Source organism: Chaetodon trifascialis, chromosome 1 (assembly GCF_039877785.1).
Source record: "Chaetodon trifascialis isolate fChaTrf1 chromosome 1, fChaTrf1.hap1, whole genome shotgun sequence".
NCBI classification, from domain to species: Eukaryota; Metazoa; Chordata; class Actinopteri; order Chaetodontiformes; family Chaetodontidae; genus Chaetodon; species Chaetodon trifascialis.
This window is the reverse complement of record NC_092056.1, coordinates 14,078,365-14,222,543: the sequence shown is the minus strand read 5'-3', so window position 1 is coordinate 14,222,543 and position 144,179 is coordinate 14,078,365. Positions and strand designations below refer to the sequence as shown.

At 41.0% G+C, this 144,179-nt stretch overlaps 5 protein-coding genes across 6 annotated transcripts; 3 read left to right on the top strand and 2 right to left on the bottom strand.

Annotated features, from left to right (window-relative positions):
• The first annotated feature begins 16,833 nt into the window (after positions 1-16,833).
• mrvi1 (murine retrovirus integration site 1 homolog) lies at positions 16,834-30,995 on the top strand. Its single transcript, XM_070962036.1, has 20 exons — positions 16,834-16,988; positions 19,550-19,656; positions 19,736-19,797; positions 20,472-20,645; positions 21,202-21,285; positions 21,428-21,471; positions 21,653-21,709; positions 22,337-22,792; positions 22,880-22,958; positions 23,804-23,924; positions 24,080-24,110; positions 25,128-25,268; positions 25,489-25,620; positions 26,509-26,662; positions 26,982-27,031; positions 27,272-27,412; positions 28,211-28,272; positions 28,887-28,997; positions 29,291-29,419; positions 29,987-30,995. The coding sequence occupies exons 1-20, from the start codon at positions 16,917-16,919 to the stop codon at positions 30,147-30,149; spliced, it is 2,370 nt and encodes a 789-aa protein (XP_070818137.1). The 5' UTR covers positions 16,834-16,916; the 3' UTR covers positions 30,150-30,995.
• Positions 30,996-32,170: 1,175 nt separating this feature from the next.
• On the top strand, positions 32,171-34,592 carry lyve1a (lymphatic vessel endothelial hyaluronic receptor 1a). The gene is made up of 6 exons (XM_070960312.1): positions 32,171-32,320; positions 32,506-32,689; positions 32,781-32,920; positions 33,473-33,694; positions 33,852-33,924; positions 34,117-34,592. The coding sequence occupies exons 1-6, from the start codon at positions 32,233-32,235 to the stop codon at positions 34,259-34,261; spliced, it is 852 nt and encodes a 283-aa protein (XP_070816413.1). The 5' UTR covers positions 32,171-32,232; the 3' UTR covers positions 34,262-34,592.
• A 474-nt stretch (positions 34,593-35,066) lies between these two features.
• Positions 35,067-39,863, bottom strand: ampd3a (adenosine monophosphate deaminase 3a). Its single transcript, XM_070960300.1, has 14 exons — positions 39,641-39,863; positions 39,300-39,480; positions 38,971-39,136; positions 38,653-38,872; positions 38,416-38,545; positions 38,109-38,303; positions 37,690-37,821; positions 37,444-37,607; positions 37,206-37,332; positions 36,879-37,042; positions 36,386-36,506; positions 35,720-35,893; positions 35,431-35,541; positions 35,067-35,311 (listed from the first exon to the last, which is right to left on the bottom strand). The coding sequence occupies exons 1-14, from the start codon at positions 39,859-39,861 to the stop codon at positions 35,144-35,146; spliced, it is 2,274 nt and encodes a 757-aa protein (XP_070816401.1). The 5' UTR covers positions 39,862-39,863; the 3' UTR covers positions 35,067-35,143.
• Positions 39,864-47,837: 7,974 nt separating this feature from the next.
• On the bottom strand, positions 47,838-50,339 carry adma (adrenomedullin a). The gene is made up of 4 exons (XM_070965508.1): positions 50,209-50,339; positions 49,505-49,607; positions 49,238-49,363; positions 47,838-49,104 (listed from the first exon to the last, which is right to left on the bottom strand). The coding sequence occupies exons 2-4, from the start codon at positions 49,597-49,599 to the stop codon at positions 48,801-48,803; spliced, it is 525 nt and encodes a 174-aa protein (XP_070821609.1). The 5' UTR covers positions 49,600-49,607; positions 50,209-50,339; the 3' UTR covers positions 47,838-48,800.
• A 3,124-nt stretch (positions 50,340-53,463) lies between these two features.
• Positions 53,464-142,880, top strand: sbf2 (SET binding factor 2). 2 transcript variants are annotated; one of them, XM_070984476.1, is made up of 42 exons: positions 53,464-53,609; positions 66,344-66,429; positions 85,847-85,984; positions 90,114-90,248; positions 90,771-90,881; positions 92,627-92,732; positions 96,548-96,680; positions 97,119-97,227; positions 97,572-97,685; positions 98,136-98,213; positions 98,587-98,700; positions 99,549-99,677; positions 99,932-100,030; positions 100,173-100,377; positions 100,622-100,731; positions 101,364-101,513; positions 108,009-108,077; positions 116,322-116,492; positions 117,778-118,049; positions 119,174-119,346; positions 119,592-119,665; positions 122,180-122,375; positions 122,899-123,026; positions 124,056-124,231; positions 124,381-124,514; positions 124,597-124,798; positions 125,252-125,448; positions 125,707-125,847; positions 126,983-127,066; positions 129,488-129,562; positions 130,661-130,839; positions 131,668-131,844; positions 132,343-132,444; positions 135,670-135,855; positions 136,905-137,031; positions 137,320-137,447; positions 138,692-138,916; positions 139,007-139,114; positions 139,229-139,419; positions 140,462-140,549; positions 140,640-140,771; positions 141,531-142,880. In XM_070984476.1, exons 1-42 carry the CDS (start codon positions 53,555-53,557, stop codon positions 141,627-141,629), a joined length of 5,706 nt encoding a protein of 1,901 aa, XP_070840577.1. In that variant the 5' UTR covers positions 53,464-53,554; the 3' UTR covers positions 141,630-142,880. The 2 variants fall into 2 exon arrangements, with proteins under 2 accessions (XP_070840577.1, XP_070840658.1); XM_070984557.1 differs by lacking the exon at positions 129,488-129,562.
• Positions 142,881-144,179: the final 1,299 nt, after the last annotated feature.

Below are 144,179 nucleotides of genomic sequence, written 5' to 3'. Positions count from 1 at the left end.
ATTTGATGTTTATTAGAAGAATATCAGGGCATGTAGGAACGTGACACTCTGGGGGACTCAGGAGCAACAAGCACAATGTCTGATGGCGGTGATGGTGAGTTTTGAAGTTTATTCTTTTATCAAAGTATCAAATATGTACAGTATATTCACTTCTTTCACTTCCTGTGAATGAATGTAATTTAAATTTTTTCCATTGTTACATTTTAGTGTGGGAGTCACCCGGCGGTGGGACAGGGGATGAGGACAATAAAGACACAAGTGGATTCTCTGAATATGAACTCCTTGACATCATGTATAACGCGTGCAACACCTGCAACACGGGTGCGCAAGCTCATGTTGATTTCAACAAAACACATTAAAATCATTATATGAGAAGTGACTCATTGTTCCTGTGTCTCCCTGGTCTTTCAGGAGAGGTGTTGGCCTCCACTATCACACAGTACCTGCAGACCATGACGGCTCAGAGTCCTGAGCAGGACCGGCTGGCTGCCCTGCGACGGCTGCTCGACCCTGATTGTCAGGACCCACATGTGAGCAGAGAGACTTTTCACTCCACCATGAGGGAGTGGATCGCACAGTGCAGCCAGGACAGGTGAGAAAAAACAGATCACTGTTATCCTGGATGTCACGCAGGGCTGGGATTATGCATCATTTTCAGGACTGATTTAGTGACCTTTCTTTGCTTAGATGTAGTTATCTACATGTTTCATTTTCTCACTTATAGAGTGAGAAGATGTAATCAATCTGGAGAATAACCCATGGTCATTGTCAGCTGTTAGTCGAATCTCTATTTTTACTTGAACATCCATGTGCAATATTGTCTGTCAACTATCAAATCTATGTTTGATATTGAAGTCATCTTTCTCACAAATCACTGCTCAACACCTCCCCTCAGATTTTGATGTAATTCATTAAGGTTATAATGGTAATATAAAAACCTTGTTTAGAGCCTTTCGCAACAAAGTTACAAAATGCTTTATGGGCAAAACAAATAACAAGTGAAGAACAAAACAAATGAAAAAAGATCATAAAATGCAAGAATGCAGAAAAATAGTATTAAAAGAAGAGGAAAACGTGAAACAGGCAAGCGTGAAATGGTAAAACAAAGGTGGAAACATATTAAATATTTAAAAGGTTGAAAAATTTATCAGAAAGCACAGTTGACAGAGGCCCTCACCAAACTGAACTTTCTGTTGAGAAACTACGACCAAGTTATTCCCACACTTCGCCCCTTTGGTCGCCTCTGCTGCTCAACAATTTAATATGAAAAATGTAAATACATTTAAAAAGAAAGTTCATCACTCAAAGAAACTGAAGCCAGTTAAATGAAGGAAGTGGTGCAATGCAACTAAGTGCATTTACTCAAGTACTGATTTCAGGTACTTCTACTCCACTAAATTTCAGAATGGAATATTGTACTTGTTACTCATTTATTCAGGAGTTTCATTTAATTATCATTTTTGTTTTTCATGTAAAGACTTTCATGGAAAACATACCATGATATTAAAAATATGATGACCGATGAAACTACCCAAAAGTATATTCAGTTGTTAAGATTACCTTCATGAAATGTGGTTTACATGTAAATGTCTCACTAAAATAGTAAAATAATTGATTTTTTGATTTGATGAATAACTTTTAAGTACTTTTACTTTTGTGCTTTTACTCAAGTCAAATTTTGAATGGAGGATTTTTACTTGAAATGAAGTACTTCTTATGCTACCTGCACCTCAGGCAGCAGCAAGAGTGTCCATGTAGATTATCCCTATAAATGACAGAAGGAAAGAAGATCTGCAATAAACTGCTGTGTATTTAGAGTGAATAAAGTTCCATAAACCATTTTATTTTATGTTGATTTTCAATTTACAAACTATTATTAGTATTAGTATAGTATTATTGATTAATATTTTGTTAATCAGCGTTTTCAACAAGGCTCTTCCTGTGTTTCAGCACCGATGTGGATGGCAGTCACGAATCTCGGCCAGACTCTTCTAAAGTGCTTGTAAACGGTAGGCTGTCACTGTTGTGTTCAGACTTCTGAGAAAGATCTTAATCACATCAGACAGAAATTCACTGAAGCTGATTTCCTTTTCAGGGCTGGATTTCTCAGACTCTCAAAGCAAAGCTGCATCCTCAGAGAGCCACCAGTGTTCCTGGTTAGTTAGAGATGAGATGGTGAGATGTCTATAATGGGAGTGTTGTCAGACTTCACCGTTAACTGTTTGTTTGGCTTCAGTGATGGAAAAGAGCTGTTAGGCACAGTGGCTGAACTGAAGCACGCTCACCGCAAGCTGAGCGAGCAGAACGGCAGCCTGCTGAGGACGGTGGCTCAGTGTGAAGACATAAACCTTCAGCTCACTCTGGAGGTCACTGAGCTGCGAGCAAAGCTGGCCAGGTGAAGGACTGACTACCTCATTTAACTCCAGTCATACTCTGTACGATTATACAAAAGCATGTACTGTGTAATGCTGTAACAAAATGATGCACATTTAATGTCAACATCACAGATCTCCCATAATCAAGACTCTGGTTCAGATGCTGATCAAAATGTAATCTGATTCACACTTGAAGCAAAAATTTTAATGCAGCCTGAGTTTCAATGAAGGTGTCATTTCTCCCATTAGTACAAAAAAATTGGCAAATGGATAATTTGTCATCAGATCATTTATCATATTTTATGCCTTTTGGTCTATTTCGTTCTTCATTCATTTACACAGTGACTCATGCATCTTTTAAACAATATGATTCTGTAGAATCAGAAGAATAACTCTCTCACACTATGAGTGAAATGCAGCCAAGGTTTTTTTTAATTAGGGAAAACTGCACCACAGAGCTTAAAGTAATGTGGCTCAACCTTCACTCTCCCTTTAGTTTATAGTAATCTCTGTTCATTCTTTTGGGGACAGTGCTCAGCGGTCAGCAGTGAGAGCCAGATCCCTGACGGAAGAACTGGAGGAAACCCGTCGGGCTTTTAAAGAGGCCCAGGAGAGATCCAGCCGAATCCAGACCAGCTGCACCAAACTGGTACGTCACAAATTTTACAGTCTCCCAATGAAGCTGCTCTGCTTGGTGTATTTCATATAGCAGCTCCTTACCCTCAAACCTTTAAATCTCTTCATCTTCAGAGCAATGAGGTTGAATGCCTGAAGGTTCACATTAGGAGGCTTGAAGACAAGGTAATGTAGGTCTTAAATGTAAATTCAAATTCCAAATGCGAGCACTTTCCTTTAGAAAGAGTTGATGTTCTTTTCATGTCATGAAATCCACAGAATGAAAAGCTCATGTTTGAAAAGACATGTTCTGAAGACAGCATCAACAAACTGAGGAAGGCCAACACTGAGCTGAGGGTAGGAACGCATCAGGGAAACACGCTCGTCTTTGTCTCTACATTACGAGTTTGAATTGAGACTTAAACATGTAAATGTTCGCAGGTCGAACTCGAGGAAACTCTGGTTATGTTGACGCTGAGGGACAGAGAAATCACAAAGGTCGGTCTGTCTGGGTGTTTTCGTCAGATAAATTTGTCGGTTCACGTTTTTATTTTAACTCCTTATCTTCAAATGTTCCTGTGCAGAAAGACATTCTCATGGATAAGATGAAGAGCTCTCATGTGGACAATCACAACATGATCGAGGTACGTTTGACTCAAAGCAAAGAAAAGGCTTTGAAAGAAGTGCCGGTCAGATGGAATTAAATGAATCTGATCTGACATCTCACACAATGTCACGCAGAGGAGAGCGGGTGCATCTTATCATGTGAAATCATGAAAAGAATTTCAAATGCAATTTTATTACAACAATCAGTGGACTTATAAGCCCGATCATTTCACAGCACGTAGCCAGAAAAGTGACTGTTTGAAGTGTGTTACATCTTACATGTGTGGTTTTGAATGTACCTTTTGGCTGTTGCTCAATACGCGAACTCTGTTCTGGTGTTGCAGGGTCTGCAGTCAGAGCTGATGAGGTTACAGGAACATTCACACCAAGTTCTTTTGAGGTAATTTGAATAAATCACAGCAGGTGGAACATTTCATGTTACTGCACTTATTCTCCAAATGCTTCTAATGATCGTCTGTGGTTTGAATTGAACCTCATTTGTAAGGATCTTCCATGTTTGTTTCTTTGGACTAATCACACAGATAATTGTAATTTATGTATCTTTTTAATGTGTCAAAGAGCATAAAGGTAAGCAGTAGTATTTCATTTCCCATAATGCAACACAATAGCATCTTTCATTAGAATCTCTTTGCCTCCTAAATACCCAATAGTTGACGTGGCATGTAGACATGTCAGCTGTCACAGTTTTGTTGGAAAGTTAAATATCTGAAAGAATCTTTTTGGTCTATTTCAAAGGCTATCTTTTTTGTATGAATTGCATGAATGATTTAAAGTATTGCCCTGCAATCGGCTGGCGACCGGTTCAGGGTGTACCCCGCCTCTCGCCCATTGTAGCTGGGATAGGCTCCAGCCCCCCGCAACCCCGAAAGGGATAGGCGGTATAGATAATGGATGGATTTAAAGTATTGAAGCTCCATCTCTTTGGTCTGCTCCTGGCAGGTATGACAGACACTGTATCGGCCCTCAGAGCCTCTACAGTCGAGATCCTCCAAACCACCGCTCCCTGCAGAGCGAGATGCAGGACATGCAGCAGGTAGGAAGTGTTCGCTGTCCACCGGTTGACTTGTCACGGTGCTGATTTTATGCTTCATGTTGCCTTCTCTGCCAGCAGCAGCATCACAGAGCTCTGGATGACATCAGCCTGCCGTCCCTGCACACACACACTGATGATATTCAGAGCATCATCCACAGGATCAAGTCTGCAGAAATAGCTCATCTGCACAATAAGTATCCCGAGAGGGTGAGGAGAGAGAAGACACTCAACAGACTCAGCTGATTAAGACATGCAGTGACGTACATGTACAAATCTGTCGTATCTCTCTTGTGCCTTCTCTCAGACACAGGACTCTGCTCCTGTAGAAACACAGGAGAGGCCTTTTCCTCACCGCCAGCAGCAACAGGCACACATCAAGCAGCAGCTTGTCAATGTGTATGTGAGTTTTTTACCTCCCTTTCTCCTGTTATGGTAACAGACTGGATTCGGTTGATGTTAGTCTCCGGTCTGAGGAGCTTCCTCCAGCTAATAAAAAGGGTGTCTGGTTGTGACAGTGTATTTATGGGCATCTCCATTACGCAACCCATTGGAGTTACTATCTTCTCTGTGTTAGACTCTATCAGGGATAAGTGCAGTTTTAGTACACTTTGGTAACTACAGTCATAACATTGTGTAAAGGAGATGTTTATAAAGCTGTGGTGGTGGTTTCAGGCTGCAGGAGCTGGAGCTGCACAAGTGTGTGTGGGAGGAGAGAGGGGAGAAGGTGGAGGAACGGTGGCGAGCCTGGGAGCAAAAGGAGCAAAAGCAAAGCCAGAGTGGGAGCCAGACTCCGATCCAGGAGGCCAAGAAGGTGGCTGTGGTGAACTGGTGGAAAGCCTGCAGCACAGATGGGGCTAAAGCCAAGACAAAAGAAACCCAGTTGGTCCAGGAGCTCTCTGAGACGCAAGCAAAGCTACAGCAAGCAGAGCAGACCATTACTGATATGAGGGAGCAGGTCTGCCGCCTGCAAGCCTCTCTGATATCTACACAGGAGTGTTTCGCCAAGCAAAAAAACAGCAGTGCGCTCCTTCATATCGACAAGGGAACCAACACTGAGAGAGGAGAACCAGACAGAGCTGTGGAGAAGGTTGTGAAGGAGCAGAGGGATGCAGCAGTGGCCACGGAGATCACAGGTGGAGCAGCCTCAGAGCAGGAGCAAGCCCAGCTTCGGGTGACCGCAGACAACGTCCTGGCGACCCTCAGAAGGATGGAGGCAATGGTCAACAGAGCCCTGGACACCGCCGAGCTGGTGAGAGAGAGCGAGCAGAGGCTGAGTCGGGTGAGAGAGAGGATGGAGAGCATCACCAAGAGGGTGGAGGAGGCTCTGGACCAAGCAGACAACGCTGACAGGCAGCTGAACGCTCTGGAGGCCAGAATCGCAGAACAAGCTCCAACTCAGGTTTGTGTTAAGATAAGCATTTGCTTTACAATAAAGAAACAATTAAACCCTGGTTTTCTAATTATCTTTGTTTCAAAAGGTCACAATGAAGGATGCAGGTTCAGAAGTATGTTGCTCTACTAAAATGTACGTCTGGAGATATTTGATTATATCTTAATTTAACTAATTGGAAAATAAAGTGTGCACGGTGGCGCAGCAGGTAGTGCGCGTGCCTCACAGCAAGAAGGTTGCCGGTTCGATCCCCGGGTCAGACGGGGCCTTTCTGTGTGAAGTTTGCATGTTCTTCCCGTGCATGCGTGGGTTCTCTCCGGGTACTCCGGCTTCCTCCCACAGACCAAAAACATGCTCATTAGGTTAATTGATGACTCTAAATTGTCCGTAGGTGTGAGTGTGAGTATGAATGTTTGTCTGTCCTTGCATGTGGCCCTGCAATCGGCTGGCGACCGGTTCAGGGTGTACCCCGCCTCTCGCCCATTGTAGCTGGGATAGGCTCCAGCCCCCCGCAACCCCGAAAGGGATAGGCGGTATAGATAATGGATGGAAAATAAAGTGGAAAAGCACCATCAAACTATAAAAACACGGAATTTAATGAACAGTGTTATTTTCATAGTTGTCCAGAATCGTCCAGTCAGAGTTCTAAAACATGAACGCCAGGGAACTAAGATCTTGTTTTATAAGATAAACCAGATTTCATCTGAAAAGCTCATTCCGTCATTAAGTGCTTGTAACGTTCCTGTGGGAACAAAAACTGCCAGAGTTTGTCATGCTGGTAGGTTTCGAGTCAAGGTTATGACTTGAAACCGTACTTGCTCTCATGAGATGCCACTTACCTCTGAGTGGCGATGATTAATGTGTGACTGCTCATCACTTTTTTAATCATCGGGTTGTTTCATTTCTATCATTTTTAATGAACAGTAGAGATGAAACTTTGCAAAAATATTTCAAAGAAGATAACACAGATTAGAGAAAGATCCATAGAATGAACAACACTGTGTAGCAGAATTTAGATTTTCTTATCTCCTGCTCTGGTAATCATCTCATGACCCCTTTCAGCAGTGGAGAACCACCCCTTCAGGAAAAAGTTCACACCCCCCACCCCACAATTTTTATCAATGATTAACAATGAGAGGGGAAGCAACTACTAAAGAAAGGATCAAAGTTTAGTGAAATAAAGGTCAGCATGATAGCATCAACAGACTAAATTAACTTTGTTTCAGTGCATATTTTTCCCTTGGTCATCCCCCCACAGGGGCTCTGTGCCCCTCCTGACGGGTTTGAGAACCTCTGCCATTGAGGCAACTGATGACCCCTTGTGGGGGGGGGCGACCAGGTTACAAACACTGTTGCAAAAGATTAGATGTTAATATTTACATCCACCCACAACACTGAAGAGCTGTTTGCACGTGTGTGTACTTTGTGTTATAATGGTGTAACTATTAAATAAATATTTGTATATAGCAAATGAGACTTAGAACCTGAAATTGAACTGCAGTAAAAGTACATGTGCCAATATTAATGCAATAATAGTGAGTTCATATTTTTATTTCATATAAAGTCGAGCTCTCGGACAGTTAAATGAAGTGAAGTTGATTTTTTTGTCTCCCTTAACGTCTCATATCTAAGTCTTCGGGCCCCGGTCCGTCAGCTGATCCTGGTACAGATGCTGCAGGTTTTACAGATGAGTCCGATGAGGAGCCTGAAGACAGAAACGGACTGGAGAGTCCTCCTCCATCTCCTGTAGTCCCAGAAGTCAGTGAGCCTCCACTGCTACCTATGAATGGTAAGATGGCTGCATCACAGAAATACAGCTTCAGCGTCATCATGGTTGGGGGTTCACTGTGAGACACAGATGAATTAGAGATACTTCCTTCTCTAATAGTAATCCCCAGGGATGTCTGAAAATAGGCACTGCAGATATTTACATTGCACACAACAGCTGGTACAGTGAGGAGGAAGAGAGAATCTGCTCTGAGGGAGTGTCTAACAATGGGGAAAACTGGGGGAGGGCAGAGTGATTTGTTTTTATGTGAACAGTGATGGTCAAGTATTTTTAGCTTTCTCCTATCCTGTATCCTATTTTGAATTGATAGAGCAAAATCAATGCTGTGTGAGTTATTGTTTCCTGCTCTTGGTGTCTATTGTTGTTATATTCACGTCTGACTTCTTCTTGAGTGCTTTCAGAAAGTTCGAAAGACGCAAAGACACACAAAGACGCTGAAAAATCTGACATATGTAGCCCACCAAGTGCACATTGCAGGCTTCTAGGAGCGTTACAGTGGGGATTCAACAAAAGCAGAACCATCTAAATGTCAACAAAATAATCAGCTTTATTCAAAATAATTGCAAAAGCTTACAGCATTTATTCTGAATGCTAATAAAGAAATTGTTCATTGTTAATCTAGCTACAAACAGAGAGGAAGCACGAAATCGCACTGTGAGGCCTTAACGTGCTCATGTTCCTGAAAGCTGCTGGACGTGCACTGATGATTTTGCCATTTACCAAGTTTAATCATGTTGCAGTATGTTTTTGGCCAAAGGAAGGGTCACTTTTCTTCCAACCCTTTAGGAAAGGTCATTGCAAATATTCCTAAATGCTCTTTCCCCAGAAAGTCCCTTGATGGTTCGGAGGGCCAAGTCTTATACTTTATTGTTCATCTGTGATGAGGAGGAAAGTTTGGAGCTTGTTGAGGTTGCTGTGAACTGGTGTGTGGCGTCAGAGCTGGAAAAATGAGCAGACAACAGTCATCTCCATGTCTGCTTGTTTGTTTATTTTATAGCCTTCTATCTAAAGTTTGTTTCCCCACTGCCACGTTGGCATGGACTTGATTTTGCTTACCAAATGAAGCTGCATCCACATCGTAAAAAGCTGTAGCAGGATGCACATAAACATTTATGTTTGACATTGCTGTCATAAAAGCAGATATGCACCCTACCGTGTTGATGTTACTATGGATGGTGTATGAAACAGTGTATAATACGATCCAATCATTGTTAATGGGAAGAAGCTTTCATCTTATTGGGAGCAAATAAATGGACAGAGGACAGGGACAGGACACATAAATTAACATCAGAGCGAGGTAAAAAGTGCCAGACTTTTTTGTTTTTTTAGGATGAAGCATAAGTGAAAAGAAACATAATAAAAAAGCTGTTAACAGATGCATACAAAAGTGTTTGATTACTTTTTAACGGCAAAGACAAAATATCACAAAGGTCTACAAAAATGTAGCAGGACAAGTAAATACTAAAGACACATCCACACACAGATAAAACAGCCGGTCTACAGCCATGCTAGCGGCTCTGTGGTGCTTTGAGTCAGCATGCTAAAATGCTCACAATGACATCACTAGCGTACTGAAGTAGTTATGATGTTTACAGTGCCATATTTATCATGCGTTAGCACGCTAACATTTGTTAATTCATTAATATTTCAATGCAAATGTCAGCCTCATGGTGGCACAAGAGTTACAGTCATTCAAAGTTTCATCCTCTGGGGAACACGAATGTTGGTACAAAGCTTCAATCTGTCCAGAAGTTGTTGAGATATTTCAGTCTGGGCTAAAATGAAAGCATTCCCATCCAGACAGCCATGAGTAAAAACCACAACACAAACCTCATCCGTGAAGCAAATGGAATTAATAACAATAATACATGTTGAGCTTTGTCTGTCAGTGCTGCACTACCTTTGTATTTCCAATGCCATTCAAGGTGCACTCTTCTTCCAATAAGGCTTTTAGACTGTTTTATATTCCTCTCTTATCTACCTTACACTAACAAAACATTAATGTGAGATATTGATCAATTTTAGACGTATAACTGGGACATTACAAAGACATAAAACCTGCTTTTAGGTTTTATGTTGCTGTTTAAACACAGTCAGGTTATGTGATGATGAAAGATCCATCGGACACTGAATGTAAATAATTTAGAGAAGTGTGTGTGTGTGGGGGGGGGGGGGGGTGGCTGTAAACAGAGTGCTCTTTGATGAGGAATCTATAAATGAGAGAAAGGTGGAAATACCAAAATCAATCTAGCTGGAATGTGAATTAATTTGTGAGGTCAGGTTGAACATGTCCGGGGGGGAGAAAAAGGCTGCGATCTGAAGAGAAAAAGAAAAGCATCTGGCAGCGTCTGAGGTGAAAATGAGGTTGAATTAGGACAAACGTGCGGAGGTTGCAGCCAACACATTCTAAGCGTCTAGTGTACATACTTTCTTTGTCTCTGTGGTTTGTTTAATGATTTTTAAGTCAAATCTGGCTGTGAAACGCCGCATTACTCAAGTCAGTCTCAGAGTCTGATTTCCGTGTTCCAGGAGTCTAAAGTCTTGGAAGTGGCAGCATCAAATACGCAACATAAGAGCACTGTTTTTAATATCTGTATCCTCTCATATTTGAATAATACTGGTTCATTTGTATTTCTTCCCTCTTCAGTGGCATTTAAAGTACCATATTGCTGCTCAGCTCTGTACAAACCTCTGTGAGTCACTGGTGTTCAGCCTTTGGCTCGGTATCACAATATTACCGACCTTTTCCTGAGAGCACCTAAAGCAGACAACACAATAGCCTTTACTTGGGGCCAAGAGCTTTCAACCAGCGGATCAAGCTCCTCATGTACTCGCAATGGTTGCCAGGTTTTTGTTGCCCCTAGTTATAGAGGTGGGGGATTCGGGGGGGGTGGGGGGTTACACTAGTTCTACCAATCAGATGAATATCACGCTGCTGGCTACAGCATCACAGGACAGAAAACTCAATTTATGTCTTCCCTGTTTGTTTTCTCTTTCTGTTTCTCTCATGCACTTCGACTTTTTGTAGCTGTTTCATGACATTTGCATCGCACATGCTTTCCTGTTAAATGCAAATGAGCTTTTTTCACCATCTGTCTGTGCTCTGGCTCCAACAGGTGGCACAGCACGAGGCAGCTGCAGCAAGGTAAGACACACTCCTGCTCTGCTGCAGTAGAACATAATGTTAATTCTGTGTTTAGACGCAGGACTGCATGCCTGATTTATTGTGTGTTTGTGTGTTTTGAACTGGCTGTCTTTCATAGGATAAAAGATCAGATGATACAGAAGATACAGATCACATTCTTTGAAGTTTGCAAAGCGTAAAGATGAAGTGCAATTTGACTAGTGGTTCGAGCAGAGGTGAAAAATAACTATTGTACATGATCTCCAGTCCTGTGCTCAAGTACAGTTTTGAGCTTTTTGTTCTTTATTTGAGTGATTTCATTTTATGCTACTTTATACTGGTACTGCAGAGATGAATTTTGTCCTTTTAATCTGTTCATTATTCAGCTGAAGCTGTTGGTTACAGTACTTGTCAGGTAATGCTTAATGTTAAGTTGCAACCATTAACAAACATAACTCACTATAATGTTCCTGCAAGCAGATTTGAGGGCTTTCTAAGTACTTATTAATTTTTTTTAATCAACTATTACTTTTCCTGTGAAGACTTTTCACAACATTACATCCGTGTTTTCCTGTGTTGAAATTAATTATCTATTAGAACAAACGCTTACCTGCTAACAGTTATTTTAGTGTGTTATAAATCGTGTATTCAAAGCTGCTTTGAATGGTAAATAGGGGGACTTAAAGTGTTGCCCTTTTAAGATTAAGATTTTGCATAAATAACATATAATAATCTTATTAAAATATAGTGCATATATTATATAATTCAACCAGCAGTTTCCAGCTGTTTTGTCTGGGCATGCCCTGTACAGAATTAAGCCATGCACACGTGGGGCCTCTGGTCTCTTTTCAGATGAGTTGTCAGCTGTTCCACCTAAGAGAAATTTCCCTTTTAAACTTGCAAACAGTGTGAGGTTCAGTCCAATATTTAACATTCAAGCAAAGAATAGCTTTGTCATATAATTTATTTTTTTCTTCTTTCATCCCTCATTAATCATCTCAACCCCTCAGATGTATTTTTTGATCCTTTGGAAGGCCCTGACCCCCAGTTTGGGAACCACAGGACTAAACTGCTTAACTGTAAAGTAGTTAAAACTATCTACCCTTCGACCAGCTACGACAGTGAAATGTTACTCTGACACTGATTCTTCAGGATTAATAGTCTAATGCAATTTGTGATACATCACAGGGACATTTTTCTGCTGAACGAGTACGTTTACTTTACTTTCACTGAAGTAAAATTTTCAATTCAGGGCTTTTACTTGGAAAAGAGTATTGTTGTACTGCTACTTTTATATTATTAAAGACTCTCGATGCCTCAGCCAGTTTAAAGGAGTCATTTACTTGTGTTGAGTTGAACAAGAAGAACATCTGACTTTTCTGCACAAATTGCCTCTTTGATAAACAACTTCCTTCACACTGCAGCTGATTTGAGATGATCAGCTCACGTTAATTCAGACTGTGATGCTGTAATTTGCTATGAACGTCAGCTCTGTTGCTCTAAACAATGTGACCACTGTGCTCTATTTTTCCCACCAAATTCAGGATGATGGCAGGCTTTAAAAGCCAAGTCTCTTGCCATTAAACAACAGCACAAATGGTGCAAGTTTACCAAAGAATAATGAACTTCGAGAGTTCGGAAGTGGATGCGTGGATTCCTCTTAGGCTGCAGAGTAAACACAGATCACAATCTCTCTATCAATCTCTCACAAACATGCCCTCGCATACAACAACACAAATAAAATATTCTCCTACTGCTCCCACACTGTGATTAGAGAAACAAAACAAACGCTGCAGAAAAAACAACAGACTTTTCTAACTTTCTTCAGGTTTTAGCAGAGGGATGATCAGTGGAGGAGCAGCGCACACACACACACACACTCCACAGCAGCCCAAAGAGGCATACAGAGCCCTTCTCCTTAAATGGTCAAAGCTCCCAGGAGTGAAAGAGAGGCTGCTGCTGAAAAAAGACAGGGAACAGAGGGGACGGGAGAAGGAAGGAGAAGCCCCGAGGATAGAGGAGTTTTCTGAGGAAAAGGCTGCCAGTGACAGTTTGACTGTGGGAAGTCGGTCTGAGCTGGAGAGATCAGCGAGAGTGTGTGTGTTTCTCTACAGCACTAGTGGTGGCCTCAGGTAACATGCGTGCTCTCTGTGGACAGGTTCAGATGATCGGCTGCGTGGGCTTGTGGGGTCTTAGTGGGTGATGGTTTCAGTTGGACACATGGAGGAGGTGAAGCTCTGTCTGTGAGCGTCTCTGCAGCTGTGTCAAACTTGTGCAAGAAGTTGTGTTTCTGGACTTTTTGACAGCTGTCAGCCTGACTTGTAACTGCTGCGGTGAGTTTACGTAATCTCGTGTTTGTCTTGAAGTGAAATTGTCACCTTTCCTCCTTCTCGCTGTGTGATGATGCATTTTAAAAGTTCATCTGCTCCCTCGCCCAGCCGCACAACCTTCCGTCCATCCATTTCTTTTTCTTTCTCACACTTCCTCTGCCCTGTCATCTCTGATCGTGGGTCTGTGTAGCAGCCACTTCCTCTGCTGGCCCTGTACTCTGTGCTTCTCACAACCAAATTTTAAACAAATCTGGCAAGAGGGAGCGGGCTTATGTAACAGAGCAGGGGAGGAGGGTGCCGGTCCCCTCATCTCCCTCTGAGGAAAGAGACAGCAAGGGCTGGCTGCGATGAGAAGCAAATTCTGATGGCTCTAATGGACAAATACGTTTTCCTCTGGAGGATAAGTGTGTGCTGGAATAACACGATTTGTGTGTCTTTGAGGGGTTGTGGTGCGGGGGCTGTCTGTGCTCAGGCTTGTGTGTTCTGTCCTGTCCCCTCGCCCCCCCTCCCACAGGAAATAATCTGAGTGATTCAATTACTCTGCAATATTTATCTCGGTCTCATGGTCTGCCGGGGAAACTATCTGCACCATCGAGCCTCCTGCAGGCCAGGTTGGCATCTTCATTTGGCCTGAGTCATTTTTCAGCAGGCAGTTCCCTCTGCCTCTGTCGGCACTGTGTCATGACACAAACTCTTACAATTATCAGCCATTTCTTTGTCTAATTATTCCTCTTATTCCTTATTTGGCATATTTTGCTGACTTATGGCTATTGATGAAAGGATAAAAAAAGAGTTAATACATAAAAGAGAAATTAAGATTTATTTGTTTGTCAGCTGTGAAAAATGCAGGTGGTTGTTATCAAAGCCTCCCTGAGCTAGAAGATAGATAGAACCAGATAGAAATATCTGGTGACTCATTCTCTTATTTATATTTGCATTAGAACCTCAAAGCAGATCTCTTCTGCTCTGATTTGATAAATAATAACAGACTGAGAACGCAGGTCATACTTTCAGGCTGAGTGATTCAGGAAAAGACACATGTTCTCATCACCACCTACAGATGAAATAGTTCTCAAATGGTCACTCAGCTTAACAGCAGTGCAATAAACCTGTTAAAACCTCTGTAGTAATTCTACTGAGGCTGAGACTGAGCAGCAAATGTAATCCTGTGTGACAGGATTCTTGTAGTCAGGAAATATCCTCGCGGCTCACTGGGAGTCAGTTAAACAACCCATTTCCTCGACAGGGACTCACAGCATTTCTGTCCCTATATGTTCCCAACAGCTTGTCATGTTCGTGATGACACTGAACAGCACACCGCATATTCCGGCCCACCGAGGGTTTGTCCTGCGTAGAGTGCATGCCATACCTCTGAAACAACCATCAATTCATTACACTTTTCACTCGCCCACGCAGCTTACTCGTCATCTGGTGAACGTGATTGCTAGCACTTGCGGTAAACACAGAGCCACACCTGTGCTGGCCATGCATATGGAAATCTGTCTATTTCTGGGGGCTACATTAGCATCCAGTGTGCTAACCGCTGACAACTGTTTGTGCAGACTCTGAGAGCAGTGTGCTCCTTCAAAGGGTTAAATCTGCTCTGCATTTGAATTTGCATGAATTTGTTCTAAAAAGGGAAGAGCTGCGAGCAGAAACAATGGTTCAAACAAGTTGTGCTCACATAATATTTTGCTAAATTAGAGCTTGTCTCTCATCTTAATGAACCAGATAACTGCTGCAAACATAAGTTGAAACGACTCATTCATTTGTTGACGTCACTTTGAACTACGGGAAAGTAAACTAGGATGAATTTCTTATTGTTTGTGTCATTATGAAATGATTAATCAATGCATTTTGGAAAGATTTGACCAAAGCAAAGCAAATCTCCTCCTAACATGTATTTGCATGGACCATATCATCATTTTGTACATCAGGTTATACAAACGTTTACATTGCACACCTAATTGATCATTATTGCTTTATATTCAGTGTAAACTCTCCTGGCTTTGGCTCAAATGAACACTCCTGATTATCCCCAGGCTTTATCTTAGGAACCTTTCATTTTCGCATTTCCTCTGTTGCAGTGATTGATGAATTATTTTCTTTCTCCTCGTAGCTAAGTGCTGCATCACTTTGTTTGCTGTTGGCTTTCTCCTCAACATACTCATACTTGTATTAATTCGCACTTGGTTAGCTTGAAATGAAAAAAAAAAAAAAAACATTTAGTGTGCACTAAGGATTTCTGCTCTCAGTTATCCTCCATGTTTGTTCCACACAGCATGCACTCATATTTGTGTTCCCTTACATAATTTATCTACAAGGCCCTCTGTTTGTTTTACTGTCCCTCAGGAGCTCATTGCCTCAATCAGCCCGTGAGAGCAAGTTGCACTGAATGTTTAGACCACTGCATCCCAGTCAGTTTGCTTCTGGTCAGAACGGTAACTGGCTGATGAAACCCACCCTGTGAGAAGAAAAACACTTTGAACTTCGGCTTCACAGGCTCAGTCATGATTGGTATTTATTTAAGTTTTCGATCGTTCGTGTTATAAAGGGTTCTGATTGAGTGTTTCTGTTTGTGTGCATCGCTCTACTGAGCATCACTCAGATCAAAATGATGAAATTGCTGTTCAGGTCTCAAAGAAGCTAATCAATGTTTCACTATCTTCTAAAGCCAAAACATCAAGATCTGACTGTTAGTGCATCTTTTTCTCTTCCATTTTCCCAGTGAAGGAAGCTTAAGTATTCTCAAACTTAAAGGAGCCCTGGGCTGGTTTTCGGTAAACAAACAAAAGGTAACACACTGCGTGCATCCTTTGGGTCAAACAAAGGTGTTGAATGCATTTCCTTCCTCATATAACATTTGCAAAACCGATTGTTGGTGCATTATTGCATTTCTCCGTGTGTTGTTGCCACCTATAGATCAGGGGAATAACATGAAACCAGCAGCAGGATAGGAATCGTGTCACCCACATTCTTGCATGCTTGTATACGCGTCCTTGTGCAAACCAAATAGGCCTAGCTTGTGCAAACAAACTCCACAGGACACATTTAAGTGAATATTCAAAATTTTCATGGCATAAACGAAGTCAAAAAAGATTAGACTTTAAAGTAAAGTGTCACCCACTGTGCCTTATTGATAACATTTTCCCATTTAATTGTTACCTTATGTTCTTACTGGAAATGAATGTACTGATGCAACAGCCTGCTGGGAAATTATCCTAATACTGCTGGTCCAAGGCCATGGAGAATGAGGATATTTTGGGATTTGTTTATGGTGATGGTTTTTTACTGTATCTTTTTTTAGCTGTGGTTAGCCAGAAAAGACTTCCTTCAGAATATCTCCATTCACATGCAGTTCATTTTCTCAGAGGAAAACATCAGCAGATTCCAAGAGTTTGCCTCAACGCTCACTCATCGAACACACGTGTCAGCTCATGCATGACATACATTTGTTTGTGTCTTCATGTGTCATTGATGTTGCAGCTCCAGGAAGAGGAGGAGCACTTGCTGCAGGGATCTTCTCTTGGGCAAAGTGATCATAACAGCAGGGAGTCCTGTGACACCTCCTGTGCTGCTGAGAGACCTTTTATATTCCCCCACACCCGCTCACACCCCTCACTGCCCCCTACCATGCCCACGCTGCCCGAGGAAGAGGAGGACTCCCCCGAGGAGCTGGACAGTTCCTCCAGCTCTCCCAGTACAGTGAGTGCACTCTTTGTAGCATGTGTGGCTATAAAACAGACGCTAAATAATCCATTTGGCCATGGTGAAGAAATTCTATGAATGATGCTACTGAAGTCTGTCTTCATATAAAATGTCCTGTTCCTCTTTAAAATGCTGCTTTCAGCTCAGCAGACTTCTGTGTGTGCTTAGAAATGCTCCATGTGGTTAGTCTATATGCCATCCTGGAATTTGACTTTGCACATATTTTACTTTTCCCGACCTGTGCTCATATTTTTGTAGTTTCCCACATAATGTTTAGAAATTAATCTGTAATTCCACCGATTCCTGAGTGTTTTATGAGTCTTTGAAGGCCACTTTCCCTGTTTTTCACATTAAATCATCCATAGCAGAGCACTGCTGAGGTTGAACTCTCAGAGATCAGCGCAGGGTGTAGACTCTGGTAAGCCCCTCGAGGCGAATTTCTGATTTGTGGCTTTGGGCTGTATAAATAAAAACTGACTTGACTTTAAAAAAATATTGCTTGATGATGGTGGTGTTCTTGAGATCATCAGATTGGTTTGATAAGATCTGTGAACTATGGTCAAATTTAAAGGTCGTAGTTGATTTGAATGATGCATTTACATACCAAGTTCCATTTAAAAAACTTCTCATTTATCACTGTCTGTCCGTGCAGCTCGTTTTAATTTCAACTAAAGCTTTTTAACTTAACCGTCTGTAAGTTTATGTGGTATCTGCTTGATATCAGTCATATTAAGTAAACGGAAATTAAATCTTTTTTTTGTATGAACTGACCCTTTAAATCATCAACATCCCCAAGTTTCAGATTCAGAATTCAACTCACTGAACATCCTGCAGACAAGTGTTAAACAGTTGTCTGTCCGAGGCCTCAGAGAACGTTGTCCTCTGCTGCAGTCGCTCATTAACACACAAGCTAGCTAAGACTTCTCAGCAGAATGTAATGAAGCTTTGTAATCTAATCTTCAGGGCAAAGTATCCACCTTTATTACAGCACAGCTGTGGCCTTTCTGCTGCATTGCTATCAGAGGAAATCTTTTTATAAGGATTCTAGTGCAAAGATAAGCTTTGAGGGGAGCTCTTAGGGAATTAGTGTTTGATTTCAGCCCGTGTTTGCTTACTTTGATGCTGGTTTTGGGATTTTATGAAAAAGGAATTAAGGAGTACATGATGTTCAGTTTCCTCGTCACTAGGAGTACAATTTAGCCTCAGGAAATAGTTGAGCAATGTGTTCTGTGGATCTGGGGAGACGACCACAAGAAGTGTATAATTAAGTCTAATGAAAGATCCTATTGAGCTGCATGTTGGGTGCTATGAGTGCTGGATCTAGTATTTTTCAAGCTTGACACTATACACGAGACTAAAAGTCAGGAAATCTCAGCCTCTGCCACTTCGATTCTGACCTGTTTTTGTAAATCTGTCTCTTGTGAGTCCCTCATCTTCATGGAAGTGCAATTCTAAAATTCTAAAATGCCTTAATCAAAAGGCATTTTGAGGAGATGCTCCTTTAAATGAATATTTCCTCCCACCCTCTACTTCATTCTGTTCATAACATAAGTCATCATTTATCATGACAGTTAGAGGAGTAGTGAAGTGATCGTTATTTAACTGATTGTTATTTGCATCACAGTCATGGATGCAAATTTTTTCTGTTTGCACAAATGTGTGCAGAGTCCTCACCGTTACTGCTGGATTAAAGTGTGTAACTGCCCTGAGGGCCCCGAAAGCACCCAGGTTCTCTGTGTGCAAATCTGTTTGGGAATTTGCTCCACTGTAGTACAATATAAGCTGCATTTAACCTGCTTGTGAGGACCTTTGCTGTTGAGGATCTTTTTGTCAAATTCTAGTTTAAATCTCTTTAATGTCCATTGATATATTGATATTGTGCTTACATAACATTACACAAATAAAGCCGTGTTTAATCAAGTTACCACAGACCGACACAGCAAACTTGAAGTGATGTAACGTTACAGGAACGTAATGTACTGGTCGGTTACTGGGCCGCTGGGCTAAATATAAAGAAATTGCCATGAGTACTACACCATGTGCTCTGTACCTGATGAGTAAACATCTTTTAAGTTGAATTTGCTTATTTTTATTACATCTAGCAGCTACAGAGCAACATTATCATTTAGTACATCATAAGTCCAAAATTCACTCTCTTCGCTCTGTTTCTGGATTGCTAACTGCATCTGTTGCTTGGTAGTGAGCAGGCAGTGCACAGTGGATTTTTGCTGGAAACAGCTGCCGGCAGCAGCTGAAAACACAGAGCGGTGAGGGTGAAACAAGAGAATGAAGTTGCAGCCAGATGCCAAACAATGAGCTGAAACTTGCTATAATGGCCTTTAAAGCTGAGAGGAGCTGCGTGTTTGTTATCATAAAAATGTCAGTTATAGAGGCTTTAAAGGTAACGCACTACATGCATCAGGAGGTCCATGGCTGTTCACTACTCAGTGTTTTCCAGTTGAAGTCCTACAGTACATCCACATCTGTTAAATGACAGCGGTGCTTGTATATTGTCGCTGTGGCGGTTCTGCTTTGCTTTGACACTTTTTTCTGCACAGTCTACACCAGGCGAAAGTCGAGCCGTCGTCATGACTGCCCCAACTATCGTCTACCCACAGCAGGCCACTATCGTCCATCAAGATGGCCGTCCCCTCGAGCAGAGCAGGTAATCATCAGCCATCTTAAACTCTGAATGACTGTAAACAGGGACAATGTGTCTGAATTAGTCCTGCTTCCTCTGTCAGGCCACACAGTCCCAGAGCTCGCCTGGCCAGAAATTCTTCTGGAGGACCCATCACAACAGTCGGTGGGTAAACCCTGTAAACACATACAGCTCTAATTATCTAAAGATAACTACAACACTATGAGAACTATTTTGATGTTATCATTAGCGTCATTTGCTTTAGTCCAGCAAGAAATTGAGGTTACTGATTTTTCCTCCTTCAGTGAAAAGCTGTTTTAAGCTGTTTTTAAATGGACATTTGTAACACTATTAAAAACACTGACCTTTCAATCTAGTTTCTTTGCCAAACTGCAGTTTAAAAACAGCTTTCATTTTGTTGGACGATCTGTCTTTCTAAGGATGAATCAAGATACAGTAATGGGCTCATGCTGTGTAGTTCCTCTAGGAGCTCCACAACATTTCGACTAAGTTTGGTCATCGTTGTCCTGAGAGATGAATCTGCCTGCGTGTCCTCCCACATGCCTCAAATGCTTTTGCTGCTTTGATTACTTTTGTTTAGCTCCTCTTCTAAGGAGAAGGGGAGATCAAAACATCTTTGACTCGGTCAACCCTCATCAGCTGATTTATTGGCTGACATCCAAACAGAATTATTTCTCAGCATGAGACTTTACACAGAGGAATCCCACTTAAATACCTTCTTCAAAAGACTCACAGACTCGACTTAAACATTTCTTAAAGATGTTCTAACTAACTAACTGCATTTCTTTGCTTTTCTGTGTGTGTATTGTGTCCCTCAGACAGCGCAGGTCATGTGATCGACTTGGTGAAAGATCAGCTGCCAGAGCTGCAGCTCTCTGAGGAGGATCGACAGAAGAACCTGGAGCTGCTCGAACAGGCCAGGAAGGTCAGCGACCGCTTCCTGACGCGCCGCGGCCGCCGCTCCACCGGCAGCCCCTCCGACTCACCCACAGGTAGTAAATGCACACACACACACAAAGGCACACACACACAGACATTAACACTGTACATAGCATATCATTTTATTAAGAATGATTGGTAAGAAGGGCTGCACGGTGGCGCAGCAGGTAGTGCGTGTGCCTCACAGCAAGAAGGTTGCCGGTTCGATCCCCAGGTCAGGCGGGGCCTTTCTGTGTGAAGTTTGCATGTTCTTCTCTCCAGGTACTCTGGCTTCCTCCCACAGACCAAAAACATGCTCACTAGGTTAATTGATGACTCTAAATTGTCCGTAGGTGTGAGTGTGAATGTTTGTTTGTCCTTGTATGTGGCCCTGCAATCGGCTGGCGACCGGTTCAGGGTGTACCCCGTCTCTCGCCCATTGTAGCTGGGATAGGCTCCAGCCCCCCCCAACCCCAAAAGGGATAGGCGGTATAAATAATGGATGGATGGATGATTGGTATGATTGGTATGTTGTCCCGGTAAACTCACCTACAGTTTAATTTGCTTTAAAAAGGGTCGAAAGCTGGACTCAGTGATGTTTTAAATCCATTAAATGTCTTTTTTCTACAGCTCTTTCTCCAACTCCAAATCCAACTCCATCATCCTCACCCTGCTCGTCTAGAAGCAGCTCACTGACTGTGGCTCCTCAATGCGGTAACACATTTCATTCTTTGGCTCGTTTCTTTGAATATTTACTGTTTATTTCTAACTTTTCTACCCTATTTCCAATTGTTTTTTTGAAGTTGGAGCCTTAAAGGATGATTTTGTTGGTTGTTTTCTTCTCTTTCCGCTGTAGGACCCACAGAGGCAAACCATGTCAGCTCACTGTCTCTTGGGCAGGTAGAGAAATTATTGTTAGCAAAAACTCACGATAGTGTGAGGTTCATATTTTCTGATGCATGCTCATTTTCCCTAATTAAAATTGCCTGATTTTAAATTAGTCAACCACTCAATACTTAATTATCAGTCCACATAACATTTATTAACACAAGAAAATTTGTTCTGCTGTCCTCTCTTCTAGCACTTTGAAGTTCCTTCTGTACGAGAACAGCATGACTTAACGACTCAGGATCAGGAGGTCAGATTCACTCTGCATCTCTTCATATTAACACAGACTTGACAAACGTTATGAGAAACAAAATATTGTCTAAAGCACACCTGACAGAAAGAGAAGAGTGAAGGCATGCAGGAAGAACACAGGCAGCTTGTGCACACTGTCAACCCACTGAGGAAGACATGTTTCACTTGCAGACTTTGTCAGGAAAAAACATCTCAATAGTTGAGTCACAGGCTGCAAAAAATTTCACTGACTTCTTTTCATGAGTATAAATTTGGTAAATTTGAACACTCATGCTCCCCAGAGGATGACTCCTAAAGTCTTTGACCTCCTAAATTTTCCTCCAGAAATATCTCAACATCTACAAGATGAAGTTCCACAAACTCTCATGCTCCCCAGAGGAGGATCCTACTGACTTAGTTGATCTACTGACTGCTGTGGCTAAGTGTAGCCTCACAGAGAATAATTTGGTTTTAGACTCTTATTTCATCATCAGTTTAATGCCCAATGAAGGTGCTGACAGTGTATGGCTTTTTACTAAAGTCTTTATCAATATAAATATGGATTTGTAATTCAAATACTACACGATTAGTAACACAACAAGAATGCTAAATGTCTTAATAGCAGTCATTATCTTGCTAACTTCAGGGCAACAGACTGCTGGTGGATTGGAAGCCCGTTGAGAAGAGGAAAGTGTCCTCTGGGACTTTAACACCTCGCTTTGCGGTTCAGAAGGAAAACTGTGATCCAGCTCTACCTAAGAGTCCTTCAGCAGTCAATAAAGGGGATGAAGGAGCTGGTCCGGGCCGAAACCCAGTCCTGGCTCCGGCAAAAGGGGTGGCCAAGCCTGTCCCCCGACCACCTACCCAACTTGCCCCCTGTACAGCAGAGATCAAGACGATTGGGGCCTTCCCTCCACTAATGAGGGCTGTTTCCTGGGATGCTGTAGGCAGCCTTAATTCTAGAAATGGAGCCCCGAGTTTCCCTCCAACACAGGAGGAAACCTTCTCCGACAAGCCCAGGGATGCCGTCTTCAAGTCCTCAGGGTACAAGGACCTCCCCACCCAACTGGGGGGTGTGCATAAACTGTCTAAACTCAAAGAGGTAAAGCTTTGAATCAGCAGATTACATCTTCCTGTATTCATAGTAAAATGGCCCTTCTGTAAAATGTGTGTGTGTTTGTGTATACAGGAGCACAAGCTGATACGTAACCAAAGCATTGTGGGATCCAGGTTACCAGACTTGAGTGAAGCTGCTGAACAGGAAAAAGGTACCGGTTTGTATTTGCCCTCTTGCCCATGTAAGACAGAGAGTGCTCTCAGCAGAACACTCAGCAGTGTCGCCAAGGGTGTGCACTTCCTGAATCTCAGGGAAAATCCATTCCAGTCAGTAAATGATGATGATCTGTTCTTGTTTCTTTCCTCTGTGCCACCCATTTACTGGCAACCTCGTAACACAGAAATAAATGTTGTTTTCATTTTCCATCAGCAGATGGCATGATTGTTAAAGCATGTGCAGCACCTGTGTGGGGTGAAATAAGGAAATGATTTTAGGTTTTTGTGTTTGCTTTAGGAAACAGGCAGAGTTGTACACTTGGACTTGAGTCAGAGTTCAGCCAAAAAAATTAGGATTTGAGACTTCACTGCATTAAGACTTGACACCCTAAAGACCCTAAGAAAGCCAAAAAGTCTCAAATTTATCAACTATCAACACAGCTTTAAAAAAAAAAACTGTACAAATGTTAAATTTGATATTAAAGCTCAGCATTTAGAGACCTTAAAGCAAGACTTTTGAAAGAACAAATAACATGTTTTTCACATTTTTCTTCCAGCGAATTAAAATTAGAAATTTAACACACTTCGCTACCATTAGCTTATGATGGCTAATGTTAGCAAATTAGGTTACTTTTACTATCTACAGTAACTGACATTACATTATCATTATCCTGTAGCTGCTCTTAAAGTTACATAGTCACTTCAAAGACATGTAGTTTTACATAGATTAACACAAAAGCACTTGAGACTTGACTTTAAATTTGTCTCCAATTATGTGAGACTTCAAAATAAGATCAGGTAATTCTCTTCAGGTCAGATTTATGCAGCAATGTTTCTGCAGGTCCTGCTCCGTCGACAAACTCAGCCAGTAGTGAGGAGACGAAGGAGAAGTCTGACGCCATGCCAAACATTTCAGACGTGATGCTGAGAAAACTCAAACTTCACCGAGGTTTACCAGGCTGGTGTGTAACAAACCAACAGCTGCTTAAGTTAACTTCTACCGTTTTACTTGTTTTCGCTGCCTAATCACTCAAAAAAAGCCCTCCTTCCATTTTAATTTTACTGTGCACAAATGTATACATTACTTCCTAACAGCTCCTCTCTGATTTTATTCCAGTGCACCCCCTCTCACTGAAAAAGAAGTAGAGGTTGGTATCTGTCTGGATTGACAGTCCAGTACTTCACTTCATGCATGCTACAGTTGATTTTGTTTTTCTGTGGTGCTTTGCTTGCTTTCCACTAATAGGGAACGTGAGCTGGGTTTAGACCATCGTGAGACGGCAAAAATGATAATGTTTCCCAATATGTTGAACTATTCCTTTATTAACTGAACATTTTAAAAGTCACTTTGGTGCTATACGAAAGCATTCAAAACGCTCCACAGTAAATAAGCGTGAACATGAGTGAGTACTCACTGAGTTACAATGTGTCATAAAATTGTCCTACAGACAGGAATCTGCTTACTTTGAGCAGTAAATTGTGTTCAAACACTGTTTCAAACAGTGCAGCCAGATGTTTTGTTCCACTCACTGCTGAACATTTGTCACGTGTAGCCCTGTGTTTATAATAACCTGTTTTGTTACCAAAGCAGTTAATTACACTCCCATAAAATTTGTCTGCCTGGATTTGGCAGTATTCTGTCAACAGGAAAGTGTTTTCTGTTCCTGATCAGACTGAAGAGACTCCGGAGTGATTTCCTGTGGAGAAAATGCAAACATTAGTGACGCTGTCAGGCTCGAGCTGTGGCCCCTCTCGACGCTCCCCCAGGGATGCGTCTGCATAAGGACAGTCAGAGGTCATAGATTTCCTCTCAGCCATGGCCCCACGTGTGTTGGAAAACTGCGTAGACTCGCTTTGATCAACACAGCAAAAGCATCAAGAGATCAAATGTCAGAATCACAGCTTGTTCCCCATGATGGTCTCAGGGCTGCAGGGTTCTCCCTCACGTTAACCAATAAAAATACATGTTAGTATTATGTAAACAACCACACTGACTCTCATTTGTGTATGTGTGTGCGGGCTGTGCTGTGGGAGCGTTTCCTATGGATTCCTGTGATTTATTCCACTGAGTTGGTGTGTTGCCATCACCAACAGCTTCTCTCTCTTTAATGTGCTGTCTAATATGCCATTGCGAGAGTTATATTACAGTAACTTCCTCCCTACAGAATGCATTTGTCCAGCTGTCGCTGGCATTTCGTAATGACAACTACACTCTGGAGATGCGGCTCAAACAGGCAGAGAGAGAGAGGAACCTGACTGAGGAAGACACAGAGAAAGAGCTGGAAGAGTTCAAAGGAGCACTGAAGGTCAGCCCTGGAAAACAGCAGCTGATATTAGATTAATTTACTAGAGATGAAGAACTCCCTGTGGCTCTGTAGTGCTCGTTTATCTGCTTAATGTTTCCTGGAAGCGTCCCATAGTAAATATTTATCTTGTCCGAGTCCAATCCCAGGTACAAAAGAGACACTCATGTACACTTTGCTTTCCTGAGAGAGTTGTAACGAGATGTTGTTGTGTTTCTCACAGATGACCTCACCACAGTGGCAGAATCTGGAGCAGCGTGAGGCCTACCAGCGCCTCATAGAGACAGTGGCAGTGCTCCACCGGCTGGCCACGCGGCTCTCCAGCAGAGCAGAGATAGTGGGAGCAGTTCGACAGGTGCAGTCATACAAACACACGCAGGACGGTTAATGGCAGATAACGAGAATGCTGCATTGTACACATGTCCTATTCTTTAAAATATACCGTCTACTTCACGTCTTCGGGCCACTGGAATGTCTGTTTGGCAGCACTTTAAAGATTACACTATGGTGAAGATTTTTATCTGATGTCGTGGCTGACCTGCCGGCCAAAGCACACATCAGTTAAAGAGCACATTTAGTGTTTTTGCAGTACAGTGGCCTTTAGCTATTTATAATCTCAAACCACTCAGATGAATTACAGCCTTTTATGGTCTTCTCGTTGTACTGCTGCCCATCTATTAATAACGATCTAATGATAAGGCTCTATCAATTGCACAGAAATTAAGGTTCTTCTAACATGGTTCCTGTGACTTCCAGCATGTTTTCTTAACATTCATGTGTACTTAAAATGTTAAAAAAATGTTAAATGTTTAATACAAACAATAACTTGGATATGTGGTAGTCACAGTATCACATGCTACATAAAGGAAAAGGATGAATTTCTGTAGTGCCTTTTCTACCAGGTATTTATCTCAGTGACATCAGTGCATTTCTCTCATATTGGATACTGTAAAAACAAGACATCAATCAAGGATAAAATAACTGCTCGTAATGTGAAAGGGTGTTCTTGTAGGGAAAAACTACAGATAATCATCACCAAACATTGCAGCTCTATGAAGATTTTCAGCCTCTTCTAGCTCATTGTTTTGGTTTTACTGCAAATTTTAACGTTCAGTTCAGTCTCATCACTCTCATCAACCCTGTTTCCAGCTTTGCAGCGTTGAGGGAGACCAAACCATGAAAAAAGAATAAATCAATTAATATTGTGTTAAACTGTATTTCTAACTGTTTTATTGTGCAACAGGAGAAACGTATGAACAAGGCCACCGAAGTCATGATGCAATATGTAGAAAATCTGAAGAGGACGTATGAGAAGGACCATGCAGAGCTGATGGAGTTTAAGAAGCTGGCCAACCAGAACTCTAATCGCTGTTATGGAGGGTCTGTAGACACTGGAGGTAAGACTCACTGCACAGAAAATAACAGAGAATGAAAGTCAGCCAAACCAATCGTATGTTTTTCCTCTACAAAGGGCTTCATGCTTGCAAATGGGAAATATCTTTAAGCTTTATCCAGGCAAGGGTTTGATTAGGCATACACCTTTTTAGCATCATTGCTGCTCTGCTCTGTAAGAATGAACTTTCCTTTGTAACTACAGTATCTGAGTGCTGTTACTGACAGGCTTTACTGCAGCTTTGAGAACAGCAACATGACTTTAATGGTTTTCTGTGCTCTTGTGATGCTGTATTCTGTGTAACTTTGTTCATCTTTATAAAGATGATGGAGTTCCACGGCCGTCAAGATCAATGTCCCTCACCCTTGGAAAGGTAAGCACTTTACCCGAGTGGTGTTTTTAGTGCTGAAATAGTAAGTCGTTTAAATGATAAGTCGATTACAAGAGCTCTCACTTTCCTATTGTTGAAAACTGAGTGTCCTTGCAATGAGAAATCTGATGTCTGATTTTTGTGTGTCCAAAAGTCTACAGCCATGCTAGCAGAAAAAAATGTAGCGTTCCTGTTTTTCCATTCTTACCACTAACACTGTTTCACCTTCTGTCTCCTCTCCAGGCTCTACCCAGACGTAGGGTGAGCGTAGCGGTGGTGCCTAAGTTTAACCTCCTGAACATCCCAGGTCAGACTCCAGCCACAGCCGGCCCGGGCCCGGGTCCCAGCGCGGGACCCACCGCTGGTGCCACTCTTCCTGTCCTGGTAGGTCTTCCTGTCCTGTCAGGAAATGATCAGGAATGAAATATCAAGGATTTAATGAAGTGCCACCTACTCTCTCAGACTGACTGCTGAATGAAAGTATGTTACACACGTATTTTTGAGTCATCTCAGGACACTACATTTATCTGAAAGTTACCACTTACCTTACAGAGTAAGACTTTACATTTAAAGATATGGTAATGTTATGAAACACAATGCACAAAAACTGGGTCGAGCTGGGATCTCTTTCAGATCTCTTTGAGTTGTAAGCAGTTCACTAAAGAGACTTTTCCCCTCTAAACTTCTCTCATGGTTTCATTTAATTTTCTGTGGCCTCACATCATTCAGTAGTTCACAGAAAAGCAAAAATCAGAAAAATGTCTAAATATTTTCCTTCTTTTCTCCCCCGTTAATCATCTCAGAACCCCTTAGACTTGTCTTCTGACTCTTTGGTGGTGTCTGACGCCCACTGAACAAAAGTGTAAATAAAGTTTGTTAAAACTAGTCCCACTTCAGCCAGCCACAACAAGAAAATGCTGCCCACAAATCAGTGCATCAGCATTAACAATGTAATATGTTCATATATAACAATGTGACAGTCACAGGGCCTCGAGTACATTTGATACTTAAATACATTTAACCCATAATATTTCAAATTCTGTACTTTTCCTTAAGTAGGATTTTAAATGCAGGACTTGTAATGAAGTATTTCTTTAAGTAAAGGTTGTGAATACTTCTATCATGCTTTTAATTATGTATTATTGTTTGAAGGCAATATTATTTAAAAATCTTTCTCTCTAGTGTGAAGCAAATGACGTGAAAGCCAACACTCCCACAGAGGCGCCACAACCAGCTGCAGAATGGTATGTGTTGTGTCGTCGTGGTATTTTGCACACATCCACACACGACCGCCTATACAGTATGCACACATACCATTGATGATTCCCAAGGTCACCATACAGTCCTTGAAACAATGGGCCAAGACAAGACTGAGCTCGTAATCACTCTTATCAAAAGCATTTTGTGCTGCAGTGGGGCCTTTGGTTTGTTTGTGTGACCTTCAGGATGTGTCTTACGGCGCAGAAAAGGCCCCAGTGAGGTGAAAATAACCCTGAAAGCATAAAGAATAATCAAACCCTGCTGCAGTTGATGGATATGCTGTCCTGGGTCGTAATCTAAACATTTGTGTAAGAGTTTGACAAAGACCAGGCACAAGGCTCCAGTCCTCTCCTGCGTATAAAGTGAGCCTCTCAAGTGTCTGAGCTCCATGTTCTGTGAGGAGACTAGAATAGCAATAACAAATGTGCAGTGCCAGCTCCATTTTTTTCTGCTCGTGTTTGCCATGCCTGTGATGGTTTCTGTAATGCACACCACCACTCTGCCAGTGCTGCAATTTGTCCATTATGAGACAAGGCCACGGTGTTGTGATGTGATGGTGCCCAAGGCTGATTGTTCTTTCCCATCTGAAACAATGCAGTGGAAAGAGTGTGTCGGAGCAGGAAAGTGAGCCAGCCAAGCCTTCAGTCAACTTAGAGGAGATCAGAGCCGAGATCAAGGCAAAGATCGAGGAGGAGGCATATAATAAAGGGTGAGGCCTTTTCTCCTGCTCCTTAACTACGCACAAACACACACTGTGTGATGGACATTGTTGTTGCTGAATATGAATCACCACATTTATGGGACCCATCAGTCATGTTGTTGTACAGGTGCATTTTCTCATGTATATAGTGTTAAGCTTGCAGAGCCTTTGAGACACTTACAGTGATCATAATAAAGTCTGCATACTGAGTTACTTCCTGATGATTGGACATCAGGATTTGTGGCATTTTATTATTGTATATCTGTCAAACTTGCTGGTAAATTTTAACATTTCAAATGCAGCTACCAAGAGGGACTTAAGCAAAGTAAAGTGCTCCAGGAGGAGAAGCATGAAGAAGCAAACGCTGCAGAGAAACTGCTGGAATTAAAAAATAAGGATGAAGAGAGTGGAAAGAAGATAAAGACAAGCAGGTAAACTGAAGACATTTACCACATGTTTTCAATGTTGGTCTTTGACAGTGTTGACATAAACAGACCAAATGACTAGTCTCCAAGTTCCATTGAAAAAGCAATAATATGAAACTAATAAAAATGTAAGTCAGAGTGCATCTCTATAAGCCCTGACTGAGATGTGGTGCATCTCAAACTGTCAGTTAGCACCATTAAAGCAGTTTAAATACATCAAGAGTCCAGATTTTAAAAATTGATTTTGTGCTTTTGCAGACATGCACACACATTTGTTTGAAACGCCTCATTTGTGCCCCAAATGGTGATAAATAATGATGTTGATTACCAATTAAAGATACTTATTTTTTTATACTTTCAATGTTGTTTGCAGCAGGAGAAATGGCACACTACTGCATTGCATATGAATTATAGTAATCTGCTCTACATAATTTGCGTATGATTACAAGCATTGGACAGAAAGAAGAGGTTGAAATCTGTCATTTAAAGAATCTCGTATCACTGTATTTGAACAGACATATAAAACCATAGATGTGCTGTTTGTTTTACTGTGAGAGGTCATTATCTTCACAGGAGGATGGACGAGGTCCTGGTTCTTCTTGGTCGGTTTTGTCCCAAGATTCCCTGGAGTCGGCGACTTCTCTGCATCGCCCTGACACTGTTTGTGGTGATGTGTCTGGTTATCAGTATTTTTACATTCTTCAGTGGCTACTACAACAGACATGAAGACACGTAAGCAGAGAAAGACTTGTGCAAGGTGAGATTAAGATCTTTGGACTCAGCACAACCAAAGAACCCCAGAACAGAGCAGAATGACGGAGGCGGCAGTCGTCCTGTGTCTCTGCCAGTTTACCATATCACCACACTTGGACTCACTTGAATCCATGACCCAGACTCTGGAGGGCCGAAGACGTTTTGGGAGGCTTTATGGATAAAGTTGTCTTAAATTATAAATTTGTTTGGATTGAAAAATTGACTGTTTTGCTGCAGCAAGAAAAAGATAATTTCTGTTTAGGGAAGTGTATAGTGTAAGGTATCACACACACACATATATACACACAAATTAGTTGAATTGTTAAATTATTAAAAATAGATGCGTATGCAATGATAGGTTCAGGTTTGGGTACTTTTGGATGATGAACATGGCACTTTCCATTAAATGCCGCAATAGAAAAAGTGTATATATACTCTAATGTTGAAGTATAATCTCTCAGGTCCAGTAGATAATAAAGCCAATGAGAGATTTTGAAGTCATATTTAAAGATATAGAAAATAGAGGAATACTTTTATTTTATTTTATTTTATTTTTTGTTTAATTTCTATAATGTGTATTTAAAGACTTTTAAATATAAGCACATTCCAAAGTAGTTCCTTAAGTGCAATATTTTGCAGTTGATGGTCCTCGTTTGTGCCATTTTGGATCATGTCTTCAGAGCACTGAGAGATTTTCTTCTTTTGTGAGAGCACTGTTTAGATGATATGAGGTTTATTTTTATCTTCTTTGCACATGTGTGCCTACCTGTCTTGTTTGTCCTCTGTGGATTTTATGCTCTGCCACTTCACCTTTAAATAAAGGTGCCTGAAAACATATTGTGGTCATACATACTGTGATACTTTTTTTAATTAAAAGAATATCATTATAGCTGCTAGAAACAAATAGTTCAACATTTTGCTAAATTCACTTATTTGCTTGCTTCCTTAGAGTTAGATGAGAATATTGATACCACTCTTACGATGTGGTCCAATAACTATGAAGCTACAGCCCATGGACGGTTAACGTAGCTTATGCGCAAAGACTGAAAACATGGGGAAACAGCTAGCCTGGCTCTGTCCAAAGGTCACAAAATCCACCTACCAGCAGCTCTAAAGCTCTCAAATTAACAGGTTATGTCTCGTTTGTTTATCAGTCCTGTCATCATGGGAATCTGCAACAGCAGAGAGCAGAGAAAGTCACTGCGCCCAGCCAAGAGAGTCAATGCCAACCATATTTTCTTCTTCACTAACATGCCTGTTTTCACTTTCCAACACATCAAAATTCCATCATATTCTCATTGGAGCAGCTTAATTAACACAGGAAACCATTTAGTGTAATCTAAGTTAAATGTAATTTACCTCTAGAGGGTCTTCATATGACCTCACACAAACCCCAAAGTGTACTGTACCTGTGCTTTTCCATAGCTCCAGTCAGCCATTTATTATGCCCACGCATCTCTTTGACATCTGACAAAAACATTGCTGCACATTCGTCAGCACTCTCTGCGTCATTTCCTGCCATCAGGGCTGTTGCAGAGATGTTTTTATGGAAGTGGGAAGTTGCCCCGTACCAAAGGCTCATCGGAGAACACCAGAGATCATAGGCCTGTTCATGAGTGACTAATGCCCCATGGGAGGAAATCATCTGGACAAAGTGCCCAGTGTCAGATGTCAGTAACGGTGCAAATCTCTCTACGGACACAATCTTCTTTTTTTTTATATGTATTATACTAGATTCCTATGAGTATTCCAACATATATTTTCACTTAAATCCAACAAATGTATTGCACATGTACATAACTGAAAAGCACTTGTTCGTTCAATTTATGCCTCTATCTCCTGTCTTTTTCTCATGGGCCCTGCTCCTAGAACATATGATGGATCTTGATCTGACCTGTGAGCAGTACTTCCCTCTTCCTTTTCCTTTACTTTCTGGCAATGACAGAGTCCACACACCCCAGTGAACACCATCACCTCTATTTAACCCTGTCATTTGGCTCACAGACACATAAAAAGTGGAAGACTTTGTCGTCCCCTGCACTCATCTCTCTCTACTCTGACCAGTCATGAATATGATTCGGCTTTGCATCACAGTGGTGTTGTCAATTACTCAGGTCATCTCTGATCAAAATATTGGCACAAGCCACATCAGAGGTAGGTAATTCAAGCTGTTTTTTAATTTGTTCATGAGTAGAATATTCTATGTTTTCTCTTTAGGTAAATGAAGGCAACTCCTCTTCCTCAAAGCAGACTTTCTTGTTTAATTTGAAAATATATTTAGTGCTCAGACAAATGCAGTAAAACGAAATCTGAAAATGTTTTATATATTCTGTTTACAGTTTTCCCAGCAGTGAACCAAAGTATTGCTGGAGTGTTCCAGGTTAGCTTCTTAAATGACCTCAACCAGCCTCAGTATGCCTTCAACGCCTCTGAAGCTCGGAGGCTCTGCCTGTCGCTTGGAGTGAACATTGCCTCAAAAGCACAAGTAAATGAAGCTCTCGCTAGAGGTTTAGAAACGTGCAGGTAAGACCAGAGAAGATACGCAGGAGATTGTCTCAGTCATCTCGGTGGATTTAATGAAAAGCCATGTTATGTCATGTTTTCTTTTGTTCAGGTTTGGATGGATTGATGAACATTTTGCAGTCATTCCCCGCCGCAAGGCCCTTTCCAACTGTGGCAGGAACCAGACGGGCTTGGTGACGTGGCGAGCCTCCGTTACACAAGAGTTTGATGTGTTTTGCTTTAATGAATCAGGTATGATATTTGTATATGTATTTTTATATGAAGACACATGAAGATGCAACAGTTAATGGACGATATCACGCATGCTACTTTTAAAACAAAATAAACGTCTGATTGTAAGTTGATACAGATCAGAAGGTATTAAGTCAGATTAATGTGAACGAATACTCCTGACAGGCTGTGTATATTCTGCTATATTCTATGGTAGTATATTTTACATAACTTATTGTATGTAAAATGTATGTACTTTGCTCCAACATTTGACATTGTGGTGACTGAAATTGTGGAGAATATGAAAGAGTTTCAACCTTAAAGGATTTTTAAATAAATACATAAACTAAATATGTACCATTACCACCATTACTACCAATATTAACACTATGTCAAGTGCAAGACTTGACATAGTGTTGCAGGTCAGTTTTCATCACTATCTGTTGTAAATGGGAGGCAGACATAATTTTACTCAGTAAGAAAGTTAAAACGATACAAACATACATTTATCAAATGAAAAGGACCTTGAATAGAACTTATCTAATTTGTCATGGCCTTAATGTGTATGCACAGAAGCTGCGACACAATTGAAGGATACAACAACTGATAGCCCTTTGAACAGGAGACATTACTCAGGGCAAACGCAGTCTCCCTCCAAGACAGTGAGCTCCACCCAGAACATGCACACTTTGTCTTCCTCCACCCTTCTTCCCTCTTCCTCGCCAACTCCTGAGACCATGGACAATGAGGCAGAACCAGCCCGGTTTGTCAGCAGTGCACAAAGCTCTGCTGGAGGTATGATAATTTTGTTCACGACAGTCAATTGTCAATCAATTCATACTGTGCAGAAAATATACTACAGTATTAACAGTAGTAACAGTTACAAAATACAAGGCGTGATTTTTGTTTTGCTTGGCTGATGGCTTTTTCCATTGATGTTTGACTGTTCCAGGAAAGGCTTTACTCATCACCTCAGCTTGTGCCCTTCTCCTTATTGCAATAATCATCCTTGCCTACATAAAAATGTAAGTGGTTTTCCATATAAAAATACTACTGTATACTATATGTAATAGTGAGGTCTAAAAATTGTGGGAAAGCTGATTAGGCAAAGCATCTTTCCTTCCCAGTACTGCATATTAAACAGTGACTCTGCTTTTGTTATTGCCACATGTGTTACTGCATAGTAAGATTTCTTTCTTTCTCTCTGTGAAATGAAGAAGGAGTCGTGTTCTGAGCTCTGACAAGAAGCAGCAGCAAGAGTACATCCAGACAGAGGAGTGGACGTGTGTGACAAATACAAAGGAAACTAAGAAAGCTGCTCCGGAAGATGAGAGGATAGAAGTGGACGAAGATTCAAGTTAAACATTTTTATGATGAGATATTTTTAAGAGGCATTCCATGAACAACTACTGAGTAATACTCTACTATAAGGACAAAGATGTGTCTCTCGTGTGCTTTGTTTAGTGTGAAAGTAATGTAACAGAATGGCAGTAAAAGTGCATTTATTTTTGTATATACTGTATTGAAGTATTTTCTGTCATTTGACATTTAGCCACTAGATGGCAATGTTCGCAATACAATCATTGTGCAGACAGAAGACTTTTTCTTTAAACATACTGTTTCAGATAATGAACAAACATGTAAATGCAACATTTCACCAACAATGTCAAGCAGTTTTATAAAGTCATGTCATTATGAAATTAGGTGTCTCCCAAATCTTTCAATATACGGATATCTTTCCAAAAACTCACTGAAACCTCTTTCAAAACAAGCTACAAGACAGAGGGAATGTCCCAGACATCATTCATCTCTTATCAGAGTGGTCTGAAATAACATTGTGTAAAGTCTCTCAACCATAAGTGTTCCTATGTCCAATGTACAGTGTATAAAGTAACTAAAAAAACTTCAAGTTTATGGCATACTCCCATCACAAAATGGAGTGTAAGATACAATTGTTTATACATTGTGGATTTGTGTAATGACAAGCATGTGAATCTACTATACACATGTCTTTTTCTAAACCTTTGAGTGCCAAAGTGCCAACAATAATCCAATCATCCAAGGCATGCCTCTTCACTTTACTGAAGTCCTTTGTTATCACATTGTGACCAGCTAAGCATTGCTTTTTAATTGACAGGATATTGTACTTTTCATTTAGTCATCACTGGCACTTTGCAAAATTAGGGTAAATGGTGATTACTGTGAGCTCAGTATGCTTGGATTCTTTGCAGGGTGAGGTCCATTTTATTCACTCATAGCTTCAGACTTCACAGCATCGACTATGAAGCTAAGCTCATTGCACAGTGTCTCGTGTCTGTAGGCCATGCGGATCTGGGCAACGTTGGTCCTTCGGATATCATTCCCTTCGGGTCCATCTTTCAGATAGTTCTCTCCTAAAAAGTGCTTCTTATCCTTTAAACAAACAATAAAATAAAGCGTTGTGATCAGTGTTAATCCACTGTAATGGAGATTTGGCCATGTCTGGTGTGACAGAGAAAATGGAAAAAGGAGGAGAGAATGTGTCACTGTACCTGGTGAGACAGTCCACTTTGCAGCACACTGTTCCTGGCGATCTCACAAACGTCACAGGTGCTGAGCTTCCACAGCTGAGCTGCTATGGCGTACTCTTCCATCAGCGGCTCCTAGAATCAGGACACACAAACAATGGATAAGAATTACCCACACTGCACTACTAAAGCCATCCAAAGCACACAGCAAAAGTATGTTCATTACAAACATTTAAGCTAAGATTGTGACTAAGAAGGTGGCTGCAGTGCAGTCCAGAAACACTATACTTCCTGCATATTTGTTTGTGTTAACCTTGGTGTAGTGGAACTGCATGGGATCGTCCGTGGACAGCGACACACACAGGCCTTTGTGCAGGAACTCTCGGAGAGGATTCTTGGAGTATTCCAGGAACAGGCTGTTGTTGCTGAGTGGAGACATTGCAATTGGCACCTGGGCAAGGTAGTACAGGTACTGCAGCACAGGGCTCTGAGGGAACATGAAGTTTAAAAAAATGAATACTGCTCTGGCAACACATATGGCACATACACACACATACAGTACACAAAGCTAGGACAGAAGCTCTGCTACTCTTTGATGTACATATGAATCATTATGCCTCCTTGAATAAAGTGCTTTCCAGCTGTTTACATTAATGACATTGCTGTATCTTTCATATTGTAGTGGTGAGTTGTGTTTATTCTGCAGCTGCTACTGGCTGCACAAGGACTCTCAAGCACTGGATAGTTAGAATTTGTAGGCCTTTATCTATATTATCCAGACTTACAGTGAGATGTAGATGGATTCTTCCAAATGTAATTAGTAAATTACACAGATTACATCAGATTTTCTTTCTTTAGGACTCACTTTCTTGGCCTCAAACCAACAAAGTTCAGTCAGGAACAACGAAGCAAGCAAGCAGCTTAAATTGTAATTGTCATAGTAAGTGGAAAAATGACCCTATTAACAAATCTGAAGTACCTTCTTTAGGTTGAGTCCATGTGAGATGTTGTCAGATGTGAGAAAGGCAGAGACCAAGTGAGTGATTGATCCAGCTTCTCCACAATGAGGGCGGAACTGGAAGGTGCCCAGTCCATGCTCTCTATAGAGGACACAATGACAATCCACTCAATCAACATCCGAGCAAATCATGCAAGTGTCTTATTTTGTTTATCCTTGTTTCCGTCATACTGAGAATATTTATAGATATCAGCTGCAGTGCAAATTGAGACTTCCAAGTTACTCTCATAAGCTGTAAGTGTTGAGTATTTGTAGGATTTTTACTTAGAAATAATTAGTCACTTCATCCCTGAGAGATCTACAAAGCAAACTGTCCACTGAGTGCTGGACCTACAGTTCCAGGTCAGATCCTAGATTCTAAGGTCAAACATTTTCAATCAATCAATCTCATAGCAAAGTACTCTGTTTTAATGAAGACCTGTGTGTTCTGAAGGGAAAAGACATTGGCTCTTACTTTCTGAGGTTGTTGAGGACCATGATGTTTGCATACATGTGGAAGACGTAGTAGCTGTAGGGAGGGTTGTCATCTGTGGTCCACTGCTCAGGCTTTGGGCTCCTGAAGGAGAACATGTGATCGCTGTGTTTGGACTCATCGTCCACACTGTCAAAGCCCGACACCTGCACACAGAATGGAAGGAAAAGAAGTAATTAAGTCAGGTGTATGTTGGGTAAATTGCTTTTATAATTATGTCACAAACATTAGTAATAATTCATGCTTTTTGTATGGTTCTGTAGGTCTCTGTAGTTTTCAGTGTGATTAACCCCCCAAAATACATCTTACATATTTGAGGAAAACGTGAAGTTCTTTGTGCTTCTGTGGGTTGACCGTGGCCTCAAACAGAGGAAGGAATATATTCTCCAGCATCTTGGCAAAATTAGGTACCAGTTTCTTTGACTTGAAAATATCACTGCAAGACATAAAACCATCGTTGTATACTTTTAGGAAGTTCAAGACTTCATACTTTAAGATGTATTTTTAAATTAGAAGCTTCACTGTTCCTTAAAGATGTAGCACTCACTATATTCTGGGTACTTGAATAATCCACCTCATGTTTGGAGAGTGGACTTTGTGGTGAATGAACCACTTGGCCAGACTGTGCCACTCCTCTGGAGAGCGTCCGTAGATGGAAAGGCGTGGCTCTGCATGCTGGTACTTACTCTCCTCCAGGTCATGGGCCACTTCCTGTTGAAGGGGAGAAGCAGAGTGTGCCAAACTGTCTCTGCACCAGCTCAGACTTAAAATGTGTGATTCCATGATATGATACCTTTATGATGCGAGCAAAATAGTCTCCATTGATGAGGTTGTCTGTTTTCAGGAAGATTTCTCGAAGTTCACTGGCTCCCACTGGGTTATACTTTGAATTGAACTTATCAAAGCGGTGGAATGTGTGTCTCCCCTGTAAAGTTTATAAATTACAAAGCGTAATTGTGAACCTGGAATGGTTAGTCATGAAAAGTGCTGATACTGGTGTTTACCTGCACTGGCAGTCACATTAAGAGACACAAATTAGAGGAGGAAAGAGCGAATGAATTGTAAGTTGCAGAGAGTTTTTGAACTTGAACCTTGAAGGGAACATAACTCGGAAACTTCATAATTTTCCTCCCCATTTAAATCTATATTTAAAAATTTAAAAACACAAAAAGATACAGCAAGCCTAATGGTTGCATTTTCTACTTTTCTTACAGCATGTACATCCAGAGAGTCCACAGTGAGGTCATAGGGGTCCATATTGAGGTTGTGGAAAACCTGCTGGAGAGTCCACTTTTGTCCAGCCTTTTCCAACACCACACGGTCAGCATCAGTCTTGTATGTTTTCTGGATGAAGGTCAGCAGGTGTTTCTGAGACATGCAGGCAGCTGCATGAATATGCGTGTCCACCTGGGAGAAAGAAACATCTATGTTCATCCATTTTGCAAATACTTAAAATTATGGAACGAGTTACAGCATGTACTGATACACTGTTCAGAACAGCTGTAGATAAAATTCTGACCTTTCTGACATTGTAGAAGTCTCTGTGAGGCACACTCTTCAGCTCCTTTAGCTCAGCCATCTCATTGAGCATTTCATGGAGGTAGAATTTAGAACTTAAGAAATTTAGTCGTCTGTGACAGTAGGTCTTCCTGAAAATTGAAGCAAGCCTCAGTTCAGTGTAAATCAGTGCTGCATACAACCAGGGCTGTTTACTCAGCCAGCATAGCTGTAGCACGCTCTTGTTTTGACAACTTACGTGGGTCCGTCTGCAATCATTGCCAGCACGTGACTAAGGTCTATAGCAAAGGTCTCCAAATCTGGGTAAGGAAGGTCATGGGGCCGGTTTTCTCTCATAGCCTCGGCGCTGTCATACACATACACTATGCCATCCTTCATCTTCAGCTCATAGTTCAGATTCTTTGGGATTTTCTCCACGCTGTAGGGATCTTCTCCATCTGTTGGATATGGGCAAATATCTGGACGGACCAACATTGTTCTGTTACTGTCAAATAAATCACAATCGAACATCAGTGAGAGGACCTTTCAAATACCATAATATATAGACACTTCAAACCTGGTAGAACCTCATCGTCTTCACTCCATCTCATGTTCACAGAGCTGCGGAGGAACTGGGCTGTGGTTCTGCAGAATCTGTGATAGGCTAGCTTTGAGTACTTCTCACGAATAAGCAGAGCCTTAAACAAGCTTTTGGCTGCCTGTTCATAGTCATCCACTGTGATCTGAAAGGTGAACGGACATGACACGCTAATTAAATTGTTGTCTTATCTAAGCTTTTTTGCTAATTGTACAAATATGCCATTCTGTGTGTACAATATGTAAAGATCTGAAAGCATTAATTTCTCAAATTGTGATGCAGTTAATTCTCCTGTTTATAGTACTTACTCCAGCACAGTAATCACCACTAATAGTGACCCTCTGGTAATCAGGGCAGTTTTCTGGCACTGATGAGCAGGTGGAGCTGGGGGACATGAATGGCGAAACTGCCACTGACCGAGTCCAGTCTGTATTCACAGGGATCTGCAGAGACATTGACTGGGATCGAATCATCTTCAAGCTTTTCTTCCTGCAAAATTAACAACATATAAACAAGTGTAACGTTCCCGCAAGTTATGATAGAACTGTTTACTAAGGGCTTTTTTTCTGTTTTAAGATTACTTGGGACATGTATCTGATTGATGACTACAGCCTCTGTGATTTGGTGCCAGGCCAATAGCAGGGCCTACCTCTTGGTACTCTCCTCTGACTGCTGCTCTGCCAGCTCCTTAAGCAGTTCATGTTCCTTGGCTTGCTGCAGTCCAATTGGGCAGTCCTCAGGCACAGTGAACATTGATAAGGCATCCTTGTTGTCTTCTTCCTTTAGGGCTGATGCATACACTTTCTCTGCTAACAGCTGTGTCTCCTCCTCTGCCTCACTCAGAGTTACCTTGGGGAATTGACGAGGCATATCTGCAAGGAGATAGAAACTACAGTAAAATGACTGCTCACACTGACATGTATCACAGGACACAAAGAGGGTCTGCCCCCCTATCAGAGCTTTACTTGGTCTGACCAGTTTTTGCTGTTTTGTAAACAAGCAAATCTGTCTGTGTAAGGGTTTGGATGTAGTACATCGAAGAGCTAATTGCTGCACAGCAGCACCACCTGGAGAGCTCTGTGTGAATTGCTCTTGTTAGTTCAAGTGACATTAAATTGCTGCAGTTGTTCATGTACTACTACAGGCATGACTTTTAAACACAAGTCCAAATGAAACCCATAAAAATCAAATCTTGTGGTGCCACAAATACACCAGCACACAAAGCTTTCAGCCTCTCGATGTAATGTAGTCATGTAATGCCTATTCAGCCAAGTTTCATCTGCTCCCCCTTCATTTCACAATCACTAACTTTTTCATTCTTACCTATGTATCCTTCTTTATAAGAAATGCTATCTATGTAATGCAAAACTATTTGGAAAGTGCCATAATAATAAAGCTTATTGTTATCAACAAGTGATGGCAACAGGATACTGTAATGGAAACACTAGCTAGTCCTGTGGACCAGTACAATGACAAGTTTCATTGAATTCTCCAAATTCATGACACCTTTGTAGAGGTTCTCCTGAGCTATTCTTGACATGTTACTTTGTGATAGGTATTATGTTTTAGCCCTTATCAACAGTATAGATTATTTTTACTATAGTTTCTAATTCTGGATGTGCGACATGTTTTTTACAGTCAATCACTATGCTTGTTGGCACACACAGTACAGCAGCTATGTCATACAGAGTACACTCTATTTCTGCCAAGAGATAACCTGGGTGAACTGACAGTGTTTTGTCGATATCCTTAATCATGCAGTTGTGGTTACTGGAGGGCTGAAGCAACAACATTGAAAGGCCATGTTGCATGGTGTCATATAAGACAATTTTCCGTTCTACCAGGGTGCTTCCAGGAAGCTTATCATTCCAGACACACAACACTATCCCGACAACAGCTGTGTGCATCACTGCTGCTGTGGGGCTTGATGGCACCACATGGACACTGTGGAAAGGGATAGGCTCATAAAGCAGTATTGATCTGGAGATGATGGCCTTATGAATTATAAATGCACCCTGAAATAATTTCTGTGAAACAAATACCTTTAAATCTTTTTTTTTTTTTTTTTTTAACTTTTTCACAAACTCGGGTGCACACGCTCAAACACATTAAATATGAATTAACATTTTTATTGTAATAGCTGGAGTGAAAGCCCCATCCCCTCCAACAGGATTTACAGAGCATAGACAGGAACAAGCTGGAAAAAAAAAAAAAAACTTTCTAGAAAAAACTGCCTAGAAAAAATAATGACTTATTCCTTTGTTTCCCACCAAATTTAAATCAAATCTTTTCAAGAAACAAACATTTCTTATGCGGAGGCAAAAATAAACCGCACAATTACGTCATAACCTAACCACACATTCTTAGAATCAGTCCGCGGCTAACCGTTGATATAGCCTCGTCAAAAAACAGTAGCGATGCATCAACAGGCACAGTTAGCATTAAGTGAGTTATCGTAACTGTCCAAGGCAATGTTTTGGCGTTTGGAAAGTTAACTTAGGTGTAGTAATAGTTAGGTTAGCTAGCTGTAAAACATACTAGCTATAGCCATGTACAATATACACGTTAACATTACGCAAAAAATGTCGCTAGCAAAGTTACGAACCTTAAGTAGTCGCATGTCCTTTCAAAACTTAAGCTTTGCTCATCCTGAGGTGATGCTGCTGCTTAGTTCATTTCAATTCAGCTTTAACACCTGGTTTAGCTTGCATTCAGTAAGGTAAGTTATGTATAAAATATTGGTTTGAGCATCATAAGAATGAAAGTCTCAACTCAAATCTCAAGTCAGTCCACGTTTCTGCTTTTCTTCACTGTTACCATGACAGCTTGGGTCAAGAACGTGACATAGCTAACATGACACATAGCTACAAAAAGTGGTGAACCTTTTTCTTAAGGAGGGGCGTTTAGGCAAAACAAACAAATTCTCTTTGTTTTTATTTATTTTATTTTTTTTTAGCATTTGTATGAAGTCCAAAATAACTTTTATAATTTCTCCAAAAGTTAAGTTTTGCAAACTCCGCCATGCTTTCTGAGGTCATAGAGCCAGAGGGACCTAACACCTAGGGGAGCCTCGTTTCCCTCACACATGCTGTCTAATTTTGCTGCTGACCAAACTCAGCTTCAGACTTCTGTCTAGTGACCATGCACCTTATAGCAGATGTGCAGTCATGTAGAGAATAGCCTATGCTGCAATTTGGCTTCAAAGCCATTTTAGTTATTATCTATCATCTTATATTAAATATATATGCCTCTCATCAGTTCTGTGCTTACCTTCAGTGATGCTGATAGCCATATTGGAGTGTGCTGTCATCTCAATTTGGACGTAACAAAGGACTGTACAGATTCAGTGGTACCTTAAGAGATTCTGTCTGCATCTATCTGGGTCAGACTCAAGTCAATCTATGAGTCTGGTGGCACACAACTACAGTTTTCTTTTCCTGACTGCCCATCTCTATTTTAAGGAGCCACTGGCATCATGTTGACAGAGCTACTAATCCTGAGAATATGTCAAAACTGGCTGTCAACAAAGAGTGGGCCTCATATTAAACAGAGTCTGCTGTCTACTGCTCTATTTATCTCTCTCTTTCTGTCTCGGACACACACACACACACACACACACACACACTCAGATACAAACACACAAGCACTTTTGCTCACTCTTGTTCATACATAGAGAAAAACACATAGATGCCTCCTCTGTGGCAAAGAGGCATCACAAACTGGTTTATCTTTTTCGGTCAATAAGTTGCACACAGCTCTGTTCATTTTGTTAAGTAGCTCCTGGCAGGCAGTCAATCTGAGAACGATCCAAGTGTTTGCCTGATTGTTATTGTTAGCTCTTTTTTTCTGTGTGCTGACCTTGGTTTAGTCCCCGTACTTCTGAAAATACTGTGGTGTCCTGGCAAAAGTCCCTCTAAAAACAAGCAATTGCACTCAGAGGACATGAGGCTACCTTACAATCTCATATTACCCCTCAGATTTTGGTGATAGCAAAGACGTCTGACCCCATCTCCCATTTGTTGACTGTATATGATGCAGAGCTACAGAGTGCATTGTATTTATACACCTATACTTGCTGTCACTGCCCAGCTATTTATAACCAGGTGACCCGTCAGATCTTTTATGTCAATGATGAGAACTCCTCTAGCAGTGTGTGGTAAGGTAGTCTTCATACTGTATGGTTCTGGTCCTGCTTTAACTATTATAATAAATTATTGTTTTGCTTAGCCTGCTGTCACCACAGCCTGAACCTGGATAAGCAGTGGAAGATGGATTGACAAAGTCATGAGCTGTGACAAATTTTATAGTGCAGACTTCCCCTGAATCAACCCCGAATTAATGAACTTGTTTATTATGAACTCATAAAATGCATTTTTTACTATCAGACCTAAAGCATTTGTAGAGCTTTTATCTCTGATTATATATCGTATGTCTCCTTGTCAGTACAGGTGGTCACTTTCTGTGAAGTGTACAACTGAACAATAGTATGGTGGAGAGAGTCAACGGATGCTGCACGTGCTGCATCTCTGCATGCTTCAATCCCCCAGAGAGGTACAGCTTATTCAGTACAGCTCATTTATTGTTTTGTCTTTTGTAACACATGGCTTTAAACATATATTGATGCTTTAGTTAGTTTTTTTTTTAATTGATTTTCATGTTTAAAAATATTTGTTGAATAAAGTAAAAAAAAAAAAAAATATATATATATATATATTTTTTTTTTTTTTGTATGATGACATTTGAGAAAAAAATGGATAAAGGTGCCACCACTGCAGTGTGACCAGTCAATCCCAAAATGATTAATAAAAAAAAAAAAAAAAAAAAGCCATTCTGTCTATATTGAGGACGCCCCAACTCAGCACCCCAGTTATACAGGAGATAAAACATTTAATTCAGCATCACAGGAACCTTTCTTGTATTGATCAAAGTGTCTAGTTTAGGAAACACCAGATCAGGTGGCTGAGAAATGATGTTATGGCATCGCTCTCCAGAAAGCATCTTTAGACACTAATGTGGGAAGTATCTTAATGGTGTCTTAATGTATGTGTGTGTGCATCCTCACAAATGTACTGGAAATGTGGAAATATGGAGTCAACCCTTTATCATCTCCACAGTTACTCTGGAGAATACGGATCATCGTTCATTACTTCCCATTCACTCTGGAAGTCCCATAGGAGGCCTCTTGAGGCCATTACTCCACCGCTCATCATAGCCCTATCTCAGTCTATTTTGGCTTTTCTCAGACACATCACTGCTGTCATTGGCTGAGCCCCCAAGTTGACTTTTCATCAAAGTCATATCTGGGAGAGAGATCAACAACACAAGAGAAAGGCATTTACATAGAGATAGTGATGAAAGAGACAAAGTAAAGCAGCTCACTTTTTCCCAAGGAAGGACTCGACTGCTGCTTTAAAAGAGGCGTGTCTCCTCTTCTCATCTTTCCCAGTGGCCAGGGCCTGCAGAGGAGCAGAGCAAGGAAGTGTACTCAACCCATGAATGCAAAACAGGCCCCCTTATAGCTATGCTCTACTACTTGTCAGATACATTTTTCAATAAGTCTAGATGTGTACTGTAGTTTCTTTTGTCTTTGTTTTGCACTGATAGATAGGTTTGGATATGGATACACATAAACCAGTTACCAGTTACAAAGTCTCACATACAATATAGCAAACATAGTATATAACTATAAACCAAGAAGAGATTTGAATACATGGAAAGATGCTTGAAGTAAGGTTCGCCTCTTCCATTTTTTCCCCCATGAAAGGAGTTTTTACATTATACGAATCAAGCATCTAATAGAGGGTGTCATATGCTGCTCATATTGTAGAGCCCCTTGAGCCAAATTCATGATATGTGATATTGGACTATATAAATAAAACAAATTTGACTTGACCCCTATTGTCATTTCATGGTCATAACTGGTCCTACACTACTAATGTGTCAAATAAGTCCACTCACCTCCTCGAGCTCTGCTGTCTCTGAAGTGTGAATAAACTGTGCGCAAGTTGCCTCAGAGAAACATCTAAGTCATGCTGTGCTCGTGTTGTGGCTCGAATATAATATCTCATCCACCACCCTGCAGTGAACATTACTCCATCCTTAACTCTTTCATTACCGCAGCTTAGTGCAGTGACATCAGCTGAGCAAGTGCGAAAGTCAGCCATCGTGGTAATTTAGCTGTCTTTAGGCAGTACCAATGAATGTTGTGGGAATTATGCTCAAAATGTGTTAATATGTGAAATATCTGTGTTTTTCTTGTTTCTTAGAGACTAATCATGTCCTCTTATGGATGTTTTGTTCATTTGCAGGACGTTTTGCTGAGATGTGACATGAGCAGAAGCAATGTAAGGATGCCCTTTTGATTAGATAAGCAGTAAATATACAAATAATAGACTTATTGGTATCAAAGCATTAAAACCTTGCTCTCACTTCTGTCTCTTTAACCCAGTTAAACATCTAATATTGAGACAATTACAGTACATTCATTAGTGTACGTCACAGCAAGAGTAAGGGTCTTGCATGTATTCTGTGTATGTTGCAAAAAAACTAATACTGCAAACTGTCTCTACCACTAGTAACATCAGTCTCCGGGCTAGAGGCTCACAGCCAGATCACAACACTTTCTTTGATACCTTTGCAGAGCAGAATCAGCAGTCTTGCACAGGTGAGCTCCTTACACAGCCTGAGAAGAGGACCTAGATTGACAGCTGTGGCCATAAATAGCAGGGGACCTACAGTCCCTGATTTAGCCTGACAGTGTTTCAGATTATGAGGCTAATCCTCTCAGCTCAGGTTATCAGGGTACTTTAGAAGTTGGCTGTAAAGGACTGACTCTTAGCCTGTATCATTTTGATTGACAGCAGTATTGTCAGACTGATTATTCATCTGCTTTCTCCTCCTCTCCTATCCTCCTAAAAGACTTGCATCGTAGCATACAGTGAGTCCTGGAAAGTGGGTATTATTTTTTACCAGCTGACCTACACTGAACAGTTTCCTGATGCTATCATCGCGTCACTGGCGTCACCAACTGATTGGCTTACTGAGGGAACGACACCTTCACACAGTTAGAGAGCACTGAGTGGGATAGATCTAGATCCATTCAGTCTTTTCTTAGAGTGCTTTTACTGTGGTGACAAACACTGCACGCATCTGTTTTACCATAAGGGTTTTATGTTGAAACTAAATTCCCATTCAAAATGTCCAAATACTACTACATTACTACATTACTACAATAATACTTCTACTTTACAGAATTTCATCAGCCACTAGATGGCACATTCACTTCATTTTAGTATCCTTTCAATATTTGTTAATGTCCACATGTCATTCAGTCATAATTTTGTGCACGTCTTGTGTTATTGATGTGTTGGGCGTTTAAGTTAGCCATAAGCTATACTTCAGGTTTAGTTGATAATACTTTTTAAGAGAGACTGAAGCTCCCAAAATCCACGTTTTAGTGAAGTAGCATTGTAAGCTCTTTTTCTAAGCATAAATTCCTCTATACAAAAGAACAGGTTCCAAGCAAACACAGCAATAAAGCAAGGCATGTCGCTGCTCCCGCTTCCTGTTAAAAAACATCATTTGAATTCAGCTGTCTGAGCTAATTCAATAAATCGCACCAACAACCCAAAACTAAAACTTTGCAGCTTTACCTACCCAGTCTCACTAGATGGCAATAGAGAACATACAATCACAGTTTTGACCCTCACTCTGCAACCTGCTCACAATCATACTACAAAGTTTTGAGCAGCTGTAATTGGCTTTTCCGGTGAATTAAAACAAAAGTAGAAACCATCCCCAGCCGGTGTTTCTAGTTTCTAATGATCACACTTTGGTATGAAGGGCTGTGGGCTCTACACAAACTAAAGCCACACATAACTTTATTCAGTCACAGGTTTGTCTTTCATTTCCTGAATGATTTCACTCAAAACTGTTTATAAAAGCTGGGTGAATATCCAGTTAATGCTTACAGGAAAAGCTGTAAGTCATCCTAGGAATGTGTACAAGGACCATCAAACAATTGGCCATGAATATCATCCTCTCAGGGTCCATTTAGTTTGACTGTATAGCATTCAGGGAATTCATGACTTGATCTATTGTTGTAAATATGTAAATGTGATGAAGTGTACATTGCACTGCAAATTTCTGCAATTGGGACTGAGTAAGTGAGAGGATAAGATGGCATGCTCTCACTTTCTGGACTGTCCTCATTGGTCCTCATGGTCCATCACTCTGCAGTACACATGTTGACAGATGTACCCTTGTATTGTGGGACTGGTCTGGATTAAAAAGACAGATAAAAGGAAGATAGCCAAAAGAGAAATCTGTAATATGGACTATATGTCTTAGGTGGCGCAGTCTGAACTCTGTCTGAAAGAATTTAAGAGGTCTGCAGCCTTTCAGCACTGTTCAGTCTCGGGGCCCTGTTTGAATGTGAAGGTCATGATCATTGCTTTGTTGGAGCAGTTTTGTGATGCTCTCACAGGAATGTGGGGCCGGAACCCCCCACATCGGCCTTCTCATGCCCCAACCATCTACCATTGAACACAGATGGAGCTAAAGCTTCAGCCTCCTCTGATGGCTTTAGGGCTGCTGTGTGGTGTGGGGTGAGCCAACAAATATGAGCTGAACCAAGCAGGAATGTGCCTGGCACCCTGTCTTCCCTTTTTTTAGGGGAAGGGGGTGTCATAGCAAGGGGAATGTAGTGAGAGGAGGGGAGGCTCTAATGAGACCATGTAATCACTTAACAGAGACCAGGTGCTCTGTGTCTTGCTGTAGCAGTGCACTCCAGACAATAGAATGCCACTTTCAATTTAATAGGAGCAAAGGACGTCTTGACAAGGTTTAGGTTTTGTATGCAAAATGTTTATTGAATAACAAAGTTATTGCTTTGACACAAATAAAATAGAACACATTTACAAATATATAATATACCTATAAAACAGATTTCCTATTACCACAGTTAGCAAAAGAATAATGGCAAATAGCTACAATGCCCATATATATTTCTTCCTGTACAAAAATAGTTCTGTCTGCATAAGTACTTTAATGTAACCTCTATATAATATTTAAATAAAGGAATTCATATATACATATACCAGCAATAAAAACAAATATAGATTGCACATGTTTTTGTACAAACAATAACAATTTCAAGTATATTTCAATCCATTGTGGACTGGCACATATCTCACAGAATCTAAGGCATTTTCCCTTATACAGTGTCCAAAACTTGATATAAACTGAGAGCTTCAGAGCTCTGTAGCCTATCTTCCTGTTTGGCATTGTGATGAAGATGTGTTTTCCTGATGATTCATTTGACTTTAAGTCCAAATGGAAAAGTGCAGACAAGTACTGACAGTTGGGAACATGGTGGTATAATCCTTGGAGGATAGCACTTATCAAAGTCCTGGCCTTGAGGAAGAACTGTGTAGTCCCAGAATGTTAGAAGAGAGTTTCCTCTTTAAGCCAGAGGATGTGTCCACTTTGCCAGGTATTAGCACTCTTCCTTTCCCTCTGCCAAGCAGAGAGCAGCACCTGTAGTTTGCTCCACGCTGTGCCATCCAGTGTCTGTAAGCCAGCTGCAGTTGTTTGCACGCTCTACATCACTGAGCTGCAAGGCTCAGCCTTTAGAGAAACTCAGTGCAGCCAATCTTGCTCTGACTCAGTCCTCATGCCTGGAAAAAATGTGCTGGAGAATACTTGGCAGGAGTCTGAGGCATTTGGAGAATTTTAGAACAGAGCAGAGAGGACGCTAACTCTGAGCAACTCCCTCGCTTTTGTTCCCCACTCCTCTTGCAAAGTCCTGCTCATGTCCGTCTGAGGAGAGCCTCAAGCTTGTGAACTTGTGAGTCAGTTATGCTCCACACGGGCCTCAGCCTGCCTTGCTCTAGCCTTAGTGTGACTCTGTGTGCTGGAAGAGATCGACGCCTCCGGCCATATCCCTGCGGGCTGATCTTGTCAATAGGGGCACTCCCGATCTTCAACTTGTTATTGAGTTGATGCAGACGGTGTGCCAGGTCGTGCACTGTGCAGGTGCCCAGGGAACAACCTTGTCTTCTTGACTGGTTGGCTGAGTTTTTAGACCTCTTGGTTCGGACACTGATGTCAGTGCTGGAGGACAGAGGGAGAGACAAGAAGACATTAATCCATGCTGTCCCCTCCTGAGCTGCTCATGGCTGAGTATTCCCTGCTTAAATTTTGCATTGTTCTTTTGATTTTCAGGCTTGTATGGTTAGTGTCTTACCTGGAATGTGGCAGCAAAGTATCCCTGATATCTTCTGGTCTGACAAAGTGCTCCGACTCTTCTGTCTTCTCCACTGATACGCTGTCAAGATCCCGTCTCAATCTGCTCCCCAGCCATATGCTTAGCCTGGAAGAGGAGGGGAAAAAAGTCCATCAGTCTTAGGTAGATAATGCAGCAGACCACTGCTGTTACAGTGATGGACTGTTATATCTCACATCAGATGAAAACATTAGGATTATTGAATGAATTACTGCTCAGATAACTCACCTTTTTTTCAACTCCGGATTCACTTCAAGTTCCACACAGTGTGCTACTGTCGCCAGCAGACAGCAATAGAGGAAGGACTGGAATATCAATTTCATTTTGACTCCTGTGTAGAGTAGGGAAAACATTTGTTATTTATTTATGCTATAAAGTAATGTTTAACTACAGGAATTTCTTACTGTCCCTCTATGCATGTAAAACTCCCTTATACATTATTCCCATTGGTGCTACACTGCTTGCTTGCACAAGAGTCCAAAAGCCAAGTTATTTGCACTTATCATTCATTTATTTGAAATGTTAAGCTAAGGTCAGATTTTGCTCAGCTAAGTAAACCTACAACCATGCTTTGGGCCCCTGGCCAATAATGCGAAGGACAGTCAACCAAAGAGGGGTCCAAAATAGGCTCCGCTCAAAAGTCAAACAAAAACTAAAATGCTATTTAAACCAGTCACCTGATTAAATAGAACTAAACATAGCAAAATAATTTGCAACTAATATCCAATAAATGATGTACTGCCACTGTCAGATGCTTTGCACCTTTAAGGTCCTGCACAGACACACACATTAAGAGCTGAACTGCTTATATAACCAGACAGATAACCTGTCCTTGCCTCTACACTTGTGCCTTAACCTCAAAAAAGCAAGGATAAAGCCATCAGTTGAAAGCAGAGCAGAGCAATATCTTCTTTGAGAAAAAGTGCACATACCTATAATTCTGTGATAATTCAGTTGGATGAGAAAGCTCTTCTTGTAGACTCAGTTGTAAAAGAGTACTCCACAGGTTTCTTGAAATTGCCACTGGCTCTGTCAGGCAGCTGTGTCACTCTGCTAATAGCTCTCCTACACACCAGACAGGGAGCCTTTATACAGGAGGTGGGAGGGGCTCATTGACTGACACACACAGTCTCTCATCCTTTCCCCCCACCCCATCCAGTCCTCATACTGTGCTGTGGTGCTCTTCGTGTATTAGAACAATGCAACACAGTGAAAAGATCAAGAATGAATATCAAAAATTAAACTGCTTAAGGAAGATAGCAGTAGAGCTCACAGAATAAGTGCAGTACAGCTAGTGTATACTGTTTTCAGTTTCACTCAATCAAACATTAACTCTTTAACAGCTCAGTATAAATGATGCATCATCAAAGTTTAAAAATTCTCGTAAAATGTTGTTTGTTTTATTCCATCATGTGTCTTTAATGGCACCAAATCAATGGTCATCAGCTATGCAAATCATATACTACAGTTCAAGGAAGGGTACAGTATGTTCATCTCAGCCAGCTGCTTTCTCTGGAGGGTATAAGAAACCTAAATAATCACAAAAGAAAGGGTTTAAACATTCACCTTGTTATATTTGAACTTTCAGGTAGTTTTTGTTAACGTTCCTTTCAGTGCGACTGGCTAATTGTATGAAATATAAATTTAAGGAATGTTTCTACAGTCTGCTTTTCAGGGCACTCCCTGACACAATGAAGTTCCATGTCAGCTTCAAGTACACTGGATGATGAATTTGAGATTTGGAAAGAAACAAGCATTGAGTAACTGATTAAATATCTAAGTATGCCCAATTGTAAACACAGCATATTCAATGTATTTGTTTGTACAAGGCAAATATTTGACTCCGGACTCACCATGCGATTTATTTGGATATTTGGATAAATGTGAAATGGAATTTTACAATTATCTAAATCTAATATGGAGTTACGAAATTAACTTGAACAACAATCTATGACATATGAATAATATTGCCGTAGATGGTTTTTTTTTTTTAATAATCCTGCTGATTTGTTGCTGTTATAAGTAATATGACTTCACTCTTTGCCTTAGGAATGCATACACAAGAATCTATTACGTGATAACGGGAGAGCCATCAAGTCTGCCTGTACTTCGCAGAGGATATCACCTCCTCATATTATTTGGCTTCATGGCATGGCCAGCACAGTGAGTCACTCTAAACCTGCATGCAGCACGTTTTCACATGACTACACTGTCCACGTGTGTCTATATTAAAGCTAAATAAGTTATAGCCACACGGAAAGAAAGATATTTCAAATCAGAGCACTGAACAGTTTATTCTATGACAACACCCCTGTCACTGGGGTCATCAGGCATGTGTGGATAATAAAAGTGCAAAAATTCCAGTGTAGAAATTTACGTCTAAGTAATGCTTTCAATTTTGATTTTTGTTTCAGTTTCGAAGAAAGGGCGAAACGGTGCCTTTATACATATTTGTACGCAGACTTAACACTTGACATTCCACGCTAGCATATCAGCTTTCTATAATTCATATTTTATTGTTTTCACAGAGAACCTCTCTGAGTTTATTTATATCTCATGCAACCTCATTCAACACATGGTGTCATTTTTTGAACTAAAAAAAAATACATAAATGTCAAACACATGTGCTGTAAACCAGCAAAGGTTTTGTAAGCACTTTGTAATGATAATTGCCTCTGGCAGACAAGTACTCCCTTTACCAGAGTTTATAACAAGAGATTGTGCAATCGTGACAACAAGATTCTGCTGTTGCTTTTTGGCTCCTTATATAGCAATCTTTTACTTGTCCTTTGTGAAGTGGCTGTCGTAGAATGACTGACACTTTTTGTACGACCTTTCTCTCTTCGTGTGAGCTGGTACGAGTGGCAGGAAACCTGAGCTACTAATGTCGTGTGTGCCAGGAAGAGGAGGGTGTCAACCCCAAAGGCACAATCTGAAAGATGATTCATAATTATTACAGCGCTGTGTTGAACCTGTCACCTGGAAATGTGTGTTGTTTGAGATCCCGTGATTTTCCCTGAATTCCTTTGAAATGATAAACACTATATGCAAACACCCGGTCTATATTTCTTCATGGTTCGACGGGTTCAACTGTTTGACTACCTCTATCCTCATCTTTGTCCTACTGGCAAACAAAAACAATAAGTGGGGTAGAAAGAGAGAGAGGGGAACAGAAACAAAGAAGGACAGAACAACAAGAAATTAGAGAAACGTTGATGAGTGAGAGAGAGTACAGTAGAAATTGCCCACTATGTTCCTGCTGTTGTTGACAATGGCAGTGGTTTGTGTGTTCCTCTCACACACATTAGCCAGTACTGATTTCCATGTATTCCCCCTGACAGCTTCTCCCGTTTTCCCTAGATATTTCATATTTAACATCACCACACGGGTTTGCCCAGCCCCTCACACTGTCTGTCAAATCACAACCACAATCTGTTTAGTAAGAGCAACATGAAAACCACAACTTATTTTCCCTTTCTAACACTGGCCACAAAATTGAAAAATTAAGTGAAATTGTATTAAACACAAATGTGTGAGTCCACTGAATAAGGCCTAATCACTTTAATGGAGCAATTGGGTTTTCTTTGCCAAGTTAAGAGGAAAAATGGGTCTTAGCTTTATGAGTTTTTGTGTATTTCAATAGAACCACTATTCCTTTGTCCTGGCGAGGGATGTGACAAGGGTGTGACTTGCAATTAATGTTTAGGACTTGTGTCCTACTGAAGTGTTCCTGGCATTATCAAAATTAGCATTATTATTGTATCATTTAAGCTAAAGGAAATTGTATATATTGAATATGACACCAATGCAAATATTCAACATTACTTGGTCAAATCCCATAGAATTCCATGTTTATATGTCATTTCTTCGAGTGTTCTTCAGCAGACAGAGCTCTTGGCAACCTTCCAGAGGGTTTCCAGCAAATCCAGAAATGTTGGCTAATTTCCCATCTATTACATTAACCAGGCAGCAATCACGGTTATGACAGGTTTTCACCTGTACTTATCACTATATTTCCCGCAGCTAGAGTCAATACAGTTTAAATGTGGTGTGGTGGCTGTCTTTATCTAAAAGCGGAGGGGGCCCCTTGCTTTACAGCCAAGAAGAAGCCCTGTTAGAGACACAGTGCTGTATTTGTAAACTCAAGGGCCCACGCCCATGGATGTCTCCCGCTCCTGCACGCAAGCGCAGTGACGCTCCTTCTGTCAAACATGGCTGTGCTTTGGAAGAAGGAAAAATGCTGAATTGTGTTGGTATATCTCGGGAAAAGCAGCAGACATGGCTAGATTGGCTGACTATTTTATTGTCGTGGGATACGATCAGGAGAAAGCCGGTAAGTTTGGCCGCGGGGCGGCTCGCAGAGTGAAGTGCGAAGCTGAGGTTTGTTGTCCAGGCCGTCAGTCAGTGTGTGTGATGATGTTGATGCTACATAGCTGCGCGCTTAGCTTCACGTTAGCCACAGAGCTACCAGGCGAGACTGGGAACACTCTCTTAGTTTGCTAATTAGTGATAGTGACTATCATCCGGCGGGTATGTGTTTACCGATTAAGATCACGCCTGAGGGCACGTCACCTGTGGATGTTTACGCACGACGCGTTGCGATATTTGACTTGGATCAATAGGAACTTTTTCACGGATTCAAAAATGTGTCACATCCTGTCCCTGTTGATTGTGCTCCTGTCAGGTCCGGAGACTGGTTTCACTTCCAGCTAATGGGATACACTCACTGAATAATGCTCACAAAAGATCATAGGAAACCAAATCGCGCTCCTCCTTGATCGTGTTGGTTTTGTGAGCACCAGCAAGGTCAGGATTGATATGTTAGCCAGTGTTTTCACCCACGTTTGTATTTTAGTTGCGAAATATTGCTAGCAGTGGTCTTGCTACTTTCCTGTCCTGCACGCTGTGTTTGGGGTCTATTTTTACCCGCTGCAGCCGCACCTGTCAGTGATTTGTTGTGTTATAGCTGTTTTTGCCGGAAGAGTGCTTAACTTTTTCGCGATGGGCGTAACAGTGTTCAGCTGCGAGGAAAGGCAGTCCTTGTGCTCAGCCAGATCCTCTTCCCTCTTCCCTCTGCTGTTCTGTGGTGGGGCATGTAGTCCCCCATGCTTCCACTTCAATGTTTTATGTCCGGCCTCACATTCTTCCCATTCTCGTCCAAAACCGGGAATGGCTTTGCACACATTTCTAAGCATTAACAGATAAACAGATGTTGGGTCCTCACATTTCTAATTTTCCATGTGCCCAAATGGTACTTTGTACCGCAAGTAGTTAACACCTCCGCAGTTTATTGACACTCATTCACTTGTGAGGATCCAGTAAGAAATGTTGCTCAGTGAACAGCCTGGAGAAAGTAAAAAATACTCAGCTAGTCTCCCTGAAGGGAACACATTCAAGTTCCTGCCCTCTTTCAGTGGCATCCACCCAGCGCCATGTGTGTCAAAGAGGGGCCAGAACAGCTGAATCCTCTTAGTCACCATAGCTTGCTATGCACAATAGGTAAACACTGTCTTTCATCAGCTCTGTGCATCCCAGCACCAACTGACAAATGAATTTTTTGTGCTCCAGGAACAAAATGTTCCTGGCGTCACCAGAAGAGTCTGAATGAATTCACATTCAGTCTCACCACAAGGAATCATAGGGACCATGAGTTAAGATTTTTTCTCCACTGGCTGCTGATGAAGTTGATTGTGGAGAGACCAAGCAATAAAAGTCTGCCATCTCAGATTGTGGTTGATTAGGGCGCTGTGTAAGGCTTATGTCTCATCCACATGTAAGCCTCTCTAGAGGACTAAAATGATCCCCCACTCCTTATTGAATTGTATTTGTCTGCTTTTATTATGTTTTGCTGAGGGTAATGTAGCGTATCAATTGCTGGTTTGGGCTACAGCCCTGCAGAGATGCCCTTGTTTGTCGGTGGGAGCGATCTTCTTAGAACTGGAAAACGAGAATGGCTTTTAGATGTGAAATACAGAGAAAAATAAAAACGATGACTGTTTATTTCTCTAGCTATTCAGAGCAATGCCTGTGTAAAGTTGGCTTATAGAGGCCAGCTGGTCTTGGTAAATGTGCAGCAGGTCGTCTAGACAACAGATTTTTCCCGTCCACCTTGCTTGTTAATTCAAACCAGGAATCACTACGTGGGTCATCACCGAGCCTCCTGTGCTGCTCTGGCTTTTGCTCCATTGGCCTGACCCAATTCTCATTGTTAGATTACTATGGATGGATCAGTTGGAATAACGCTAAGCATGCAATCTGTTGAGGAATGGGCTTGGCTCCAGTCTGTAGTGAATCAGAATCACACTGTAAAAACTTAGTGAGCTATGTAAATTCTGAATCTATACCTTTTAATAAACACTGATTTTCTAAATTAGGATTAACCTGGTGTGTCACTAGAACTAACAGTGTGCAGTGGTCATGGTGATGACACTTGTCCGTGGCTAACACAGGGTGCTGTGGAGGTGAGAATTCAGGCGGAAGCTGTACTGTGCAGTGGGCTTGAAGTTGCAATACTGCAGTAAAGGTAGACACTAGATTCAGTTAGGATTATTTCCTTGCAATTGCATGGCCCTGTTTCATTAACTTGCTTTTACTGCTCTTTTCTTTCCAACTACTTTTTCCCCTTGAGAATGAATATGCAATAAATCCAGGGAATGTGTCTCCAGTAAGTACACTTGTAATGTTTTCATTGTGAGACAGGTGACCTTTTGAGAAAATTTTATTGAAAGGCACCAAGTTAATGGTCAGATCATTGTGCTTTGTGCAGCAGACTAAAGTGATTTAAAACTAAAAAATAAAAATGTAAGTAGGACAACTTCTAATTCAATAGTTTATTGTTGGCCCTCAAATCTATTGCAGTTGTCATTTTAATGCATCAGATATATGAAAATGTATATGCAGTTGTGAGTATGATAAACGGGAATATGACCTGTGAGGCAGATTCCTCCATTAGAAATCAGACCAGAGTCTGCTTCCCTGGGGCCCAATGTCATGAACCACAAACCGTGGAATTACTTTCATGAATAATGTTAGATTGTGAATAGCCTAGTTTAGATGGAATGGATGCAGTCAGCACTGAACTTGCTTTGTATTCTGCATTTTCCTTTTGCAGTAGGACACTGTTTCTCTTTATTGGCAAGAGTTTATATACGGTCTGGCGCGTTGTTCACCATAAAGTGTAATTTGCCAAGTGAAGAAGAGGAATTTGCCCAGCTGTTTTTGTCAAACAGTTTATTTGATGGATATCATCACTTTTTATTGAATAAAACTGCTTTTGGAATGTGTTTCACAGACACAGTACCAAGTCTCTACTCTGTGTGATCTGGATTTTCTGCTTTGGGCTTGGGGAATGGCTTATGTAACGTAGAATAATCCTGCAAAATTAAAAGGAAAAAAAAAAGACAACCTCCAAATGTTCAAGAGCAAAATATTTCCATCTGAAGAATTCTTTTGAGTCAGTGATGTTGCCATATGTTCTAAGATATGTGTCTGTAGAGATGCTAGTATGCAGGCGTTAGATGTGGAGTGGTTTCTTAATCAGCGTGCACTGTTGAGTTGCATGACTCAAATTCATACATGCCTTTTTTAAAACATGTTTTCAACAGTTGTACTAAGAGTGACTCTGCTGGGGTTTATATTCTGAAACTTTGATGAATTGACTTTCTGTTACACCTTCTCAAAGAGTGTTTGTTTTTGTGCTGCCTCTCTTGGCACACCCACAAGGAAAGTGTTTTGGCATAAAACAGAAAAATCACCCCTGTCTTAAACAACAAAACCAGCATTTGTCTGCTCTTTTTGCTAACTTATTTATTTTGTTGGAAATACTGTGGCAGTCGTGTATGGTGGTGTTTTTGTGGTTGGTCTCAATGGTTGTTTCCCTGAACTTATACACTTCGTCATTAGACCATTTCTTGCCTTCTATTCAAACCTATAAAGTGGTTTTCAAACTTGTGTTGGTCTGCAACAGTTGGGTTTCATACTTTTATTGACCGGATCGTTTTCATTAGCTTTAAGTACTGTTTGACTAACGATCACACATCTGTTGGCTTTGGACTGGCTTCTGTGCTTTAACGATGATAGTCTCATTTCAGGGAGAGCCTGCACAGTTTAGCTGCATGTTACTGACTGCAGGAAATATTGTGTTTTTCCTTGCAGTATTCTCTGATTTCAACATCAAATGAAATCTGAGGTTCTTCCCTTTCTTACCACAAACTCCAGTATATGACAAGTGTGTGCTTAAACGTTCAGTCTGAATAGGATGATACGTTTATCATAACTAAAGCTTGATTTATCCTAACCTGAGCCTTTGTCTGAAAATATGTCACATAAACAAGGTACAATCAAGCATTAACTCCTCATAATCAGTTCAAGATTATATTTGACAGCTCTTTGTTTATGCTAAAATGTTGGCTAAAAGCCATGTGTTAACTTAGTAAGTACTAAATTTGGCTAGGCAATGCCATAAAGTAAATATTGTTTGGATAAACTGACTTAAGAGACTGGCTCTTCCAACAGCTGGAGATATTGATTTCATGTAGCAGATGCCAGATCTTGAAGTGCTGCCATGTGTTGTGGTTGGTTTTGTAAATCATTAGTTATTCAAGTAAAGTCTTGTAGTCTGTTTTGTTTTATCAGTGGTAAACACATGTTGAAATGGCGGTTTGCTTTGTGCTTATGGAATAAGATTAATAGCTGTACCATCAATCCATAATTCACAAAGCCATGTATGTCGTTTTATCACGTTCTATATATCATTTTGCATTTATTGCATTTACACCTCTTTTATCTACCATTTTTAGTTCATAATCTGAAACTGCAGTGGAATAACAATACCTGTTGATAGCAAATGTCAGTCCTTGTATTATTTCAGCAGCAACAGGCTGCTCGTGGTTAACAAAGGTGTCACATTAATGTTGTGGCTGAAAGATGGCAGATGTGGAATTGTTTCACTGGATTTGCTGCCTAGTTTGATTGTTTTCTTTTTAACTCCACATTTGGCAGCTTCTCGTTTGGATTCAGACTTTGTGGTGAGAGGCATCCTGACCACAATGGAGGAGTTCCTTCCTCTCTGTTCACTCTGTTGTAGAGTTTAAAACTGATTTGTAGGGAAAGTCCACTGGCTACTATTACGCTGCTCCCAGTCTGTTGATAAGGTGTTATACAGTCAGAGCTTTGTGATTTCTGTGGTTATGCAAAGTATACTAAAGTTCATGTAAGGAAACATCTAAGTCATAATATTTTAAGAATAGATAAAATATGACAGCTGAAATAGGTTGGTGGAATACATCTGCAAAACAAAATACTATGAAACATTAGGTCATCACTTTCTCTGAAGCAGACCATTTCCTTGGATGATGAGACTGAATGACCTTGTGACTGCAATATCTTTGTCTTTAAATCTGATACATTGTTGAACTTAAATAAACTCGGTCTTGATGTGTTGAACGCAGAAATTGCTCCGAATTCAGAATACTCTGAAAATGATTAATATATCAAGTATATCAACAGTTGAAACCAGGGGTTGTAAAATTCATTGGATCTAATTATTTGCTGAAAGCTTGAATAGGGAGAGTTGTATTTTGGCTGAACTGCTAGCTACCATATGCACGGTTGCAACTGGGGATCACAAGAAGGCAGGAGTTTTCAAACCAGTGACGGACTGAGTGATGACTGCGGCATTGGTACTTGCGAGCAGCACTAATGTACTTTGTTTTTCTTGAGCTGAATGAAAGAGCAAGTGATGAAAAGATGATTGATGAGTTTTTTGGAACATGTTTAAGTTGATCATGATGGTTTCAACTGTGGGTCCTGATGGAAACGTGCTTGAGAACCACAAGTCTGTGGAATGTCAAAATTTGTCTAATTTATTGCTCTCTATGGAGAGCAATTCTGCATATTTATGTACTCCAGCAAAGGGGAGGATAAAGAAACTGTATGTGGTATTCAAGATTTCTGAAGCTCCTCTCTGGGCCAATATGTTTTTCTTTTCTCCCAACATTTTGATCTGGGCATGACCTTAAACCAGTGTCTGTCTTTTTACATATTTTTCCTTCCCCGCAGCTGTCGTTGGCGTCTGGAAAGCTTCCTGAATTTGATATTTATGACATCATCAGTTTGCTAATCTCTGATACCCTTTTGCCATGCAAACAACACCACAGCCTATTCCTTTGCATATCATCCACACAGAACATCCAGAACAGTTTGGTTTCCTCATGAGGGTCACCCTTGAGACCAAACTGGGCTTTCCTATGCTCTGGTGTCATATATAGAATTTATATATGTAAATTCTGTAATACTGCACACTACTGTTGGTTTTAATTTATTTTTTTTAAAACCGGTCTGTCCAAGAGCTAAACAGCGAGGGAGGGACTGAAGTGATGATAAGAAATGTAACTGATCCATCCATGCACATTATTTATTTGCATTTGGCTGAGGTGGAAAAGTTTGTGTATTGATAAAAGAAAACACTACCAAGTGCAATGGAAACAGACTTAGGGAATAAATCATGACATTCGTGAAGCATGTGACTGAAGCCGCTGCTTCACTGAAGAAATGAAAATGAATAGTGGATTAAAACATTAGGTCTGTGTGGAGTGATGACAAGACTCTAATCAAATTAAATGTAAATCAGATTACATAATACATGAAACAAACAAAAGTTCCTTATGTCCACTGTGATTTCTATATTATTTTTTGCTATTTGACAATCACGTACAGTATGCCCTCGTCTTCTGCAATGGTATAATTGCACCTGACAGGAGAATTGACGCCTCCCACTGCTTATTTCAACGAGCCGACTCCCAGCAGTCACATAGCGGTAGCAGATGGAAACCAGCATTCATTCGTATTTTCTTTTGCCTATTTTCTTGAAATTCAGTCAAAAGTTGCAATACATTTGGGTGGAAACTAGCTAGTGACAACTAGAATAAAGGATAAGGCAATATGACAGCGTCTGTGGGAAGTATACTGGGATGTAGCCACTGTTTCTCATTTCATTGAACTCATGTATGTTGACTCATGTCTAACAAAACTTTTAAGATCCCATACAGCCAGTCACTTATTCAGTGTCAGTGAATGTGGAGACATCCTTGATCTATTAATGTCTGAAATAGCTTAATGTAAATTCTGTTTTTGGTGGATTTTCCCTTTTTCCCTTTGAACTGATGTTAAAGTGGAGGAATGTGACACCTATGAACCTGTTCCAGAACAGTCCACCTGTGTGCATGGCAGGGCCAAAATCAGGTTAGATGCTGACGTGAATGTTACGCAGACTGGCTCCTGAGTCCACTGGTGGCCGGTCCATCCATACATGGTAAAATAAGCATTTGGCTGATTTTCGTCAACAGTCACAGCAGTAAGATAAATCAGGAAGATGAATGGAGCTTTTTTCCAAGAGGAGAAACATCTGCTGTAATCAAGAAAGACTAACAACTTTTCCTCTGTGGTTTTTCACTTGTTGTTCAGGCTACACTAAATCACGCAACTCTCTAATAAATTATTAGGGACATTCAATCTTCCTAAGTGCTGAAGTCAGATATTTGTGTGTGTGTGTGTGTGTGTGTGTGTGTGTGTGTGTGTGTGTGTGTGTGTGTGTGTGTGTGTGTGTGTGTGTGTGTGTGTGTGTGTTTTGACTTGCTGACCCAGTTGGGTCACTGAGAAAGGGAATGTTAAATTTGGAATGTCTCTGCAAAACTTTTCAAAAAGCCTTTTAATTTCATTAAATATGAAAGCTTAATTATGTAATTAACTGTTGAAATGACTGTTGTTTAGGTGCACTAATTAGTTATTATCATATGTTATGGGATCTGGGAAAACCAGTCACATGTCGAAATTTTACCTTTTGGACATTTTAATATCACCTAGAAGCTTATTTCAAGCTCTTTTCAAATCTGTTTTCATTATGTTTATATCTGGTTTGTATCAAGTTATTATGATCACTCAAAGTCACCTGATCAGTAGGATTTTTTGGAGCAGAATTTTGAGGAAAACAGGTTTAAAAACAAGGATTCTAAATCAGAACACGACCAGTTACCTCAAACTCTCTCCGTCTCTGAAGCTTCGACATCTCTCTCTGTGTATCTCATAGCATCTGACTGAGGTGTAAAAATAATGTTTTGATGCGTAGATCACATAAGACTGCCACGAAAATGCACATTAATATGACTTTGTCTTCATGTTATGTGGTTTACTATGATTAGGGTGACCAGAACACGTGTGAAAAGTAATGGTAATGCGTGACTGTCCCGCACAAAGCAGGACAGTCACGCATTTCCATTACTTTTCACACGTCCTGCAAGTTGTGACGTCGCGAATTGTTAGCGACACCGTCAATAACAATTCGTGAACCGTCTTCGTAGGCTATGTAGACTAACAAGTTAGGGGCGGATTTCATGCGCTGTTTGTTTTTCATTCGTAGGAGATAACAACAGAGGAATGATAGACAAGATGTTGTAAAATAATAATTTAATGAAAACCCAATTTTATCAATATTTTGACCTTTGACCTATTTTCACGTTTTCCTGGAAAAGTGCCAGCGCGACATCTGATGGGTTTCCCTAGATTCCATCACATATTTATACTTGCTGGTACTAGCTTCTAATATATTTACTGTCCATATTTGGCTAAAATTTAATTTGAGGGTTGCCTACTATCCCAGAGCTGGAAAAGAATTGATCATAAAATGGGATGGTTGCAGGATAAAAAGTAGACCCTAAAGGTGGGATAGGAAAGGAAGGTAATCTGAAGAAAAATATAAATGCTGTCCCAAAGCAGCGGTGCGATTTTGGGCTCTCTGGTGAGTGTTGGACAATGACATTATGGTCTCAGCTAGACTAAACAAATGACTAGACAATTGAAAAAATCTAATCAACTTCTCAGAACACAAGAAACATGATGTGTAACTAATGTACATGACAGCCCCAAAGAGACTTTGTTTGATGCCTATTTAACATTATATTTTTGTTCTATATGTAAAACATATTTAGCAGGTATTTTATGGACTACCACAGCAAATTGATAAGAATGCCATATGCCATCATCTAATATCAAGCAAATCACTAAAACTTGTTAAAACCACTAATGCAGTTGGCCTCTTTTACATCTGACTGATATTTCCCAGTGGTGTGTTTTTTTTTTATAAGCTGTTTCATGGCCTAAAACTTGCCACAAACCTCAGTAAGAATTTTTGGGTTTCATGGTATCAGTTTATGAGTGGCCCTCGTAAATTTTGTTTTCTTATGTTGGTAACAAGAAAACATTGATGAGTCCCACAACAGCTCATAATTGATGTGTATGCACAAATTAAGATGAAATCCATGCACACAAAAGTTTCATAAAAGAAGCCAAATGTTTGCACTGGACTGTGTAAATCTCTAATGGCACTTATTAAAGACTGGTCAGTTCACAGTTCCTAATAGAAACATCCCTAAAACCATTTCAGAAAAAAACTTAAATATGTGTATATATATTGAATTTCATCAGAAAGCTGAAAAACATTACAGTATTGTTGTTAGATCATGTTGTCCAGCTGTACCACACACAGGTTTTGCTGTATTGAGCTGGAAATGAGCCGTGCTCTTAAACATGCACTCGCGTGCCATGGGCTTGAACAGGTTTTGTTTTTGGTTAAAGAGTTTCTTCCAAAAAATAAATAAATAAACTTGATTTTGGACTTCACCCCCCTCCCGTTTTGCTAGCGGATGTCCAAATTAGCATGTTCCTTTTCAGGCCTGTGTTCTATTATCCTCGCTGATGGGGATCTTTATAGATGTCAGGGGGGTAGTATTTGAAAGCACGGCTTGTTTTAATACAAGAGTGCAGCCTCATGGAATGTGAGGAATTCTGTCATTTATTTTCATCCGTGCTTGAAAAGTTGAACTTGGAGCACTCAAAGCATGTGATTTCCATTAGAGGAGCCGTAAAGACCTGAAGACACGTAACGGTCAGACAGATTGGAGTTCTGCTAGCACCAGTCTCAATGCCGTGTCTGGACATGCTCTACTCACCTCTACAGGTGAACAAGACATAAGTAGAACCATCATACAAACATACATACACTCAGGCCCAAGAGCCTTATCATGATTAATTAGGTTTACATTTCAAGGAGTTGTTGACAGCAGGCTTGAGGCACTTGGTGCAGAAGGGCTTCAGCTGACCACTGAGGACCTCATGTCATGACAATGATGTGTAGCAGCTCATTCTCCTGCTTGCCAAACGTAGTTCGCGTCCCTTGTGCATGGTATCCAGCCAAACTGTGACATAGGGCCTTAATAAGCAGTCCGTAAGTAGTTTGCTGACTCATGGCGTTTACTTGTTTTTGAGATAGGACTGCTGAAATGCACCGAACAGCAAAATGGAACACCACCATCGCTTTTTTTTTTTTTTTTTTTCCCCATAATAATGTTAACCACGATAAACAGCTGCTTATGTACTGTCTCGAGCCCAGCTACAACACAATCACATAACTACGATACATAAAGAATCATTGCAGGTCCAGCAGTGTCCCTTTGTTGTTCAAGAAATGTTTGTAGTTTTTAGCCAAAGTTTTAGGTTACAAATTGTTTTAAAAGGCACATGCTGCATCCTGGTATGTTGGCTTTGATTTCTCTGACCAACATAGTAATTTGACATGGTTTTGGTGCTAGCCAGTGCATACATCAAACCTGGTTTCATTCTAGGGTTTTACTTTTTGAATGAGAGTAAATCCCAAATGCTGTTCAGCTGGTTGCCTTTTTTCTGATGGTAAAATCCATGTCAGTTCTGAGTATTTCTAAGTGTGTTGTTTGATAGCAACACATGATTGAGAGTCTAAAAAGCTGACACTGTGCACTATACATGACTCTTTACTAAAGCTAGTACTTAGCGAGAATGCTTTGAATTGGGATTTGGCCTGTTATTGATTGACATAAACAAAATCCCCATATATGTCTATTTATCTATTTGAGTTAAATGAATTCTAAGAAATGGGCCAAATGTATTCAATTTCTGTCTTCTGCTCTCTTGATTGGAGACCATTTTCCCTTGGCTGAAAAACAGAAAGTGTGTTCCTAACTGTCAAAGAGTGACGAAGAGTTTAAAATAACGTTAAGATGAAGTCATGGGGTCAGACAACGCAGTGTGACAAAGTGCATATTGTGAAACAGACCTTAAAATGCTGTTTTTGGCATGTTAAATGAGGGGAATTTTTTCTTAAATTAGATAAAATTTCCATTTATTAGCTTTCCAGATTGCTAAATAAGAATGTTGCAGTCATATATCAACTCCTAAATACATATTGTGTCGTGTTTGCACTCATGTGGACATGAATTATTACATCCAATTTAGGTTCCAGAGTTTTGCAAGACCCAGCCATATGGGCCCTTTAGGGAACTCTACGAGGGAGTTATTTCACTGGTAAAGATTTCGATGCATCGGCCTTGCAAATCTGTGTGGCTTTATGTGATGTCAGCCACACCTGCTATAGATCACTATCCAGCTCTCTCTCAGCCTTAAGGACATACTGTAAGTGTGTACGTTTTTATCTTTGTGTGGTGATGCATCTGTGACTTACACACAAGAGCTTGTATTAAGGCAGTGATAAAGCACACTAACAAAGGTGTTGACTAACAAGCTCTGCTTTGTATTTTCTTTGTATTGTTTGAACCATTTTATATTCAAGTATTTTAGCAACGTTGTTCTATTCAAAATATAGTAATAAAAAGTTATTTGTGTTTACTTCAGAAAGACAATAGTATGCATTGCAGATTAATTATTATCATTTATTAAGTAGATTTAAGTGGAGGCAATGTCTACATAAGGAGAAACATGTATAAATGCATATGTTATGCATGCTTTTAGGTATCATTAATGCATACCATTACGTCAAGTTTACCGAAAAGTAATCAAACAAATTAAGGATTTGCCTTGAGCCAATGAACAAAACAGGTTTGATTTTTCATGGGGTCTCATTAAAACAAGGAAGATTTCAGGTCACAGCTGGGTTTTGTAATTGAACAATGAAGAACAAAGACGTTACCCCTTGTGCCTCTTGGTTTCACTTGCCACAACGTGATCACTCTATGCTACGATTCTGCGCTCCTGTGAGCTTCTCTGTGTTCATGGTGTCAGTTCCACATTTCACACTTTGGACCACATTCCTCTTGAAACATGTTGAGTTAATCAGCCCCAACAGGGTCTTACCAGGTGGCCAGAAGTGACAGAATTGGTGCTGACTATGTGAAATCACTGGTGGTCATTGACCACAATTTTTGCCAAAAGATTAATTTCACTCAATCATTACATACCTGTACTAATGAAAGAACATTCTTATGCTCTTTGCTCGTTGAGTGACTTATTAACTTGTTTCAGCTCAGCCTCTTTTAAGTTTACTGAACTTTAAAGTGGGTAAAGTAGTGCAGTGTGAAAGTAAGTGTCAGAGAAGATGACTTCTGGAGTAAAAAGTTCCTATTTATGAGGTATTTGCGTTGAAGTTGGTTTGTTGAGGCTGGTGTTTGATGGCTTTTCGCCTTGAATCATACCAGTCGTTCTAAATTTTGATGACTACAGTAATAAAATATAATGATTAGAAGAATTTGCAAGCATTGTCATGTGTAACCATTTTTGCAGAAACAATGTAGTATATCAATAGAAATGCAAGCAACACTGTGGTTGGTTGAATTTTCTTTAAATATTCCAAAGACAAATTCCTGTAACTGCTTCCTAAACCACAGATACATTCAGCTTCATTCTTTGAACAGTTGAGTGTCACATTTGACTTTATTTCACTCTGTCGACACATTTAGGCTTCCCTTTCCCAGTTCAAGCTTTTTTTACAGTTCCTCTTTACAACTAAAAATGTTTTCTCAGAACTTTCTCACTTCCCAGTAGATTTTTTGAAAGTAAACTGAGGAAATTATTGATATTAAAATTGTGACAGTAAATTCAACCATGTCACCCACCCCTATATGATGAACGATAATTGGCTCTTTTAAGATTACGATTATTCTCTCATCATGAAACACACAGAGCTCTACGTACCACAGTGTTGGTCTCTGCACTGACTGACAGATCTTCGTGTTTCTTTATCTGCAGGTTCAGGGGAGGGATGTGGAAAGATCATTCAACGATTCCCCAAGAAGGACTGGGAGGGAACTGCCTTTCCTCAGGGGGTGGAGATGGTGAGTGATGAAAGCCTCTACTAAACTATATTAGCTGGGTTTTTAAAGTATGTACGCTATCCAAAGGAACACAAAGGTGCACCTATTTTAAACAACGATGCCTGCATAGGACACTGAATATGTATCATTAAACATTAACCGAAATTTCCCCACTGGGGGATCAATAAATTATCTTAAAATGATTTTTAGTAATCAATGATTGAGTCATCAGTGAGTCATTAAAACAATTCACCCTTCATTATCCCTGTGTCTGCACAACAGACACAGGGATAATGTCTTATTGTTTTATAATAAGGAAATTATAAAATTTCTTTCTCCTTTTAGTTTGCATGATTTGATGACCGGTAGAAATCAGTATGAAACTCTGTATATAATTGACAGATTGATGAGTAAATGTTGCATCATTATTGTGACTGAGATCTTTGCTGTCTGCCTTGCAGACGAATAGCACAATTTCATAGTTCATAAAATGAGAGTAGACAACATCTTTGTAACAGTTAATGTCTGACAGGCCCAGGTTGTACAGTGTTTTTTAGTTAGTGAGTATCCTTGTCCTTCGTCCCTTACCAGCTTCCTGATTTGATGGTTAAGAATGCATTCCTCTGCTTAACATACTGTAATAGAAGAAATATTTGTCTCATAAAAATGAAAGCATTTTGACTGTCACAAAATGACAGATGATACCCCAGGGAATTTTCATGTTTTGAAAACACTTTTGGCCTTTGGAGCTTGTGCAGCAGATATTGGCATTTCCTGTTTCGGATGAATTAATAATGACTGTTTACCCAAAAGTTTGTCTTTAAACCCTTCCACATTCGCTAATTGGGAAATGTCCTTCCTCAGAACCCTTTTTTTTTTTTTTAAATGATGTCCAGCCTGCTATCTGGTTCCCATTGCTGTCGGCCCTTGTCAGGAATATGAATAGCTGCCTCTCTTAGTTTGTTCCATCCCTGCATGAAGGGTGACCCTAAGGGGTCTGTGACAGGGGGTCTGTTATCCTTACATGGACAATGCAATGGATGGACAAATATTTGCTTATCAGGACTGGGAAAAACTGTCAATCTCTAGGGCAACATTAACAGTATCATACTGCGTAGGACATTTGTGCCTGTGTTATATCTGTTTTTGTTCATTTATATTGGCTACTACAGATAAGGTTTTAATGACTAAGCAGATTGAGTTTGGCAGTCGACAAGGAGAGAAAACAGTAAAATAAGTCAAGGTTCCAACACAGTACTCCATCGTTTGAAAGTATTATACTGCACTTTCCAATACAGTACCATGCATTACATATAAAAATACAGATTTTTAGATTATATTTCTTTCCTGTTGAAAACTCAGTTTTACCAACAGGTCTTACTGAGTCTGACTTTTAAAACTCATTGGCATCTGTGGGTGTAGTTGAAGGCTCATCCATTTTTTTAAATTTCAACCAATTGTGTGCCACCATAAATAGGCACGCTATAAATACTGTATATTTTTGTATGCAGTTCTGTGGATTTATATTTATATAGTGCCAAATCACAACAGAAGTTGTCTCAGGACACTTTCCATAGAGGACAGGACCATGTTCTTTAATCTATGGAGACCCAAGAGGTCCCCCACAAGCAAGCACTTGGCAACAGTGGCAAGGAAAAACTTCCTTTTAACAGGAAGGTTTTCAGGACCAATGGAAAAATTATGCCTGATAATTAGGCACATATTGAGTATGTCTGCATGATGTTTATTTATGTTTACTTTTGTGTACTTTTTTGGGCATTTCTGTTTGAATGTGACCATTTCTTGGCTTGGCCACTTGACCCAGCCTTAGTTGGTAATTACCTTTCTGTGTATTTGTAAAAAAAAAAAAAAGAAATGTGATAATTGAAGAGGGCAGATTTGCTTCTTTTTGTTCAGCATGTTCTCAGAGAAGGGAAGTTTTAAGGATTGATTGCTGTCGATTGTTGAAAATGCTGTGCCAGAATAAATGTTGCATGTTTGCAGTGGAAGATATGTTCTGTGTTTGGTGGAGATCACAGGGGGTCAGAGATCACAACTAGAGGTACATATATCAGAGCAGCAGCAGGTGTCGAGGCAGGTGTCGAGGCCAACAAGTTGCATAATATGGGTCAGCTATCTTAGCCAAGATAAAGAGAGAGGGCTAATCTAAACATCAGGCATTCCTCAACATTTCAGATGAAGTCATGTGTTTTCACCATAACAGGATCCTTTGTAAGAAAGGCAAATATAATCTGGTAGTATTTGCAGATTTAGAAGTTTGGAGTTATTTTGAATGAATATTGAATTGTGTGGATTGCCTTTAGTGATAGATAAATGATTCCCAAGAGTTATCATAGCTGCAGCTGGAATCTTTGGCCCTGTGCAGACCTGGTCAAAGAGATAGTATTATACAATGACTTTTGTTTATACAATGGTATTTCTAAGGCAGTTGAGGACAAGTGAGGCTTTTATCCCAGCACAAAAAGACATATTGTGAGTGGGTGGTTTGAATGGCGTGCAGGCGTCTTTCTGTGTAACTTTGAGTGTGTTGGTGGCCATCAAGAGTATCTTGTTGTGAGTTATTGCTTTACAGACAAGGGATGTGTCATATGGTGAAGTACAGTGGCCCCCAAAGCACGGGACTGGTGGAACAATAAAAACTGTGAAAATTAAAGTATGTCCTGTCCAGATGAGTTGTCAAGTAGAATTTTTCTAGTTTTGATATGAGGCTGAAACCTTAGCAGCAGTCTTTAACCTTTCAGTGACTGTGGGAGATGAGACAGGATGAGTCCATTCCCTCAGCATCATCCCTCAAGTGTCCTGTCATGGTTACACCGAGTTTAAATATAGAAACAGAACCGCAAGTTTCACTAAATCAATTAGCTTAGTGCTTCCAGATGTCATTGAGGACCTGTGTACCTTTTTTCCCTTTTTTTGTGGCTGTGTGGGTGTGTGTGAATTTTTTGTATTCCATCTCACTGAAGTGATCCCCAATGCTTCTTTATCATGTGTCAGCCCGGACTGAAATTGAGACATACTGCAATCCCCAGTGCGTAAAGAAAGCACAAAGCATGATGTTTCTCATTGAAGACAGTAAGCCGGAGCTGAAACAAGACCTTTTTTTTTTTCTTTTAGCAATATGCCGCATATTTGCTGAAACTTAAGACATATTATGTTCTTCCGAGGTACGCGTATATGTACAACTGTAGCATAGAATATTGGATATAACATACTGAAACAGATTCATATGTTGAAATCTTCAGTATTCTCTATGAAGAAACACAGAGGAGTAAGCAAGGACAGAGAGGAAAGAGGGGGTTGTTTCCTACTATGTGGTGTGTGACAAACTTTGGTCAAGAGCCAAATGACTGAAATTCTTACTTTGAAGCTTTAATGAAGATACACCATAGTGTTTAACAGACCCACTAAGCAATTTGCATTTTGGCTCTGTTTTGGCTTGGTATGTAAACCATTATTATTTGCAGATTTTCTCTACTCCATGAAAAAGAAAATGACTCATTTACAAACACTAAGGAACACATCTGTAGAAAGCAGTGGATGAAGCTGAGCACGAAAAGCATTTTGCGGTCACAACAGGCCCCCAGCAAACTAAATAACCACAGATGAGGAATGCACCAAGGAAAAAGCGTTTACAACTTGTGCTGGGAAAAATGTGTTTCTAATCTTTTCAGGCAAGTGATGATGATAGGAACCAGCTCAAATCCTCATCTGTTATGGATGAGCCAGGTCTGTAGATGGAGGTCAGTGCGTTGCTCACCTAGTACATTTCCATCACCTCGCCCTCCTGTATCAAATCCTCATGGTGTACTGTAGACGGACAGAGGTTCTGAAAAGAGCAGTGGGGTCACGTAGGACATTTTTAATGTGAAAACTCCTCCAAATCTCGTAAAGAATAACTCAGAATTTATTAATCATTACCAACTAATATTTTCTTCTGTCATGCTGAACGTTTTTTGCTATGAGCACATTTTCGTCTTAACAGGCTCGGTGGAGTCAAATAGTTTTCCTTTCTCCTTTTCCTTTGAAGGACTAGTTTGAGGATGTGGACGTGGGTCTTGTGACAGATAAAAGTTGCTGGGATGTGTTTTGCTAAAATGAATAATAACAATAGGGTTACGGTTCTAATAATTGCTTGAATGGCAAATTGAGGCTGCATGCATTTTGTCATTCATTTGATCTTATCATACTCTAAAGGATTATGGTCATTTCCCTTGCTGTGAAAAGTAGAGCTTTACTCATTTTCAAATTTCAGGGGCACTTGTGCCTTACTTGCTAGCATGGCAGCCAAACTGCAGCTAACTCAGCAATGTCATGCTTGTCAAGATCAGTTTAATGAAGTCAAGTCAGTTTATTGATAGAGCACATTTAAAAACAACAAACCAAAGTGCTTTACAGAGAGATTAAATTATGGAAAATGAAAACACACACACACACACACACACACACACACACACACACACACACACACACACATATAGAAATATATATGTATATATACTAGTCAGACAGTTGATATTTAGATTAACTGCCAGATAGTTTACGGCAAAACAATGAAATGTGCCACACAAATAGCAAAGGAATGCCTGGAATTACTTTAGTGTTCGCTGTTTAATCGCTGAGTTTGCCTGTTTAATTAGAAGCACCATTTGTGTCATGCTTGGAATATGTGAACATTCATAGCATCCCGTGCTTGTAGACACATATCCAATGTAAATTTGTAAATTGTGTTATTCCGTTCTCCTTCATGTGCACTTCTTTCTTTCAGATGTTTTCTCTGTCTAGTTGGCACAGCTTTCTTTCATGTTAAATTAACTGTATTAATAGCAGGTATGAAATCTACATTGTAAGACAACCAGATGGGCATTAAGCTTTTTACATCTACCTAATCCAGCTATTGGTGAGTGTTTGGAGTAACAAATGCGAAACTGCTTTTGAAGATTAAAATGCTTGCCAGGAAAGTGAGTGGTAAATTGTTACTGCTAACTTCACCTAAATCAAACTTTCATGTTTTGCATTTTAACACAGTGGAAGCAAGATGTCTCCAGTTTATGGCAGAAAGGTTTTTGTTTAATGCCAGGTGTTGCATGTATTAAGGTACATAAAACAAATTGGGTCACTATTTTATGAGAGATTCACCTGATCCTGTTCAAAGTGTCTCTATCCCCTCAGAAAACATTCATTTCAATCACAGATTTTACTACTTGCCGGCCAATGCAATTTGAAAAATAATATGTTTAAAATGTTCACACAGACGAGTATTAGTACTAGTATTTAGCAAAATTGATTCATTGTCAGAGTACTAGATGAAATTAAACATTAAAGTGGTAAGCACCTTAAGTCTTTGCCTTAAAATGATTATATTTCTTATTATAGCCTTGGGTATCAAAGATGTCTCTTATTATTTAATTTGAAAATTAAAATGTAAAGAAACTTACAAGCCAGGATTCATGTGCAAATACAGCACTTGTAGTCTTGGATCCAATGTCTATATTTTGATAAATTTCATGTAATGTCTGAGTTGGAAAAATGATCTTCTCCAGAAGGAAGCATTCTGGAAAAAGCATCATACTGTACACATAACTTGACCACAGAATGTTAGTTTGGTTGTGAAAAATAATTCAAAGGCATGTGGAATTTCTCAGACAGCATGTAATCCTTTAACTGAAATGGAAAGCACCATACACTGAACATGACAACATGCGCTGAATGGAAATGGATAGCTGTTTATGTTTATGCTTGGCTTGACCTTCAGTCTGTATATATGTGTGTGTGTGTGTGTGTGTGTGTGTGTGTGTGTGTGTGTGTGTGTGTGTGTGTGTGTGTGTGTGTGTGTGTGTGTGTGTGTGTGTTGGGTGAAGAGAGATGTCTTGACAACGATGCCCGAGAGGTCAAACACATTCCAAAGCACCACAAAGTTCAGTGTTGAATATGAGGGTCAGTCCATGACATGTAGCCTGCAGACAACGATCTGCCAGCATCCTCACCCCTGCTGTCTCCACCATTGTCGTGTTTCCCAGCAGGAAAACAAAATGTCGCCTTTGATAACTTAGCCTCAAATCAGTCCTGGAAATTTTGATTTGAGTTGCTGCAGCACGAGCAGCCTTGATCAACACGAGCAGCCTTGATCAGCTCCACTAAGCTCCACTGATGTGTTAAGGACTGAGGCACAACGTAAAGTGAGAGGGCCTCTATCCATACATCAAGTTAAAGAAGGGAAACTGTTTCAATGCCACAAACCACTTTGAGCTGTGTTGAGGGCTGTGCATTTTATTCTGAAGGTCAAAAGTAAAGCTTTAGTGATACTTAAATTAACTCTGAAACGATTAGCCAATCAATTGATTAGTCAAGCTAAAGAGAGCATACTGACAGCAATTTTGACAATTGATTAATCATTTAAATTATTTCTAAAGTAATGTTGTTTATTGGAATCCCCATTATTGCTCTCATTGGGTATATATCCCAGTAACAACAATGTTTGCACTTACACTTCATACAGTAAACAATAAAATTACACTGTTAACGTTACAGTACACCCAACAATAAAATTCCATGAAAACCATACATGTGTAAAATAATTAGAACAGTTTGAACTGATCGACACGTGAAGCAAAACAGTCTCAGTTCATCTAAATATCCAATTAAAGGAAACACATTTTACTTGTTTATTTTCAGGGCTCTCAAGAACCTCTTTAGATGCTTCTTAAAACCCTTTGTTTTAGAGTCATGAGATATAAATCATGGCAAACTGTTCCAATGAGATATGGCTCCATCCATGACTGTTTTTGTCCTAGCATGGGTCTTCATTCTGAGATAGCATAATGTGACTCTTCCCCTACCTGCCTTGTTTGATAAAATAACATTTTCAAATTCGGTTTTATTAATACAATGACTTATACACCATTTCACCATTTTCTGACGTTTCATCAGCTAAAATATTGATTAATGGCTGTAGTTTAATTATGTTTAGTTTTCACAGCCAAAATTAGTAATTTAATATATAATTTAACTGGTTATGTATGTTAGACATTTTGAAAAAGTCTTAGGTCAGCAGTTTAAGATTTGACCTTTTTCAACACTGTAGCTGAAACATCCTCAAAGGATTTGTTGATTCAACTTTCTCTGTCTAGCTGTCGCACGTTATCCCTCCTTGACGTATTTCTTAGTTTGTTTTTAAAGTTTGAAGGTGACCTGTCCTCACCTTTAAAGGCTAGCAGAATTCACCCTCAGGTGTTCGACAGCAAAAACAATGGCAGTCTCAGCCTGATGCTCACGCTGTTCTATTTCTAGTCTCACATGCTGCAGCTGTGGGCGAGATGCTGCAGCACTAAACAATAGTAATCCTGTACTGGTCCAGTCCAACACACAGTATGCGGTGTGGGTTTTCTGCTCCACTCAGTCGCAAGGCAAGCAGAATTGTTCCTCTGACCGCATACCATGCCGGTCATTTGCTTTTTTGTCCCATTGCTTGCTCAGATATATACAATGCCTTAAGATGCAGTTCCACTAATGGCCAACTCAAACTCTTAGATGTTTTTGAGTGAGTTTGCTTGATAGACAAGAGAGCCAGTCTGTAACACGAAAACATGGTGGTTGCTGCTTCCTTTTCCCTTCTCTGCTCTTTGCCCAAATTTGAATTGTCTGACCCTAATATCTGTCAAGATGGTGGTCAGTGGTAAACCCAAACCCAGTCTTCAGAGTGAGCCTCCAAAATGGGGGTGGCAACTGTGGTACTATGCTTCTCTATAGTCTAGTTTGAATAGAAGAAGAAATGGAGGAGTACATCCTCTTAATCATGATATGCATATCTCCTTTAGGAGGCTCAAAAACTTGTGAAATTGAAATTATTTACAAGCCTGTAGCAATGTCACTACATGTCTTGAATATTTTCTGCGTAAGTTAGGCTACTCAGGAGTGTCATCATTTGGTATCTTACTGGCACTGGGCATGTTTTGGACAGTTTCTGTGAAAAAAGTTGCACACAGGTTGTTAAGTGTTGGAAGAATGTCATTGTTCCAGGGATATGTATTAGTCCTGTCAAAATGTATTGATTGTGTGAAGCAACCCCCCCAAAAAAGCTAATTTCTGATTTTGTCACTCTCTCTGCATTTCCTTTCTCTTATATTCCTTTTTCTTGAATATGGTTGTTGTCAGTTTTCTGTGGGCTGCACATGACTTGTAAGAGTGCCTTTTATATGATTTCCAACCAAATTTATCCTATTAATCCTCATTGGACATACGTGAAACTGATATCAGTGGAAAGAGTCAGTCAGTAATCAGTAAGTTGATTGCACCAATATGTGTATGGTGTCCTTGCATTCTGGTTTGGATGAATTTTGACTCTGAGAGGAGGATTTGACATATAATATGTCAGTCAGGTTCAAAATTATCAACAGGATATGAAAGTGTAATCGCTGTTTTTAGGCATTCGGGGAGGGGCAACATTAAATTGGTCAGGCTTGGTGTTTTCTTTTTCCTTTGTTGGTTTCTTCACTTATGAATTGCTTCTTCCAGTGACACAGCTAAACAGTAATGCAAGAGTCCTTCAACCCTCCATCCAAACACAAAAGCAGTCAGTCAGAAGTAAATAACATATACTCTTACAGTAGGCTAATCCGAGGCTAGCTGATAACAGAAGGATTACTTAGAGGAAGGTTATTGTATGTTGTGTTCTGTTATTGCAGAGTGCTCAGGTTGTAGTAGGCATTATTTGCCCACAGCACATACAGTAAATATGTAAAGTTAAATATTACATACTTTCAAAAGCTTACTGCATCACAACACAAGCACTGTATATGTAAAGCTAATTAGATCCCTACATGTTTTCCTCTGAAAAAATGTGTAGACATGAAATGTAAAGGTCCTCTTGGGGTCCAGCTTCCTCTGATGAAGGAATTTAACCAGACTGTAAACATTTATGTGTCATTTCTCTTGTCTAGAACTTTGACTTCTTGACCTCCTCCCTTTTCCCTCAATTCCCTGCTGTAATGAGGAACGTGGCTTAGACTTCCGGGAAGGATGCTGCAGCTATTCAGAAAATTTGTAAACTGCTGGTGTCATTTCAGTTGTTGATTTCACTGCTTGGCTGGAGGACAGTTGGATACATTTTAACAGAAAGGAACTTTTTCATACATATTGTTTCAGAAAAAGATTTCAAGACCTGACTCTAGTGTGACCTGAGCCTCTGGGCTTCAGGTCAGGTTCAGTTCACTTAAGAAAAGAATCTCCCTTATTGCTGTGTGGAGTCATTCATCTGTCCTTGTTTTCTCAGCAAGTTGGATAAGCAAGTCATGACCAAGCTTAACTACATAGTTCACAATCAGCAGCAGTTAGTCAGTTTTAGGCTCTGTGCCAAACCACAGACTGAAGGAATTTAGCCTAATTGTCTCACTTGATGGACTGACTCAAGTGACCATAACTTGACATGTCGCGCTGCACGTCGGTCTTATGATGTTTGTAAAACTATGAGAGAGAAACTAAACAGTGCATTCCAGATAGCAGGATGCCGTTCCAGCCAGGGGGAGAATGGGATCATGTGTTTGTCAGGAAGATCCACACATGAGTAATCAATGCTTCGTGTGCCAGTGAAGTTAAACACATCAGGAAACAAAGCTGGAGCTGTCAAGCAAGCAGGACTTTCCATGCTGAAAAGCACTATGAGTTCACCAGGAAATGGGAATACACAGGATGAAATGAAGCCACAGTACACTGGAGAGCGCACATACTCAAACTTTGAGATGAAGTACAGTAGAAGCTGTCGGTCTTAATGATTTATTGTGTATATATGTAATTGTTTTGGAAATGTAGTGATTCTTGTTATTCTGTCATTACACTTCCAGAAGTTTTGTTATTTCCTGATGGATCCAAATCTGGATGTTGCAAATGAAAAGCCCCCCTCATGAGCATGAAAGGCATGATGATAAGTGACCAACCAGCCAGTGGCCAGCCAGGAGCTGGGCAAACATTTGTAGTTGTGAACTGGTGCCAGTAGATAGGTGAACAGGTCCAAGAGCACAGTAAGTTTTGCGACACTCCAGAGACCTCGCTAACTGGCTGCTGGTGAATGCCACTGTTTCAGGTAAAAATGTACTGCCTGCTGCTGACACCAGGGCCAGTGGCTGCGCACATACTTGAATTCTTAAACCTACATACTTCCACATCGTTCATTGACTCCATATATCAAATCTCTGTCTGTCAAAGATATTTACCTCAGAACGTGAACGTTTCGCCTTGTCATCCAAAATATTACAGTACTGTCTGATGTATGCAGACGTACATGACCACCTTCAGGTGTTCTTATCGATGTTGAGCTTCTTCAGTAGGAGCTGGCCAACAGTTTTTTGTTGTAATGCTTTTTGTTGTGACACTGTTGACATAAAATATGGTCCAGTGTTGTGTGGTTACTGAGCCTACAGAGTTTCACCTTAGAAGAAGAACTCGTGTTGACATGGGCTGGATGTTTGAATCTATAAGTGAAAAATAGTCAGATTCTTTGGAACAGTCTTACCCACTGACAGCATAATAACAGTGTGGTAATACATTACATTGCTGTTATTCATTGACATTTTCAGCCATAGGAGTAAAAGTATGGGGCTCTGAGGATGGCGATGTCGGTCGCTTGTCAAACCCTGTTAGCCGCTTTGTGTCTGAGGAGCAGTGTGGCGTCTGAAGGTTGGTTGCGGAGCCTTTAGAGTCATACCATCTTTTCTTACAGTATTTACCATGATAAAGTCTATATCCTGCCAGAATCTATCACTAGTTGTGTTAGTGCTGAATCATGAATTTACACATGTAGCTCATTTGACAATGCTGATAATGCATAGCTTGTCAAGATAAAACATGATTAATCAACCAACTACAGATATGTGTTTTAATTTCATGTTTTAAACGTCCAGTGTGTAAGATTTAGAGGGATCTGTGGCCAGAAGTGGACTATAGTATTCCTAATTATGTTTTCATTAGTGTATAATTCCCTGAAAATAAAAATCATTGTGCTTTTGTTACCTTAGAATGAGCCCTTATATCTACAGAGGGAGCTCGTCCTGTTCCATGGAGTTCACTATGTTTCTACAGTAACCCAGAACAGACAAACCAAACATTGGCTTCAGACAGCATCTCTCACATTTTTAGTGGCCACCATAGGTTCTCCTACATGGTTGGAAATGGAGGGTGAGGTAAGGGGTATTCAGTTGTTTGCGGTCTGCAGCCTCACCACGAGATGCCACTAAATCCCACACACTGGTCCTTTAAGTGTTTTTCGTTTTTCTTTTTTTTTTTAGTTAAGATAATGATGGTAACCTCAACCTATCATGTGTGTCTATCAAGTTTCCTGCTGAATATGTGCAAGTAGCAATATTCATAGATACAATGTGATCTCTGGCGTCTGTGTTTATTTTTAAGAAATAAAGGTTGAGTAGGAACTATTTACACTATGTGTAACCACTTCTTTTTTAATTCACTGGTTCTTGTATGTTCAAAGGAGATTTCACTCGATTTCTAGGGGAATGCCTGAACTGCCTGTCTGTCTCTAAAATCACTGTATAGAAAGCAAGTTCAAAGAGAATAAGTCCTACTTTTCACAGAGCCTGTACAATACACCCTTTGATTTTTGTGGCCACTATACTCTTAGCCATGAAAAAAATGCTTGGAGGGTATTCACATGTCATATGATGGCTTTTCAAAAGGGATGTGAGTTTGGAAATATCGTTTAAGATACGTCACAGATGACATCCCTCCCCTTGTTTTAGAGCAACACCATATGCAGATCTCCTGTGGTCAGGTGCCAAGTTTTTTCTGCTAGTATTAGTGTGCACATTATTATTATACAGGGCTAGCTCTACTTTTCCTATTGAGTCCAATTCTTTTAAACATTTGGACAAACAATTAACCAACTTTTTTCAATGTCTGTTGTGCAGCATAAAGAAGTGGCAGAATAGCTTATTGTGTAATTTCTTGAGCAGGAAACCTTATTACCGTATTAATTTCTGAATGAACAACACCCCTTTTCACATGTCTTGAAACAAAAAAATGTTTGAGAGACTTTATGAGACTTTACTTTAGACGCTTTATGTGAGAAAAGGCTTTTGTTGCCAAACATCTTCTTGTGGGATACACAGGGAAACTCATTAGTGTTCATACACACTCAAAACACTGACACATACTGCAAAGATTCACATTTACTCTTCACTCTGCATTAGTTTATATTAAGGAGAGGGATAAAAATCATTGTGGTTTGAAACAAGTTTATTAAGGGCAGAAGTGAGACTGTGGCTTATGGTTAATACTCTAACTTAGCCAGGGCCCCCACAAGGGGGTGGAGGAAGCACCTGTTCCACAGTCAGGTCATTATCAGCCATTATCTTACTGTGCTGTAACGGCCGGGGCTTAGTCTGACGCAAGACAGCCATTGTACTCATCTGCAACGCCAGGACAAAGCTGTTTACCCTGCTCTTTCATTCATCACTCCATGTGCTCAGATATGTGTTTTGATGTTTCATGTTTGCTTTTAACAGATGAAATAAAAAGGCAACCATGTTTACCTACCATCAGCTGATATGGGTTAAAAAAAAATCTGTAGCAATGCAGTACTGATCAGAACTGATAAAGGAGGGAAAAATGTCAATTCTGTTCAATGTCAGAAGTTGGCTATTAGGAGAGGCACAAGTCATGCCGTGCCATGATTCACTACCACTTGCTTTCTGTATTTCCTACAAAATTGAGTGAAAATCAACCTATATTTAGTGGGAGTAATGGTGTGTGTCGGTTATTTTGAAGTCTTTATTGTAAAATATGTCTCAGTAAGCCATCTTGACATCACCACTTTCAGATAAAGTCCAATCATTTGTTTCACAAATATTTATGTCAAGCAAACTGTTGTAAATATTCTGCAGAACCACTATTTCTGCTAAAAGTTTCCAACCTTCAGCTCCACGTCCTGTAAATGTTTGAGGAGCAGGCCAGGTAGAGCCCAAGTAGGACAGTTAATGTTTTTCATCGTGGACTATCACAAATGCCAGAATCAGAAAACGATTTTATGGTCTGTTGGTGTCCATTGTGATTTGACCCACGTGGAAGTGTTTTTTTTTTGGTAACGTACACCCCCTGTGGTGTTGGAGCGTAGAAAGCCCGCTTATCCACGTGTAACGCAACGTGTTGTACTCTGTAGTCATTGTAACTTATCAACAAATACTTCAGTTAAATTCCTAATGGTTTACTGTGCAAAGCTAACTACATTGTCTGGCCAGATTTCTGTTTAATATAAGACACCTGACATGAATTGTGAAACTCTGTAGTTATTACATGGCTTTGACAACTTAAAACTTGTCCAAAAAATACAATATGCTAACAAGCTGTCAGGCTATGATTAACCCAGTTGTATAAGCAGACATGCTGATACATGACAGAGCAGAAGTCATTGATTGTCATTGTTTGCTGTAATGCTGTAAGCTTAAGCTTGCCAATCTGCTCTCTCCAGTTTTGACAGATTTCACCACAGCAATTGGAGAATATATTGGATTATGGGTGTTTTCATACTATTCAAGTGGTTTTGATATCAGTTTTATCACTAGAACCCATTATTAAACAGTGCCGGGAAAATCCATGGACTTTCCTTGGATCCCGAAAGGGAATTTTTGTACTCTAGACTAACTTTCACAGCAAATTCTTCCCTGAACTATGGTTCAACCTGTTTATCCTGAGAAGATATGGTGTTTGTTAACCTACTTTTGACAAAACTGACATATAATTAAGTCCATTTAATGTCTGGAACCTTCGTGCCAACCATGTACATCACACAGATGCTGGTTTAGCTTTTGGAGTCAGGTTGAGAGAGCGAGATGAATTAATCCGACAGTGGACTGATTTAAGCTTAGGAATGTCTGATTCTCAAAGGGGTCCTATTATTTGCCTCTTTATGCATTTCTGTTTTCAAGTTGCATGTGGTGAACTGGCCGTGTGTTTTTAATTTATGCTGTGTTTTGAAATAAACTCAAGTATTCGCCCTGGAGTGAACAGATCTTCCCAAGAGATTTTGGGGAAATGGGGGTTCGTCCTTAAGATCTTTTTGCTGGACTGTGCGTGAGCGAGAAAAAAAAAACAAAAAAAACTTTACATTTGAACTAAAAATACACCTTGTAGTAAATTCTTTTTCTGGTGTCACATTTCTCACACATATGGCATTCATGAGGCTTGAAATTTTGTGTACAGCATAGTGTGCAATATTTGCTAGATGACTCTTCCTGTCCTGTCTGACTAGACATTTCTTTTGAATTACTATGGTCCATCATGGTCACCTAAAAATATCTATCTCTAAAATGAACCATATGTGCCTGGTATTGCATAACAGATGAGCAAAAGGAAACCTGGAGTGTTGGTGACAGCGGGGAAGCAGAGTTTAGGAATGGAAGTAGAGGGAGATGCCACCTCAGCAGAGCACTCTCACGTGGAGCTAAGCTTTGTAGCAGTAAATTCACTCATTGCAACCACTAAGTAGTATTTGGATAACAGTGCTATTATGGTCATTTTGTTGACAGTTTTGTTTCTTGTATTCTTCATGCTGACCTTAAGGAGATGGTTGAGGCGACGGGGTCCGTGCATGTTTATCTGCCAAACCACTCGCCTGGAGTGGCTGTCTCTGGTTGTTTTGTCCACTGCTCATCCTGCAGACCTGATAAAGCAGGAGTTCTGGCCAGGCAGCACGCCATTGACCTCCTCACCCGTCCCGGTCCCTCTCTGACCCTGACTGCTCGCACTTCACGTTCCGTCATTGTGTTGTCTTCCTGGCAGCTCTTTCACATGAATGGGGAAAGAACAAGGTAGAGGATGATTGAAGTGCACGGTGCAGTGCACAGCTGCTGCTAAGCTTCCATGACAACATTGTCTTGGCAGTAACTTCATATTCAGGCTCCGTCTACAGTTCGCTAGTATTGTCTGGAAGTTTGGACGATTGTAGATGGATTTTTTAAAATATTTTCCTTTGAGTTATACCTGCTCTAAGATTTGAGATCGTCTGGCAGCCATGTTTACAAAATTTTGTACATTATGGTCAGGGGAGGTGGAAAGTGTTTCTCAGTAGTTTCATTTTATTGCTGTGGAGAGAAAACATGGAAGAACTTTGGTGCCTGATTTCATTTGGGTTTGTAACCCGACCAAATTATGAAATAAGTCCCTCTCTGAAAGGATTTGTGGGATTGAGCTCATTTATGGTAACTGGAACACTTAAAAGGTTTTATGACCCTTCGGGCTATGTTTGCATTTCTTCAAGTACAAGACTCTCAAATTTTGGGGTCATAATAAAAACACAGTAAACCTGTTTCTAGTCGTGTTTCAGCTGCATCATACCAGAAAGACGAAGTTGACTACCATTCTCTCTGTCTCATTGTCCTGAGTCATCTTTAGTAATGGCTGTTGCACCAGTTTTATCTGGCCTCCGCCAGCCTGACCGGGCATTAATGTCTCGTCACTGTATAAGAATGCATCCCTGTCCTCTGTGTTCTTTTTTTTGTTGTTTTTTTTTTTCCTTGGTGCTGCTCTTCAAGCACTCCACTGTGACAATACTCAGCAGGTCAGGCTCCAGATCGAGTGTCGCTGGCTGAGTGGGGGAAAAGAGCAGTTGGATGGGAGTCATACCAGGCTGCAGCACATGATGTGATGCAGAGGGTTTAGCTGGAGGGCTGCACTTTACTTTGACATTAATACAGCCAGTGTGTCCCAGAGTTCCTTTGTCACTTGACTAAAGTCTAATTTGGGAATGGGAGATGTCCTTTCTCTCTGCTGTGTGTGTGTGTGTGTGTGTGTGTGTGTGTGTGTGTGTGTGTGTGTGTGTGTGTGTGTGTGTGTGTGTGTGTGTGTGTGTGTGTGTGTGTGTGTGTGTGTGTGTGTGTGTGCGTGCGTGCGTGCGTGCGTGCGTGCGTGCGTGCTGTATAAAGATACAGCTTGTGTCTGATGTTGTCACTCAGTGCTTTCACTTGTTGTCCCCCACCATTGTTTTTGGTGGCACAGTGTAGTACAGCAGGACAAAATGTCATAGACAGAATAAAAAATAAAAGGCCCTAAAGTCTTGGTTTTTGTTCTTTTAAATATTGCCCAGTGGTTCCACTGGCCACGTTTCACAAGCAGAGCATTTAGCCTGCCTGACGTTGTTGACGTTGCTGATTTGGTAATTTTTCCTTAATATTTGTGCTTCTCCCACAGGTAAGTAGGCTATGTAGTTAATGTAGTTAGGTTTCTTTTTTTGTCTGCTTTAATTGAGGCTGCATAGAGCGATTTATTTATTTATTTTGAAAATGTACCGAATTTTCTATGCTGTTCCTCTGTCTGACTTCCTGTCAAGCTCGATGTGCTCTGTGCAGCTTGACGTTGTGTCCAGCAAAAATAGAGTAGGCGCCAATTCTTCGCGGAGCACAAGAATAGTGTCCCACTTCTGGAACACATCTGAAATGTGCCGTGGCACGCCTGGTGGAATTGCATGACATGAGCTCCGCCACCCGCGATGCAGTGGAATTCGGTGGAATTTAGGGGTTAAACATCACATCTTTAGTCTGCCTACGAGGACAAGCCTCAAAACTGTGGCCGTGTATGTTTATATCCACACTCCACTCTGTGTTTGACTGAATTGCAGATGACATAATTTTTCAAGTCAGATGTTTAAACAAATAGCATAAGCATATTTTCTCTGTTTACACACGGTTGTGCATAGTTAAATTTAAAATGATAAACATTTGCAGAAAGCATTGCAGCCCGTCATAGGTTTCCCTGCTTTTGCAAAAGTTGCTGAAAAGCAGTTCAGAATCAGCAATCATCAAAACACCTGTTTCAAATAGCTTATTCACAAACAAACATCATATAAACATCTTTATGTAGGATGCATGCTCAGTTGTTGTAGACACTAAAACTCATAATGAGAGTCATAAGCAGATAATGTTGCAGGAAAATATGTTTAAAGCCTCAGGAACATAGCCACATGTGTCAATAAAAATGGGAAAGAATCGTGAAATAAGCATTTTACTTGACTTTTTTCTTATTCACATCATTGAACTGCCCTGTTTGTAAATTCCGTATTGGATCCAGCCACAACATTTAAGATACACAGTCATTCATATTTTTGTCAGACAGCCATAAATTGTGTGTAAAATGATGTCAGTAGTTTGTCTTGATGCAACAGTCCCTGAATAAATGAAGTTTACTAAATCCTGAACTCCCTTAAGTGTCTCTGAACCTGCGCCAACCCTCAAGTGTCTTTCTGCAGACCTACAGGCAAGATAACGACTTTAAGGAAACACGATTTAACATTGGGGAAGTCAGTTAATCTTCTCACCATCGCGCCTCCTCGCGCTCTCTCCATGTCGTGTCCTTCTCTCACACATGCATAGACTCCTACAAACAAACACACACACAGATAGACTCCTATGAATGAACACACACACAGACACGCAGGATGTTGTATCTCCTGTGATCTTCTGAGCTATGCAGTCCCAAAGGTGTTTACCGTTTTTGACAACAATGAATGGCATAGTTGGAATAGTTTAGGACAGGATCACAGTTATCTGCACTTGTCCTTGAGTCCTGTCTGGCCTGAGTGTGTTCAAACACACACACATGCACACCTCATCACAAAGCAGGTTTAACAGATTTCCTGCTAGCTATTGTATCTGCTGGAGGACGGTGGCATCCTGGTCCAAACCTCCAGGTTGAACAAGCCAAATCCCCCCTCACCCCTTTTCCTCTCTTCCTGTCTTAATCTCCATTTCTCCTACTCTCCTTCTCCTCATCAACTCCCTCCTCTGTCCTCTGTCTGTGCTCCGCTTCTTTTGTCTTTGTTTTTGCTACCTCTGCCAGTAGATTTGTCTTTGGCTGCAGACGGGTCCAACTGTCCATCAATCCATCTGTGTTTTCCCTCACCTACCCCTCCTTTACCCAGTCTCCTCTCTTCCTCCATGTGTCCGGTGATCCCCTGTGTAACCCCTGAGGAGCAGTCTAAACACCGTGTTCAGGGCCAGGGCCAGTTGGGCCTCCAGCGAAAACAGCGAAAGTCCAGACACAAACACTCGCCTCTCTGACTAAATGCCCAATTGCCCCCCATATTTTGGCCCCTCTCTTTTATGCCGTCTCAAACGATAATTCATCCATTTCTTCATACCTCTCATTGACCTCTCTTTTCTGCTGCTTTGAGATAGTACTTTTTCATGTTGCTTTATGAACCCATATCACAGTGGATGGTTTTATTGTTGGCTTGTACAATTGACATTTTCGTCAGTTGTGTTTACCAATGAACTGTATATGTCTAACAAAACACCGTATCAGAAAAGCTTGCTTGTTGCCACACTCTGCAGATGTTTTGTGTCAGGATTGGTTATGACTCACACTGTTGCTCTGAGAACTAAAACCTGTTAGATATGCTTTTTATTATGGTAACAGTCTTTCTGAGTTTCAGTGCCCACAATTTGCTAAAAATGGCTCTGTTTTGTCATGCATTGAAAATTGTTGATTTGTGTGATTCTCTGTTTGGAAATAAAAGAAAAGGTTATTCCAGGAAAAAATTTAGGAGAACTTGACTTACGACTTGAGAATCCATGATACTACAATACAAGTAATGCTACGATTCTATAATTTTAAACTTTGATACACTACCAGTGTAAGGAAAAATGATGCTTGATACCTTTCAATACCATGAAAGAAAGAAAAAATATTCCTAGGAACACGAGAAATTTTTTATTTACAATCTGCACACAATTCTGTTGCAGAAAAAGTCATTGAACACGTACCAACACATGAGCAGTCATACATTCAGGCCCAGTTGATTTTCTTCCTGTTGTTTCAAATGTGCAGCCTTGGGTTTAAAATCTGATTGTAGATCACAGATTTTTTTGTGTGTCTGTGTGTTTTTAGTGTGTTACTAGTAGAGAGGTGTCTTTGCAGGGGTCAACATGTATTGTTTTCTTGATTTTTTCACAGGAAAAAGAAATCTCTGTTTTCAGTGTAATCAGCTGGGATGGTTGCTTAATTCCTCGGAATTTTCCGTTTCCTTCTTGTTTTAGGTGTTTCCTTTTATGATCAGACGGCTAATGAGCCCAGGCAGTTTGGCCTGGCACCTTCACTGATGACTTTCAAGGAAAATATATCCTGAACATGCTATTTCCCGCTCTGATGAGCAGATGTAATTGCTGCAGTGAAGCAGGACATCCTGTCTGTGCTCTCCATGGGGGGCATTAGGATTAAATTCGCCACAGTGATATTCTGATTCCCTGTCCATTTAAGGTTTGAATGGGTTACCAGCAGAAAGTCTCAAGGGACATATCAACCACAGAGCTTTAAACAAATCCTTGACAGACACACTGAAAATGTGGTCTCTGAAATGATCTGAACATACTGAGTGGATTATCCCCTACAACATTCTCATGTATTTTATTGAAAATCTTTTCAGTTCTGCCAGCCTGGAGGTTGGAGGCTGTCCAGGGACAGGAAAACACCCACCTTCTTCACCGTTGTGCTGACAGATATCGATTCAGACCGACACTACTGCTCCTGCCTCACTTTCTACGAAGCTGAGGTCAATCTGCAGGTGAGGCTGAAACACACGCACCCACACATGTTTTCTCAAGGGTGAGTACAGCCTATGACTGAGCTGGCCTTTAACATGTTTATGCATGTGTGTTTTGAGACATTTTTGTGCTGTTTCCATTCATGCATTGATTCATTTGTTTATTGTCTCTAATAGCTTTATCTTTTTCAGGGTCACGGGAAGCTGTAACTTATCTGAGAATTCACTCGGGTGAAGGTTTTCAGTCCGTCAGAGGGCTAATAGACACTCACAGTCATAGAGTCTCCAGTCCCTATACTGTACAGCTGTTTCAGGACTGTTGGAGTGAACAAGAGCAATGTGTGAAAACATGCAAGAACATACAAAAAACATGTAAATTGTACACAGGACTCAGCCCTGTGAGGCACTGGCACTAACCACTGAACCACAGTGCCAGATTAATCCTGATTTAGTTAGTTTCTCTTCATCACTGCATTAAACAGCTTTGCAGCACATCGCTGTGAGCTGCTAGCTTCTCCCTACAAGATGGGCTTGAGGTCCCATCCATCTTCATGTGTCTCTCTCTTGATTCTTAGAAGCCATCAGGATGTCTCTGGTGGGCAATGTTCTCATTTTCTGTTTTCCATTTTAGGCTTATTGTGTTGTTCGTTTGTTTTGCAGTCTTTTGCACAAGTTTAAAAAGGTGCCAAAGACCGTCTGGAATTCTGTCGTGTGCGAGATGTCTTCCAGAATTTGAGGCATTAGTAGAAAACAAAAGTCTGCATGGATACAGCCCAATAAATTTGGAGCTGGCTGGGGGATGCTGTTATAAAGGAGAGGATGAACCTGTACTCCCCTCCAGCACTTTTTATTAGATTTACTCATGCATGCAAGATTGTGTTTGATTACAGATTAATGGTCACAGCACAAATGTTCAAAACCCCCATAAATTTATTGATTACAACAGATTTGTTTGGACGGCATCATTTTTCTACTTATGAATGATCTCGTTAATGTTTCCCCCTGCTCAAAGCCCACAGAATACCAAGCTAATTGTTTCACTGTGCTTGACTTCGTTAGAGGCCTTAAATGACTCCTGTCGCTGTGCCCACCGTGACTTCACATCCTTTCACATGTGGAAGGAAGTCATCAATCACATTCCAGTTAGATCAGCACAACATTTTTGAAGCTAACTTTGAAATGCACTCATGTACGAGAAGTATGTGTCAGCTTTCAAAAAGTTTGGTGGGACATTCAGAATCAACACTATAGTAGTTAATCTTTTCCTCACTAGTTTTGCATTTCAGGTTGTTGTGTGAATCAGACCATAATTGACCACAAACATTCCTCTGAACAACTGGGCACATTTTTCTAAGTTCGTTCCAAAGCATGGGGGGGGCGGGGGCTAGGGCAGAATTGTCACATCAAAGGGAGAAAATAACCAAAAATAGCCCAGTTGTTAATAGTTATGGTGTGTCTTTGGAAGAGACTAGATTTAACTGTCATTGCTGTGCTGTGATGACGTCCCTCAGCTGTGTAAAACATCTTGGACATTACCGACCAGTGGATCTTGGTCTGTTTTTTGTCTTCATGCACTGGTTTCAGTAGCGGGAATATGTGTTGTCATTAACTACAGATTTAGACTTGATTATGGAGCCAAATATTTTTGTAATTGTGTCTTTGTTTACTGTTATCTGGGGACTGGCATGGCTATTAGTGAGTGCTACAAAGCTTGTTTTCTCACACACACTCCACATTTAATGTTTATATTAGGCCTGCAGTGCAAAATAAGCAGCAGCAGTTGTTGTGTTATTGTGCTAGATATTTTCCAGGTTCATGATAGAAGAGGACTTCCACACGGAACACTAAATATACACATGCAGTCTCACTTGTTTCATTTCACCTTGCTCATTTTGTCAGTGTAAACCGTTCAGTAATCATTTGGCCAATGACAAAAACACAATCGAATCATGTTGGCAGATGTCCGAATTTAAACTTTTCTCTCATAATCTTGATTTCTCAGTTCGCTGTTTGTTACCAAGCGAGTTGTAAAAGGGCTATAAACTGTGCATCAGGTCACGCACACCACACCAGAAGCAGAACATAGCTGACTATACCGTCCTGTGAACTTCTTAGTTTCAACTTTTCAACATTTTAAGTGCTACTCATGTCTAAAATAGCTTACAGTAATAGAGATATTTGTGTATGTATGCCAAAAAGACACTTGACTAACACCCATGGGTGCTTTGTGTATATTACACACTGTATTGTTAAGATTGAACCTATAAACCTCTAATTTGACAGACTCCCCAAATGCAACAGCACCCTCCCTTTTTTTGTCAGATATTTATTAGATTTAGGCTATATTTGGCCCCGTCCAGACATCATGTTCCTGCAAAATTAACACACATTCCTGGATTCAGTGTATGGCACTGAAGATCTTCTTGAAACGTGAGGGTGTTTTGATAGTCTTTACTCTCTAAACTGAAATCCTTATCTAGTCAGTTGGATTTCAGCGAGAGTCCAGACAGGCGGCAGAGGAATGTATTTTGTCTAATAATTGAACCAAATCCTAAGAATAACCGTGAAATGTGACGCCCATCTGAATGGGATATTTTGATCCCATACTCCTTCGTCCTGAGATACCGAAGCACTTGTGGCATGTTTTCACTGCCTGGAGAAATATACCAGATTGTGATAAGGGCTTTAGTTAGGAATGAGGTTGGTGTCTCAGTGTCCTGATAGGGCTTGTGGATCCACGATAGAGACTATTAGAACCAGATTGAAGCCGCTGCTTGTACCACAAAGCTTTCATGATTTTGGGCAGACGTAGGTGATATGTTTGATCGTAGCAAAAATGGCTCTATAGTGTGCATTTGATCACTTTAACAGGACAGTTGTTTCCAGGTCATTCTTTGTTTCTGTTTATACTATCGCCCACAATTACAAGCTTTAGAGGACCAACACATCACAAAATTTTGAAACTTTTCTTCTTTGTGTTTTTTGTTTGTTAAGTGCACATATACTGTAGTGAAGCTTTGATTTCCCCCAAGGCACCCAGAGCTTTTATTCCCAGGAACTGCTTTCCAAGGAAAGGTTCCTTCAGCCCTTTGTCTGCGTTTCCACTGTAATCTAAAGACCGGTGATGTATGAAAAGCGACTATAGAATAACAATGTTATTGTTTGTCGTTGGTCATATGCTTTTTTGTCAAAGCAGGATAAGCACCAAAGTTTCTGTAGCTGGGAAGTACCACCCATCAAGCAAGGACTTTTTGTTGCTTGGAATAATGTCCCTTAATTAAGCCATATGTTCCTCCAAAGGTTCCTAATCCTTGAGGAAAGTTCCTGCGGTGGAACGCAGCTTAAGTGTACAATGTTTAACACATTCTGAAGTGGGTTCATACATCTTGTGCTCTACAATAAAGAATATTGTTTCAGTGGTGAAATTTGACTAGCTATAAATGATATCTGTTGCTCAACATAGTAATTACTTAAAATTGTGCAGTTGTTAATATCTTTTGTACTGTCACTAGTGCTCTGATGATGACTCTGGGAGGGCAGAAACATTAATCTTCTAAACTCTTCCCAGAGGAAATCCACTCATGATTTTGTCTCTTTGTAGGCGAGATCTTTTATTAACCATCGTAATTTTAGAAAGTCTGTTGTGTTCATTCAATGGCTCCAGTGGGATGTGCAGTTCTGTTGAATGGGGACAGTTGGAGAAAGGAGATAATAAATAGTCCAAACATTCATAAATGTGTATCTCCTCTTTGGAGACAAAGGAGGATTTTTAAGATTTTTGGGGGCTGAAACTATGTATTTGTCTGTCTTGTTTTTGTTTTTTTTTTTCTTTTCTCGCAGGAATACAATTAAGTTTCCACTTCTTCTTTCAAGCCTATTTTATGACACAACCCTGCATGAAAGTGAAAATGTTCGAAGTTGGGTGTCCATTCATTCATACTTTACCGGTGAATCATCTTGAAAATTGCTCAAATAACATATGTGATGTGTAGAAGGTGCCAGATGAGTGTGAGGGACATAATGTGTTCACAAGCTCAACTCAGCAGTGCTGCCATGCTCTACATTACAGTACAGTACAGTTCAAGATCTGCAGTCCATTGCACAGTGTTGAACTCTTCAACTGAAATAGCTTCTTTTTTTAATGTGTCAGGGATCAAAGAGTATTGAGGCTGATGGAGATGAAGATGAGGAGGCAGAAGAGGATGGCCTGATCCAACCAGCTCAAGTGTTTGCACCAAAAAGTCTCATCCTCGTGTCCAGGCTGGATTATCCCGAAATATTCCGGGTAATAAGACACCATATGATTAAATCTTGATTAAAAAATATTTTTCGGTCTTGTTCAGATGGAATACTCTGCATTTTTGTCAAATCAGTGCTTTCATCTTGCAGCTCTGAGATGACATTAATCTACTTTGTGCTGTCTGCAAAGTAGGCCCAAGTTTGCTTAAGCATAAGCACGCACTTCAGTAAAGTAAATGAGACATAGAAGCGTAAGCACCTCTGATCTTTTCATTCCAGACTGAGTTAATCACCGGTTTTGCAGGCTCACAGTCAGCCTTGTTAGTCATGTTGATAGGGTCTTCTGTTCCTACATGCATGTAAGTTCTATTACAATAAACCGTGAAATATTACCTTCTGTAAATATCACAAAAGCACAATCATTTTTGTTTTATAGCCCTGATATTTATCAACTGAAGGGTCACCCATTTGATCATGACCTGCAGCATTGGTGACTATATAGAGTAGCTATCATGTGTATGTGTCCATGTGTAGTGTCTCAGTTGTATTTCACATTTTGTCGTTTCAGGGGTGCTTGGGTCTGGTCTACACAGTGTACATTGATAGCCTGAGTTTTCCTTTAGAGGGTCTGGTGGCCAACCTCTTTACCTTCCAGGTTCCTGTTGCCGGTGGATCCCAGGTAAGTCCTAACTGAGGCAGAGCACACCCAAAGTGCCACAACCTTTTTCCATACACATGTGCTGGCTTTGCTTGACTTAGTTTGACTCGACACATCAGCATGGCAGGGATTTGCATCTCAGTTACAGCGCTGTTACCTGCTTGAAGCTGTGTGTTTAACTGACGACGCGCTTGTCTTGGGTCAGTGATGTTAAAAAGCAGCGCCTTCTGCAGCACAGTTTACTGTTGCACTGTGCAGCAAGTGTTGGCAGCCAGTGGCTTATCATAATGGATTTTCAGACTGTTATGATTTTGCCTGGCATCTACCTCTTATTGTTTTAAAAACATACTCCTCAATCATATCTGAACAATGAAGAAGCCCATCTGACATCGCAGCAACCCGTCTGGAGGCTGTCAGTTGCGCTTAAACTCCAAATATGATCCCATTTCAGCGTTGCCAAAAGTGCCAATGGAAAAGTCCTACAAGACATCTCGCTGTCCTGCTGCTGGCCTGTTCCTCACAGATCCAGGCGAGACAAGACGTTAAAAAAAGTTCATGTCAATCCGTTTTTCGACTGTGAGGCAGTGATAGATTGTGCAGTTGATGGCTAAGGATCAGTAGCGCAGCTAGTAAAATGATTTATGTTAGCTATGCAGCCTATCAGGAATGTCGTGTTTAAATGGTGCCAGAGATTGTTGTCCAGCCACAGGCAGTAATTTTCTAATACATATTAGTTTTTTTTTTTTTTTGCATTACTCAGAGCAAAAGCCTAGACGAGTGCAAAAGACAGCCGAGCTCTTAAACTGTGTTTACAACAGTTTAGGGGAATATGTATTTAAAATGTCAGTGCATTAAGACCATTGCTTTGTATTTCGCTTGCTGCAGTTAGGTGGCCAGAAGTTAGAAGTGAGGTGAGGCTATGAATGCAGTGAATCAAGCAATAGGTGACTTACACATTCAAAAAAAAAAAAAAACTCTCGCCAAAATGTGTCTCAGTCATTACTTTATGGAGAATTACTTTATGTTTACCACTGCCACTGGGGAGAAATCATCAGATCAAAATCCAATTTTGTTTTAAACTGTGGCTAATGTGCTGCGAGAGGAAAGAATTTGGTCAGTTCCCCAGAAAGATGCCACTTAAAATCCCATGTCCTGAGTCTGCCTCTAGGCTAAACCTTACCAGTGGAACAGACTCATTTGTCAAATCAGCACATAGTTAAAAACACACAAGAATGTCAAGAATTGTGTGAATGGAGACCCAGTAGTACCTTTCATTTTTTGATTTGACTGAAGAACTGTTATTTTCTACATCTTAAAAGTCTCTACCAACCACTTTTCAAGCACTACAACCCAATAATCTGAATCGCGAACCTTTCCAAGACTTTGATATCCAAAATGCAACTCTTGCATGACCAGTTTCTAAATGTACATTTCAGCAGCTGATACGTGCTATGAAAATGTGTTTATTTATATTTTTAATGCAAGGATCCTTTTTAAAAGATCTGTGATACTGCTGCAGCTGTACCAGTTATATTTTGGTAAACATGTTATTGAGGTTTTTTTTCTCTATGCCAAGCAGACTCATTCAAATGGCCCTGCAGCTGCACTGAACATCATGTGCCTTCCTTATTTGATACAGCCGTATTTTACTCTATAATAAATCTTAATGGTCAGTTGTATTACTGCTTGGCCCTGTAGACATGATGGCTGTAGAAAATTTCCATGACTGCTTTTCTGACCTTTGCTGGTTCTGTTTTTCTTTACAGAAGCTGTTTAGCCTGGGAGCAGGAGACCGGCAGCTTATCCAGACGCCTTTGAACGACACGTTGCCTGTCACATGCAAAAGTGTTGCTCTGCTCTTCCAGCAGCTGGGTGGGTCCAGGCACCTTGATAACTACTAAATAGTACTCCTAAGGCAGGAAGAGACTTAATGAGTCAGACTGTGACTTGTTAGTGACTCTGTGTTGTGTCATTTATTTGTTATTAACATCCTGCTGTTGTATTCATTGAGTCAACGAACAGTAGTTTTCTGCTGCAGGTAGTCACTTTTGCAACATTTGCCATTTAATTTTTAAGACATTGATGGATTGTTGGTCATTATAACATGACAACAGACACTCAATCATTTGTCTTATTACTGGCATTATTCATCATTCGTCTTATTTGCTTTGAGAAATCAGCTCAATGTGTGTGACATATTTGACATTTTTAGAGGCTCAGTTCTACTGTGCTAATCACATGGTGGTAAACTACAGCAACATAGGACTTTAACAATCAGGAGACTTTTACAGTGAGCCATTAAGAAGTGGGATTAAGTCTACCCTAAATGTTTCTAAGGCAAGATTCTGTTGGTTTCTGCTTTGCTTCACCAGTGATTCTGCAACAAGCACATGATGAAGATTTGATGCAGTTTGTTGGTTTCACGTCGCCTTGTTTACTCTAGATATTAACAGTTCAAACTGTGAAATGACTTGCGGAGGTAATACGTGCTTTGTTAAGAACAACATTCCTGATTCACCGTGACTCATACATAGAGTAGTTCAGCTGTGTTTAAGGAGTGTACCTATCACTTTCCTCAGACTTTGAAAATGGCTGCTTGTAAAAAATTGCAAACTGAGCTATTGTACGTCATATTTTTAGACTTTCAAGTCATTCTAGAAGAATCAGTCCCAGTTCATCTAACTCTACACAACTGTAGGCGTACATCTGCGAGTGCTGAGAGTGAAATTAAATATTTTTCACCTGAAATTTGATTTGTAATGGAAAGTTGGCCCCTCATTTAGCTTCATTTGATTAGAAGAATGTGCTTCAAAACAGAGTGGACATTATTTCCTGAGTGTATTCACACCATCCTCTGTTTGTTTGGACAAAGTGGTGAGCATGCACATGGGGAGGGTACGTGCATGATACTGTTGTCATCAGGGTTATGTGGAAGTCAAGCCTTTGTGGCCAATCTGGATACACAAAACAAAACAATATTGATATGATCTGCGGCCATGGCCCGTCAGTCTTCACAAGCCTGTTTCCATTAATCAGTACAGTATATTATCCAGTGTTGTGTGTCCTTGAAGCAGCCACAGGGCCACAGTTACTGTGAGTTTGAAAGGTGCTCACTTGTGACATCATTGTTAAAAGCATATAATTGTTAATGTTAAAGTAATTTTAGAGGTATAAAGTGTTGATGTGCTGTGAGTATCACGACAGTTGCCAAGAGTTAGACGAGGAAATCTCTCATTTCTGTGTGCTTAATGAGAGCTACAGCCAGGACATGGTTAACTTAGCTTAGCATGAAAACTGGAAGCAGGAGGAAACCGCTAGCCCTAAAACCATGACTTGATTAAAGACACAAGATATGCCTGGACAGAACTAGGTGAGCACTTTACAAGCTAAGCTACACCAACCACTTTCTGGCAGTAAGTCCTATATTGAGTGTGCACAAATGACAGTGGTGTCATTCTTTTCTTGTAATTCTGCCAAGAAAGCTAAAAAATCATGTTTCCCCAAATGTTAAACTGTTCCTTTAACAGTGATGGTTTTCTTTCCATCCATTATGCTTATTACATTCTGAGAGAGAGAGAGTGTTGATGTGGGACCATAGATGCTGTATTTAATGGCTCGGTCTGTCTTCTGGTCATAAAGGAACAAAGTGTGCAGTTGTCTCTCTGGTCTGAGTCCTGTTGTTGTAGCAACAAGAAGCAGGTAGTTGTAATAATTGGCCTTGCCTTTAATCCCACTTTAATTAACTGTTAATGTAATGTTTGTTTTGGATTGTGCAGCAGAACAAATGTATGCAGGAATCTCTGATTGACAGTTAAGCTATCATAGCATACAGTGGGTAGCTGTTAGACACTGGCCTAGTTAATCATTCTTCCGCCCTTAAAACTGACTTCTCTGGATGCTGACAGGAAGGTAAACATCACAAGTCAGCTGACCAGCTACACGTAAGCAGAGAGAACAAGCGCATCGTCTCCACTTATTAGGTCATGCTCATGTCCACATGAGGATTGGCTAGAAGCTGTATGGGCAGGTCAGCACATTGTTCTGTGTGCACAGGTCACCCTAGTCACCAGAGAGGAATGTGTGTTAAACATGTCACTCTGCACAGGAAGTATATCCCCCTGGGGCGAGATAAAACTGGTCATCAGCAGTGCTGTTGTTTGTTGTTTGTTGCCTTTGTCTCTTCTGTTGTCCGGGGATGTTGCTGTCACTTCTGATTTAGGGCTCGGAAATGGGTCGTCATTTCCAAAAGATAAGTAAACACCTGAATCTGAGGTGTGATTATGAAACCGGAGGTACACTCTTTATAGAAAAAGGTGCTGCCAAAAATAGCATTTCATTGACAGCATTTGGGCCCACCGTGTCTGAAGCTGAAACTCAAATTTTGTTGAGGCACATGTTCCCTTTCCTGTTTATCACTGAAGTGCTCCACTCAGGCAGCCAAACATCCAGACCCAGCGCCCCCAGTGGCACGGATATATGTCTGCCAGTGTTCCTCTCTCTTTATCACTCGACGTGTGATGAATTGGTCTGTCAGTTGCTTGATAGAAAACAATAACAGGAACTGTAAACTTAGAATTCTTCCTGATTGTCCAATTGGTATTCGAAATATTATTTATACTGTTTGAGAGTGTCGTTTCCTTTTGTTTTTTTTTGAGAGATGAGTTTTTCTATGACTTTGTATTCAGTGTTTGTCATCATGGATTGTCTTAAAGTGGACAGCTTGCAGTTTATGTGTAGTGATTCTAACTGATAGTATGGCAGATCTCTTCAGCTCATTAAACCTTTGGAAACTACAGGAGCAACTCTAAAACTACTTAGAGCAGAAGTAGTTTTGCTGCAGTTTACTAAAAAACAAACTGCTCTTTTCACTCTTGAATCCAGGATTGGCTCAGTGTCCTGCCTACATGTACACCCTGGTTCCAGAAAAGTTGGAGGGCTGCGTAAAACATCAATAAAAACAGAATGAAATAATTTACAAATGTACTTTGTTTACAGACATTTATATGTGTTCCTGAGCTCATGTATTAATATCCTTTACACAATCATGTGTTCACAAAGTGGTGAACCAGTTATCACACTGTTTTATTTAAGTTTCGCACAGCATCCCAACTTTTTTGGAATACAGCTTGTATTTGCTCCATACTGTGGAGAACACAAAGCCAGCACAATGCTCACCGACCAAAGACACGCTGTGGCAGCATGATTTATATCGGCAGTTTATTCAGTAAACGGATTAGGCTGCAGTGGCCTGTGCAGGCAAAGTGATGCTGTCTTCTGAGTAGGTTTAGGCTTCTTCCTCACCGCAGATCCCAGCAGTCGCGAACATTGCACTCAGTTTAACAATTCATTGAATGAACTCCACAGATTGTGGAATCTTCAGCATCTTCGAAGTGAGATAACCACATCAGTACACAGATGTCTCCATCCCATCCATAAATAGCACAAAAACCCTCTATATTAATATAGAAGAGTCTGTAGAACACTGCCAACATTCTACAGAATATTGTATGTCTTCAATTGCAGTAATCAGCCTTGAAGCTGTTATGGATACGCACAGAACTCCCAAATGAATATTTTGTGTTCTGATCTGTGTCAACAAATGTTTGATGAATGATCTGGAACAATGTGGCCGTCACATTCCAACAAATACCTCATCCCTTTCGTTCTCTGTTGTTTTCTCGTTACAGGAATCCAAAATGTTCTAAGCCTATTTTGTGCGGTTCTGACAGAACACAAGGTTTTGTTCCACTCCACCAGTTACCAGAGGCTTGGAGAGGCATGTCGCGCTCTGGAAGCCCTCATGTTTCCCCTTAAATACAGGTAAGCATGCGTCTGACCCCAGTGGCAGGACAGATTCTCATGTGACTGCCACAGCTTGTGATTCGACTGATGATTAACTTTGTTCATCTTATTTGCATTCAGTTCAGGTGTATCTTTTGGATGAGATTACCCTTCAAGATCATAAAATTTTGGCCTTGTTTCACCTTGTGTATTTAGTAACTTCAAATGTTTCCACTGACTTTCAGAATTCACTTCTTCAAGAGGTGCCTGTCACTTACACAGTGATTAATTTACTTCCATTTTTAGAACAAATGCATGCATTAATATCATTCCAGCCAAACTAATTTTAGAGGAAGTTTTAGGAGAAGTAATTTTTCTCAAGGTAAAAGTTTTGAAAATGACTCTTACCACTTATATTTCTTTCTGGTTTTATTACACTTATGTGTATTTACGGTTAATGTCCTCTCCTGTGTTCAGTTACCCATACATCCCTATTCTGCCTTCACGGCTGCTGGAGGTGTTGAGCTCACCCACCCCCTTCATCATTGGAGTGCACTCCATGTTTCAGACTGAAATCCAGGACCTGGTGAGTGCAGATGTGTCACAGGCAACCCAGCAATCTCTTTTACAGTAACAATGTAATTTTGGACAACAAATAATGTCATTTTGGAGTTTATTTTGATGTCTTAAAAGTGATGATGCATTGTGACATTTTAGGCTTTTAGTTCTTTCTACTGGACAGGGGAGTTTTTGATTTAATAAGCCCTTTGGTTCCATTTTTACACATGAGGATTAAGTAATCTGCCCTTCAAGAAGATGTTTATATAGCTGATTTCAGCTGAGCTTTGTCAGACATGCTTCCTGTTCCTCAAAATACTCCTTCCAGCTGCAATCAAACTGACCTGTCAGTATTTTATGTGTGTTCTCCAGTTGGATGTTATTATTGCTGACCTGGATGGAGGAACAATAAAGATTCCTGAGTGCATCCACTTGTCCCTTCTCCCTGAACCTGTGTTACACCAAACACAGACGGCCCTGTCCCTGGTAAGCACAAACGTACACGTACACACAGACATAGATGCAAATAAAGTATTTAAATAATGACAATATGCTGACATTTGAAGTAAGCAAGAAAAATGAAATACCAAATTGACAAATCACAGCATGTCCTTGTTCAGCATTGGTATACATGTCTCTCGGTCCATCTTTCCCACAGACACATACAGTAAGGTCCTTAGTAAGTAACCCTTGAATTGTTGTGGTCAAACTTGCTCAGTGACTGCTAGTAAAATTGATGTTCTTAATTTACTTTCTTATTTAAATCATGCAATACTTTATCATGGTGTGCTATATTATCTGGTTACTCATCATGCATTCCTCATAAATGAGGAATATTCACTTATGTTGCTGTTGCACTTATTGAAAGTTGTAGATAACAGTGTCTGTTGGATAAAAAAAAAAAAAATCATGTGGAGATAAATGTATTCCTCACAGGTTTTGCACCCTGATCTGGAGATCGCAGACAACGCGTTCCCTCCGCCTCGCACTGCACCCTCCAACCTCAAGTTGTTGGTAAGTCAGCTTCTCTATCACATGCCCTGCATTCATTCACGATCCTCAGGCTGTCTCATTGTAAGGAGCGGTGTCCTCCTCCCACATGAGGAGGATATGATTGTCCTCAGTAGATAAAGTCTCTTATCACTGAAAGGTTAGTGGAGGAGTGAGGGCACAAACTGACGGTAACCCATTACCCTAAAGACAAATAACATGTGTTGCACAACTGAGTTGTCAGACTGCATTAATGGCATACGCGCGTGTGTGTGTGTGTGTGTGTGTGTGTGTGTGTGTGTGTGTGTGTGTGTGTGTGTGTGTGTGTGTGTGTGTGTGTGTGTGTGTGTGTGTGTGTGTGTGTGTGTGTGTGTGTGTGTGTGTGTGTGTTTTTCAGGACAAGGAGGTGAGGGCCGTCTTTCTCAGGCTGTTTGCACAACTCTTCCAGGGCTACAGGTCTTGCCTGCAGCTCATCCGCATCCATTCTGAACCTGTAATTCACTTTCACAAGGTAACATAACGACATGCTGGAATTCCCAGTGGTGAAATAAAAATTTAGCAAAAACCTTATTTTCCAGTATGTGACCTTAGATTAAACTCCTTTAGCAATTGCTCCTCAGCAAACACGTTGTTCTTTTGATGTGCCAAGAATGTTTTTAGCCTGAGTCCAGCAGTGAGGATGAAATTACATGTAAAGACCCGACAGATAAACCTGTCAGGGATGCGTAGAGTATGTGTTTGTGTGAGTTTGCGTGTTGTTTTAGATGTGTTTTAAAGGCTCCATGACTCTTCCGTGATGCTATCCTTTTGTTTATGCAAGTTCCGGACACAATCCCGTAACCTTGGGCAAAGCCCGGCAATGAGCCATATGAAACATATTAGGTTTACATTTTTGTTTTGTGCCGGGGATTTTGTTTGTTCGTGTCTGTGGTGTCGCCGTGGTAACCCCTCAGCACATCATCCTCAAAGTACCCCACATGGATCACATTATAAACAAACGCTCTGCTTATTCGCCTGGAATCGCTGAGTGGGGAAAGCTTGAGTGAACAGTGTTTTATCTCTGCTCCCCACAAGCACAAATGCGTAAAGTAAATTAAATTCATTTGCATGTAGTCATTTATAACTAGATTTATTCCCCTTTTTGGACATGCTGAAGAACTTATCCATGATTTGAACATTAAAAGATGCTGGTCTCAGGCCCCCTTGCAGAGATATTTTGTTGAAGATTTTGTAATCTTATTCTAAAAATGGCTGTGATCACTATGCTTGTTTTTCATTCCACAGTATGTCCATATGAACAAGATTACATTGCTCCCATCTGTGTGGGGTTGTAACTGCTCTAATTCTGACATTATCCAGACTGCCTTCCTGGGCCAGCGGGGCCTCATTGAGAACGATTTTCTGACCAAGGTTTTGGATGGCATGGCCTTCGCTGGCTTTGTCTCAGAGAGAGGTCCGCCTTACCGAGCCTGCGATCATTTTGATGAGGTACTGCACCATAATGCCCCACTTAAAGCTGAACTGAATTACCATTCACTTAATAACTAGTGGAGTTCATTCACGTTTTTCAAAGTAAAATCATACTCAATCTGTAAAATAAGCTGACTATGAGTAATGAGTGACTGTACTGCAGGAACACTGTTCATCACAATGTTTTCAACTTGATGATCCACCCGCTTACTAGTTAAATAATACTGTTTTGTTGTGTTTTTTTGTTTGTTTGCTGATTGTGTGTTTTTTAGCTGGTGGCCTTAGACATTGATAATTTTAAAGAAGAAGAGGTCAGCCCTGCCAAGCTGCAGAAGCACATCAGGGAACTCTCTGAGCAGCTGTACAGAAATGTAAGACTTCATAAAGTTAAGCACAGCTACATCTCCTCTTCTGCCCTCATTTAAGCATGCTCCACATGTGTATATCCATTATACAGTTTATACAGCAGTGTATCTGACTAATACATGCGGTTCCCTGGCGTGTGTTCTGAAGGAGAACCCAAACCCCCACATGGCATTCCAGAAAGTGCCTCGGCCTTCAGAGGGATCCCACCTGCGGGTGCACCAGGTACCCTTCCCCCTGCTGGATGAAGAAAAGGTGGAGAAGATGGTACAGGAGGGTGTGGCAAAACACAGCAGCACACCTCCGTCTACACGACCTGAGAGGAAGTGTGTTGTACCTGCCGGACCACCCGTTGGTATGGCCAACTTTAAAACTGCCATAATGTGCAATAATGCTGCTGAGATGACGTGAACATTCACTAAAAGTCTTCATATACCTGCAGGAGTTTGTTTATATTATGCCTGTCCCATAGTGTCAGATTTAATGTAACTTGTATCTGCAAAATATGTTTTTGACATGTGAAAATGCTCTGATGTTAGCAACAGCTGGAGTTTTAATCTGCAGTGGTTCCTCTCCTTTTCTGTCTTTCTGTGCTCCAGTGTCCATTATGGGTAAGAGCGGCTCTGTGTTTAACAGTGCTCGCAGGCTGGAGGTGGTGCGAAGCTGCATTTCTTTCATCTTTGACAACAAGACCCTGGAGACAGAGAAGGTGATGCACAATGTCTTTCAACAGGGAAGCTAATCAACCTTTAAACAAGCTCATCAGCAGGAGGCATCTGCCCTTTGTGGAGCTATAGATTGCTCATCTTCATTGTGCTAATGCTTTCCAGCTGCCACACAGACACAGAAATAGATGGGGCCTGTAATTAAACACTATCTGACTCCATATTGATATCACCGTGTTCCTGTCTCTTGTGTTTCTCCCTTGCAAACATCCACGCTGCACAAAGATGTCTGCTCAGATTTTCCTTTGTTTTGGCCCCATGTACTATGTGAATCATAGGTTCTGCCTAGTTTACATCCAATATGTTTCAAATGGGATGGTTGCCAGTCTTTTTTATGTATCCCACTGGCTTCATATAGGAGTTATATAATCCAAGCCTGCATCTCTCTGCAAATGTAAGAATGCTTTACAATGCATACTCTGACCCCTTGTAAGCCTGTAAAGCCTTTGCTGCCAAATGGTCACTGTGAACACTACTAACCATACAGCAGGTCAGAGTAGGTGCAAGTACCCATTTTTTGAACAAACTCAAATTGACAAGCATGTCTAATCAACCTCTCTTGGCAGATTGGTCACTTTATTCAGAAGTTTCCCTTTGTCCACCTTTGTTTCCACAGACACTGCCGGCTGCACTGCGCGCACTGAAAGGCAAAGCAGCCCGCCAGTGTCTGACTGACGAACTGAGTCTTCACGTTCAGCAAAACCGCGCCATATTGGACCACCAACAGTTTGACTACATCATCCGTATGATGAACTGTGCCCTCCAGGTAAGTCACGTTAATAAATGTCAGAAACATCCCTTTCTGCAGACAGATGGGAAATATGTACAGTAGTTCTTCATGCAGCCATGGAGGCATATTACAGTTTAAAAAGTCCACATTATTTTTCTTTCTTGACGTACAATCAGTCAACTAATCTTCATCAAAAATACTTGAACAATAACTGATAATCAGCTAAAAGTAATTTATTAAACTGTTTCACTAAACATTGACTGGTTCCAGCTTTTATATTATTTTTGATTTATGAGCTTTGAGTTTTGGATTGTTGGTCAGACAAAACAATTCGACAATGCTGTCATGGGCTCTAGAAAGTTTTGAGGGTTATTTCTGGTCTAAAATAAATGAAAAAACAAAGAATAACACTCAACTCAGAGGGGTTTTTTTCATCAGAGATCACTGTGAAAGAAAAACTTTGTCAGAAAACGATCTAAGTTACAAGCTGTTACTGACTCTATACATGATGCAACAGTCAGTGAAGTTGCATCATACATCAGTAACTCTAACATACCGGAGATAGTCAACAAAATTATATCTGAGGTTTAATTACTTTGATCTGCTGCTCAAACAGTTGTTTTAAAACTATATCTTTTTAAACATTTTGTGTTATTCTGATCCAAACAGGACTTTCACTTTCACTGTCTTAGCCAGCAGACCACAGTAAAGCTCAGCAGATATCTTTCTCCTCCGCCTGCTCAGCAAGTCTGATGTTAAGAGTTGATTTAATTAATTACCCAGATTTTAACCAAAGCATTACCTAAAACTGATGCCAAAGGTCAGAGACTAGTAGCACATATCTGGTTGCACATGTAAATGTTTTTGCTCCACACCAAGTCTATTTTTTATGATTTGGGTCAGATTTAGCAAGCCTGTCCTTCCTCTTCAATGTCTTTTTTCTTTTTTCTCATGTTTGTCTTTCTTTACAAGAGTCTGGCAATGTGTTGTAACTCTGAGTCCCAGTGATGCTGCTCTCATTGTTTATAAGATAGCGTGTTTGTGTCTTCCTGGTGCCCTCATGCCTCAGCTACTTGTCAAAGTGAATAAGTAATGTGTTTTTGTGCAGCTCATAAAGAGTCAGCGAGGCTTCACTCAACCAGAGCAGCCGGGTCTTTATTGGTAGTTCCTCATGTTTTACTGCCTTGAATCAGCCCTTTACAGGGATTTTAATAATTTTAAGCAGTCCTCACAGAGTGCAGCTTTAATGGAGTGACTTTAGATTCCAGGCATTCTTTTTCCCCCACAAATGATAGAAAGCCAATTAATCCCACCATCTGCCTGAGCCAGGGACATGCAAGGTCATTTGACGTGTCACTTGCTCCACAATTACGCAACAGGACGAAATGAAGCCAAGCACAGCATTGATTTTTTTAGCCAATATAATGTCTCCATGAGAAGGCTACCGATTAGCAAATTTAATAATTTATGTCTTTCCATGCACGAAGAAGAAAAGAAAAGATAGAAAACCTTGTGTCATGCCTTCTATGCTGCATAATGTCTGTGATCGTTTCCAGGAGCCCAGATGAACTCTATGCTGCTTCGACAGTTGTTTGTCAGTGACGTGCATTTGTTAAAAAGTCAAAATGTGGGAAGATGCCACCATCTTTTTTGCCCTATGATTTAGCTCTAAATCGTTGCAAAGCTGCGCACTGTTTTGACGGGCCATTATTGTGACACAGCTGATAGCCAGACTGTCAGTACGTCTTTTTTTTTGTGTCAAAATGAGATCCTGATGTGCTAGCTTTTGTTGGAACAAATGAGGTAAGAATTGTAATGTAAAACATTAAAAAATGAACTAAAATTATCAACAGAATGTGAAGAAATGACAGTTTTGCAGTCATATTCAACATGTCCATGTATTGTGTAGCAGAGATATCTACTGAAGTTAGCATGCTAAGCAGCTAGCACCGGCTGTGTTCAGTCCTGGTTGCTGAGCCTTGTTCCACTTCCAGCTTACTGGGTCTGAAATGCACCTTCTCCTCCCATTGGTCCTAAGCTCCTCTGCACCCCCCCCTCCCCAATGCTCCAAGGTGCCAGTGTGGCAAAGTCAGCCATTAGCACTGCTACCTGCACAGCTAACAAGTTAACAGTTACTCAGGTGATATGCTGCCCCCTATTTGTTTGGAGTATGAATTTGAAAGGTGGCCCATTCTTCCAAATTGCACCCTTAAAAATTGTCCCAAAACTGGCAATGAAATGAGACACAAAAATGATGCACAATCCAAGCATTTCCTTCAGGGGGATGAATATTAAAGTATGATTCTGGTCATTTTTAACCTAAACTTTTTGAGCTTGATTTCCTCTGACACGGTGCTGAAAAGACAATGATCCACAACCACACATGATGGAAACATAATCAATTCACACATGGAGAAGATTTTGTTAACCGCAACGTGGGATAAGATATAGTCAGCCTTTCTCTTATGGTTTCTTGTTTGTTTGTTTTTTAGATTTTACTGTGCATTGTTCATCATTTCTTCCTATCTGAAGTTTTAAGCCAGGCATTTGTTCCTGGCTTTCATTTCTTGGTCTCATCTCAGTTGTGGGGGATTTGTCTCGGATGAGCTGTGAAAAGAATATAAATAGTAAAATGATGGGCCACTAATTGCTTTCATATTCTGCATGCTGCCCTTTCTTTCAACGCCTAGCCACGTAGGAGCCCAAAATGTTGTATGTGTGTACATGTGTAAAAAAGATCCTGCAGTGGCTAACAAGGCCACAGTGACTTGTGCTGTAAAAATGTTGCTTGCTCTTTGTACAATGACAGCATGTTGCCTTATTAGGATTTCTTGCGTAGCTGTTGCTGTCACACAGTCACAAAGGCATCATCATGAGGCCAATTAAAACACTTATCGCTTAACTGTCAACTCCAGGTTAAAGTGACAGTTCTGTCGCCTGGCTCCCAATCAGTGTTTTTCTTTAAAAGGTTTTCAGGAGAGCACAGCCACATGAAGCGATATGTAATATAAAAATGCTGTACTTAATTTATTTTATTTACGTTTATGTTGTAATACATAAAAAATGTCGATACATCCTCCTGACTGAGTTGATGGCCGGAAAAAGTTTGCAGTGACGCATTTTTCCTGTTTAAACATCTGTCGTAATCCTTATCTGTGTCGTCTCTCTACCATGAATCACGCTCAGTAATGACCCTCATTGAGGTATTTGAGTTAATTGCACGTTTATTTGTTTGTGTGTGTGTGTGTGTGTGCATTGGTCAGTGCTCCAGCTTTTAGAGGTAAATGTTGCGCAAGCCATGTGGGGGAATGAATCCTGCTGTGGATGTATCCTGGCATCCCAACCATTTCCTGTCAGATAGGATTATGAGTCCTCTGTGCTCTGCTCTCTCATGGCCCAGGGCCTCACGATGGTGCTCGAAAACACAGTCTGAATGGCAGTTTACTGTGAGAGGGGATTAGGGCGGGAGGTCCATGGGAAGCAGCCACAACGGCATGGAGTCCATGAGTTCAGCATGATCCTGAGCTTGACCGTCTGATGTGGAACAGTGTGCAAGAACACACGTTACACACAGATGTTGAAAAGTACGAGGCACTTAACCTAACTGTCCTGACGGAATCGCAGACTGCTGAACTATGAGCTGGAATGCCAACCAACTGAGGCTTTAATAACTTTGAACATCGCCTTTAACAGTGAATAGACGACTTCATTACATTTTTACATTATTTAGATCATAAATTAGTCTCTTGCTGTGAGAACATGGCCCCTGTCTGCCTTAGTGTTCTTGATGGACTGCCTTTCATAACATGGTCACTGGGAATCTGCACTGTGTATCATTCCCATATTCAGAAAACTGTTGCTGTAGCATGTCCACCAGAACAGCCAGGTGGATGTCCTGCTCAGCTGGACAGCACAGACATCAATTATGAGGCTTGCTCCCCTTCATATTAGTGATTCAAGCTGCAATTAACAGTAAGAGCCTCTGAGTTAAAAATGTCTATTTGTCAGTAGCCATAAAGGTCTCAAAAAACCTTTCATAATTGCCAGTTAATCTCACAGCTTCCCTGGAAGGTGCTAACTTCTCTGGAACGCTCAGGAAGCTGCTGTTCGTCCACATCCTCCAGCGTCTCTGTTGCGTGCTCAGTATCCTAGCTCACTGTATACGTGTCTGACACAGAATAGCTCCGTTAGTCATCACAGCTCCTGTAGTTTCGGGGAGAGGGGGAAATGGTGAGACATACAGTAAATAATAGGAGGAAAGGAAGACGGCAGGGTGTCCTCGCAAACAGAAATGTGGGGATACAAAACACCCTTCCATTCCTCCATTCTTGAAATACCAAATACTGTAGGCTAACATATTTTCCCACCCTGCATCATGTGGATCTATTCAGTTCTATGACAATGACTACCTACAGTACCCCTAGTTTTGTCAAGTTCCTCATGTGATGCTGCTACTCCTCAGGATTCACTTTTCAATCAGTCTTATCTCAGACCCCCTGCAGATTTCACTGCATATCTGTTGCCTCTGTTAGTTGACCTCCAAATATTTGGAGCTGTCACTTAGCCTGTCTGTCTGCTTGCAGGAGATTAAGAGGAAGGTTTGTTAGAGATAATAAGTGTGGCTTAAGTAAACCTGATAATGTCTACTTTATATGAGATATGACATGTTGAAGCAGCCTCTGGACAAAGCCCGTGACTTTTTTTTTCTTTCGAAGCATGACTGTGACCTTTACAGCTCTTAAAATCTTTGTCGTCATAAGTTTGTCTTCCAAAGAAGTGATGACGTGTCGTTGGGCTCCAGTCTTTTAGTCTGAATAATGCAGGTTTGTTAATTATTCACACTCTCCTGCCTGTGCGTTTCCACTTGTTGTTCTATTTTGACTGGGGTCCATGAACTCCTGTGACCTGCAGCATTGTTAAGGATGCCGGTAAACAATGCTTTGGTGCCGCTCCATGCTGGAACATTTTACCGCAGCCCAAATAACTGCAAAGAAAAACACTCGCGACAAGAAAAATAAAACAGAAACTATGTTGCTCAGTCGATGGGGGGCCAGGCTTTCATGTGTGGCGGTGGAACTTGTGTTTTACATTTTCTCCCCTCTGTACATTCTTGTGTGTGTGTTGTTTTTTTTTTTTTGTTTTGTTTTGTTTTTTTTCTTTTTAAGGAATGGCATAACAGAGGCCCCCCATTACAGGCCATTATCAGAAAGTGCAGCATTCTTCTCCCTATCCTGACCACCAAATTAAAAACTAATAGTATGCCGCATAGTTTTAGACAAACTCAGACACAAACTTAAGATTTCTATTTCTTTGTGTTTGCGCTTTCACATGAGGTAAAAAGAGAGATTTGGTAAGGAGCAAAATGTGTGTCATTTCCACATTTTCTGTGTATGAGGTCCCACTCAGGGTTATGGGGTACGGCACCAGGTCAGAACCAGTGCTGTTGTTTGTACATGGTCTTAAATCAAGTGTCCTCTGGCCATTCTCATTTACAGAGCTCAACAAATAGGTCACAACAAAGCTTACCAGAGATAAGTACCAATTTCCTGTGAATCAAGTACTTTTGAGTCCAACTCGGGTCTTTTTCTCTTGTTCTCCTGTTCTCATCATTCTTTGTAATCTGCACAAGAAAAGTTTTGCTACAGCCCACAAGTCCCCTGCTCTAAGCCTCTTAATGTACTCTTCATCTTAATACTGTTCTCTTGAAAGCACCAGTGAGTGCTGCCCGTTTGACCTGAAACAATCCCAGATACAAAGACGCTGTGGCATGGTGTGTAAATGTCAAAGACGGAGTGTTTTCAGCTATTCTCTTGATTTAAAAAAACAAAGAGAATCAAAAAATAATAATAACGAGAATAAATAAGAGAATTGAATATACTTTCTGGCTACTCGTGGCTTCTTGATAAATGGATGCAGCATTTTATGGCCAAAATGACTGCATTTTGTACAGCGCCTTGCGATTTTCTTCATTGAGACTTGTGTAGCAATCTAGTTCAAGAATGTAAAACATAAAATTACCAATAAATTGAAGACTGGAACGCTCTGACTATTTTGTCAAGGCAGGGATTATATAAGGCTATTGAAAGCATATGTCCCACTAGTGGAGTGCTTTTGGCAGAGCTTTTTTTTTTTTTTTAGCATTGCCCTGACATTCAACAGGACAGGCTGTCTTTATGTAACAGGAAGTTACGTTTGTTGAAAAAAGATTCTTTGCCCCCCAAGGTTCTCCCCAGATCACATCTCTGCATTGCTAATGTGCAGCTGTGTAACAGTCATGTACTGAAAGACGCAGGGTTCTGTCTTATATCTTAGCATTACACAGACCATTTCAGAATAGAAACAGTGTAACAGTAACAAAATATTTTTTCTTTAGAAATGTCTTCAGCCAGGTTTCCCCTTTTGCCCCAGTCTGTGTGACCTCTCTGCTGGAAACCAGTGCTTCAGTGCAAAGAGGTGTTCACAGTGCTATGTAACATGTCTCTTGCTGTGTCCTGCCCTGCTCTCACTTCTCCCCTGTTGTTTGGCCCACAGGACTGCTCCACCTCAGAGGAGTACACGGTAGCTGCTGCACTGCTGCCCCTGTCTACGGCCTTTTACAGGGTAAGGAAATTGATCAAGAAGAAGCATGTGTGTGAGCTCAATTTAATGCCTCTGTTTCTTTTATTTTCATTGTTATGCATGCAGAACACTGCTCAGTCAAGTGCACAGTCTCCATGTAGCCTCCAAAGGATCATTAAAAAAAACCCCCACAAATATATAAATAAAGATTTCTGATTTATCCCCAGTGGTTTCTAGGCATGTATGTACTGGAGTTTGAACCACCTAAACTGCTGTTGATACTATAATAACTTTTAGGTGAACAGATTTTTTTCTGCTCAAATCATTGACAAAGTGCATGTAAAATTTTGGATTTTTCCAGAAACAGTGCCCCAGTTACTCAGAATATCTGTCAACATGCACCAATGACCAATGAAGCAGCTACCTCCACAATGAAGGCCTTACACATGCGTGTCTTTGATTTCATGTCAGCTGTCCAGAGTGAGGTCTGTGGACAGTTTTGCATTAGTGAAAACTGTAATAAATAAAAGCTGAAGTAACGTTAAAAGTATTTCTGATATTACATCTCCAGTGAAGTGTTGTACATTGTGATGACACAAAATCTAGATTTATAACAGTTAAATTGGCCGTGCTGATATGTCAGCCAGTATTAGCTTATTGTACATATTTCAGGATCCGGTACAAATTGACCAAAAAGTAACAAGCAATCTCAGAACAAGAATGCCAAAGATATATTTGAGGAAATTTAGACACAGTTTCTCCATTACATAGTGACAGTCACTGAAGGGCACTTCTAATTGTTGATATTCCAGTACTGTGCTCTTGTCAGGCTCTAATTAACACTGTACTGAAGAGAAGGTTGTAGTCTGGGAATAGCCAGAGAAAGGGCATTTCTCAACCTTTGACCTTTGCTGATCCCTGAGCATGTACATGCACAGATCAGCATGTTAAAACCTCCATAGCAAAACATAGAAGATGGGCCATGACCTTTGGTTTCCAAACCACATTATCAACACAAGGTAGCTGCATTATTGTCCACAACGATGTCCCCACAGCTGGCTCTTGTTGCTATGGGGACAGACACAACTGTCCGCATTGGCTTTTTGCCTTGTACCAGTGCCATACCCCAATGGGCTGGACTGGGACCTGGCCCGTTCTCTACCACCACATGACTCATCCAGTTCACATGCCACAGGCTGATGTAACTCCCTTGGATAAGTCTTTTGCGTTGTTTTTCTTGTTTCTCTTCAGCGCCACCAGTATTGAAAATAAATCAATAAAGTCAGGGTTTCTTAGCTTACTGCATGCTTTTTAAACCATGTAACAAGAAGATACCACTACAAAGCAATTTCTGTTTCATAAGAATATCCATTAGCTAGTCATGATTATTACACAATGGAGCGGTTGCAGATATTTTAGTTCTAAGATTATAGATGATTTCTTGGCTGGAACTGATGACTTATTTGAAGGAAAAATAATTGGAGAATGCAACAGATTTTTCCTTGTTATTTACAGATGATTGGAACTAGTGACAAGCTTGAGCTCTGCCTCACCCATTGGGTGAAAAGTGAAGTGAGGTCAGGCGGGAATCTGCCAAAAGGATTCTGTAATCTCTGGTTTAGTGGCGCGAGGCTCATGCAGTGAAAATGTGAGAAAAACAAAGCTTGGTAAGAGAGCATCCCAGCAGCTGTCATCATGGCTGTGGATTGAGAGGCCTATCTCCCAGTTGATCCAGCATACCCTTTTTTTTTTTTTTTTTTTGACTAATGTGATTATCAAATGCAACCTTAGAAGTTAGGTAACATGAATGGGATGCTTGATCTAGCAAAGAGCAATATGTACCATTACACTTCAGCACACATACTGTAGCATAATGAGTTTTGACTGCAGGTGGTTGTTTTAAGAGGCCTTTTTAAACATCCAAAATGTACCATCTCATATTTCAGAAGCCCCTCACCACCCTCCACTGTGTCTATACTAACAGGAAACTTACATAAGTCCTGAGAGACTGTCAGCATAGTCTCTCAACCATTGCTTATACATTACAGTAGCTATGTGTTCTACAAACAGTTGCGATACTTTATATGGTAAATGATCGCTGAGTCCTTGAAGCTGACCAGACAACACCGTGAAAGTCATTGAGAAGAATGTCAGTGAAAGCTAGCTGCTCGTATCTCCCGGAGTGTTTTTACCCCAGAAGTAATCAGTAAGATATTTTTGAGAGTGCTACCCGTAAACACCCGTCCTCTCTGACTGTTTTATACTGTGTGTTATACTTTTTATGGCGCTGCATGCACATACATTGTTGTGTACCACTTTAGAAGTGGTTTGCTGGTGCTGCAGTAAAGTATGACCCTTCAGTGCCGTTGTTCCCATTGTGTGAGGAACGCTTTGCTACTTGTAAAAACCACCAGGAAACTGAGTTGAAAGGTTTTTTTTCAAGTGGAGGTTGTTTTTATGGTGAATAAAATCATAGACCCACTCAAAACTGTGCTTCTTGCACTGACCCACTTAATGGTGCACTGGCATTAATGTTGAACCAGTATTGTTAGCAGAAGCTGAGGAGGTATTTGCTCATCGATTTCTCTTCTTGATATAAATTCATTTCAAGATCAGTCGTTTTCTGATATTCTTTGTTTGATTCAGACGGCAGTGTTGAAGTATCTCCTACAGCTGTTAGTCAATAGTGTAAATTTTGCACTTATTGTACAAATATTCATGAGAAATCCATGTTTTTGTTTTTTTACTGCTCTTGCATGCCAAACATGGGGTAAAAAATTGCCCTCCTCTGTTCAGGCTGTTCGCTCAAGTTCAAGAGTCAGACATTGGTCAAGTTCCTGTTTGGTATTCTTGGCCAGACTTTGGCAAGCTCACACTGTGCTCATGCTTACAGAGGTGCTGTCCCCATGGCCCTCAAGTCTCCAGGTCGGAGAACGTGGGAATATCCCTCGCACTGCAACTGTCTGCTCCCAGAATCTGCTGGATAGAGGCAGTGTTTAGTTTTAATGCTGACCATATTTTGACAACTGAAAAGCTTATGCTATTAACCCACATTCTATGTTCAGTTGTTTTACTTTCCCGTTTCTTTGGTTTCCCCTCAGCTTGACCCTTTTTGAGTGTTTTGCTAAAACTGAAACACATGATGAAGTATCATAGATGTTTGTTAATGTTTCAGATAGAAGGAAGGTGAAACTGATTTGCAAAATATCTTTTGGCCTGCATCATGCATGGATGGTGCCATTAAGCCTGTGCAGGTAAAGTTTATCTAAATGCTACACAACCTTTGCACAGTGGCCCTTTGTTAGAGGTGAGGTTTTACATTTTGCTGTCATTCTCTAATCTGCGGACAGTTTGTCTGGCATTCATTATCTAGTGAGGGGTGGGTTTATCAGGGGATGAACAGGTGTCATTGACGTCTGGGTCTCTTGTTATTCTGCCCTTTGCAGTGCCACGTTCTTCCATTTGATTGTGTCACCAGAGGAAATGTCTCTGTCCAGGGGAAAAACACAGGTTGAAGCAGCAGCTGAAAAACCCAAACGCAGTTCTGGATGACTTGCACAACAAAACACTTGACTGTTAGCATTCTTTCAGCCATAGTTTATGCATGGGGGGATTTGGCAACTCGCTCTGTCAAACCGCTCTGCACCACGTCCTTGCGAAGAAAATGACGTACTGCATGACCCTTGTGTATCTCAAAAATGTCCAGCTCTTAACTTACCGTATCTGTGTTTACTTTGTTTGAGAACATTTATGTTATTTGTACATTGTGTTTTTACACAGTTATGGCCTATGGATTCCATGATGGGCTTGTTTATTAGTCCGACTTTCAACACGTTGTGCTCTGTTTGTTTTACGCTTCTGAATACGATAAATACATTGTTCAAATTCAATAGAGAGTGTTTCAAGGTTTCAGGATGCAAGAAGTTTTCCTCAAAATGTAGAATTGCAAAAATGAGGAGATGGATTGTGTACAGGTCAGGCATACATTCCCACAGAGGACTTGTCGAAAAATAATGACTGTTTTTGTATCTACATTTCAGGAATGCCTCTTTCTGTGTCTTCTTGTTTCTCTTTCTTCCAAAACACTTGTAAATAATGTTGCTGCCCCAAGGCTGGTGACACATCAAATACAGCAGTCTTCACTCAGTGTCTGCATACAAGTGCACACTCCCCTCAGTGACAACATGCACCGTCTCTCAGTCTCCGAGAGACACAGTTGACATGTGAGATGCTGTATGGCTGATGTTTGGAGGCCGCATCAATCATACTGTGAACCTTGGGATCGTGTCCCAGAGTTCAAAACAAGATCCCAAATCCTGATAGCTTCATGCCTTTGACCTGTACACAGCATTTTCTCCTTTCTGTCTCCCCTTGTGGTTTTTCTGCTTGTTTTTCACCCTCAACACTGCATTCCTCCTCTTCACCAGTCACACGGCCAGATGGGTCTGATAGTGATACACTCCCTCCTTCCCCTTCATCTTCACTTCCTACTTTCCTCTCCTCCCTTTTCCTCTCCTTTCTCCTCTCCTTCCCTGTCCTCCTCCTTGCCCATCTGTCTTGTGGATGTCTCTGTAAGCTCTGTGTATTGTCATATTAGGAAGAGATGACCTCGGTCAAAATGACCTGCACATATCTGACACATCAAAAAAGAACAGCCAGGATGAGTATAGACAGCATAGACAAATCACACACAGACCCCCCCTCCCTCTTGCCCCACCCGCTCCCTTAAACACACACACACGCCCACACAACATCTGCTGCAAGACATGTAACACACTCCTGTGACAGAGTGGTATTACAGTATAATCCGAAGAGCTTTACTTTTTCTTGCTGTATTTGTTGATATTTATTCATGGCCATGTTTCTCCGTCCATACACAGTACCAATCTGACAACAGTGTTTAATAAGCTGTGTGCCTCACTGTGGAAGAAACTGCCATCATTCTTCTATGTTTAAAGCAACATCTTGACTTAAACATTGCTCTCCTAAATATATAGATTTGAATGTACTGAATTTTTATTTGAAATAATGGTATGTGATACCAGACCGTCCCCTTGTCACTGATCCCCGATTCAGCTATTTGAGTCAGAATTGGACTAATATCCATACCTGTCAACCCTCCTTTTTATCACATAAATCTCTTGTATTTTTAAAAAAAGGAAAGAGGTGACAGTATGTAGAACATTAGCTGTAACAGCTGTTGACATGGAGTCATTCACTCAAACGGCAAGAAGACAGATGAGGGAACAAGAGGGATGGAGTAACTGCTATAAACTGCTTGATTAGAGGAGGCTTACTCCAACGTGATGAAGAGCAATGTCAGTCAAATTCATGCTTTTTGTAAAGTATGCCACACTGATTTTAGTGTATCACACAGAGGGAAAAGCAACAAATCCGCCAAACATAAATGTTTTAGGATTCACTCTGTGTGCCCTCGTCTAAATATAAGCAGTATGTGGACAGTGGTAAGAGTGGTGGGACAGCCTGGGGCCAAGCATCAGAAAAGATCCCTTATTTTCAAATCCCAGTGTGCCAATATACAATATCAGTATGAGTATCTGTGCATCCCTAGTCTGTAAGCCTTTTGGCTTGAGCAGCACCAGGGATGGTCACTTTACAGCCTCTCTTCAAAGCATTTGTAGCCACAGTGGATTTGTCTCTGTCCTTTCATCCAGCGTTTCTTTGCCCTAATTCCCATATACAGTGTAATCGTCCCTATTTCTGGAGAGAAAGCTGTTAATCTAAACAACCTCCCATTAATGTCATCCTTACGTTTCCTTATGGATAGAGTGTGTGGCTGTACTCCAGCGCAGCACTTGTGTATTTAGAGTCAAATCTATGTTTAGTTAGAGTGCTTTAGATCATAATGAGAGGAGGTGGAATTTAGGAGCAACTGAATGCAGGAGAACCAAGCACTGCTCTCATCGTGTGACAGGATGTTTGATAGTAGAGTCCAAACGAAACATTGAGATGCATGGGCAACATTATTTTTATCTTACTATGGATAATGTAAGTACCAGCATACAGTATATACTGACCAATAACTTGCCAAATGAGAAAAAATTACATAGTTATTTAGAAACAGTGTCTCGATCAAATAGTTTATCCACCAGAGAGCACTAACAATATGTGTAAAAATGGAATTGATAAATTGGAAAAGTTGGCGCCCTTTGTATTCAGTGTTTATGGCTCAAAAGGCCTCAGACTATTGTTTCTCCCTTTTTTTTTTTTTCCCTTATTTGAGCTCTTTTGTATCCGTTTCTTGTTGGCCTCTGTCATTAGCCAGCAGGATATCCTCGGCTCTGTCTTTAAACACCTTGAAAACTCACTTGAAATTCTGCTGAACTCAGCAGTGTCACTTTCCCAAAAAAAGCGGTTTCATTTTTAGAATCTAATATTAGAAGAAATGCAGCAGCAGACTGTTTCAACGGTTGTGTAATAACATGTTACAGTGTGTTTTGGGTTTTCGAGATGTTAACTTACATTAAGTACATTTTTACTAAAATCATCATATGTTAAGACCAATAATTTGTGGTTATGAATGAGTTGTGTGAAAAACAAACTGTATCATAATGACAAAGTAGAGTATTAACTCCCAGGAACTAAAAATAAGACAGAAGTTAACATGTATTGCATGTTAGCTGCTGTCTGGGCGTTAGCTCTCTGTTTACCGCCTGTCCTCCCAGCTCTGCTCTCTCTTGGCATCTGGCCCATCAGACTGGGAATAGAGCTGTTTTGGTTCTGTCTGTTATAATTACAGTAACTCCTCCAGTTATCATCCTTCAAAGGCAAACTATGAAGCGATAATGGAAACCGCTGTGTGGTGTCAGGGGAGAGAAATCAGAAGCTAATCAAATAACAGTTGAGCCTCACATGTGGCCATCAGACTGCACAGGCAGATGGGCGGCTGGTGAATGTTGGTTTCTGGCCGGTCATTTACTGGCACACTGTGCTTCTGTTGAGACCATGTTATTTGTGGTGTGATATGGTCCTCCAGCATCGCTCTGTGATGTTTGCCATGTGTGTTACACAGCACAGTATGGCCCAGCATTTATGCCTTCAGCTGAGCACTGTGTGTTCCTCTTCGTAGCTGTTTTTGCATGCGGCAGGTGCTTTACTCTTCAGCCTGCAGTAATGAAAAACAACAGCATCGCTCCCAAATGCATCCAGACACAGGAGAGAGCGCTGGTCTGTTGTTCCATTAGGGGCTGTTACATGTTAAAAAGTTACGACTCATAAGGAATGATTGATTTAAATCCTTTAAATCCCATGCCTGACTTGTTTTTTTGTTTTGTTGTGTTTTTGTTTTCCCACTTCTTCCCACTATTTTGGCAAACTCATTTTCAAGGGCACTGACTGCAGCCCAAATCCCTTCTTGATGGAAATACCCAATGCGAAATAACCCTGCACTAACTCAACTGCCCACATGTAGAGGGCTACAACAGTTAGAATTCAGTCAGTCTGGGCAGAACACGGATACTGTAGGCAGAGGATGTATTTACTCGAGGCAGGAGCAGCTGTCAGCTGTTGGGTTTAACCCCTTAACATCCTGTTTTCCCCTTCTGAAATATTCAAACCCAAGGTTTCTATGATTAGATCATGGTTGTATTAGGTTAATCTGTCAAAAGGAAGTGTTCTATATGTTTTATGTTTTTACATATTTCCCTAATTCAGCCCAACGTGTTTGGTGGCACAGGAAACTTTTGGATTTTCACTAAAATTTAAAATGAAGTTCTGTGGTTTTAAACAAAGTTTGGCTGTGTATCATGTGTTACACTGTAGCACTGACCTGAAGTCATGTGTGTAAAGTTTTCATTTACTTTCTCCACCTATCTATTTAGACTACTCTTGTAGCCCATACATACATTTCATTTTAGCATTAGTAACATGAAAGAAAATTGCCATTCTAATCAAAATCTAAACTAAACAATATCATGGTCACTGCTGCTCTGGAGCCTGACAATCCAACATCTGGTTTCTATCTGTTGCTATGGGAGACGACATAAACTATCAGAGAAACAGGGATGCGAATCACAATGTTTTTTCCACTTTAACTTCCCCGCGTTTTTTTCAGTTTTGTAGGCATTTAATAACCCTCATTTTCAGTTCACATTCTCTGAAGGTGGCTTATAAAATCTGACCTACATGTGTCATCGCTGCTGGCAAGGGTGGGTTGGCACATCTAAAAAAGCATGCAGTGCCGGTTTGATATCAGCCCCACACAGACTAATACTCAAAAGTATAGACAGCTTGTCTAAAGACTATGAACTATGTTTTCTCTTTCAGAAATTGGCTGCCGGGGTGAACCAGTTTGCCTACACCTGCATTCAGGACCATCCCATCTGGACCAATCAGCAGTTCTGGGAAGCCACTTTCTACAGTGAGGTCCAGAGTCAGATCCGAGCCCTTTATCTGAACACCCCAGAGGAGAAGGGGGGCTTCGCTGCCAGGCTAAAGGTAAGACAGGAAAGTTGATCATTATGACTATATATTAGGCTTCTTATGAGGTCTGATTAACCCGACCATTGTTAACCAGCATTAGAGCTGAAACGATTGAACGCCAGAAAAGTCAAAATGATGAGTCATTTTCATGCACATATGCCAAAGAAATTCCCTTTCTCCAGCTTTTTCCACTGTTCTTTGTCTGACATGATAGTAAACTGAAGATCTTTGTCTTTTGGAATGTTTGCTGGAGAAAACAAGTCATTTAAAGACATCACCATTGTCTTAAGGACATTGCGATGGCCATTCACAATTCTTCTCTAACATATTATAGACTTTAGAGTTTCGCAAAGCAGACACAATTTCTACAAGCCATCCAGACCAGAGTGAGAGCTGTGTCTGTATTCTCGGCTGGAAGTCAGGCATGTTTTCAGTGGCCGTTTGGCTCTGCCAGGGTTGTCCCTTGTCACCAATTCTGCTGGTGATATTCATACACAGGATCTCAAGGTGCACTTGGGGTAGGAGAGTGTCCAGTTTAGGAAACTCAGAATTGCTTCTGTGCTCTTTGCGGATGGTGTGTGTTTGACTTCATCAGGCCATGACCATCAGCACACACCGGGGCTGTTTACAGTTGAATGTGAAGGCGTTGGGATGAGAGTCGACACTTCTTTAGTCTGAGGCCGTGGTTCTCAGTTGAAGTATCTCATGGTTTTGTTGGGGAGTGTGGGTAAACTAGAGCATGAGATGGACAGGTGGATTGGTGCACTGTCATTGTTAATACAGGCATTTTCCTGGACCGTTGTGACTGAGAGAATTAGATCCTCCTTAGGGTGGCTGCACAGATTTGGTAAGGAGTTCAGGCATCCAGAGAGTAGAGTGGGAGTAGAGCTACTGCTCCTTTGTGTCAAAAGGAGCCAGTTGAGGTGTCGGCTGGGGTCTCCTGCCAACAGGCATCTGATCAGATGCCTGTTGGCAGGAGACCCTGGCATAGACCCAGACACTGGAGAGACAATAGAATCTGGTTGGGAATGTTGCTGGGGAGAGAGAACTACTGTGCCACTGCAACCTGGCCTCAGATATGCAGCAGAAGATGGATATTTGTTGTTGTGTCTATTTTTATTTTTGGGGGGGGATTTTCTCTTAAACCTTAAGAAGAAAATCAATCTCTGGTTGAAATGTTTGTCACTCTGCAGGTCAGCATTCTGTGGCAAGCAATGTAACAATGTCGCCAGCATTGTTTTTTCAGGGGCCAAGCCTAAATAAAGTGTCAAAATCCAACCGTTTGCTCTGACCTCTCCAGGATTCAGGCTCTGTGCCTGCAGCAGGCAGAGATGGGGAGCACACAGCCATGGACCTGGCAGCAGAGCAGCTGCGTTCATGGCCCAGCCTGAGCAAGGAGAAGCAGCAGGAGCTGGTGAAGAATGAGGAGAGCACCGTGTTCAGCCAGGCCATCCACTACGCCAGCCTCATGGTCTACCTGCTAGTTCCTTTAGACTCCAGCAAGCTCAAGCTGCTCCGCAACACCCCTGTCGCTGACTGGGAGAGTGGCAGCAACAGCATCGTCACTAACAGGTCAGGAGGGCACCTGCATATTGTGGTTCACAATCTGAGTCATGAAAGGAGGTAGTTTAGTGTCATTTAACGTCACCTGACTCTTATCCACGGAATTCAAACAGAGACTATACTAGAGCATACTTTTGGCTTGTTCAGTATTTGTAAGGTAAAACTATCAGTCTTATCTGGAGGAAACCTCAAGATGAAGTTTCGTGATTTGGGAGTATGTGTATCTCTCTTAGTAAGGTGATGATAAGTATGTGGGTGGATGTGGCGTAGCTCACAGTCTACATGATACCTTCCTATTTAGCCAAATGGAACATAGTAACTCTCCTGTTTCCGGCCCACATCCATCCTTTGGGGGAACATTGCTACTGCTCAAAACAGAGTGAGGCCCATTCACTTGTGCTGGGAAGTTTGAAACCCCTGGAGTGTCTTTAATGGTGCTTCATTGTACTCACTCAAACCAAACAAAATAGGAGTGGAAGTGATTTCCCGTTCTCTGTAATGGTGGTGTGGAATAAATCTGGGAAGATCCCCCATCTATGTCTTTTCTCAGAATTGAAAGGCATGTTGCCAAAAAATCTTTCAAATTTCAGGCTTTGTTCCCAAAGAAGAACACAATGTTAAAAATTACATTTTTGTTATCAACAGTAATTAAGCTTTTTTAAACATTCGACTCTAAATTTCTCATTTAATTTCCAAATAGCCACAAGAACACAGTGATACCATTTTATCTGTTTTGTTTCTGTTTCTAACGAGAATACAGAAATGCAGCAGCCAAGAATTTGTTTGTGTGGAAATTTTCTCTCACTTTCTTCTTTCATTTTTGCCCCAGACTTGTTTGTTCTCACAGACAACATTTGGATCTCATCACTCGTTATTTTGTGAATCCAGGGGGAAGGTTGCATCACCGTCTCATGTGAAACATTTGCCTTGGCTAATAGAGTCTGAGCAATTGATGCAGGCATCAGCACTTCGCTTCTGCCAGCGTGCAAATCACTCTCGCTCGCAATGCTCTTTATCACAGTGATCCTCAAATCCTCAAATCAGTTTATGTCAACAAAAACCTCTTAGATCTCCTCCTAGACGCAAGGGCTTGACCTTTCACATTCCATTGTGTCATCATGTATGTTTCACAGCATTGCTGGTAGCGTCGCAGAGAGCTTTGACACAGAAAGCGGGTTTGAGGACTCGGAGAACAGCGACGTGGCCAACTCTGTGGTCAGGTTTGTCGCCCGTTTCATCGACAAGGTGTGCACAGAGAGCGGAGTGACCCAGGAACACATCAAGAGCCTGCACAGCATGATCCCAGGTACAGCACTCACATTATTCATTCACACTCTGCCGCTCTGCATGTGTGTATTCTCAGCTCAGGCCAACAGCAACAGAAGCCTCTGAGTTGATTAACTGCTCCCATGTTAAATGGCCTTAAAATCTGTAAATACACAATCTGGTTGTAAGAATTTGTGGATGTACATGTTTCTCTGTACCAGCTCAGTGTGTGCAGTGCGCTTGTGTGTGTACATATAAAAACTGACCCTAACTCCTGACCCACAGGCATTGTAGCTATGCAGATGGAGGCTCTAGAGGCAGTTCACAGGGAGAGCAGGAGGTTACCTCCCATCCAAAAGGTGAGTGTTGCTCTACTCTTGGCTGCTGGGACATCAGCTGTATGTGCAGTATATGTACAATTCTATGGCAGGGTTAGACCCTTATAAATCTGTATGTCTATATAGTATGTATCTAATATTTTTTTTTAAAAATGTGAAGCTGGTGAGAGCCAAAGTGAAAGCACAGTTTCTGGGTTTTGTTCCAGACGTTAGACAACCAATTCAAAATTTCCTGTTCTATACTACATATAGCACTCTTGATGTAGCAAAGGACATCAGCAATACAACCTAACCTGTCCATCCGTACCTGTCATATTAGTGACTCCATTTGTCTAGATGGCGATATAAAGCCAAGCAAATAATAAGAAAACAGTCTAATTGTTGTCTATTTCTGTTTGTAGCAGCATTCAGTTAACTTTTGCCACAAGCACAGGTACAGCTGCAGGTTGAATGTCATCAACTTAAGACAATGAGGGCCAGTTGAGTGGTGGGCGATGATAATGGAAAAGAGAGACCCAAGAGCAAACATTAGACATAAGCCATGACAACATGACATTAGAACTTCTCACACATAAGAGCTTGAACTTTCATCAAGAGTTTAAACTGTAATAGCAAGTGCTTGAGTAAATAGATGCGGTTTTATTTCAGAATATGGATTCTGAGCCTTCAGAACATGTTTCACTTTTACTGAAATGTAATGGTGAAAGAAACCTAATGTGAAATTGTATGAGGAGAATACAGGTCTGTGGGCTATGAATTACGTGTCCTAATACTTTATCATGAATGTAAATTCATTTTAAACATTATATCGAACTCTGCTGTTGTATAACACATCCTCACTCTTAGTTATTTCTGCATGTTCATTTTAGTCTGGTTTGCAGCTAGTATGCAGAGTGCCGATCTCATCCAATGTTTTCCCGTCATCATGGCACTTTCAGATTTTACTAGTTGGTCTTTTGGACCCTGCTGTGCTGTATGTCTGCCAGCTCTTTGTAATTCCTCTAGGTAATTCCTCTTGCACTCATGCTCTTGCACACGCTCATACACACAGCCAAACACCTTGCCAGCACTGCCACGGGAGAAACCTGGAGAACATGGTGAGCAGTCTGGGCAGATTGTCTGCTGTACTTTGTGGCTAACTTCTCACACGTTTATATGTTGGACAAAGCTTCCACCCTGGACTGCTAGCTGCAAGCAGCATGCCAAGAAATACTAAAACGTGTGTAAACAATACTGACTCTGGATTCATGACAAGTCAGAATAGTAGTAGTAATGGTAGCAATAACATCAAGTAGAAAAACAATGAATGCATTTAAGGTGCAGCTCAAATAAGAAGCTGAGCTCGCAGCAGTAATGAGGTGCAGAGGGACTCTCTCTTCTTGGTCTTGTCGTCCATTCAAGGACAGATTCAAGAACGTCTTATTGTCTCCTGGCCGGATCTCAACTCCCCCAGGTTGGCTGTGGCCTTAATGGGAAATGCTGTGAATGATCTAATGTCCCTACTCGTTCATATTTGTGACAGTGGAACAACTGAGTGTTTCTCTGCTGGCTTTGGAGGCCAGAAGGAGCCGAGGCTACACAGGGTGCAGACTTGACTGTTGTTAGTTACAGTTCATACAGTAGAAAACTTTGCTCTCATGGTGATGGTTTTTGGGAGATAGTAAATAGTCAGTTCCGTTCAGAAAACACAGAAATGTGGGCTACACCCTGGTGCATGTTATATAAGGCACATGCGTCAAGCTAAGTTTCCTGTTCTTCTTTCTTAAGAAAGGCCATTAACTTCTTCTTTGAGGGTTTAACGGAAGCTGCTTCTAAACCCACACAAAATACGAGGACTGAAATGCTGCATGTACAAGATATGAACTGAAACTCAACAGTTCAACATGACTGCTCACAATACTTACAAGCAAAGTGCTACTATTAGACTTATTCTACTACCTTTCCTTACTCTCGGTTTTCATGTTAAACTTATTGAAATTGGTAGAATAAAGGTAAAACATAGTTATGCTGCACTTTGGATGAAACATTTAATGCATTATAGTTGTCTTCCGTTGTTATTTCTTTCACATGTATGTGGCTTATTCCACAAGTACAAATGCATCATTTCAGTCAGTGTTTGTATGTTTAAGTTTAAGAAACAAAGTGAAAAACAGTGAGTTCAATGAATTAGATAAACAGAACAGTTTTTACTTGAAAAACAGATTGTGAGTTTCAGTTGGAGGCTTGAAATTGGTCTCTGCACAGAGTATGAATTTGTTTCAAAGTGCTATCAAATGCTTTGTATTTGCTTGCAAGATGTGTGTTTTTGATGACGTGATGATGTGCATGTGAAGCTAAAATATGTCCCAATGAGGTCATGTGGTGCTGTGATTTGAGATTATGATGTTTTTAAAAACCTGATTGACTGAGGTGAGGTGTTTTTTTTCTGAGTCCCTCATTTTGAGTATCTGGCACAGCTCAGGCCTGTTCATAGACGGCTACAGTTTTTGCATCTGTCTGTGAGGTCATATTATATCATGTTATGTTCCCCATCAGCCTAAGATTCTGCGCCCGGCACTGCTTCCTGGAGAGGAGTTGGTGTCAGAGGGGTTGCGGGTGCTTCTAGATCCTGACGGCAGGGAGGAAGCCACGGGGGGCCTGTTGGGGGGGCCACACATCCTTCCAGCAGAGGGTGCCCTCTTTCTCACAACATACCGGATCATTTTCAAAGGCATCCCCCATGATCCACTGGGTAAATACTGAACACAGCAACACCAGCTTTTAAGTCTCAAGGAAAAATGCCTCTTATATTTGTTGACTAATTTTCATTGTGTGTGCAATAAGTATGCTCATTTTACATAAAATGCCATATCTTCCCTGGACAGCAGTGCTGTCATGTCATCAGTTGGTAGAAATAAAATGTTAAACTAATAATTCAGTCTCATGTATTTAAACTATCACATCTTTTACTGCTGAAAACAAGTAAAACATTATTTTTCTAGTCTCTTGAATAACAAGTTAACAGTGCCTTCTCATCATGACTTAAAAAAGCAGGAGACTTTATGCTGGTAAACCGTGCTTTTCATCACTGTAAAGATCTTTTGAAACCAATGAAGTGATTAGTAGGTGGACCACCCTCATAATCTAGGGGTAAAGGCACAACATGAACCGACATGTCCCCAGTTAGCAGGTGGTCCAGTGTGTCATGTCAGTAAGATGCTGCACCCATGTTCTCAGTATTGTGACACTGATCTTTGTTTCTGTTATGTGTCCAGTGGGGGAGCAGGCAGTGATCAGAGCCTTCCCAGTGTCCACGCTGACCAAAGAGAAGAAGATCAGCATCCAGAATCAGCTGCAGCAGAACATGCAGGAAGGCCTGCAGCTCCGCTCTGCATCATTTCAGGTAAACGCTGAAACACACTCTCATGTTCGTCCAGTATGGACACTGGCCACCAAAGATGTTAAATGGATGGATGGACGGTTTGTTTTTGTTAATTTGAAAACACACAGTAATGAGATCGAGGGGGAAAAAAAAACCTTGTAGCTTGAGCAGCTCATCGCATTGATGATGTGCCATGTAGCATCGTCTGTGGTATTATATGATATTAAATTCACTTTATTAACGTAATGCTGTCAGAGGATTCACAAACTAATACACATAAGCAGTAACACATGAAATTACAATTAAAAATGTGTGTGGCGCGGCGTTTAGAAACCCCACTGTCTTGTGTTTCATAATATGAGCTTGATTCTTAGAATCAAAGAGAAAAGCAATTTTCAGCCAAGCATGTGTTTTTGGTCTTTAGATGTACTGCTGTAAAAGTTTTTATGGTTCATTCCTATCTTTTTACTAACACAGATGATGAAAGTGTCCATGTTGTTGGAGTGTAGGTCATTTGGCCTGAGTGGACATCTCTTAAGTTTTGCTGTGCTTCCTCACTGGAACGTGTGTGTGGGTGTGTGTTGTGGAAACCATGCATGGGCTGTTTTACCTATCATTTAGATATGGAAGCTGTTGAGCTGCACCAAATAGTTTGAGGATTCATTTATATCATTTGAATCCTAAATCATTTGACACTGCACAAACTTTTTTTTTTTTTTTTTCATTCTGCTTAAACCTAGTATTTCTGCACAGTTGCAGATACAGATTAGGTTGCACTAATATTATTAGTAATGTTAGAAATGTTCTGATTTATTTTATTATCATTTCTGTTGTAACATAACATTGCTTTAATTCCTAAGAGCGCAATTATTGTTTCATCATTATTTTATGCAGTTATTGGGCAAACCAGCTGCCTAAATGTGTCTGCGTGGAGGACTTTAGCAAATGTTTGGGGGTAAAACAGAGAGGAATATTTGCAGCAATAGACAGACAGTTCTGACCCACTTGCTTGTGTCGTTAAATGATCAGTTTGAATAATATCTTTTACAGTTGATAAAGGTGGCTTTTGATGAGGAAGTGAGCTCAGAGATGGTGGAGATCTTCAGGAAGCACCTCCAGAGGATCCGCTATCCACAGTCCATCTTCAGCTCCTTTGCATTTGCCGCAGGCCAAACAGCACCTCAGCTCATCCTTCCAAAGAGCAAAGAGAGGAACACTGGCTTCAGGTTTGTGGTGAAGCTTTACAGCACCAAGATCTGGACTGACCCGCTGTTGCAGTTTGTTTCTCCTCTGGAAATTTTGAGTACTCCCTCTGTTTTGATGCTGAAACTGCATTCAGTAAATTATGCTGCTGTTTGCCTTGTGCTCCTCACAGAACACTGTCCAAAACTATCGTCAAGGGAGCAAAGAGGGCTGGAAAGATCACCATGGGCCGTGGTAGCCAGACCACACTGAAGAAGAACGACAGAGGCAGCAGAATGACCTGGCATGAAGATGATGACATTTCAAGTGAGAGAAATGACATGAGAACAAACTAAGGAGAAATGTAAGAGAATTAAAAGCGTAATTCTCCTTTCATTGTGTGTTTCAGTATCAGACGATGGTGAGCCACCACCCAGCAGCACCTTGCGAGCCTCAGAGAAGTCCACCATGGAGCAGCTGGTGGAGCAGTCCTGCTTCCGCGACTACCAGCGTCTGGGCCTGGGCACCATCACCGCCAGCTCGTCTCGCTCCAAGTCAGGCGAGCAGTTCAGGATCACCGCCGTGAACAGGCTCTACTCTCTCTGCCGCAGGTACACACCTCACAGGCTGGATACCCAGATGTCTTCAGTGGCAGTGTTGTCTAGAAACCTGCTGATCCATACTGATTCCACTAATCGCAGCACAGCAGCACTGAGGATATTAATTTCCAGGATTTGTAGCCCTGCCGGAAACTTTGTAAGCTTCAGTATCTCAAAAGGCTAGTAGGGAGTCCTCCTTTACCTGTCAGACAGAAGTCTGACTTATCAGTTGAGACAAGTCAATTGAGATTCATTCTGTTGTGCAAAAAACACACATGCTTCGTGTAATACAGTAAATCCCAAGGAGACCTTAGCTATAAATTCGATAAGAGGCCATTTATTCAGCTGCAACTCTTGTGTCTTGCTACAAGTGTATGAACAAATAACTTTCAGTGTCTTATTAATGGCAGACATTTTTTTCTTAATACGTGTATTTTTGAGAGGTCTGTTGTCTCACTCCATCAGTTACCCAGGGCTGTTGGTGGTTCCTCAGGCCGTGCAGGACAGCAGTTTACACAAAGTGGCCCGCTGCTACAGACACAACCGTCTGCCCGTTGTGTGTTGGAAACATCCTCGCACTAAGGCAGTGCTGCTCCGCTCAGGAGGCTTCCACGGCAAGAGCGTGGTGGGACTGTTCAAGTCGCAGAACCCCTCCTCAACAGGTGTGCATTCACAGCAGCTTGGAGTTTGTGTTTTACAGCTGCACCGCTGTTCTCTCTATTTGAAAAAGATCCATTATGTAAAGACCAAACCACTGACATGGTTACTACGACTTCTACAGCTTTGTCTCAAAAAACTCAAATTTAAGAAAAAAACATGTTGATGGTTTTCCTATGAAACATGTGCCCTGTAAGTCAAACTGATTTTTAAAAGATGGTCATTATTTTGTGTCTAAATTAAGTGCTGTGTTCTGTCTGTAGCTCCGGCCTCATCTTCAGATTCATCCAGTAGTCTTGAACAAGAGAAGTACCTGCAAGCCATCCTGAACTCCATCCCCATCTACTTCAAAATGAACGGAAACAACACCCTGTCCAACCGCTCCCTCATTGGCCTCTCACCAGGTACATCCAGCTTTCTTCTGGATAGTAACAAAGCAAACATTGGTGGATTTATTGCATCAGCTCTCATCAGATGAGCTGATTTAGCTGATTGTTTGTTGGTGAAGTTATCAGCAAGTCATATATGTCAAAAATGCAGTATTTGTATCAATACATTAATATCTACATGACATGAATACAGTGTAACCCATAACCATACTTAATATAATTTCAATTTAACTGTTGGATTGGATTAGTCTGCAGGAGGTCGTTAAGAAGTACCTGCAAGGCTTGACTCTGGGCGTTGAGTTCCCATAAACCAAAGCTACGTCACCTGTGCTCCTAACTGACCTGAATTCAGTTTGCGATGGTTTTGGCTCTGCCGTGGGAAAACAGTTTGTTTGCAAGAGACAAGAGGCCACGTAGAGTTCATTTCTTCTGATAAAGAGAAAAACTGCAGATTTGCAGTCTTGAGAATTATTTTTGTTTTCTCGAACTCTGTATTCACTCTGCCGTCAGGCAATCATTCGTCTTCCCCTTTGTGTTTTTTGAGTCAGCGGTTATTTTTCACCTACTTATCTTTGTGTGTGTGTGTGTGTGTGTGTGTGTGTGTGTGTGTGTGTGTGTGTGTGTGTGTGTGTGTGAGAGAGAGAGAGTGTGAGTGTGTGAGTGTGAGTGTGAAGGGGAAAGTGGGACTGTGTGGGAGAAGTACTGTATCTGATATTTGGCAACATTTGGAAGGAAATTTGTACAATAAGAGGTTACGTAAGAATCACAGGACAACCTGGGGTCACTGCAAAGCTCATCCATCTCCTCTGACTTCACCCCCTCCTGTCTGTATCCTGAACATGCCGAGCAACACAGACATTTACTGGACTGATGCTGTGTCCAGGATGCTCACATGCATGCACACACACACTCTGGTGAAGCATGGATCTTGTGTTTAAAGTGCTGCGGTCAGAATGGGAAAATTGGATATAACTGTTTAAACAGAGCCGAGAGGCTTTGCAATACTTTGTCTGTAGATGTGGGGAGTGCATATTTGTTGTATTTTTTATGATTTGCTCTGAACTCTGTTGGAAAGCAATACTTTCCTGAGCCTGTGTCCTTATCTGACACTTGTAACATCCTGTGTGTTGTGTGGATGTTTTGTCATCAGGCAGTGACAGGAGGACGTCCAGGATACCAAAGATGGCACCTGTCCATTTAGACATCCCATTCTCAAACAGCTTTACCAGAGGAGGTGAGTGTTGTCGTCTTGTTTTCTACTCAGCACGTCATGTGTCCTCCTGCGGTCAGGTGAAAAATTAAACACCACAACTGTCATTTGTAAGATGGTAGCTATGAGGGTTTTATCATCATCTACTCACTGAAGGGGAAGGTTACAAAGGGGATGCACACATTTCTCTCAGATATTGGATCATTTTGATAGTGTATGGAGGCGCTCTTGGTTTTCCAGATTTGCTGCCCCCTCTTTTTTCCACCAGCGTCACATATTCTCCCATTTTTCTCTTGTTATGAAACACATTCTCTCACATTTTGGAAATATGGGTGAATGTGTCATCACAACCTGATAAAACGCTAAAATAACACACATTCAGAAGAGGAAAGTATGCAACTAAATTACAGGCGTCCTGGAGGGCAGAATTTGTTTTTCTGTCAGATTATATTTTATGATATCACTGTCTACGGCCAACAATACCTCATGTTAAAGTAAATTACTAATGTTAATAGGGATATTAGTTTTGTTGATATCTATTCAAAAATAACTGATGCAGTGTGTAATTTTTGTTTTTATAATACCATGAATAAAACCTGAATGTGAGCAAACATAAACCCTGTATTCGTGAAAGTTTTGATATCATGGACATACAGAACAAGAACTGTAAAAAATATTACAATACAACTAAGAGATAAGAGATAGGACTTAATTGATCCCACACTGGGGAAATTTAGTTTAGTTAGTAAGATAAATACTTTTAAATGCGACCATTGGACACATGACAATCATAAGTCAAACGTCTGTGCGAGGATCTGTGGCCTGTAGCTGCACTTGTGCACATTCTACACTTTGTTATGTCTGTTAATTGTGTGAAGGTTCATCTCTCCGAAACATGTTGCCACATGCATGTTTTTTCATTGTGACCTGTAGTGTTCCTGTAATCAGCATTACTGTAAATGTAATATCACCGGTAAAAACGTAATGTACCTTTAAGTTGACACATCATCATGACTGTGTAAACTGGAATGTGTACTCCACCATCAGTACTGAGCGTTTTGTCTCCTGATTATGTGCTTGGTGTCATGTGTGCATGTGTGAGATGTTAGTCACTGTGTCAGATGAAGGTCAAAGGTGAAAGGATTTCTTAAACTGACTGCAAACTGAAAAGGATGACACATTGCTTCTGATTATTTGGAGCTTCTTTCCCTTTTTATTCACGTAACTGCAACACAGTCCAGTACTAATCGCTAGGTTTAGAGTGCAGGACTATCACTGATACATTCTTCACTTCCTTGGAACCAGGAGTTAAATTTTGGGCCAGATTTCCTCAGAAAGTGGCACAAATGATGTGATGTGAGATTACCAATGTTAGAAAATATGTGATGTTGTTGATCTTCATTCCAAAACATTTATTTTATCCAGTGGCAGCAGTTCATCTCTATCTAAGAAATACTGTCAATTGCTCATAAAATTATACAGTAATTGTGAATCACATTAATAACTCAGTTAAACATTAAACAAATATTTTTAAAATTAAAAAGAGATGCATTGAGCTAATAAGATGTGTCAGTCACACTTTATATGAAGGTACACACCTTGATATACCACCAGTTGTGAAGCATGCATATTGTAGCATATTGAGTATTTATTGGTCACTATGAAGAACTTATTAATGCCTTATTCTGGGTATTAGGGTTATTCAGGCTTAGGTTATTAAGATTGGCATTCAACTTCCTTACTATCATTGAGCATTAATTAGCAGGTTATTGAGGGAAAACTTTTAGTTAATGTCCTCGTAGTCATAGAAAATGCAGAATAAGGCATTATTAAGTATTTTATAATGACTAATAAAGAGCCAATATGCTACAAATACACATGATAATAAGCAACTAGTTAAAGGTGACTATGTGTACCTTAATATAAAGATCCTTTAATGCAGTGTACCTCTCCAAATACATAGTTCAGTGTTGTGCTCACTCTGTCTGAAATTTAATCACATTTGAATTTTCCACCACATCCCTGCTCGTGGCTTGTGTGAATCTCATTTGCTGCGAAACTAGTGAAATACATGGTGAACCTCTGCTATCATGTGTCCACCTAAGGAGAGAACGAATAAGTAAAACTGGCTCCAGTCTGGTGCACCTGTTTGATACAGACTTCACATGTTTCTGGAGCAGAATGTGTCACTTTCTGATGAACTGGCACAAAAGACTCTGTAAATCTGGTTCTTTGTCTTCACTCCATGAGTCATAACAGACATTTTTCACTGTCACATTATGTGGATCAGTCCAATCTTTGACCCTGTGACTCTTCATTGCATGACTGTTTCTGCATTCAAATGGTTGAACAGGCAGGTGGTGATATCCATTTGATGTTGACATGATTTTTCATACCCCTCTCCCTGCTCTCATCTTCTCTCTTCTCACTTCCTGTATAAACCAGTGCTTGAGTACAGAGATAAACTATTCACTCACTCAAACCAAAAACCTGCCAGTAAGGAGAGAATCCAACATCAAGGTATAGTCAAACTGTCTCTTTGCCCCCGCCAGTCCTCTTAAAGTGCTTCATTTCTTTCTATCGCATCCTCTGAAACCTCATCCTTTTTCCTCTCTCTAACCTACTCACTAACCAGGTCACATACCAAACTGACCCGTGCTGCAAACCCCTTACAAAGACCCTGTTAGACATAGTACTAATCTCCACTGACTTTCTGGGTGCTGTTCTGGGAGCTGTGGTTTTTCACAAACCAAAGCGGATGCTCTAATGTGGCCTCTTTCATTGTTAATGTGTTGGCTCGTCAGAGGTGACTGTGGTCTGTTAAGAGCTGGGTCCAGACTGAGGAGGGAAGGAAGTCTTGGCAGACAATTCATGCATCACACAAAATAAGGCCCCTCTGATCCTGTGGTGTTACTCTGTAAATGTGACTTGAAGGGAATAGGATTCAGTTAATATCCGAGAAAAAGCATAGAAATGCTCTCATGTTGTGTGCGTGATGACTCGTGTTTTGGTTGCCTGTTTATGTCTGAGTGACATCAGGTCTAAACAGGACTTGTGTTAATCTTGTGATCAGGTGTAGCAATCTGTGAAAGTGCTACCAACAGCTTTCAAACTTCCAATATAAACTCAACTTATGACCCACAAGGATTTTAAGATCTGTCTGAATTGAATGCAGTGAGGTCGACAGCTCTTGTATAACTGCCCTGGTTGCAGAAGCTGACATTATTAGCAGGATGACAGCCATACAAATGCAACTGAAAACAACTTGAAAGTGATCACTGTGAAAAATCATGTCCTTCCTGATAGTGATTCATGCTGTTTGGAGGATATCGCATGCTGGTTTTCAGGGAAATGGCTTCTAGACTTGTTGACTTGCTAAGAAATTCCAACAACTCCTGCTTCTAATATCTCAACACACCCGATTTGCAGACTTCTTTGTTGGTGGACCGAAAGAATGAAGGTCTTTACATAATCTCTGTTGTACTGCTGTGCATGTAAACCTAGTCCGCATGTCATGTGTTGTTCATCATTCAGTCTTACTTTGTTTGACAGTGTGTATACATCAGTGGCATTCGTACTGGCTGTGTGTGACTTTTGTTTGTATCTGTGTGTTTGCAGGCATGTGGGCTAGCCTGCGCTCCAGCAGCAGACTCAGCCATCACCCGGCGACAGGAGACGTGGGTGCCAGACTAGCAGGGAAGGATCTGGCACCCCCTGCAGGTAGCAACAGTCTACAGGCACAGCTCTTGAAACAGCAAGCTGCCCTCTACGTCTTCGGAGAAAAGTCCCATTTAAGGGTGAGAATGAAAAGAAAGCTGCTCTCTGAGAGGACATTTTGTTAGGAATTGCTGAAAATATGCACTCAGAGGCCACTTTATTAGGCACACCTGGACAATCTACTGCAATCAAATACAAATGATGTTCAGTTTTTCTTGACAATGTCACAGAGGTGTTAATGCAGTTATATGTTTTAGCTTTGGAGTCATAGTAGCAGTGTTCTGGACTGCATCATATTCAGATGCCACCTTAATTTAATTTACACATTTCAGACAATGAGAACAAAAACTGAACATTGGAAACTTTGTAAAAGTCAGATTTATGGCAGAGCTGTTGTAGTGAATTGCAATAGATTGTGCATTTGTATAAAGTGGCCACAGAGTGTATATTCATTTTACAAGTGCACATTCTTATCTAGATTGAAAGGTTAGTGGGATTTTTAGTTGTTTAATGTAATGGATGGTGTCTGTTGTGGGATAATTTGAGTGTTATGGAATACTTCAATAGTTAAAACAACTAAGAGAAAGCCGGAATTTGTGAAAGATCTCTTGTTCCAAATAATGCACGCATGCACTTCCACATCTGATAATACATTTTACCTGTAGCTGGAGTTTAATGTAGACTTATAGATAAAGGGATATGTAATAACTCAAGTTACCTATTGCAATGAAAACACACTGTAAAGTAGCCAGACTGGAGCAGTGCTCCCTCACCTGAAAAGTTAAACAGCGTTAGTGATTTAAGACAGGCTTGTAAATCAGTGATTATACAAGAAGACAATAACCATTGAGGTGGAGGTGAAGAACATCATGACACAGCTGCTCACGCTGCTCTGCCTGTGTTGACAGGGCCTCAGAGTGGACTCCTCTCTGAACTGTGAACTGGTGCCAGTGGACTTTGCAGACACACGGCAGGTGAAGGCCTCTTTTAAAAAGCTCCTGAGAGCCTGCGCTCCCAGTGCCACCTCGTCCGACTCGGAGGACTCCTTCCTCAAAGTCTTGGAGGACTCTGAATGGATCCTGCAGGTGACCAAACACACAAACAACGCTGTTTTTGTATTTTACAAGGATCTCAGCATCAGACTCTAAATTTTGTGTGAGAACGACCCAGCAGTCATCTCTTACTGCTCATCCTGTGTCTCAGATTCACATAATGAATAAATCCACTCTGAAGCCATTTTCCCAAGGGAAACAGATTCGCATCAAAGGGATAACAGCAGAACTCTTATCATGCTGGTTATCTGATTGACCCCCTGCAGCCTTTGTTCTTACATTGAATATATCATAAACTGTCGAATAGTATTATCTGTGGGAAACGCTTCATAGGCAGCAAGCAGCACTCAGCAAGTAATCAAGCAGTAGACCAAAGATAGTAATGTATGAGCAGAGAGGATTAATTGTGTGTGTGTGTGTGTGTGTGTGTGTGTGTGTGTGTGTGTGTGTGTGTGTGTGTGTGTGTGTGTGTGTGTGTGTGTGTGTGTATACACGCGTGTCTTCACATGCACATATGTTGATCTCCCACAGCTTCACAAGATCCTGCAGCTGGCACTGATTCTGGTGGAGCTTCTGGACAGCGGCTCATCTGTTCTGCTCAGCCTAGAGGATGGCTGGGACATTACCACACAAGTGAGAAAAATGCACAAATACCCACGCAAATGAATGCACAAGCAAGACAGACCAGTGTGAAGAAAAGGATGAGCACAATAACAAGAGCAGAGTAAAAAAGAGAAAAGAGAGGAAAACTCAACCTGTTTTTCTGCTTATTTTGATAATGTGTGTTTCAAAAAAAAGGGGAAATACAGGAGATAAAGACAAAAAGAAATGTTAGGAAGTACTTAAGGTTTTACGCTTAGTGGAAGTGGGAAATCTGGCATAATACAAAAAGATAAATTGGTACAGTAAATGCTGATGGAGACCAGAGTCGACAAATCATTCTAGTCATGCCTCCACTGAACCTGAAAGCCCATAAACGAAATAATAAGAAGAAGGTTGTTAAGTGTGTGTAACTGGTCCAGCTGGGGGTCCTTGTTACATTTCACTCCCCTCTTTATAGTCATAGCAGTTGATAAAAAAACACCACAGGGAACACTTGGATCAAAAGACATGAATTCTTTAAGTGGGAAGCGGCAGTGAAATGCTATGATGTGCTGGAGCTGCTGGCACTCAGTTAATTCTGTGATTCTGTTCTGTGCTCTTCAGTGTATTTGATGCACTGATTTGCACTGTTTTGCCAACATTTTTGAAAATCTGCTTACAACCTGCGCAGCATTTTAAAGAAAGCATAACTTGCCTGAGAGTGCGAGCTATAGTTGTTAGATAATTGAATCAAAACAGTTGACTCCTCATAAAACACTTGTTCTCATTATGAGGAACTTTTAACAGTTTGTGTTTGATATGAAAACAGCACACAAGAACAATTCCACCATCCAACCAACAAATATAAAGCCCAATAAAGATGAAAAGAAACAAACAAATTAATAAAAGATTCAAACAAACATTAAACGGATCCAGGTGCAGCTGTACGAGAGAGTACCTCAGATAAACTATTCTTCACTTATAAGTGTGCTTAAACAAACTGTTTGGTGTAACTGAAGAGAGCTGCCCCATCACCCTTCATTCTCAGTAAGTGTCACATATTGAGACTGAAAGCAGAAACAAGTGACTTGTAATAGTTTTTAGAGGTTGACAGCAACATTTTTCGGTGTCCTGCACTTCTGAACGGCCCATGTGGGGATCAGAAATATTGCACACCTGCTTTTCCTGCCCATCTTGCAATCAGCACTGCCACTGGCGACCCGATGACGCAGAGCAAGATAACGAAAAGGTCTGAAGTCTTGAAGCCTCGCGTCACAGACTTGCGCTGATTTCAATCACGGACGTTCATGGTTTTGATTTTGAGGCATGTAAACAAAGTGTCAGTTTCGATCCTGATCAATTGACAGTGTTCATCCGTTTGTGCACTCAGCATCGCATCGCATGTTTGCTCTCTGAGCTCATATTTTCCATGTTGACCTGTTTTAAGTGCACATGCTTGTGTTGCAAGCGCGTGTCCTTCAAATGTGTTTACGGGCTTTGTAAAGCTCTGGGCTGCTGTTTAAAAGTGCGCTTTGTGGATCCCTCATGCCAGGCACGTGTTGGGCCTGGAGCATCTCTCTCCACGGGCCACCGGCTCCATCACGCCAGGTCCCGCTCAGCCCGCACAGACAAATGGGCTCCATATGCTTTGGCTCTCCTGCCTCTGTCCACAGTCCATAGACACCCAGCAAACATGATGCTGAACTGTCTCTCTAAACCCTGTTTTCTGTTTCTCCTTCTCATCCTCAGTCTCTGCCTCCGCTCTCCTCTCTCATGCTTTGCTCCTCTCTTAAATCCACGCCTCAGTCCGCTGTAGTCTCAAAGTAATCTTAGGGTCTTATATCAGTGCCGGGGTTGCAGGGGGCTTTCTGTACCACTCAGGGCGGGATGTTCTTTTAAACCCCCACAGGGAAGCCATGAACTGTTTTTCTCGCTCATTCCACATGCGTCAGGGCTCATTAGTTGTGTTGGAGGAGACACGGGCAGGGAAGCAGGCCAAGCGCACTGCATGTGTAGACAAGTGGTTCTCAACTGGTGTTTTGTAGAGTGAGCTCAAGTGTGCCGGAAGACTTTTGCTACAATGTTATATAAATGTAATTGACAGCAGATGATCAGCTTAATGTCGTGCTGTCGGAAGACGGGTCGTCATTACATAGTTAAGCTTTTGAGGGGATGCAAAGCAAAAAACGTGAGCTTAATGATAATCGTGCATGACAAACTGAAATCGTCTGCACGGTGGTGGTGAAACAGCTGCCAGTCTCCTCGTCCTTTAGCGGTAAGATGATCCAGCCATGTGTATTTAACATAATGAGAAGCATCACATTCAGTAGGTCTCAGCCACACTGATGATGGTTCATCAAGTGATTTTCCACTAAGCAGGCCAATGTTTTAGATGAAATTAGCTTATTACAGATATAGTTGTATCAGTATTTATGTTAGCAGATACTCTAAGTAACTAGAAACAGAACAGGAATGCCAAAGATGTGACTACATTTATGTGCACAAAATGTTCTTACTAATCCATTTACATGGATATTCATAATGAAAATGGATATTCAACCAATATTCCCCTTTACATGCAGCCCATATTTGGATTAATGTGCACAGCCTCTCTCTTTCATTTGTTCAACCGCCTTCTTGAAAAAGTCGTTGTTGCAGTGTTTGCCCATATCCAAAAACCTGTTGATATCCGAGTCTCTCATAATGTTTTAAAGTGTGTTTCTCCTTCCAACCAGAAATGTGAGTTTCATGTGCAAACATCTCTACCTCAGCCTCGCAAACTGTTTGTGAGGCAATGCACATAAGCTGACCGTAAACAGGCAAGAGGCCGTGTGTTTGTACTGTGGTAAAATCCACAACTGAGACGCAGATTCTGAGTGTGCTGTGTACATGTACGAAGAAAGTCTTAATCAGAAAAAGCTACATTCAGGTTAAGGCCTAATTCGGAAATTGGACATTGGAATATGCTGTTTACACGACCCATATACGATTTGGAATATTTGGAATGATAGTGGAAACTAATGTGTGTGCGTGCAAATGTAGTCAGTGTCGGTTAGTTTGTCCATCAGAGTTTATGTTTTGGTCAAACTTTATATTGACGCGCACATGTTCACCATTAACAAGTTGCTTATTAGCATGCATATTAGCTCTTTATTAGTCATTACAAAGCATTTATTAATACCTTTTTCTGGGGTTAGATTTATGTAGGGTTAGTTTATTAAGTTTGGAATTCATGTACAACCACTTCCTTACTTACTTCCTTACTCCTCTCTGCAGGTGGTGTCTTTGGTGCAGCTGCTGAGCGATCCTTTCTACCGGACTCTGGAGGGCTTTCAGGTGCTGCTGGAGAAAGAGTGGCTGTCATTTGGCCACAAGTTCAGCCAGCGGAGCAACCTGAGTCCCAGCAGCCAGGGCAGCGGCTTCACACCCATCTTCCTGCAGTTCCTGGACTGTGTGCATCAGGTGAGGCTTTCACCCTCAGCGATCCTCGCTGCTACAGGCGCTCTGTAAAATCAGGCATCTCTGCCCTTCCTTATGTGACTTCTCTCCTCTTTCCCTCCGTGACTTAACACGATTCAGCTCAGCACATTCCTCAAAAGCGTAAAGGCGAAAGGGTGAAGAAGGTGAGAAATTCAGCTGTCACATTATTTGTACATTTGGTTTAGTTTTGCAGTTCCTAAGACTGGATGTGTAATTTCGACAGTGTATTGCACCAGGGAGCGTGCAGGGAGGCTGCTGCCCAGATGGTCTGTGAACCCAATGATCAGCGTAGAGCTGCCTGTGCTCGCGTGTTTCAGCATCCCATCACATTTCAGTGCGTGTTTGGAGCTGCCTGTGGAAATTGCAGTTTTGGGGATTGAGAGTATCTTGGAAGGCTTTGGGTGGGGGGGGGGAGTGGAGTCATGAATGAAGCTCGTACACTTGAGTTTCAGAGAACTGTGTCCGCTCTTAAATGTTAACGGCAGAGAGTATCGTGGGTTGTTGTGCGTCTCCTGGGGTCGCACAGAACCACTCCCATACACTTACATCAACACATAGTTTCTGCATTTGTCTTTTGAAACTGTAGGCTTGGCGCTAAGACAGTTTGGCGGGGGTCCTGGGATCTGGAGAGCTATTAACGGGGGGGAGAGGGGATTCGGACAAGAGCTGAAAATAGAAGTGCCTCATCTCCAAAACAGCTGTTGTTTTTGCCAATAGACCCAGGTGGCCTCAAATATTCAACACTTCTCTGCCGTTGGCCACCTCACACCACTGGATGGGAACAATGGAGCTGCAGTCCTGCTGGCTCAGTCTAGATTGTGTCTGGCGGTGATGATATCACTGACCTTTGCCCCCGCGAGGACAGGAGAGGTTCTTTCCTGTTTCTAATTGGTCATTTATGCACCAGAGTGAATTGAAGCCACAGCACGAGGACACGATCCAGCTGTCTCCCACACTCTGACCTTCTCTCTCTGTCTCTTCCTCCCCGTCCGCCTCTAACTGTCTTTATCCATCTTTTCATGTCTTTGCAGATTTTGGAGCAACATCCCCTGGAGTTTGAGTTTAATCAGTATTATCTGAAGTTCCTGGCCTATCATCACATCTCTAACCGCTTCAAGAACTTCCTGTTGGACTCAGACTATGAGCGCTTGGAACATGGTCAGTGTCCTTTACAATTCACACCAAAGGGGGATTGTTTTTTAATTTGATCCCTTTTTATACTGAGGAAATGCTGCATCACAGTTGGCTCTATGTCACTTTCATGCAACCAGACATGTTTTGTCAATGATTACTGCACCAAAATTAGCACTGTGAAATGAGTGCAGGTCTCTGATGAGCCCACCTAGCCTGCCAAAACCTTCTTTTATACCCCATAATGCAACACATCAGCTAAAACAAATGATTGTCCCATGTGCTCAGCAGCGTCTCCTCTGCATTTTTTCACAGGGTTGTTGTTTGAGGATAAAGGTGATAAGCAAGCTCGCAGAGGCATCTGTATCTGGGAATGCATCAACAGGATGCACAGGAGGAGTCCCATCTTCTTCAACTATCTGTACAACCCCTCAGAGAGTGACGTGAGTGTTTCTGTCCACCTGTCTGTCCTTCATGTACCAGAGGTCCACATGCGTCCGACAGCTGACAGCTGATTCGTGCAGCTCCCCCGCTGATGAGTCTGCTCCAACTCATCTTTGCCTGCTGCTCTTTTCTTGTGCTGTTTCAAACTAAAAATGAGCTCTGATCAACTCAAATGCACAGTATATAATTTCCGTTGCTAGTGGTCTCTCAGTCAAAATGATGAAAACTTGAAGACATAGTTTGATGACTTCGTGAAGGAGCACAGGGTTATTGGAGTCGTTGTGTTTATTGTTAAATAACCACCACTGCTGATGAGAATCTCCCTGACATGACTCAGGCAGAAATGTTCACAGCTGAAGTGATGTGTTAAAGTTTTATTCGTGGTAAGTTTAGCCACGTTCGCTGACTTCCTCCACTGACTTTTCCCATGTTTCCCCGGAAGTTATAGCAGCTAAAGAGGGCAAAGGGGATATGGCGCCACTGACAGGCGACCAGAGTGTTGACTAGGTGTCTAGAATTGATCTGATCCAGTGAGAGTCAATTTTTCTTTTTGAAATATTGAAAAAATTAAAGTTTTGTTTCAAGGTTGCGCAGCTTTAAGAGTGAACACATAAGGTTTGTTTTGCCCTTCGTCACGCTAATTAAGCAGTATATTATTATTGTTATTATTAATAAGTTACAGCAGATGACATTTGCCAGCAGATGACGAAAACCTGAGAAGCCGACGGTGTTTCATGCACTCAAGATTATTTACCTGACCAGATCTGAGCTGATTTCAGATGGAGGAGTTCGGATTTCACAGGCTTACCGCTGTTTAGAATGAAATTTTCTTGTTACGTAAAGAGCTAAAGGGCATTTTATGGACCATATGACCGAACCAGAGCTGAAGAAATCAAACTCACGAGATCGCGTTTAGTCTCTGGAGCTGTTCATCATATGATTGCAGTTAGTTTGTTGTCTGATCATTTCGGAATGCCTCCATGTTCTTCCAGTTTCCTGACAGAGAAGTTTCCCGTTAATGATTTCAGCCTGGTTTGCTTTATATTGATGATTTCTAACATTTCCTCTCATGTCTCAGGGATCACAGTGCAAATGAATGAGAGGAGCTTGTTTCTTGATTTTGAGGCATCATGTGCAGTCAGCCACATTAACAGCAAGCTCACACTGTAGATTAAGCTTGTTGGAAACACACTTTTTCCACAGTAGTTTTTACAGGATGGATTCTCATTCAAACGTTTTATAGGTGATCCTGAAGCCTTCCATCAGCATCCCCAGTTTGAAGAAATGGGACTTCTTTACGGACGAGACTCTGTCCACGGGGCCGTGTTATGACTGGAGGATGATGGCTGTGAGGTCGGACAGCTCGGAGGAGGCGGACACCATCTCCAACAGTAAGAGACGGATTGTGTGGCCGTGTTACAGCAGCGTGAGTCGCGCCCAGCCTGATGCCATCACCAAGCTCCTCACGGTAAGACATTTGTCACCAAAACTTTGATCTGATCTTTTTTTTTTTTGTTTTTAAATCATGTGTCACAGTTGTCATCTTTCTTGGCTGCAGGACATCGAGAAGCTGGAGGGAGAGCTGAACCAGGCCCCTGAGAAATGGCAGACAACTCTGGAGAGAGTCAGAATCAGCGTTCAGGAAGACCTCGCGCAGGAAGGAAATGTGCGTCGAATAATGGTGACATTTCATACATTTCAGTTCTCAAGCAGGTTGTTCAACTGTGTAACACGGCTCTTTTGTGTCCATTTTTTTCCCCACTCGTACGTATGTTTGCAGCTCCGGAAACAGTCGCTGTCGCTCTCAGGCCTCATTCCCACGTCCAGCCTGCAGGCCTTCCAGCGGCGCTCCATGCTGCACCTGCCAGACAGCACGCTGGCCGAAGACCGCAGCACCACCACGGCCAACGGGATCAACCGCCGCGCTGCAACACTTTACAATCAGTTCACCCCCAAGAGCGAGGAGAACAGGTGGGTCGTGAACTTCCTGATTGCCGGAACAAATAAGAAGTCCACACTTGATTCACTGAAAGCTGCTGCCGAGTGGCTGGTCCAGTTTTGGAAGATGAGTCAGTGCCGTGGTATGCCGTGTGTCATGTTTGTGAGGATCGTCTGTACTCTGTTAAACTCTGGGTGTGTAATTTTACAATTACTGCGAGGTTAAAGTACAGTCTCTTGGCTCTAATATCTGGATATTTTTCTTCCAAGTTGGACAATGATTAAAATCTCTTCTTATGTGAATACGTTTTTTTACCTTGTCCTCGACATTGCAGATAGTGTTTTGACAGACAAAAGTTTTAACAGATGAAGTGGGTCAGAAACACTTAGCATTCATTAAATATTTTGAAACTCCCAACTGTGCACTGTGTGCACCGACATTGTCGCTGTATTCCATTATGTTTGCATGAGATATTGTCCATAAATCATATAATCGTCTAAATGTCCTGTTTGCAAGCTTCACAGCTTCACTCTCCTGCAATGCAGCAATATCATTTTTGCTGCTAACTTAGATATTTTGCTCTTTTTTTGTCATGTCTGCGTTGAAGCGTCTTGACAGGTTGCTGACGGGTTGAGGCTGATCATTTACACATGGTATTTTACGTGCAAATGAGTTCCACAGCTTTGAGAAAGGAAATATGAGAGTAGAAATCTGGACCAGTGACCCTTGAAAGAAGAAGAAATCGACTCAGTTTTGGCCTCTTTACACAATGAGAACACAATGTACAAACAGTGCTGCAGTTTGTACATATGGAGAAACAGCAGTCGGGCTTTGCTTCTATGCAACAGATGAGCTCCATATGACTTACATTAAAAACAATAACAAGAGTTGCAAATATGGTTCAAGCTTGTGCAACCCAAGAAGTACAGAGACATAACATCCAGTGTAAATTAGGGTTGTCAGCCTCAGTTAATTTTGCTTTTGATAGCCAGACAACACTAACTAACCAGCTAATTTTGCTCTGAGGGGCATGCTGGGCAGCATCTCCCACTAAAATGCACTCTCACTCTTCAGGTCTTACGAGGGGATCCTGTATAAACGTGGAGCACTGCTGAAAGGGTGGAAACCTCGCTGGTTTGTATTGGACATTACAAAACACCAGGTGAGAAAGTTGCCCTACGTTCATGTTTAAGAAACACTAAAACCATCACCTGAGCGACAGACTGCAGGTTTAACGCTCATGTCTTCACAGCTGAGATACTACGACACCGGGGAGGACACAAACTGCAGAGGCCACATCGACCTGGCGGAGGTGGAATCTGTGGTGATCGCTGCCCCGACCATCGGAGCTCCCAAACACATCAGTGAAAAGGCTTTCTTTGACGTGAGTACATCCGTGTTTCACACAAACGACTGTTGTTCCTGCAGGGTTCTGACGTGCTCATGGATGGTTGAAAGTGCTGAATTAGTTTTGATTTGTGAAATGTGTCAAAATGAGAGAAAAATCGTCTGAAAAATCGTCAAAGCTTACATGTTGGAAATCTGGTGAAACAGGCCTCCCCAAAGAAGTGCGTCTGTTCCTCTGCAGCCACATGTCCAGTGTTGTTAAGATGTGTTCTGCTAACAGCTTCTGTTTAAAACATAGACTGTATGAATAATGGATGGAGCTTCCAGGTGTGGACAGTGAAGCCAATGTGGAAATGCCTTAAACCTGCATTCCTCCTAGTGGCCAGCAGGGGACGACTCCACTGGTTGCAAAAAGAAGTCTGAAAATGACTTCTCACTGGGTTCATTGCCTCATTTTCCAAACGAGTTTATGGTCTCAATTGCTAGTTTCAAGTTTTCTTCAATACACTTCTGGCTCTGAGAAAATAAGATGGCGACGGCCATAATGCCAGATTCAAGGCTTCAGAGTGGTAGTGCACAAACCAGTGTGTGACATTACAGTGGGCCACACTTGATTTCAAAACATCCTGAAAGCAGTGACAGATACTGATGGATAGACCTGATGCATCCAGATATTAGAGATGAAGCTTTCTGTCAGTGTGGAGGACAGCAAAGTGGTCTGTTGTCTTATTTAGTTGCACATTCGTGTCTGTTCCACCCCTTTAGCCCTCATTTAACCCTCCGACATCCTTTCTAGCTGAAGACCAGCAAGCGAGTCTACAACTTCTGCGCCTCAGACGCACCCAGCGCTCAGCTGTGGATGGACAAGATCCAGAACTGCATCTCTGACGCCTGAGCTGTGAGCCGCCGAGCCTCTGAATACTGACATCAACATCGGGAACGTTAGAGGTGGCGTTAGGTGGCTGAGAGCAGAGACGCAACGAGCGCTCGACCCAGCTCTCCGATGTCTTAAATTCTGGGACCACAGTGAACAAAGTGCCTGGTAGTGGAGGATGAGTGCCGTCCATCCACCTCTCTGCCTGTTACTTAGCAGTTGGTCGGGCTGTCGAACACATTCGTCTCTGCTGTCAGCTGCCTCCTCTGTGCCTCCAACAGGGATGAAGTGAAGATAAGCTGATGTTCTAGGGGACTGCACTACCAAGGAAATGTTATCCTACTTAAGCTGTAAATAGATCAAAGCAATATCACTGGCCATTCAAACTGTGGGTTCAATATTAATCTTAATAAAAAAAAATAGCCTATTAAAGAATTTCTATTAGATATTTTACTACGAGGAAAAGGTTATTGCTGCTTAAAGAACCGTGTGAACCGCCAAAAACTCAGAGATTTTAATGCACAACATGACAAAGCAATTTGTTTGCACTTAGCTCTAAAGTATGCACTCAATATCAAATATAGATTTTCTAACAGATGCAGACGGCGAGGCTAAAGGCATTACTATGTACATACGACGTTTCCTCGAGACAGTTTAAATGAGAAGAATTTGCACAGTGAGTTCAAAACCTGACATTTTTTCTATTTAAATAAGTGATGTTTTCTCTATTTTTTGTTGAATGTTTATTGACTTCTGTATAACACACTTGTCTCATGTAATGTAAATTATTTTTTTTTATTAAAAGTGTAACTGTAAGTGTGGTGGCTTCATGTTTTTTTTCTGTAAATACCTGTGTGACATTTCATTTTATATACTCTATGTACTGAACATACTTTTTAACCTTAATTCTAATGTGACCAACAAGTCCTTTCTTTTAAGTGTCGTTGCTGGTGCAAAAACCTGAGTGGCCTGCTCCCTGCTTGTGATGAATCATTGCTCTGAAAATGAAATGGAGACTCTTGTTTGCGGTTCAAACTGTCCAGGCAGGCTCTGTGTCTTTTAAGGGCTTAAAAGAAATAGATGAATATATCATACAGGACGTGTTCAGAGATCCTCGTCTCATCTGTTCCCTTTGTGCAAACTAAAAAAGAAACAAATGAAACTATTCAAAGATGTCAGAGGCTTTTTGTTTGTTTGTTTTTACTGTATCTTTGTACCATGTTTTGTGGTGACACTAATTTTTTGAAAATAAACCAAACATACTTGAAACTCCATAGCTCGTGCTCTTGTTTTACTGAGCGAACACCAAAAGGTTTTGCTGCTGACAGCACAATCGATCAATTCAGATTCTTTAGTTAAAGTAGGAATGCCACAGTGTAAAATACCCCGACGTTTAATTATTAAATGTATTTAAGTGTGAGAAGTAAAAGTACTTGATGAAAGAGTGTATTATTGCAGTTATTACTGATGCATTATAGGAGCACGCATTATTGTCCATGACCTCCACTGCGTTTTAGAAATAATAGTAATTTTTGTTATTCATTCTAGGCATTCAATGATTTCCATTCATTTACATACAGGAGAAGAATCTATAAGGAGACTCTTGAAACTTTAATCATAGTGAACATCAAGTCTGCATTCATGTTTTGCCAAAGTTGCATAATTGTTTTGCAGTAATAATAATAAATTCAAAAGTTTCAAGAGTCTGACTTTCATATCCTGACAGATACGGATCAAAGCAAACAGGAGGGATTGTGGGATAAATTCATCAAACCATCCAAATCATGTTAACAACACATGTTTGGAAAGAAAAATAGGGCATGAGGGTTTTAATGTCTTAGCTGATTGAAATGGAACTACACTACTTATTACGATAATTGATAATGATGCATCATATTTTAAGACTGATGACACAGTATGATTTGTAGGACAAACATACAGCTTCCAGATACATTTAGATGAGTAAAAAGTACAATATTTCCCTCTGAAATAAAGAGGAGTTGAAGCATGAAGTTACATAAAATGGAAACACAATAAACTACAAACTGTATTGCCAAGTTGTAGGAATCCCCCTCCAGCATTACACCCAACACCTGGACCAAAATCCATCCCATCCATTCCAACTTATTCATATGACTAACTGCAGACTGGGTGGCCTGGATCTGGATCAAAAGTATTGATCTGTTCACATCTTCTTAGTTGTGACTCACCATCTATCTCCTAAACTGGCTGATTGACAGTCCCGCCATTGGACCTGATTTCCAGTTTCCTGCACTCAACATGTTCATTAAATTCAAATAAAATTTTTCTCTGTGGTGCACGTTTTCAGTCCTTCTTCCATCCGTCTGGTGTAGCTGTTAAAAAGCTGTGACTTTAAGCTTACGCTGTGCACTTGTTTTCCAACCATCTGTCATGATGAATATAGTTAATCGCAGGAATATCTGGGGTTTATATTGGCACATGATAATGTTTTGGCTAGATAGCTAATAGAGGACAGTTAGGGAGCTGACCATAATGTTTCATCTAGCACCATCAACACCAGCAAAACAAATGACATTCCCATCAGCCTCA

Bases quoted from the DNA above. Each gene is read 5' to 3' on its own strand.
- mrvi1 (XM_070962036.1), top strand. From the start codon at position 16,917: ATGCCCACGCTGCCCGAGGAAGAGGAGGACTCCCCCGAGGAGCTGGAC. The intron at 22,959-23,803 runs GTACCGGTTTGT...ATGTTTCTGCAG, and splicing joins AGCTGCTGAACAGGAAAAAG to GTCCTGCTCCGTCGACAAAC. The intron at 24,111-25,127 runs GTTGGTATCTGT...TCCTCCCTACAG, and splicing joins TCACTGAAAAAGAAGTAGAG to AATGCATTTGTCCAGCTGTC.
- lyve1a (XM_070960312.1), top strand. From the start codon at position 32,233: ATGAATATGATTCGGCTTTGCATCACAGTGGTGTTGTCAATTACTCAG. The intron at 32,690-32,780 runs GTAAGACCAGAG...TCTTTTGTTCAG, and splicing joins AGAGGTTTAGAAACGTGCAG to GTTTGGATGGATTGATGAAC. The intron at 32,921-33,472 runs GTATGATATTTG...GTGTATGCACAG, and splicing joins GTTTTGCTTTAATGAATCAG to AAGCTGCGACACAATTGAAG.
- ampd3a (XM_070960300.1), bottom strand. From the start codon at position 39,861: ATGCCTCGTCAATTCCCCAAGGTAACTCTGAGTGAGGCAGAGGAGGAG. The intron at 38,546-38,652 runs GTAAGTTGTCAA...TTCAATTTTCAG, and splicing joins ATGATTGCAGACGGACCCAC to GAAGACCTACTGTCACAGAC. The intron at 38,304-38,415 runs GTCAGAATTTTA...TCTTTCTCCCAG, and splicing joins ACTTCTACAATGTCAGAAAG to GTGGACACGCATATTCATGC.
- adma (XM_070965508.1), bottom strand. From the start codon at position 49,599: ATGAAATTGATATTCCAGTCCTTCCTCTATTGCTGTCTGCTGGCGACA. The intron at 49,364-49,504 runs GTGAGTTATCTG...CTCCTCTTCCAG, and splicing joins AATCCGGAGTTGAAAAAAAG to GCTAAGCATATGGCTGGGGA. The intron at 49,105-49,237 runs GTAAGACACTAA...TCTGTCCTCCAG, and splicing joins ACTTTGCTGCCACATTCCAG to CACTGACATCAGTGTCCGAA.
- sbf2 (XM_070984476.1), top strand. From the start codon at position 53,555: ATGGCTAGATTGGCTGACTATTTTATTGTCGTGGGATACGATCAGGAG. The intron at 99,678-99,931 runs GTACTGCACCAT...TGTGTTTTTTAG, and splicing joins CCTGCGATCATTTTGATGAG to CTGGTGGCCTTAGACATTGA. The intron at 132,445-135,669 runs GTGAGAAAAATG...TCCTCTCTGCAG, and splicing joins GCTGGGACATTACCACACAA to GTGGTGTCTTTGGTGCAGCT.